The 121,896-nt window shown below is 43.8% G+C and overlaps 4 protein-coding genes across 6 annotated transcripts; 3 read left to right on the forward strand and 1 right to left on the reverse strand.

Moving 5' to 3' along the window:
* The first annotated feature begins 22,383 nt into the window (after window positions 1-22,383).
* Window positions 22,384-41,388, forward strand: LOC139325444 (ectonucleotide pyrophosphatase/phosphodiesterase family member 7-like). Its single transcript, XM_070955323.1, has 4 exons — window positions 22,384-22,639; window positions 28,497-28,642; window positions 36,871-37,497; window positions 41,092-41,388. Exons 1-4 carry the CDS (start codon window positions 22,384-22,386, stop codon window positions 41,386-41,388), a joined length of 1,326 nt encoding a protein of 441 aa, XP_070811424.1.
* Window positions 41,389-50,013: 8,625 nt separating this feature from the next.
* Window positions 50,014-65,674, forward strand: EEF2KMT (eukaryotic elongation factor 2 lysine methyltransferase). Its single transcript, XM_070954887.1, has 8 exons — window positions 50,014-50,112; window positions 51,805-51,867; window positions 52,482-52,562; window positions 54,957-55,058; window positions 58,170-58,303; window positions 59,320-59,636; window positions 61,614-61,763; window positions 65,098-65,674. The coding sequence occupies exons 1-8, from the start codon at window positions 50,014-50,016 to the stop codon at window positions 65,196-65,198; spliced, it is 1,047 nt and encodes a 348-aa protein (XP_070810988.1). The 3' UTR covers window positions 65,199-65,674.
* ALG1 (ALG1 chitobiosyldiphosphodolichol beta-mannosyltransferase) lies at window positions 65,626-100,324 on the reverse strand. 3 transcript variants are annotated; one of them, XM_070954884.1, is made up of 14 exons: window positions 100,105-100,324; window positions 97,822-97,899; window positions 96,690-96,793; window positions 94,187-94,335; window positions 90,358-90,447; window positions 87,812-87,919; window positions 86,216-86,340; window positions 84,823-84,861; window positions 84,185-84,244; window positions 81,874-81,984; window positions 80,184-80,298; window positions 77,629-77,704; window positions 73,189-73,343; window positions 69,653-70,784 (listed from the first exon to the last, which is right to left on the reverse strand). In XM_070954884.1, the coding sequence occupies exons 1-13, from the start codon at window positions 100,322-100,324 to the stop codon at window positions 73,206-73,208; spliced, it is 1,413 nt and encodes a 470-aa protein (XP_070810985.1). In that variant the 3' UTR covers window positions 69,653-70,784; window positions 73,189-73,205. The 3 variants fall into 3 exon arrangements, with proteins under 3 accessions (XP_070810986.1, XP_070810987.1, XP_070810985.1); XM_070954885.1 differs by lacking the exons at window positions 69,653-70,784; window positions 73,189-73,343 and adding an exon at window positions 65,626-66,135 and having other exon boundaries at window positions 100,105-100,259; XM_070954886.1 differs by lacking the exons at window positions 69,653-70,784; window positions 73,189-73,343; window positions 84,185-84,244 and adding an exon at window positions 65,626-66,135 and having other exon boundaries at window positions 100,105-100,259.
* A 2,660-nt stretch (window positions 100,325-102,984) lies between these two features.
* CUNH16orf89 (chromosome unknown C16orf89 homolog) lies at window positions 102,985-121,606 on the forward strand. The gene is given in 9 exon segments (XM_070955355.1): window positions 102,985-103,014; window positions 103,016-103,286; window positions 106,733-106,882; window positions 111,362-111,509; window positions 113,046-113,160; window positions 115,582-115,717; window positions 117,424-117,528; window positions 118,882-118,944; window positions 121,542-121,606. Coding segments are annotated over 9 exon segments (1,083 nt in total).
* The last annotated feature ends 290 nt before the right edge of the window (window positions 121,607-121,896 follow it).

Consider the following 121,896-nt stretch of genomic DNA (forward strand, 5'->3'; position numbering starts at 1 on the left):
CTAAAGTGCTGTTAAGTAACACTTAGCTGCCAGCTGCCTGCAATTACTGCGAGTTCAAATCTCTCCAGGCTCAAGGTTGACTCGGACTTCCACCCTTCCGAGGTAGGTAAAATGAGGACCCAGATTGTGGGGGCAATAAGCTGACTTTGTATAAAAAAGAACACCGCTTGGGGGGGGGGGCGAAAGCCCTACTAAGCAGGTATATACAAAAGTATGAAGGCTATTGCTTAACGCATTGTAAGCCGCCCTGAGTCTCCGGAGAAGGGCGGCATATAAATCGAACCAATAAATAAATGAATGAATGAATGAATGAATGAATGAATGAATGAATGAATGAATGAATAAATGTGACTGGGTGGATGTGGACAACTTTTTTTTTTTACTTTTTTAAAGTTTTTTTTTTTTACAACCTCTTCAGGCAAATAGGTGAGTGAGGGCTAACCTTTTTTTCCTTGGGGAACAAAACTGCGCATCCCCACACCCATAATACAATGCCCCCCATGCCTGCTTTGACCCCTTCACATGCAATCTCCCCCTCGCTGCCCTGCCCCCTGCGCAGTTGCGTGCGGCCTTCCCATGCTCCCTACCACCCTACCCCCCGTGCATGCACATGCGACCCCCCCTGCACCCCGTTTTTGGCCTAGCAGGCCTCCTTGAAACCTCCAGAGGCTGGAAACAGCCCGTTTCCAGACTTCCGGTAAGCCCGTTTTTCACCCTCCCAGAGCCTCCGCACAAGCCCTGTACTTTACCTGGCATCCAAAATGGTCCTGGTGGAGACTCCTGGGAGGGGAGGGGCGGCATGGGCATGCACGCTCGTCTCCCGCATGTGCGGCAGAGACCCGAACATCAGTTGGCCGATGGGAGGCGCACACACATGCACGGTGGAGGTGATCTTGGGCAACAGCTTGCGTGCCCACAGAAATGCCTCCACGTGACACCTGTGGCACGCGTGCCATAGGTTTGCCATCACGGGAATAGGTTGTAAAAAAATGCTTTTAAAAGGTTAAAAAAAAAGGCTCTGACGATCACAGCTGTGGCGCGCGATCGTCCAAGCCTTTTTTTTTTACCTTTTAAAAGCAGGAAGTTACGACATCCGGGAGGGTGGACGGAGCCTCGCGCCACCATCTCTACCGGTTCTCCAAACTACAATCGCTACTGGATCGCCCAATCTGGTCCGAACTGGAAGCATTTCACCCCTGGCTCCGTCCCATATTTGGAGAGACCTGATTGCACTGATAGATCGGTCTCCCGAGAAAAACACTTAATGCTGCTGTGTTTATTTTTAATTCTGGGAGCTCTGGATTTTCTCGCTGGTGATTTGTGTTTCCAGATAGGACAATCTGGGCAGACCGGATGTTTGAATCCTTTGGGCCCATGTTTTTTTCTCCATGCCTTTATTCTTTGACTTGTGGGTGCTGAAACATGGAATCTCGGTCCATGGTTATAGGTGGATTTTGGCCCCAAACTCGGCCTTGGTGTCCCTGGCCTGCAGATGGGATCAGCGGCTTGTGATAAGCCTGGTTAGCTGCAGGTTGAATGTTTACCCCCATGCGTATTTTTTTTCATCAGGATCGATCGACTGAGGGCACCGATATATTTGGACAGTGTCTGGAGCCCGATTGAAGCAGCCGTGTTTTTGATATTTGGGGGTTTGTTGTTGTCGTGTCCGACCCATCACGACCTGATGGACAGCATTCCTCCAGGCCTTCCTGTCCTTGACCATCCCCCAGAGTCTATTTAAGTTCATGCCAACTGTTTCAGTGACTCCATCCAGCCACCTTGTTCTCTGCCATCCCTTTCTTCTTTTGCCCTCCATCGTTCCCAGCATTAGGCTCTTCCCCAGGGAGTCCTTCCTTCTCATTAGGTGGCCAAAGTATTTGAGTTTCCTTCTCAGGATCTGTCCTTCTAAAGAGCAGTCAGGGTTGATCTCCTCTAGGACTGACCGGTTTGATGGCCTTGCAGTCCAAGGTCCAGCACCATAGTTCAAAGGCCTCCATTCTTTGGTGCTCAGCCTTCCTTATGGCCCAACTTTCACAGCCATCCATTGCAACTGGGAAAACCATCACCTTGACTATATGCACTTTTGTTGGCAGGGTGATGTCTCTGCTTTTTAGTATGCTTGTTTAGTATGCCGTGTTGTTATTGCATCCCAAATTCCTTTTGTAATTTGCACTGCCTTTTGAAGTCTTATGGATCGTTTCAGACGATTTTTCACCTGTAACCTTGTAGACTGCAGGTCTCTTCTGCATTTCTTTGGCGAGAAGCACAAGGGTCACTATAGACCTCTTTCAGGTCAATGAGAGAGACCATGCCTATCTCCATTCTCTTTGATTCTCAAATTAAGTGGCACATTTCCAAAGTCCAGCACTTAAGCATTTATAAAGTGGGCTTCCCTTCCTCTGAATCAATTCTTCTAATCCTCCAGCTGTTAAAACACATGTTTGCAACTCGTAGCCTCCAGAGGAAGAGCCTTTTAGGAAAAAATTGACACAGAATGTGAAACCACATCATCCAGGTCAGGGGTGTCAAACTCAAGGCCTGGGGACCAGATCTGGACCATGGGGGGGCTTAGATCTGGTCCACGGGGCTGCCCTGGAAACAGCAAATGACTGGCATGTGGTGCCTCTGCCAGCAAAAATGGCGCTCGGGAGGGCTGCGGGTGGCCCTCCCAAGCTCCGTTTTCGCTGGCAGAGGGTTGCAGGAAGTCATTGCAGTCAAAAAGGGAGCTCGGGAGCCCATTTTCGCTGGCAGAGTGCTCAGGCCACCACAGGTGCCTCCCCCTCGACATGAGTGACATCAAGCTGGCCACGCCCACCCTGGCCACACCCACCCTGGCCCCCCAAAGTCAAACATAACCCTGTGCAGCCCTCAATGAAATTGAGTTTGACACCCCTAATCCAGGTGATTGGTGATCAGAGATGGTGGTGGCACAGTGGTCAAAATGCAGAATTTCAGGCTGACTCTGCCCACTGTCAGAAGTTTGATCCTGACTGACTCGAGATTGACTTAACCTTCCAACCGAGAACTATGGAGGAATTTCCTGACAGTGAGAACAACGAATCAGTGGAACAGCTTGCCTCCAGAAGTTGCGAGTGTTCCAAAAACTGGAAGTTTTTAAGAAGAGATTGGATGACCATTTGTCTGAAATGGTAGAGGGCTTCCTGCCTGAGCAGAGGGTTGGACTAGAAGACCTCCAAGGTCCCTTCCAATTCTGTTATTCTGTTTTTCCAAGGTCGGTAAAATGAGGACCCAGATTGCTGGGGGTGCGGGGGCAAGATGCTGACTCTGTAAACTGCTTAAAGAGGGCTATAAAGCACTATGAAGCAGTATATAAGTCTAAGTGCTATTGCTATTGCTATTACTATTGCCCTTCCTTCCTTCCTTCCTTCCTTCCTTCCTTCCTTCCTTCCTTCCTTCCTCCCTCCCTCCCTCCCTCCCTCCCTCCCTTCCTTCCTTCCTTCCTTCCTTCCTTCCTTCCTTCCCTCTGCCCACTGCCAGCAGATCAATCCTGACTGGCTCAAAGCTGACTCAGCCTTCCATCCTTCCAAGGTGGGTACAATGAGGACCCAGATTGTTGGGGGAGGGGCAAGAGGCTGACTCTGTAAACTGTTTAAAGAGGGCTATAAAGCACTATGAAGCGGTATATAAGTCTAAAGGCTACTGCTACTGCTATCGGACCATTGTCCTGGGCCCGTAACCTTGGAAAAAAGAAAAAGAACTCCCATTTCCCAGCCTCACGTAAATGTTAATTTAAAGCCAATATTTACCTCCAACTTCCCCTAAAATCTCGAAAGCCATGATTTATTGAACATTAGCGCACAGTCGGATTTAATAATTTTTCACTTTTTACTTCATTAGCATTAAAGGAAAGAGACCCTTTGTTCTAACCAGCCAAAAAAAAATCTTCACCGGGGAGAGAATTTAAGAGTCCAAAAATCGTCGAACGAGACCTCAGAATCATATTGCCGGCCTCTTAATCGTTTCAACGTTTCATTCCAGCCATAAATGCGTTTTCACGAATGAAGGCAAATAGACGTATCTCAGGATGAAGTTGCAGGATCCAATCTGGGTCAGTCAGCAGGATCAGGAGTTTTGTCTTCTGGACTCGTACTGGAGCCCATCTTCAGGGAACTTCTCTCTAGCAGAGTGTGTTGCTTGTTCTCTGTGTGGTGTTTATGGTGCCTGTTGTATGTGGCTTTTTTAGATGTTGGTGGCTGGTTTTGAAGTCGTTGTCTGTCGTTTGCTTCTGCTGCCCAAGAGATTGGATAAACATTTGTCTGAAATGGTATAGGGCAGGAGTCAGCAACCTGCAGCTCGGGAGCCGCATGTGGCTCTCTCACCCCTCTGCTGCGGCTCCCTGTCACTCAAAATATGTGTCACAACCACCAATGTGCGACACCCGCCAGCATGTGATTTATTGAGCTTTTCAACCCCCGGTAGGCCAACCATGGAAAAATCCAAGAAACGAAAAGTTTCAGAAGAAAACAGAATGTTTAATTCAACTACATATGCTAGTTTTGTGGCTGCTCAAGAAATAGTCAGGCACGGGAAGGGCTTTGTGGCTCCCGGTGTTTTCTTTTCTGTGCGAAATGGGTCCAAATGGCTCTTTGAGTGTTTAAGGTTGCCGATCCTTGGTATAGGGTTTCCTAAGCAGGGGGTTGGACTAGAAGACCTACAAGGTCCCTTCCAACTCTTCTATTCTATTCTATTCTATTCTATTCTATTCTATTCTATTCTATTCTATTCTATTCTACTCTACTCTACTCTACTCTACTCTACTCTACTCTACTCTACTCTACTCTACTCTACTCTACTCTACTCTATTCTATTGGGAAAGCCAGGAACCTTGTTTTTACTTTTCATAAAAACAACGAAACAAGAGTAATGATAGCATTTTGACCTGATCCGTTGTTGATTAACTCTGGAAATGTATCTGGATCAACTTGTCTTCCCCAAGGCTGCTGGTTGAACTCCTTGGAACTGTCCCTCAAAGGACAAATTCAATAAGAGTGGCAGGAAACTGATATAAAAACACAAGGAAGGGAGAAAATGTTCTTATGGCTCTCTAGATGAACTCTGGAACTGAGATCTGACCACTGCAATATAAATTATCTCATCTTATTCCACCACAATCAACAGATCAGTATCAGTTTCTTGCCCCGGTCTTCTTTCTAAAACACCTTTCTTTTAACAAACAAAGTGTCTCACTGGCGATAAATGCAATTTGAACGAAACTTATTTTCTCTCTGGATCTGAAAGTTAAGCAGATATCCCTTATCTCGGTGATACTGAGAAGATCGAAGTCTGATTCTTTATCAAGTCAATGGTTAGAGATCAACTGCCTGATCTCAATTTGCCCCCATAATGCTGAGTCAGCCACACATCTTCACACAAATCAGGAAGGAAGGGACTTGAAATGGTTCTCTTCACCAGAAAATAAAGGTAAAACAGTGGTGGGTTGTTCCCGGTTCCCACCGGTTCGGGAGAACCAGTAGTAAAAATCTGTCATTGCTCACAGAACTGGTACTAATGGCTGGCTGGCCACGCCCCCAAACTGGTCCCCCGGTCTCCGCTTGCTCACCCCGGCTGCCATGTTCTTCGTGCACACGCATCCCATTGCCTTGTAAGTCCAATGGGATGCGCATGCACGAAGAACATGGTGACGACGGCAGCAGCTTTTCCCGCCAGTACTTTTTGGTGGCCTGTGGAGAAAGCGGCTGGCAAAGAAGCCTTTTCGGAGGCTTCCTGGCCAGCTGCTTTCCAGCAGTGGCGGCTGGTTAGGGGCCACAGAAAACTCGGGTCAGCTTGCCTTCCCGATGCTGGACCAGCCGCCAAGGAAGGTAAGCAGCCGAACAAAGAGGCGGTGGTGGGGAGGAAGACAGGCAAGCAGGCCTGGCCATGGGGACTGCCAGGAAGGCAGGCAAGCATGTCGGGGCCACCCAGGTAGCTAGCTCCTTTCCCTGTGGCCCTGCCATGCTTGCCTGCCTTCCAGCCCGGCCAGTAGGTGGGCTGGCGGCCCTTCGGGAAGATGGAGCATTGCGCTGGAGCTGAAAGGGGCGGCAGCAGTGACAGTGCTGCGGAAGGGCAGGCGGATGTCCCAGGGCTGCTGCACATGTGCACCGCATGTGAAGGGAGGCAGATACCGCCCTCTGAGGAAAAGAGGCAGTGGCGAAGCCCTGGCTGTTACCCAGGAGAGGACTGTAGAGGGACACACACACAAACATCCCTGTCATCTCTGCTGCCGCTTCTTTTGCTGTTGGCTTCTTGGCGCTCTTAAAGTTGATCATGAATTGCTGGAAAACGTTTCCTTAGAACTCCGCCAAACTCATTGTTGGAGTGTCAGCGATCTAAGAAAACATCTTCCAGCTCTTTACGATCGACTTTAAGAATGCTGAGAAGCCGACAGCAAAAGAAGCGGCAGTGGAGGTGACAGGGGCATTTGTGTGTCCCTCTGCAAGGACTTGGAGGCAGACACTGGCCCTCTGAGGAAAAGATGCAGCGGTGAAGCCCTGGGTGTCACCCAGGAGAGGACCACGCAGGGACACACATACAAACGCCCCTGTTGCCTCCGCTACCACTTCTTTTGCTGTCAGCTTCTTGGCACTCTTAAAGTCGATCGTGAAGAGCTGGAAGATGTTTCCTTATATCACCGCCAAACTCATTATTGGAGTGTAAGCGAACTAAGGAAATGTCTTCCAGCTCTTCACGATCAACTTTAAGAGCAGCGAGAAGCCAATAGCAAAAGAAGTGGCAGTGGAGGCAACAGGGGTGTTAGTATGTGTGTCTCTCCGCGGCCCTCTCCCTGGTGACACCCAGGGCTTCACCGCCGCATCTTTTCCTCAGAGGGCCAGTGTCTGCTTCCAAGTCCTTGCAGAGGGACACACACATGCCCCTGTCACCTCCACTGCCGCTTCTTTTGCTGTCGGCTTCTCAGCACTCCTTCTGTGGCAGGAAGGTTCCTCGGGGAGGAGCAACAATGGAAAAATAAAATAACTAACCAAAAAAAAACCCATAAAGGAACCTATTATGTCTGCAAAATCTTAGAAGGGGAAAAAAAAGAGAACAGCTTTTCTGGTCTTTTTTCTTTTTAATTATTTTTTTTAAAAAAGCAGAAGCAATCTCTTGTAGGTGCCCCCTTAACGAAAATTAGGAGTGAAGAAGCGAGTGAGACTGATTATACATTTCCTCTATTTTATTTTATTTTTAAAAGGGGGGGGGGTTGTATGTCTGCAATATTTGTTTGTTCCCGACTGGTGCTACAGGAAGCGATAGAAAAGGAGTGCATGAATAATGCATGGAAGGAACTCTAGAACCATCAAAGGACATTGCTTGGCACATATCGCACGGATGAAGTCCTTGGATAATGGATTAGACTCAAAGACATTAAAGGGGGAAAGAGTTCTGAAGAAGCAGCAGAAGGAGAAGGAGCTTCCAGAATAGGCATGCACATATGTGTTTTAATAGATCTCTCTGCTCCCACCCTCCATCTCAGGGACTGGACGCATTCTGTCGTTCTCATTCTTCCTGCAAACAAACAGAAGCAGCAACTTTCTTTCTTTCTTTCTTCTTCTTTTTTAAAAACTCTTCAAAAGCCACAATCCCTTCTTGAAAACAAAGCACGAGAGGGAAAAAACCAAGGACATTTAAGGTATTCCTTAAAACCCAGGTCCCTTTCCAGGAAGGCGCCATAAAGGTAAAGTATGGGTGCAGTATTCCAGATGTAGCCTTACTAAGACTTTATAAAGTGGTACTAATAAGCAATAAGGTAAAGGTTCCCCTCACACATATGTGCTAGTCGTTCCCAACTCTAGGGGACGGCGCTCATCTCCATTGCAAAGCCAAAAAGCCAGCACTGTCCGAAGATGTCTCCATGGTCATGTGGCTGGCATGACTCAAGGCCAAAGGCGCACGGAACGCTGTTACCTTCCCACCAAAGGTGGTCCCTATTTTTCTACTTGCATTCTTTGCGTGCTTTCGAACTGCTAGGTTGGCAGAAGCTGGGAAAGTAACGGGAGCCCACCCCATTATGCGGCACTAGGGATTCGAACCACTGAACTGCCGACCTTTCAATCAACAAGCTCAGTGTCTTAGCCACTGAGTCACCATAGTTAGTTGGAAAACATCTGACAAGCAGGAAAGTTGCAAGGATTTCAATGGAAGTTATGGGGAGGGAGGGAGGGAGGGAGGGAGGGGGAGATGAGTTTACCGCAACCACAGCAAGAAACTTGGATCTGGTCAGGGTTCAGACTCAGCAGAAATGTTATCTTGGCTCTTCTTCCATCAATTTTCTAGGAACAGGGATGATTATTTTTGAACTTCAGACCAACCTGGATTTGCTTTGCTTATTTGCTTATTTTCCAAAGCACCTGAAGGCAGGAGAAGAAGCAATGGATGGAAACTAATCAAGGAGAGAAGCAACCTGGAACTAAGGAGAAACTTCCTAACAGTGAGGACAATTAACCAGTGGAACAGCTTTGCCTTCAGACATTGTGGGACATCACAGGAGGCTTTCAAGAAGAGACTGGATAGTCACTTGTCTGGAATGTTATGGGATCTCTTGCTTGAGCAGGGGGTTGGACTAGAAGACCTCCAAGGTCCCTTCCAACTCTGTTTTTCTACATTCTGTGTTCTATGGTCCAAGTCAAACACTCAACATTCTGTTAAACAGAGGTTGGACTAGAAGAGGAATGGGACAACTAACCACAGCCAACTAACTGTGAGACAACTCACTGCGGGACAATTTAACTATTCTATTTAATTATTTAAAATAAATTAAAAAATAGTTTAATTTTTGCCATTCGTATCCTTTTGCATCCTTTCTTTAATGATTCCATTCCACCATTTCTTTGATATTAGTGTAACTTTTGTCCTGCAATGCATTGGCCATGGTGGGTTGGCCATGGTAAATTGTCATAGACCCAACTAAAAGAATTCCAAAGTCTCTTCTGGCTCTATTCTGAATGATTGATTGCTGATGGAGCTCTCAGCAATACAAATAGCCCTTGACTTATGACCACAATTGAGCCTAACATGTCTGTTGCTCAGCGAGATGGTTGTTCAATGGGTTTTGTCCCATTTTATGACCTTTCCTGCCACGGTTGTTAAGCGAATCTGGCTTCCGTATTGACTTTGCTTGTCAGAAGGTTGCAAAAGGGGATCTCATGATTTGGGGAACCCTGCAACCGTCATAAATATGAGTCAGTTTCCGAGTATGCGAATTTTGATCACGTGATCATGGGGATGCTGTAACAGTCTAAGCATGAAAAGGGTCCTAAATCCCAATTTTCAGAGTCGCCGTAACTTCAAATGGTCACTAAACAAATGATTGTAAGTCAAGGACCATGTCAACTCACAAAGTGTACCTGGCTTGCTCTCGAGTTGCCATAGGCAAGGGGGATGGGAAACCGACGAAGCAGCGCGGCAGCCAAAAAATGAAAGAACATTCCAGACATATCTCTTTCAAGGCTGTCTCCCAGGGTTACCCACAGCGGCCGGAGGGGAGTGATCTCTACAACCCGCAAAACTGCTCCGTTGGCAAATGTGATTGATGATACACCCTTGAGGGAGGGGGGAAACAGGGTCATGATTGGTGCATAGGTTTATGTGGCTTCATTTGGATACGTGCCGACATGAAGCTCCTAATAAATAACTTGGATTTCTTTTGAAGTTTGGCTCAAGGCTCATGATTTAATTAGGCAAGCCAACTCTGACCCCATGCAATTTATGCCCCAATCATGACCCTGTTTCTCCCCTCCCCCCAAAGTGTGTCATCAACCCTGACAGACTGCCTGTACCCAGGAATCTATCTTTCTCAGGAGTTTAGAACAAAAGCAAGATGGCTTTCCTTCATCCTAAATCAGCCGCGTACGACCGATAGCTCGTGGGTCACAACCAACCTACCCACATCCCAACTGCCAGGGAGATCACCCTTGACTTGGAAAATCAGCCACGAAAGGCAATGTCATTTTTCACATCTTTTGGCAACATTCTTTAATGGTTTGTAATATTTTCAACCTAGACAAAGCATTGGGAAACCTTCGAGAATTAAACTTGCAGAGCTTTTTAAAATATGGGGTCTACCACTGTCTCCCTTAGGAACAGAAATGTTGGGCTCCATTGTGGTCGTAAATTGAGGACTAACTATAAGTCTATTATTCAACGTTTGTACGGGGCAAAAGATGGTGAAAAAAGTCTTCACCATGTTAACTGAGGGTGCTCTTTACACTCAACTTTCATGACCTAAAGATAGCTGGCTGATAATGTTATTGCAAAAGAAGTCATGGATTCAGAGATCAAAGCAATACCATCAGATTAAAAGCAAAATAAAACATCTTATCCTCCTAAGCAACAAACTGATAGGAACACAGTCTGTTATGAATGTTTCCTCCCCACTCTCTCTCTTCTCTCTTCTCTCCTCTCATTCTCTCTCTCATTCTCTCTCACTCACTCTCCTCTTTCCTCTCATTCTCTCTCACTCACTTTCCTCTTTCCTCTCATTCTCTCTCTCATTCTCTCTCACTCTCTCTCCTCTCATTCTCTTTCTCTCTCTCTCCTCTCTCCTCATTGTCTCTCTCTCCTCTCTCTTCTCATTCTCCCTCTCTCTGTCTCCTCTCATTCTCTCTTTCTCTCTCTCATTCTCTCTTCTCTCATTCTCTCACTCTCTCTCCTCTCTCCTCATTCTCTCTCTCCTCTCTCTCCTCTCATTCTTTCTCTCTCTCTCTCCTCATTGTCTCTCTCTCCTCTCTTCTCATTCTCCCTCTCTCTGTCTCCTCTCATTCTCTCTTTCTCTCTCTCATTCTCTCTTCTCTCATTCTTTCTATCTCTTTCTCTCACTCTATCTCCTCTCTCCTCATTCTCTCTCTCTCCTCTCTCTTCTCATTCTCTCTTTCTCTCTCTCTCTCTCTCACACACACACACGCACACAGATGAGGACACGGAAGGGCAAAATGGAAAATGAATAACAGGCCTGTGCAACATTTCAATTCGCGGACCCCATCTGAAAGCAATTCAATCCAATCTCAGAATCAAATCATTTTCTCTGTACTGAACCTACAATTTGGATCAAATTATTAAACCAAATTGACTGCCTTTAAAACCAGTAGCTGAATCAACGGAGGGAAAGCAGCTGAGTCAACTGGATCAAATCAAACGGCCGCGATTTTTCCAACTCGGACTGATCATTTGAATCCAGATGATTAAATGGAGCTATCAAGTCCGTCCTTCAAGATAAGATTGCAGCCGCTTCTCTCATCCCTAAGAGACAAGTCCTAACTTTTGCAGCAATGAAGGAAATTTCCCATCGGTCACCGCATGATTTGATGTGAAAGGGACATGAAAACGTGTTGTAATTTATATCACATTAAACTAATTAAATAATTCCTCTTTGGCAATCAATTTCCTATCCAACATACCATGGGTGAAGTCTAGTTCACACCAATTGCCACTCTTAGCAATGGTGTCCAGGGAAAGGGATGGGACTTAAAGGAAGACAAGATGGCAGTTGTGTAGTCCAATGGCAGTTGTGTAGTCCAAGCTCCATCCCACTTACGCACAGTGCGATGCCGATACACATACAAAAGGGGACAATACTTCAATTACATGGTCTTAACCAAGGGTCCAGAGGTGGTATTCAGCAGGTTCTGACCAGTTCTGGAGAAGCAGTAGCAGAAATTTTGAGTAGTTTGGAGAACCGGTAAATACCACCTCTGACTGGCCCCACCCCCATCTATTCTCTCCCTCCCGAGTCCCAGCTGATCGGGAGGAAATGGGGATTTTGCAGTAACCTTCCCCTGGAGTGAGGAGGAAATGGAGATTTTGCAGTATCCTTCCCCTGCCAAGCTCACCAAGCCATACCATGCCCACCAAGCCACGCCCACAGAACCGTAGTAAAAAAATTCAAATCCCATCACTGTCCCCAACCCCCAGACCACAACTGCATTTCCACAAATGGTGCACATGCAAAACTATCCCCTCACCGCTACTGTCCACAACACTAGTCCACAAAACTGGAAAGGGTGGGGACCATGGTGTTAACTACCACATTGCCTTTTTTGATCCAACCAAGCACCAATGACTGATTGTTGAGTCAAAGTATCCTGTGTCGTGGGTTTCCATGGTGATCTGATTGACTTTGCTATCAGGGTTCAACTAGTGGATCTCAAGGTGACCTTTGTTGTTATATGTGTGTACATTGAGAGCTTCTGCACTGGAGACAAATTCCTTGTATTCAATCACATGCGGCCAATAAAAAAATTCTACTCTACTCTACTCTACTCTACTCTACTCTACTCTTATTCTATTCTATTCTATTCTATTCTATTCTATTCTATTCTATTCTATTCTATTCTATTCTATTCTATTCTATTCTATTCCATTCCATTCCATTCCATTCCATTCCATTCTTCCATTCCACTCCACTCCACTCCACTCCACTCCACTCTACTCTACTCTATACTCTATTCCTAGTCTAGTCTAGTCTAGTCTAGCTTAGACTAACAGCTAAACAAATCTTACAGGCCTGATGTCTATCTTTGACTGAGGTAGACTTGAAAGAACTTTACAGAAAAGATTACACAGAAGGAATAGTATTTAATTATACTATACTAGATGTATAGTATAGCTACAAAACATAAGGGATCGGTTTGGACAAAACTCAGCAGCACTTTTTCATGAGGCTGTTGACAAAAATAGGATTGCCAACATGATCGCCAACGTCCGATGATGGATAGGGCACAAGAAGAAGAAGAAGACTAGGAGTGGGAAGACCTGAATACAAGTCTGCCAATGAAAACCAATGGGTGAGATTTTGGACCAGTCATTCTTTCTCAGCCCAGCTTATCTCACAGGGAGGTTTTGAGGGAGCTTTCCACAAAAACGTGAGGAGAATCTGCCCTGTGTGCCATGTTGAGCTCCTGAATGAAAAGAAGAACATCAAGGATTTTTTATTTATTTTTTTTAGTATGTAAGCTTTCGATTGCAGCAACATACAGGCATGTTTAACAAATAAATATGAAACTAAAAAAAAATAAACACCAGTGCCAAGGGAAGAATGCTGGGGACAGGAGAAGACCTTGGTCATGAGTATCCAAAACCATCTGGGTCCTGGATAGAAATGCTAGATTAAATTGGCACTTGATGAGATCCACAAAGCTTATTTTCATATTTTTCTATGCTGGTCTATGACCATAATAAAGATTTAATTGATTCATGTTCTCTGTTAGCTTGATTCTGTAAGAAACAAGAACAAAAGGTTCTTTTGATTGCTACTTTGATGAGGGAAAACAGCTGCATCTTTTCTATTGCCAATGTAGTCCCTTTAGTTCCCAAACTGTGACTTTCTCATTTTTAATGAGTTGGAATGAATGTTTTACTCCACTCTTTGGAGCCAACTGAAAAGAAAAAGGCAAGATCATTGTCACTGAGGAAGGTTTTAGCCAATCGCTTCATACTGCAGTCTTAACCCTCTTTCCAAAACCTAAGGGGGTGCCACAAAGAAAGAGGAGGGGATCTACCAATTCTCCGAAGCACCCAAAGGCAGGACAAGAAGCAACGGATGGAAACTAATCAAAGAGAAAAGCAACTTAGAATTAAGGAGAAATTTCCTGACAGTGAGAACAATCAATCAGTGGAACAAACTTGCCGTCAGAAGTAGTAGGTGCTCCATTACTGGAGGCTTTCAAGAAGAGATTGGAGAGCCATTTGTCCTGAATGGTATAGGGTCTCCTGCTTGAGATGGGGGTTGGACTAGAAGACCTCCAAGGTCCCCTCCCAACTCTGTTATTCTGTTTGGATACAATTTGTTTATAGGTTTCTCTCTCTCTTTTTGTCGAGATGCCTTCTTGGAGCCCCAGGCTACATCAGCTCCCATCTCAAACCTTCATCCTTGGAGTCCTTCATCTGTAAAATGAACCTGAAGTTTGGCTCTGATCCATTTGGAAAGTTCTCACATCGTCTACTTCAGGGGTGGGCTGCTGGGGGTTTGCAGGGGTTCGGGAGAACCTCTAGCTAAGATTCTGTGCAGTTTGAAGAACCCCCAAATCCCACTCCTGGCTGGCCCCAGCCACCCTGCCCCGCCCCTCCGAGGAGTCCCCACGTGGCCTGTTTTGGATGCAGGTAAGTGCAGGGGGCTCGGGGAGTCTGAAAAACGGGCCTACCAGAAGTTCGGGAAGGCCAGAAATGGGCCTGTTTCTGGCCTCCAGAGGGCCTCTGAAGCCTGGGGAGGTTGTTTTCATCCACCTGGAGACTCAAAGAAAGCCTCTGGAGTCAGGGGAGGGCAAAAATGCCCCCCACCGTGGTGCAGGAGGTCAACTAGGCCACACCCACCATGGCCATGCCCACCGTGGCCACACACCCCCAGCAACCGGGCACAGAACCCCTTGCTAAAATTTTTGAAGCCCAGCCCTGTCGAGATGCCTTCTTTGAGCCCCATGTTGCATCAGCTCCTGTCTCAAACCTTCATCCTTGGAAATAAATCTGTAAAATGAATCTGAAGTTTGGCTCTGATCCCATTGGAAAGTTCTCACATCATCTACTTTCAGCTAAACTCAGGCTTAAGGCACAAACAATTCTCTTCCACCCAGGGACAGGGGACGTGATATAAAAACAGAATGATTTATGCCGAAAAGAATTGGGATGAACGGACAGCATCTCTCGATATAGGAAACCACCATGGTACAAAGATTTAACGCGGCTTACAACAGACACCCGAAGGGACACACATGTGTGACCCCTCTGATCAATGATTAACCAGGAGAAAAGCTATTTTGAGAAAGATCAATAATCCCTTGAAAAGCAACACTTCTTTCTCTCTAGAAAACTTAAGCAAACATCCAAGTTAAAGTGAAGTTTGCATTTTTTTCCCCCTTCGCTAAGCAAATCGAGATAAACCCTGCGAGAGATGGGAAAGAGTTTTAATTTCAACGAAGGTCAATCCTGACTGATATCATGTCAGATATTACACCGTGCAATTGTTGAAGGCAAGGAGCTGATTTCATCTTTGTGTGTGTGTCTCTCTCTCTTTTTTTTTTTTAGAACCCGCTTTCTGAAAATATAAATATTCCTCTAGCAGAATACAGTGATTTGAGGGTAGGAGCAGGGGTAGGCTTCAAAAATTTTAGCAAGGGGTTCTCTGCCTGGTTGTTGGGTGGGCGTGGCCATGGGGGGGCGTGGTCATGTCAACCTCCTGCACCACGGTGGAGCGGGTAGGCTTTTTTTTTTAATTTTTTTTTATATTTTTATTGTTAAAGAATAACAGAAAGGAAAAAAAAATCAATACAAAAATCAATAGTAAGGAAAGAAAAAAATTTTTCCCCCAACGTGCTATACAAACGGAAAGGAAGTTTTAGGAAATTGAAGTCTTCAATTCTTCCAGAAATCTCTTTGATAAGGTACTGGTGCCGATTCATCCAATCTCCCAAGTGCAAAGTCCACAAATGGTTGCCAAGTGTTCCAAAAAACATTTTCTTTATATATACCACTTCTAATTTTAATATCACAAGCCAATTTATCATTTAATGCAAATTTCCATGTTTCATTATACCATTCTTCTAATTTTAAGTCAACATTTAATTTCCAATATCTAGCAATTATAATTCTCCCCATTATAACCAAAATCCTCACCAATTCTTTCTCCAGTTGTTAATGTTGTTTCATTCAATATTAATAATAATATGGTTTCCAATTTCAATTTGACCCTCTTCTTAATCATTTCAAATATTTCATTTTCTATCCTAGACCAAAAAAGTTGGGTAGGCGTTTTTGCCCTCCCTGGGCTCCTGAGGCTTTCTTTGAGCCTCCAGGAGGGCGAAAACGGCCTCCCCAGACTTCGGAGGCCCTCTGGAGGCCCGAACCTCCCGAACTTCTGATAGCAGTAGTGGGTTGCCCCCGGTTCACACCGGTTCTATAGAACCGGTAGTAAAACTGGTGGGAGGCCCCGCCCACCAACCTCGACGTCACCAAAACGCTTCTGCGCATGCGCAGACGAGCGCACACATGAGCGAAGCAAACGCGCATGCACGGCCCCACTGCAAACCGGTAGTAAGGGTAAGTAGAACCCACCCCTGTCTGGTAGGCCCATTTTTCACCCTCCCCAAGTCTCCGCCTGCACCCTGTACTTACCTGCATCCAAAACGGTCTGCATGGGGACTCCTCGGAGGGGCGGGGCAGGGTGGCTGGGGCCAGCCAGGAGTGGGATTTGGGGGTTCTCCAAACTGTACAGAATCTTAGCTAGAGGTTCTCCCGAACCCCTGCGAACCCCCAGCAGCCCACCCCTGGGTGGGCGAGTGAGGGGAATATCAGGATAATAAAACCAGTGTTTAAATAGAGGCTTTAAAATGAACAGTGAACGTTAGTCCTAGAGGCAACGATTCCTAAAAGCAGACTCCTTTATTTTAGTCTCTCTTTTTCTTAGCTAATACAGGTAGAGGTGCTTTTTTTTTTTCCCCCAAAGAAAACTTTGGGGTTTTCTTTTTTCTTGGAAAACATTTTGCTTCTCATCCAAAAAGTTTCTTCAGTTCTCCAGAGTTAACAATTAGCCTATTTAATTTGCAGATTTATTTTCTAGCCGGAAAAGTTTTGGCTTAGAATCTTAGATTAACAGAGTTGGAAGGGATCTTGTAGGTCATCCCACTCAAGCAGGAGACTCTACATCATTTCTGATAGATGGCAGTCCAATCTCTTCTTGAAAGCCTCCAGTGATGAAGCTCCCACAACTTCCAAAGGCAACTTCTGTTCCATGGGTTGATTGCTCTCACTTTCAGGAAATTTATCCTTATTTCCAGGTTGAATCTCTCCTTGGTCGGTTTCCATCCATTATTCCTTGTCTGGCCTTCCGGTGCTTTGGAAAATAGCTTGACCCCCTTCCTCCTCTCTGTGGCAGCCCCTCAAATATTGGAGTTACAACATTGTTGCACTGCAAAAGTAGAATATAATACAGGTAGTGTTATATTTCTGTTCTTAAGTGAGCCATTTGTTAAGTGGATTTTGCTCCATTTTACGACCTTTCTTGCCATGATTGTTAAGTGAATCACTGCAGTTTTTAATTTAGTAAAACGGTCATTAAGTGAACCTGGCTTCCCCCATTGACTTTGCTTGTCAGAAGGTCGCAAAAGGGGATCACCCGATTCTGGGACACTGCAACCGTCATAAATACGAGCCAGTCGCCGAGCATCTAAATTTTGATCACGTGACATGTGGGGATGCTGCAATGGTTGTTAAGTGTGAAAAACGGTCGTAAGTCACTTTATTCCATGCTGTTGTAACTTTGAACGGTCCCTAAACAACATATGCAAAAGTATACATTATATTCTCAAGTCTCCCAAGCATTTCCAATCTTGAATGTAATTCCGTCCTTTTCTACATTAGCTTAGAAATGCACAGTCTTATAATCTTAGAGCAGGGGTCTGCCACTTTAAACACCCAAAGAGCCATTTGGACCCGTTTCCCACAGAAAAGAAAACACCGGGAGCCACAAAACTGGATGGATGGGTGTGGCCAACTTGACATCACTCACTTCCACCAGTCACATGACCCCCCCAAGCCACGCCTACCTAGCTGGTCATTAGGGCAGAAACCAGTTGTTAAAAAACACCGGGAACCACAAAACCCTTTTGACATCTCTCCCTCCCTCCCTTCCTCCTTCCCTCCTTCCCTCCCTCCCACTCTATCTGTATCTCTCTATGTCTCTCCCTCCCTCCCCTTCTCTCTGTATCTCTCTGTTTCTGCCTCGGCTGCTTCTCCATCCCCCGCCATTGCCCTTACCTTCTCAGGCCAGGTGAGGAGTGACTGGGAGGGGAGGACGAGGGGTGGGGCCAGCCAGTGGTGGGATCACCCAACACAGAGCCACAGCAGAGGGCCCAAAGAGCCGCATGCGGACACCTGGCTTAGAGAATTAAAGAAGTTTCTTGGATGAGAAGAAAACGTTTTCAAAGAAAGAAAGAAAAAAAACCAAAAAAGCACCTTTGGGACAACCATGACCTGAATGGTTGAGAATCTCCCTAGGTCAGGTAGTCCTTGACTTATGACTGGCTGAGGAATTCTGGGAGTTGAAGTCCACCCCCCTTAAAGTTGCTAAGATTGAAAAAAAAATTGACCTAGACCAGGTATGTCAAACTCAAGGCCCAAGGGCCAAATCCGTGCTTAGATCTAGCCCACAGGGCCATCCTAAAAACAGCAAAGGACCCACCCTTGGTGACTCTGCCAGCAAAAACAAAGCCTGGGGGCGGACGACCATGTGCAGCCCTCCCCCGTGCTCCGTTTTCACTGGCAGAGGTCTAGGAAAACAAACTAAAAACAAAGCAAAAGGAGAAAAGTTTCCCCTTTTCCATTTGAGCATCCAAGAAAGGACAGGAAAGGAGAAAGGGAAAGAGGAAAGACCAAGAAAAAGAAGGGAAGATGGGAAGAGAGCCAGGAAGGGGAAAAAAAGGAAAGAGGGGAAGAAAGAAGAAAGGAGAATGAATAGGGAAAGAGAAGGAAGGAAGGAAGGAAGGAAGGAAGGAAGGAAGGAAGGAAGGAAGGAAGGAAGGAGGGAGGGAGGGAGGGAGGGAGGGAGGGAGGGAGGGAGGGAGGGAGGGAGGAAGGAAGGAAGGAAGGAAAGAAGGAAGGAAGGAAGGAAGGAAGGAGAGGGAGGGAGGGAGGGGAAGAAGGAAGGAAGGAAGGAAGGAAGGAAGGAAGGAAGGAAGGAAGGAAGGAAGGAAGGAAGGAAGGAAGGATCGCCCCTGCCCCACCCGGGACACCACAGGTGCTCCCGACACGAGTGATGTCGTGCTGGCCACACCCACCCCTGCCACGCCCACCTGCCCCCCCCCCAAGGTCCAGCACAAACTCGATGTGGCCCTCAATGAAATCAAGTTTGACAATATATATATATAGTTTCCCAGAACACCTCCTAATATATATATATATGCATCGCCTACTACTGGAAGCTGCCCCAATCAATTACTTAACTAAATGTGACCATTTCTTGATTAACCTGCAGGTGAAATCTTACAGTCCCGAGAAAATGCAATCTGTTTTCCATCTCCAGAAATGAAGTCCTCTCCGTCCCCTTGGGCAAGGAAGGAGAAATCTTTTCCAGCTTTGCATTCTCTCACTTTTCATCAGCTCTCTCTCTTTCTTTCTTTCTCTCTCTCTCTCTCTCTCTGCTTGTTAAAACTTTAAGTTTCCAGAGGAAATCAAGAAGCCTTATGCATCTGTCAGCATCGCTAATTCCGTCAAAGATTTCTCATTATTCACTGTTGGCAGTTTAATTTTCTTCTCTCGCCTTCTCTAGAACAAGACCCGGTTTTAATTACTGAGCTTCCCATCTTCCAAATGTAGTGGATTCCTTTATAAACCCCACCCACCCCCAAAAAAGGGGTCACCTGGTATCCATCTAGGTTAGCCAGTCATCGGCAAACCAAGTTGGCTAATTATAAAGCAGTAGGAATTAAAGCTGGAAGCTCAATTGTCAAAGTTACCCCATTTTTTTCTTTTGTTCTGCAAAAGTTGTGGGTTTTCTTAAATCCTCCAAGCAATTTCACCTTTGCAGGTAATTCTTTTTATTTCTACTGTACTTTAGTGGAGAAATGCACAACGATTCCCCATAAAAATAGTGCATTTTTGAGGTTCAGGGCAGTGGTGAAACGTAAAATTTGTTACTACCGGCTCTGTGGGCGTGGCTTGGTGGGGAGGGCTTAATGTGACTGGGTGGGCGTGGTCAACTTTTTTTTTTTTTTTAACTTTTAAAAGCATTTTTTCTACAACCTCTTCGGCCGAAGAAGTTGTAGAAAAAATGCTTTTAAAAGGCTCTGACGATCCCATCTGAACCACGCGATCATCAGAGGCTTTTTTTTTTCTTACTTGTAAAAGCATTTTTTCAGCTGAAGAAAAAATGCTTTTAAAAGTTAAAAAAAAAGCCTCTGATGATCGCATGGCTCAGCTGGGCATTGGGGGGCGGGGGCAGGGATTTTTGCTACCGGTTCTCCAAACCACCCGCCATCATTGGTACCGGATCGGAGGATCCAGTCCGAACCAGGAGCATTTCACCCCTGGTTCAGGGGTCTTTTTTTTTACCCTCCTCCAAACATATTTCAAGAACATTTGGAGAAGCATAAATACCAAAGGATATTAGAATTTCATTGGGTGCCTTGATTCAAGATGTGTTTGCCTGAAATATAAGACACAAATATTCGTTCCCTCTCCATACAGGTGATTGGGAATAACAATAGATAAGCAGGCCAGGTACAATAGTGTCATAAAAGCGCTTAGACTTATATACCGCTTCATGTTCTGCTCCAGCTAGGGATTCCAAAGAACACAGCACAGACGAAACTTAGTTTACTCAAATAACGCAGTTTTAGCAAATGCCTGCTGTTAATAAGCGTTCTTAACAGCCTGCCAGAATTCCACAGATAAGATAGTCAATGTCTTACTGGAGTTGGCAGAAAGCCCAGAATCAAGGTTGCAGAGAAATCCAAACTCGATGATTAGCGAACTAAAGTTGTTTCCTGCAGCTTGTTGCAAGCTGCGTTCTTTCTTAAATAGGCTAAGGGAGTGGCCAATTAGCCCCAAGCCTTATTCTCAAGGAGACCTCCTCCTAAGGAACCACTCCTGCCTTTTGGCAGCTCTGCGTGCCCAGGCATTGAAAAGAAGCTCCTCCTCTTCATCCTCTTCACTTAAAGGAGCCTCTGGAGGTTCTGAAGGCCCTGAGTGAATCCCTGCCTCTGGCACCACTTCTTCTTCAGCCTTCTTGCTGTCTGACTTGAGCGCCAGTTGCACAGGCTGCTGGCGCAGCACCACATCAGCTTCCTCCTCGTTGGGATCAGCAACAATCCGCTCAGGCCGCTGGTGGGCCACAACACTTCAGAGTGCTTTGCAGCCCTCTCTAAGCGATTTACAGAGTCAGCCTCTTGCCCCCAACAATCTGGGTCCTCATTTGACCCACCTTGGAAAGATGGAAGGCTGAGTCAACCTTCAGCCTGGTGAGATTCGAACTGCCCAATCGCAGAATTATCCTGCAATACTGCATTCTAACCACTGTGCCACCACGGCTCTAATAGTGCCAAAAATAAAGGTGTTGGATTTTAAGGCGCTGCTTAGACATTTTTGTCTAAGATGGTCTACAAAAACTGCAATTTGGATATGAATTATGAGGGAGCTGGATGGCCTCTAAATACAAAACATTAATAAACTAGTAAGGTATAAACTGACCAGAGTTATTACTATTGTTATCAGTAGTAGTAATTTAAATTTCTTATAGCCATCCACTCCTATAGTTGAATATTTTTATAAAAAGAACCTTCCTTTTTAAAATAATTTTTTAAAAGAGACATTGCATAGATAATAAGATGTACATTCAAAAACATAGTTGGGAAGGGAAGGGAAGGGAAGGGAAGGGAAGGGAAAGGAAAGGAAAGGAAAGGAAAGGAAAGGAAAGGAAAGGAAAGGAAAGGAAAGGAAAGGAAAGGAAAGGAAAGGAAAGGAAAGGAAAGGAAAGGAAAGGAAAGGAAAAAAGAGATGAAGGGAAGGGAAGGGAAGGGAAGGGAAGGGAAGGGAAGGGAAGGAAAGGAAAGGAAAGGAAAGGAAAGGAAAGGAAAGGAAAGGAAAGGAAAGGAAAGAGATGAAGGGAAGAGAAGGAAAGGAAAGGAAAGGAAAAAGAGATGAAGGGAAGAGAAGGAAAGGAAAGGAAAGGAAAGGAAAGGAAAGGAAAGGAAAGGAAAGGAAAGGAAAGGAAAGGAAAGGAAAGGAAAAAGAGATGAAGGGAAGGGAAGGGAAGGGAAGGGAAGGGAAGGGAAGGAAAGGAAAGGAAAGGAAAGGAAAGGAAAGGAAAGGAAAGGAAAGGGAAAGGAAAGGAAAGGAAAGGAAAGGAAAGGAAAGGAAAGGAAAGGAAAGGAAAGGAAAGGAAAGGAAAGGAAAAAGAGATGAAGGGAAGGAAAGGAAAGGAATTGTATGTATAATTGCCCTGTTGGCAATTATACATACAAATCTAATTAGATCACTCTTTCCAATTTCTTTTTATTATGATTATGATTACAAAGGGTTCCATCCAATGAATCAGAGCTACATTTTGGCTTAATTGCTTCACCACCACCACCTCAAATAATTAATCACCGAATGGTTGCATCCCAAATGTTCAGCATCAACAAATAATATGGTTTTCCTTCCTCCTTTTATTCCCCATTGCTCCAATCTTTAAGATCTTAAAAGACAGATATATTTTAATTAACACTTGGCTCACTCTTCTTCCTCCTGTGTTATCAGCAAGATGGTGACACAGCAAGGGCTAATCTTATCTAAGGCTGAGCTTTGGTCTGATAAAAATTTGGCTTTTACAACCCTCCGAGAAGTAGAAAAACAGAAGGACGACTGAACAGAGACCTTCTTGCAACTGCAAGCCAGAGCAACACAATGAAGACACAAAACTTCCTGGCTCTCAATTTGATCCTTCTAGCTGGTGTGGTCTGCTATCCAGCTGTCCAGAAGGAGAAGACAGCAGGTGTCCACAAGCTCCTCCTGATCTCCTTTGATGGTTTCCGATGGAATTACGATCAGGATGTAGATACTCCACATATGGATTACTTGTCTACAGAAGGAGTGAAAGCAAAATACGTCACACCTCCCTTTGTGACCATGACTTCACCTTCACATTTTACAATTATCACAGGTAAGGCCATCCTGTAGCTTTTTTTTTTTTCAGTCCTACCTATTTTCTTTCATTTTTCTTTTATTTTTCTTTAAAAGGGACATGGTGGCTCAGTGGCTAAGACGCTGAGATTGTCGATCGAAAGGTGGGCAGTTCAGTGGTTCGAATCCTGAGTGCTGCATAACGGGGTGAGCTCCCGCTACTTGTCCCAGCTTCTGCCAACCTGGCAGTTCGAAAGCATGTAAAAAATGCAAGTAGAAAAATAGGGACCACCTTTGGTGGGAAGGTTAACAGCGTTCTGTGTGCCTTTGGCATTGAGTCATGCCGGCCACATGACCACTGAGACGTCTTCGGACAGCGCTGGCTCTTCGGCTTTGAAACGGAGATGAGCACCGCCCCCTAGAGTCGGGAATGACTAGCACATATGTGCAAGGGGAACCTTTACCTTTACCTAGTTTCTGGAGAACATTCCCTAGAAGTTGATGAGAAGGAGGAGCTCATTTAACATCCCAGAGATCAGGATGGCAGTTTTGCTCCAGCGATTCTAGGAAAGTCGTTGAGCATGGAGTGTGTGACTTATTCATAGGTCACCTGAGGATTTCCAAAGCTAAGGATAGAGGTTGGGCCTGCCTGGTGTGCCTGTACATTACAAAGCCTTAGTAAGAACACACTTGGAATACTACATCCAGTTCTGGTCACCACAATATAAAAAAGATGTTGAGAACTCTGGAAAGAATGCAGAGAAGAGCAACAAAGATGATTAGGGGTCTGGAGAGTAAAACATATGAAGAACGGTTACAGGAAGTTGGCATGGCTAGTCTAGTAAAGAGAAGGACCAGGGGAAACATGATAGCAGTGTTCCAATATTTGAGGGGCTGCCACAGAGAGAAAGGGGTCAATCTATTTTCTAAAGCATCAGAAAGAGAGCAGAGAAGAGCAACAAGGATGACTTGGAGGCTGGAAGCTAAGACTTATGAAGAACGGTTGCAGGAATTGGGTATGTCTAGTCTTATGAAAAGAAGGACTAGGGATGACATGATAGCAGCGTTCCAATATTTGAGGAGCTGCCACAAAGAAGAGTGAGTCAACTTATTTTCCAAAGCTTCAAAAGGCAAGTCAAGAAACAATAGATGGAAATTAATCAAGGCGAGAAGCAACCTAGAACTAAGAAGAAATTTCCTGACACTGAGAGTAGTCAACCAGTGGAACGACTTGCCTCCAGAAGTTATGGGTTCTCCATCACTGGAGGCTTTCAAAAAGAGACTGGACAACCATTTGTCTGAAGTGGTGTAGGGTCTCCTGCTTGGGCAGGGCGTTGGATTAGAAGACCTCCAAGGTCCCTTCCAATTCTATTATTCCATATTCTGTGTTCAATGCCTTCTCTGTGGGGGGCACCAGCCCTCTGGAATGAACTGCCCCTAGAGCTTCGTCTTAGCCCCGACCTGCGTACTTTTCGCCACGCCCTTAAGACCCTTCTGTTCCAGAAAGCCGGACTGGCCTAATATGAATTTTAAATGGGTGTTTGTGTGTTTTTAAATTGAGGGCCAATTTTATATATTTGATTTTAATTGGTTTTAAATTTTATAAATCTATGTGTTTTAATATGGCTGTACACTGCCCTGAGTCCTTCGGGAGAAGGGCATATAGAAATCTAATAAACTTCCAAACTTTCAACTATGGTCCAAGTCAAACACTCAAATGTTCTGCTAAGCAGAGGTTGCAAGGAATCCAATTTTCTGCAACTGCCATTGCTAGCCCGTTGTAGACAGTGAGAATAATAATAATAATAATAATAATAATAATAATAATAATAATAATAATAATAATAATAATAATAATAATAATAATTTTATTTCTATACCGCCCTTCTCCCGAAGGACTCAGGGCGGTGTACAGCCAATTTAAAAACACAAGACACAACAATAATTAAAAATTAAAATAATTAAATAGATTTGGCCGATTTAAAACCCCAAAAATTAAAATACCCCAATTTAAAATTATTATATTGACAGCCCTGCCTGGCAGAACAACAGGGTCTTCAGTGCACAGTGAAACACCCGGAGGCCGGAGATCTTACGCATTTCTCGGGGCAGTTCATTCCACAGGGCTGGGGCTCCCACAGAGAAGGCCCTCCCCCTGGGTGTCGCCAGCCGACATAACTTGGCTGATGGCACCCTGAGGAGACCCTCTCTGTGGGAACGGACTGGTCGGTGGGAGGCTATTCGTGACAGAAGACGGTCTCGAAGGTACCCGGGTCCTGTGCCATGGGGCGCTTTAAAGGTGGTAACCAACACCTTGAATCGCACCCGGAAGACCACTGGGAGCCAGTGCAGCTCGCGCAGGAGAGGTGTCACGCGGGCACAACGAGGTGCGCCCATAACCACCCACGCAGCCGCATTCTGGACCAGCTGGAGCTCCGAGTGCTCTTCAAGGGGAGCCCCATGTAGAGAGCATTACAATAGTCCAGCCGGGAGGTGACAAGGGCATGAGTGACCATGCGCAAGGCGTCCCGGTCCAGAAAGGGCTGCAACTGGCGGATCAGGCGAACCTGATAAAAGGCCCCTGCTTTTAAAAGGTAAAATAAAGGCTCATACAATCGTGCGCCACAACTGTGATTGTCAGAGCCTTTTTTTACCTTTTAAAAGCATTTTTTTACAACCTATTCGCCCGAATAGGCTGTAAAAAAATGTTTTAAAAAAGTAAAAAAAAAAAAGTTGGCCACGCCCATCCAGTTACATTACACTCCCCCCCCCCATCAAGCCACGCCCACAGAACCGATAGTAACAAATTTTACATTTCACCACTGGCTGATATAATATGCTAAACCAAAACCACGAACGTGCATCCTACACATTAATCTAATGTGCGAAAGCAGCATAATTGTTATAGCCAACAAAAAGTATTTGTTCTTTCTAGAAATGTTTACAGTAAAAATAAAAATCATTTTCCATATTTTCCTTAGAGACAAGTTGCGAAAAATTGAGATTTTTTTTTTCCCTTTAAGGCTGACTAAGTTCAAGGCAGCTCTAAAAAAAAATATGTAATGCAATTACATGTTTATATGTGCTCATTATTTACTGGAAATTAATTAAAGCAGATAGGCGATATGCTTATATGCTTACAAGTCATTCAACAGGTTTTAATTAATATTCCTCATTAGAAAGAATTTCCCATAAAGTAAATGCATTACTAAGATAATGATTTAATTAGTATTTGAATGTGATTGGTTAGAAAGGGCAACGTTTGCACCTAATTAATTCTAGGGTATAATTTAGTGAGGTTAAAATAAAGTGGAGGTTAGCAAGCATTTTTCTTTCTTGGCGGAGTGGGGAGAAAAAGCCCTATGGAATTTCAGAGGTTCACATGTTTGCCCAACCCAAAAATCATATTTATAGCTTAGTAACAAAACAGAATGATCTAAATCACTTGAGCAAAGAATGAATGAATGAATGAATGAATGAATGAATGAATGAATGAATGCTGTGATTTACTGTACTCATCGTTAATTAGTTCCAGGAGGAAGACAAGTACCAAAATGATGAGAACCAAACAAATTTTTCCCATAAGGAATAATATAATGAGTCACAGGGCAGCCAACACCAACATGTTCTAGCTTGTGTGTTGAGTACTGAACAAACGATGAGTACCGGGATAAAATTTTTGCGTCAAAATGTGTTGAGTACCGAATTCAGTGAGTTTCAAAGCAGTTGAGTACCAAGGTACCCCTGTGGACAAACTGCTGTTGAGTAGACAGCATAATTGTCCTCTTAATTTAAATAAGAAGAACTATGCTCAGCCAAGAGAAGCATTTGCCCAAAGCTTATGAACTGAAGGAACATTCTACCATGGAGTTGCCTTCTGGTATTTTAGAAGAATGAATGAATGAATGAATGAATGAATGAATGAATGAACGAACGAATGAATGAGTGGTCTTTATTACAGTCAATGACCAGAGTAAGAGCAAGTGATGGGAGCTCATCCCACCATGCAGCAGCATCTGGGTCTCGAACATGGGATTGCTAACCTCCAATTCAGTGTCTTGCTAACTACCTGAACCACCGCTCTTCATGCTCTGAGGTAGGGCAGACTGGTAGCGTTGTGTATGCTGGTTACGACCACAATAAAGATTTGATTGTTCTGTTCAGCTTCCAGATTTTTGATTTGTTGTTTAAAGACACTGAGGGCGTACTCATAAATTACCCATCGTTAGGAATGCCTCCCTGGAAAAACCAAGAGATTGACATTTTTTGTGCTGTGTCCCTCTGTTCTTTAGAAGATAGGTGATGAGACGCAGTGGTGCAGTGGTTAGAGTGCAGTACTGTAGACTACTTTCTGCTGGCTGCCTGCAATTTGGCAGTTCAAATTTCACCTGGCTCAAGGTTGACTCAGCCTTCCATCCTTCTGAGGTGGGTAAAATGAGGACCCAGATTGTTGGGGGCAAGAGGCTGATTCTGTAAACCACTTAGAGAAGGCTGTAAAAGCACTGTGAAGCGGTATATAAGTCTAAGTACTATTGCTATTTGTGAGATTGTCCTAAACCATATTCATGAGTAGACAGGAAATATCAGGTACCCAGCTGGGCACCAAAAAAATAGTTGTGAACAGGGGTGAAATCTACTTATCTTCCCAACGGAAGTGCATGCACCCCGCGCACAGACCCTCTGCGCATGCTCAGAGGGTAAAAAACAGGTTACTTCCTGGTTAAAACCAGGTAGTAACGACGACCGGGTGGGTGGACGCCGCCATTGCTACCGGTTCTGCAAACCACCAACCACCATCGCTACCAGTTCAGCCAAACTGGTTCAAACTGGGAGCATTTCACCCCTGGTTAAGTACAAGCCTTAGCTGAATATAGCTTCAGTATTGCTGGGGATGTGCTGTGTTCCTCTGTTCTTTAGAAGATAGCTGATTTACACAGACATATACACACAGTAGGTCGTCTTGCAAGCCATTTGAAAGATACTTCTAAACTGCTTTAAGTAGGCCCCCAAGAAGGCTTAATGCAGAAGACATTGATGTTGGGTTGTCCCTCTGTTCCTTGTCTTGGCTCCCTTCCCTCATAATCAACACAAGCAACAGATGCTGGAGAATAGCCCCCGGAGAAGAAATTCTCCTTTTGTTCTCAATTGCTTAGAGGAGACGAGAGCTTTTCCCATTCATTGCTGAGTAAACATCTGCTCACGAGGCAGCAGTATCTGTTCAGGTTTTCTTGTCTTCTTTTTTTTCCCCACCTCCTGATGACAAAGAAAGTTGAGTTCTAATGGCAGCTGCTTCCAAGTTTCAGCTGAAGAAAGAATTTGTGGAGTCCAAGGATGAAGAGCAAGCTGGAAATTCTGAAGGATAATGTAGAAGTCCGTAGGGTTCCTCCAGGGGTGAAATCCAGCGGGTTCTGGCGAACCGGTAGCAGAATTTTTGAGTAGTTCAGAGAACCAGCAAATGCCACCTCTGGCTGGCCCCAAAGTGAGGTGGGAATGGAGATTTTGCAGTATCCCTCCCCTGGAGTCGGGTGGGCATGGAGATTTTGCAGTATCCTTCCCCTGCCATGCCCACCAAGCCACACCACACCCACCAAGCCACGCCCAAAGAACCGGTAGTAAAAAAAATTGGATTTTACCACTGGCTTCCTCGCATTCTGAAGATGCACCTGGACTATAGAGGTCTTCTCTCTCTTTCTAAAGGGCAAACTTTCTGTCCACTGTTCCATTTCTCTAGACTCAAAAAAAAACCTGGACAGTTTCCTTTTCCTCTGCCTTCAACGTTTCTTCGAGCAGATGTGCGATTTTTTTTTGTTGCGTAGCTAGAGTGGACGGCTGCTGCCAGATTCCTAGAAAACCTGTCCTTTGCCACTTTTCCTTTTCCCCTCATCTGATTTTCCCAGGTCGCTGGATTGAAGATCATGGAGTCATCCATAATATGATGTTCAACACGGAAACTCTATGGAAGTACGACTATAAAGAAACCCAGAACAAGACCGAATGGTGGGACAACGGAGTTCTTCCCCTCTGGATCACAGCACAAAACCAGGTAACAGATCCAATGGTCATCGTGGCTTGATTTCTACAGGGCTGAATTCTGGGAGTTGAAGTCTATCTACTTTAAACATACCAAGGCTGGGAATCACTGCCTTAAGCCAGGGGTGAAATGCTCCCAGTTCGGACCGGATCGCCTGATCCGGTAGCGATGGCGGCGGGTGGTTCGGAGAACCGGTAGCAAAAATCCCTGCTCCCCATGCCCAGCTGAGCCACACAATCATCAGAGGCTTTTTTTTTTTTTTTTTTTACTTTTAAAAGCATTTTTTTTTTCTACAACTGAAGTGGTTGTAGAAAAAATGCTTTTAAAAGTAAAAAAAAAAAAAAAAACTCTGATGATCGTGCAGTTCAGCTGGGATCATCAGAGCCTTTTAAAAGCCGAAGAGGTTGTAGAAAAAATGCTTTTAAAAGGTTAAAAAAAAAGAGCCTCTGACGATCACAGCTGATCGTCAGAGGCTCTTTTTTTACTTTTAAAAGCAATGCTTTTAAAAGTAAAAAAAAAAAAAGATTGCGCGCCACAGCTGATCGCCTCCCCCCCCCCCTCGCACGTTGTTCTACTTACTGCATGCTTCCTTTTGGCGTGCACTGCATGCCCGCACTTCACATTTGGTGCGTGGTGCACACTGCATATGCGCACCCAGCGAACCAGTAATAAACCAGTTCAGATTTCACCACTGCCTTAAGCTATGGCCTAGTTACAGTTGGTTTGCTCGGCACAGCTCCGTGCTTCATCCAACCAACTGAAGCATCAACCACACTCCACAAACCATTATGGTTTGAAACAATGTGGCTTGAAACCAGGGTGGATAAAAATCAATGATTTTTTTAAAAAAAAAATCAAAAAAATCGGATTTTTTTTTATTTAAATCGGATTTTTTTTATTTAAATCGGATTTTTTTGATTTTTATCGAATTTATTTTAATAAAAAACTTTTGGGGTAAAAATCTATCGTAAGATAGTTTTCTATTTAAGATACATAAATCATTTAGTTTATTCCGCATGAAATGGAGCTTAGTTATGTAGCAGGAGGCTGTGTATTCTGCAACACTGGGACTATCGGTGAGTCCACAGCGGGTCAAAGGAGTAGCAGAGGTGACAGTTGCTCTTGAAAAATTATGATTTAAATCGAGTTGATTTAAATCAAGTCTTTTTACTAGTGATTTAAATCATGATTTAAATCAACTCGATTTAAATCAAATCCACCCTGCTTGAAACAAAACAAAATTAAGCTACACCGTGGTTTAACACAATGCGTCCAGTCTTAGGGTTTATGTTGTGCTATATAGTACTTTGCAGTTGTCCTCCTTATCTCTTTGAGGTCATTTCTTGCATCTGCTGGGTTAATTAAAAATGATTAGGAGACAGGAGGCTCTAATGAGCCATGGTGGCGCAGTGGTTAGAGTGCAGTACTGCAGGCTACTTCTGCTGACTGCTGGCTGCCTGCAATTTCGGAGATCGAATCTCACCAGGCTCAAGGTTGACTCAGACTTCCATCCTTCCGAGGGGGATAAAATGAAGACCCAAATTGCTGGGGGCAAGAGGCTGACTCTGTAAACCGCTTAGAGAGGGCTGTAAAGTGGTATATAAGTCTAAGTGCTATTACTATTGCTAAAACATAAAGAACGGTTGCTGGAATTGGCTATGTCTAGTTTAATGAAAAGAAGAACTGGGGGTGACAGGATAGCACTGTTCCAATATCTAAGGGGCTGCCACAAAGAAGAAGGGGTCAACCTATTCTCCAAAGTGCCCTGAAGAAGGACAAAAAGCAATAGATGGAAACTAATCAAGGAGAGAAGGAACCTAGAACTAAGAAGCAATTTCCTGACACTGAGAGTAGTCAACCAGTGGAAAAGCTTCCCTTCAGATGTTATGGGTGCTCCATCACTGGAGGCTTTCAAAAAGAGACTGGACAACCAGTTGTCTGAAATAGCATAGGGTCTCCTACTGGGGCAGGGCATTGGATTAGAAGACCTCCAAGGTCCCTTCCAACTCTATTATTCCATATTCTGTATTCTATGGTCCAAGCCAAACACTCCCATGTTCTGCTAAGCAGGGGTTGCAAGGAATCCAATTTTGGCAACTGCTATTGTTAACCCGTTGTAGACAGTGAGGAAAATGACATTTACCATATTTTTCGGAGTATAAGATGCATCTTCCCCCCTCCCCCCAAAAGGGGGTGAAAATTTAGGTGCGTCTTATACATCGAATGTAGCCCCGCCCACCCACTGGCCCCCACCCTTTGGCCTCTGCCTCCCAACAGTTTACCTCCTTGCAGCAAGCAGCAAGAAGAAACAGCTCGTTTCAGCTTCAGCACAGCCTAATTAGCACAAGTTGATTGGATCGGCCTCCCGACTCTCAACTGTTTTGCTCTCAGCTGTTTTGCGCTGGCCTCTGCTGCTTGCTGCAAGGAGGTAAATTGCTGGAGCAGATTTTTTTTTTCTTGTGCTAATCAAGCTACGCTGAAAATGAAAGTAAAGCAGGCTGTTTGCTGTTTGCTGCAATGAGGCCAAATTGCTGGGAGGCAGAGGCAGATTTCTTGTTCTTGTTTTCCTCACCAAAAAAGGTAGGTGCGTCTTATAGTCTGGAGCATCTTATACTCCAAAAAATACGGTAGCTTTTAAGTTTTTAAGAAGAGATAGGACAGCCATTTGTCTGAAATGATATTTGGGGGGGGGCTTCCTGCCTGAGCAGGGGGTTGGACTAGAAGACCTCCAAGCTCCCTTCCAACTCTATTGTTCTGTTATTCTGTGAATTGCATTTATTTGTTACCTGAACTCTGAGAAATCACCTTAACACTCCTCCCTTAGCTTGGCTCTTTGCATATTTAAATCTGCCAGATTGTGTGCCATTTAGAGTTGAACAGCGGAATCGGGTGTCACCCAATGTTACTTTGAACAATTAAATGGAATAAAAATGGTTTTATTTGATTTGATTTTTCCAGTAATGCATCCATCTATCATTTTTCGGAGCAGAGTATATTCCTCAGAAAGTATATTATGGTCTTTAGCACGAGGCTAAGTATACCATCAGACATAGCGGCAGCCTCGAAAAACTCCCACAAAACAATATGGTTGATTTTTTTTTCTTCTCCTTCTCCTCCTTCTTTTCTTTTCAATTACTTACAGTCTTTCGCTTAGCAACGGGGAACGTGGTGATGATTTCTTTGCCCTCACACAGGGGAAAGGGTGACGTTAATTCAAATGACACGTTGGAACAAGAATTTTAAAAAGCTCACGCAGCTTAAATCTAGCTTATGTCAAATGGAAAACCATCTTCATCATGAGAAGCCGAAAGCAGGGAGATACAAAACACTTTTAATTTGAATAAGCAAAGGATCCAGTGCAAAGAATGAGGATGGGAGGGTAGGGAATAGCGTCGGAGAAAATCTACCAGCTGTCTCCCTGCAAAACTTTTCAGGAACAATAAGAATTGTTGTAATAAAAGGAAGGAAGCAAATAATGTTCCCAGTTCTGATCATATTGCAAGTGTATAACTGCTAGTAAAGTTGATTATGTTAATAAAACAGGGAGGCAAGAACAGTAAATACTCTCTAGTTTCAACATAATTAGGTTGTAGGGGAGTTTTATTAAATTGTTCGGTTGGAATTACGAAAGGAAGGGAATCTCTCGGTCTCAGATTTTGACTCAACGGAAATTGAGCGATTCACTTAACTGTGGCAAGAAAAGTTCTCACTTAACAAATGTCTCACTTAACAACATAAATGTTGGGCTCCATTGTGGTCGTAAGTCGAGGGCTACTTGTATAGCTTAATCACAATTCTCTGGGAGGCTTTATTTAACCAAATTAGTGTTCCCACACACCCTTTTTTTTTTTTTGCTACCCACTCTCATTCTACATCATAAAAGAGAATTTGTTTTGGAATTCTTTTCAAACGAATTCTACACGCCCAGATAAAATCCCCATTGCAATGGAACTTAGCAAAATCACAAAAGAAGGAACAGCCTACCCTTAAAAAAAAAAAGAATTAAATTTAAAAAAGAATATTTGAGCTGACAAGGAACTATTCCACCCTGCAAAATTCTATAAGGCTCGAGAGATATTAATGGCCCTGTACAACGATATCAGTATCCCTGCCAATTGGTGACATTTTAGTGCTGAGAAAGTCAATGTTTTAAGAAGCAGTTGGCTGACCACTCTTGTCCTATAACATCTCTTCAACCTCATAACAATACTGCTGGGGACAAAGCTCTGTTGTTGCTCTCTTCTGCTCATTTCTGTTGGGAATCTCATTCTATAATTACTCAAGCTTATATCTCACTCGTCCTCCTCCGAGCTCATAATTGTATACACCACAGAAATGATTGACCTATTTTATCCTACCAACAAACCTGGAAAGTAACTGACTAGCTGAGCTGAGCCCAGATTTCAGTAGGGTTCTTCTGGATGGAAATAAGGAGAAATTTCCTGACAGTGAGAGCAATCAACCGATGGAACAGAAGTTGCCTTTGGAAGTTGTGGGAGCTTCATCACTGGAAGCTTTCAAGAAGAGACTGGACTGCCATCTGTCAAAAATGGTGTAGGGTCTCCTGCTTGGGCTAGATGACCTACAAGGTCCCTTCCAACTCTGTTAATCTGTATCCTTCTTCAATGACACTATTCATATGTTAGCTTTCCCCATGCTGGCGCTATCCAACTATCTACCTAGATCTCTGCTCATCTGTTGTTGTTGTTAGTTACGAAGTTGTATCCGACCCATCGCAACCCCATGGACAACGTTTCTCCAGGCCTTCCTATTCTCTATCATCCTCTGGAGTCCATTTAAGCTCATGCGGACTGCTTCAATGACTCCATCCAGCCACCTTGTTCTCTGCCGTCCCGTTCTTCTTTTGCCCTCAATTGTTCCCAGCATTAGGCTTTTCTCCAGGGAGTCCTTCCTTCTCATTAGGTGGCCAAAGGATTTCAGTTTCCTCTTCAGGATCTGGCCTTCTAAAGAGCAGTCAGGGTTGATCTCCTCTAGGACTGACCGGTTGGATCGCCTTGCAGTCCAAGGGACTCACAGGAGTCTTCTCCAGCACCAGAGTTCAAAGGCCTCAATTCTTTGGCACTCAGCCTTTCTTATGGTCCAACTTTCACAGCCATATATTGCAACTGGGAAAACCAGCTGGGAATACTCTACTCATACTGGCCAAAAATGATGGGGCTTCTTTAATCTACCACATTTGGAAAACACAAGTTTGAGAAGCCTGGTTTATCTCTACCATAGTTGTAAGTAGGGGACAGCCTACACTTTGGTTCACATAATGTCCATCACAAGGAACCAGAATAACACTGTGAGCTGATCAGAGTAGCTTCTTTATTGTTGCTTGCCTATTTACAAGAATCTCACCAGACTAACTGCACTCTCTTGGGATCAGGCTTTGGGAATCTTAAGGGGATCTGACCTCTATTGCTTCATCTCCTGGAGGAATTCCAACCTCCCCAGTCTCTTTACTTGCACCCTCTTCTCTAGCAGAGTAACAGAGTTGGAAGGGACCTTGGAGGTCTTCTAGCCCAACCCTATACCAGGCTTTAGCTGGAGGTTCCACCACAAATAGCATGCTAAACCGCAGACTAGCTTGACACATACACTAAGCTGCAAAGTGGGTTTGTTCAAGTTTGGCTTACCATAGTTGCTAAATTGTTAAATATATAATATTGCATATAATATAAACATAAACATATGTAGCTTGTTAAAGACAACTATGGTTTATGGCCTATCCCAGGGGTCTGCAACCTTAAACACTCAAAGAGCCATTTGGATCCATTTCCCACAGAAAAGAAAACACCGGGAGCCACAAAACCCTTCCAGTGCCTGACTGTTTCTTGAGCAGCCACAAAACTAGCATATGTAGTCGAATTAAATGCTCTGTTTTCTTCTGAAACTTTTCTTTTCTTGGATTTATCCATGGTTGGCCTACCGGGGGTTGAAAAACTCAATAAATCCCGTGCCGGTGGGTGTCACACATTGGCGGTTGTGATGCATATTTTGAGTGACAGGCAGCACTCAAGCACTTCACAGCAGAGGGATGAAAGAGCCACATGCGGCTCCAAAGCCGCAGGTTGCTGACCCCTGGCCTAGCTTGATAACTCAACCAATTCTTTCTTCAACAATAAACTAAATTAGTATGTACAGGTAGCCCTTTTTTTTTAATTTGATTTATATGCCGCCCTTCTCCAGAGACTCAGGGTGGCTTACAATGCGCTAAGCAATAGCCTTCATCCTTTTGTATATTTATACAAAGTCAGCTTATTGCCCCCACAAACTGGGTCCTCAATTTACCTACCTTAGAAAGGATGGAAGGCTGAGTCAACCTTGAGCCTTGGAGAGATTCGAACTTACAGTAATTGCAGACAGCTGGATGTTAATTACAATGCATTAGTCTGCTGAGCTATCCAGGCTCCAGCCCTTGACTTACAACAGTTCATTCAGTGACTGTTTGAAGTCACAATGGCAGTGAAAAAAGGGACATAGCCATTTTTCACACTTAATGACCATTGTGGCAGTCCCATGATCAAAACTCAGATGCTTGGCAACTGGCTCATATTTATGACCATTGCAATGTCCTTTTGTGACCTTCTCCCACGCGAAGCCAGATTCACTTAACAGCCATGTTACTAATTTAACAACCGCAGGCAAGAAAGGTCATAAAATAGGGCAAAACTCACTCATCAAATATCTCACTTAGCCACAAAAATGTTGGGCTCAATTGTGGCCGTAAGCCGAGGACTACCTATAGAACAAATGTACACCAACCAATGCACCCAATTTAAATTTCCGGTACTTTTGAGTCACAAATAGCAACGACTTTTATGAATATTCATCTGGATTTGGAGCCACTGAATATAGTGGCTTTTATTTCTAAGGAAAAATGTAGGCTTGTCCTCTGCAAAAAGCAATATTTTGAAATATGTGGGACATCACTCTTGCTCTGACATTAAGAACTTAAATTCCTCTTTTATTCCTTTGCAAGATTTGTCTGCTTTGTCAACTTAGATTTTATACTGAATCTGACCTTTTCCCAGTATATTAAATGTCAGTAAGAATATTATTACTTTACAGGCCCAGCTTAGCACATTAGAAATTAAATTCAGCAGAATAACAAGATGAGTGGTAAGAAGAATCATACCTGACTCCGGCTGGTTTGAAATTCATATTATTAGTATTATTTTTAAAACTCTATAATTTGAGGGAGAGAGAAATTATTTCTGCTTAAAGCTTCATGTGTTTGCAGGTTAGACTCATGCGTTCCGAAGAAAAACAATATTCTGTTATTTCCATGGCACTTATTCTCAGATAATCATGGAGTAATTTGCAGTCATGAGCATAAATTTAATTGTAAGATGCTTTTGAGTGTTTTGTTTATTTGTTCTGGATGCCTTCAGCCTTATAGTGAAGATTCGCAGTACAGAAATGACCGAAAAATAGCCAATCAATATTTGTAGTATCAAGTGGACCACGGTGTCTGTATGTGAGATGTATGTGAAATGGGCTGCGATGATTCCAATGTTACATTTTCATATTTGCCAATAATTTTCTTCTTTTTCTTTTTTCTTTCTCTTCTTTCCCTTCCTTCATTTCTTTTTATTTCCCTTCCTTCCTGTCATTCCTTCCTCTTTCTTTCTTTCTTTTTCTTTCTTTCTTTTTCTTTCCCTTCCTTCTTTTTTCTTTTCTTCCTTCCTTTTTTCCTTCCTTCCTTCTCATCTTCCTTCCTTCCTTTTCTTCCTTTCTCTTTCCTTCTTTCCTTTTCCTTCCTTCCTTTCATTTCTTTCTTCTTTCTTTCCTTCCTTCCTTTCCTTCCTTTCTTCATCTCTCCTTTATTTCCTTTCTTCCTACCTTACTTCTTCCTTTCTTTCTTCTTTCTTCCTTCTTTCCCTTCCTTCCTTTTTCTTTCCTTCTCTCATTTTTTCCCCTTTTTCCTCCTTCCTTCTCATCCTTCCTTCCTTCCTTCCTTCCTTCCATCTTTCCTTCCTTCCTTTCTCTCTTCTTTCTTTTCATTTCTTCCTTTCTCTCTTCTTTCCTTCCTACCTTATTTCTTCCGTCCTTCCTTCTCTTCTGCCCTCCCTCCCTCCCTCTTTCTTCTTTCTTTCTTTCTTTCTTTCTTTCTTTCTTTCTTTCTTTCTTTCTTTCTTTCTTTCTTTCTTCCTTCCTTCCTTCCTCCCTCCCTCCCTCCCTCCCTCCCTCCTTCCTTCTTTTTCTTTTCTTTTCTTTTCTTTCTGGGCTAGGGGAAAAAAACTGCCTCTTTTCACTATCCAGGGGGCAATGCCAACTACAGCGGTCAGTCGGTCACGAGAAGTTTGGCAGAATCCTTCAATCACCCCGACAAAAACGAGACCGAGTGGAGAGAGAACATCGACATCGTCATGAACTGGTTTGCTAAAGAAGACTTTGATTTTGTCACACTTTATTATGGGGAACCTGACAGTACTGGACATTTCTTTGGCCCAGAGACCGAGGCTAGGAAAAAAATCATCCAACAAATTGACCGAACTCTCGGTTACCTCCTCGCTTCCATAGAAAAACACAGGTTGAAAGATACTCTCAATGTCATCATTACATCCGACCATGGCATGACCACCGTCAAAAAGAAACCGGCGATCAACGAGATCTTGTTGAAAGATTACATTAAATTCAAAGATCTCGTGAAGTTTGACATCGTCGATTACGGAGCATTTGGGATGATATTACCCAAAAAAGGGAAAGAAGAAGAAATTTATCAGAAATTAAAGAACGCCCACCCTCATTTGCATGTCTACAAAAAGGAAGAGTTTCCCCAACATTTCCATTATGCCAAGCACGAACGTGTGTTACCCATCCTGCTTTATGGGGATCCTGGTTACGTGATCAACGGGGTAAGTTTGATGTGAAATCAGAGGTGGATGATGCGTAATTATGGGTAAGAACCAGGGGTGAAATGCTCCCGGTTTGGACCGGATCACCCGATCCAGTAGTGATGGAGGTGGGTGGTTCAGAGAGGTTCAGTACCTCACTTGATCAGTTTCCATCCATTACACCATTTTTTTTAATTAAAAAGTTTTACAGAAGGTTTACATTTTTGTTTCCCCCCCTTCCCTACCACCCCCACCCCTCCCCTCCCTTACCCCCCCCCACCCCTCCCCCCACCCCTTCCCCTTCCCATCCGCCCCCCTCCCCCCCCTTCCCAGAACAAATTACAGGGTATAACATTCAACAATCATAATCCATCCTAATCTAAATAATTATAACATTCAGCATCTCTTATTCCTTCAGTTCCCTAATTACCCTGCTAACTTAATTACCTAAAAACACACCAAATATCTACATATTTATTCATAACCTATCTGCAACTTCTTATTCCAGTATTTACTTTGGATATAATCTATCCATCTTCTCCAGTCCCTTAAATATCTTTCATTTGAATGTTCCTTCAAGTACGCCGAGATTTTTGCCATCTCTGCTAGGTTTGTTACTTTCATTGTCCATTCTTGGATCCTTTTCTGATAAAGGGCAGTCCAGCCTCTTCTTGAAAGCTTCCATTGATGAAACTCCCACAACTTCCAAAGGCAACTTCTGTTCCATTGGCTGATTGCTGTCGCTGTCAGAAAATTTCACCTTATTTCCATCTTGAATCTCTCCTTGTTCAGTTTCCATCCATTACACCTTGTTGGCCTTCAGGGGCTTTGGAAAATAGCTTGGCCCCCTCCTCTCTGTGGCAGCCCCTCAAATATTGAAAGACTGCTATCCTGTCTCCCCTGGTCCTTCTCTTCACTAGACTAGCCATGCCCAGTTCCTGCAACCGTTCATCGTATGTTTGAGCCTCCAGTCCCCTAATCATCTTCGTTGTTCTTCTCTGCACTTTTTCTAGAGTCTCAACATCTTTTTTATAGTGTGGTGACGAAAACCGGATGCAGTACTCTAGGTGTGGTCTTACTAAGGCTTTATAGAGTGGTATTAGCACCTCCCTTGATCTTGATTGTATCCCTCTGTTTCAAGTTCAAGAAATCCTTCTTCAACTTCCACCCTATTGATATCCAGTTCAAATCCAGTTGCTCTTCTCTGCACTTTCTAGAGTCTCAATTCTGATCTCACTTCTGAGATTCCAAAAGTTCACCCCGGTCTTTTAAAAAAAAGGGGTCGCATTTCCCCGGTCTTAATATTGAAGTCCTGTTAATACATTAACTCTCGTTGCAAGAGAAATCAATGTAAACCCTTTTCATTTTAAAGCATTCTTTCCTTCGCCTATTAACCGCTATTAGCATTTCACATTCCTCCCCCCTCACCTCCCCCGAAGGCTCTGACATCCTCAGCCGATCAATAAACAATAAAATGCAATTTCACACAGAAAGGTGGCCGTTGCATAATGGGCTTTTTAATTCCTCACTTTCAGTTGGTGACCTTTCCTTCTGAATGCTCTCCTCTGTCCTTATCATCCATAACCATGCCAGTGCTTGCAGATGTAAAAAAAAAAAAAAAACATACAAAAAAACCCAACAACCAGAAATCTGCAAACTGCAGTGGATCACAGCGCTTGAATAGAATAGAATAAGAACGATTGAGCGGGAAGGGAGCTCGGAGGTCTTCTAGTCCAGCCCCCTGCTCAAAGCATAATATTTCAGATCAGTGGGGAGTACAATCAGTGATGGGTTTCAGAAATTTTTTTACTACCGGTTCTGTGGGTGTGGCTTGGTGGGCATGGCAGGGGAAGGATACTGTAAAATCTCCATTCCCACCTCACTCCAGGGGAAGGATACTGCAAAATCCCCATTTCCTCCCAATCAGCTGGGACTCGGGAGGCAGAGAATAGATGGGGGCGGGGCCAGTCAGAATTTTTACTACCAAACTACTCAAAATCTCCGCTACCGGTTCTCCAGAGCTGGTCAGAACCTGCTGAAACCCACCTCTGGAGTACATGGATTAACCCTCCATGTAAAATCTCTTCCCTGCTTCTGAATTGCTAGCATGGCAAGGAGAAGATCTGGACATGACACCGGAGACCAGAGGCGTGAGCTTCTTCTCTAGGGTATGAGAAGGTCTCCAAATGCCATTGGCTTGTCAAGCCCACTTTGTCAACTGCCCATCACACGGCTCAAAAGCCCCTCTTCGCATCTCCGGGGCTACACACCTAAGATGACTTTTAAGCTGGAGGCTCTTTGCTCTTCGCATTGGCCGTTTTTGAGTAGAGCAACAGTGACATGTAGTGGCCGCTAAGGTAGTGAGTCCAGAGGGTTGCTGAATTTGGTCAGTGGGACTGTGTAAAGAGTTAGATCTTCCAGACTGTCTTCCGCTAATCATTGGTTTGCCCTTATGGAAAGCAGAAGGGAAGGAAGGGAGGAACGAAAACAAGGAAGGGAGGGAGGGAGGGAGGGAGGAAAACAAGGAGGGAGATAGGAAGGGAGGGAGGAAAACAAGGAGGGAGATAGGAAGGGAGGAAAACAAGGAAGAAGAGAGGAAGGAAGGGAGGGAGGGAGGAAAACAAGGAGGGAGATAGGAAGGGAAGGAGGAAAACAAGGAAAAAGAGAGGAAGGGAGGGAGGGAGGGAGGGAGGAAAACAAGGAGGGAGGGAGGAAGGGAGGGAGGAAAACAAGGAAAAAGAGAGGAAGGAAGGGAGGGAGGGAGGGAGGAAAACAAGGAGGGAGATAGGAAGGGAAGGAGGAAAACAAGGAAAAAGAGAGGAAGGAAGGGAGGGAGGGAGGGAGGAAAGCAAGGAGGGAGATAGGAAGGGAGGGAGGAAAACAAGGAAAAAGAGAGGGAGGGAGGGAGGGAGGAAAACAAGGAGGGAGATAGGAAGGGAGGGAGGAAAACAAGGAAAAAGAGCAGAAGGGAGGAAGGAAGGAAGAAAACAAGGAAGAAAACAAGGAAAAAGAGAGGAAGGAAGGAAAGCAAGGAGGAAGAGAGGGAGGAAGGAAAACAAGGAAAAAGAGAGGAAGGAAGGAAGGAAGAAGGGAGGAAAACAAGGAGGGAGATAGGAAGGGAGGGAGGAAAACAAGGAAAAAGAGAGGAAGGGAGGAAGGAAGGAAGGAAGGAAGGAAGGAAGGAAGGAAGGAAGGAAGGAAGGAAGGAAGGAAGGAAGAAAACAAGGAAGAAAACAAGGAAAAAGAGAGGAAGGAAGGAAAGCAAGGAGGAAGAGAGGGAGGAAGGAAAACAAGGAAAAAGAGAGGAAGGAAGGAAAGCAAGGAGGAAGAGAGGGAGGAAGGAAAACAAGGAAAAAGAGAGGAAGGAAGGAAGGAAGAAGGGAGGAAAACAAGGAGGGAGATAGGAAGGGAGGGAGGAAAACAAGGAAAAAGAGAGGAAGGGAGGGAGGGTGGGAGGGTGGGAGAGAGGGAAGGAGGGAGGAAGGGAGGGAGGGAAAAGGATGCTATTTTTAATTTTTTCTCAGATTTTAAAATAGTCCTGCAGCATTTAGCAATCTTTTACTTTTAAAATAGCTGCGTTATTAAGATGGCTTCTTCCAATGGTTTCCTTTTCAGAGGTTTATTCTCTACATCAACAAGGGGGACCATGGTTTTGACAACGAAGACATGGACATGAAGACCATCTTTAGAGCTTTCGGTCCCGATTTCAAGAAGGGGTATTTAGCTGAACCTTTCGACAGCATCCACATTTATCCTCTGATGTGCAAGCTCCTAGGAGTCCAGCCGGAACTGAACAATGGCTCCTTGGCATTGATTGAAGACATGCTGAGCTCGTCAGCATCGGGCAAAAGCCTTGTTCCTCTCCTCAGTTTGGGGACCATTGGTCTCCTCTTTCTCCTGATGGCCATCTAGCTTTGATATAAGGTTAATAATCCATCATCAAAGATAATCCACGCTTTGCTCCTTTGCTTTGTAAAGAAAGAAACGGATGTGTTATGGAAGATCCTGGGCGAGAAACTTATATTTATCTCGTAAGTTTTGGAAATCCTTGAAGATCTAAAAAGCAGTAAGTGATGGGCCACCTTCTCAGAGCAATGCAAGTAATACTAGCAGCCAATCCAAAATTTCCTGTGGAAGGAACTTGAGGAAAATCAGAATTGCTCAGGGAAAGGCAATAGAGCTGATGATGGACCAGAAACAGACCTTCAAAAAAAAGATGGAAGGAATTGGGCAAGTTTAATCTCGTAACAAGAAAATGCAGACTGGATATCATCTCTCTTTCCTATTGCATAAAAAGATACCGCACAGAAGGAAATCTCAAACTGTTCTTCATTATCCTAGAACCTTAGGAGTCCCTTCAGACAGTTATCTTGTCACCAGGGGTGGGTTCTACATACCTTTACTACCGGTTTGCAATGGGACCGCGTGCGCATGTGCAGAAACTTCCTGATGATGTCCGGGTTGGTGGGCGGAGCCTCCCACTGGTTTTACTATCGGTTCTTGCAAACCGGTCCGAACCAGGGGCAACCCACCACTGCTTGTCACCCTAGAGACCTGGTGGCTTGACTACTGCAACTTGTTGTGTATGGGGCAGCCCTTGAACACTTCTCGGAAGCTTCACTTCTTCCAGAATGCACCAGATGGATGTATATGTCTCGGTATGCCCATGTAAACACTTCTGCTTCATGAGATGCACTGGTCACCCATGTGCTTCCAGGTGCAACTCAAGAGTCTGGTGGTGACCAATAAAGCCTTACATGGCCGAGGACCCACCGTATTTCCATAATATCTACCTAGCCGCTTTGATCCAACAGGCTTAGCGCTCTCGAGCCCTGGTGGCGCAGTGGTTAGAGTGCAGTACTGCAGGTGACTTCTGCTGCCTGCCAGCTGCCTGCAATTTGGCAGTTCAAATCTCACCAGGCTCAAGGTTGACTCAGCCTTCTGTCCTTCCAAGGTGGGTCAAATGGGGACCCAGATTGTCGGGGGCAAGAGGCTGACTCTTTAAAACTGGTTAGAGAGGGCTGTAAAACACTGTGAAGTGATATAAAAGTCTAAGTGCTATTGCTTTTAGCTTCCTTTGATTAAACAATACGATCTTTTGGGACCCCAGAAGCAGGCCATCTCTGTCACAGCCCTTACCTTCTGGAATAAGTCCCCCATCTGAGATCCAGCCCCCCCCCTTTGTCTTGATGCTTTGGAGGACCTTGAAGACTTGGCCCCCAGGCCAAGTAGCCCCCTCCTGTTTTGTGTGGAATTGTTTCTCGTTGCTACTTGCATTTTGCATCTTTTGTTCCTTCTTTGTGCTATTGTATTGTTTGATTGTTTTTCTGCCTCTTTATTTGTGAACCCCTGGAATCGCCGAGAGTCGGACGATATAAATATTCAATAAATAATATTTTAAAAAAATGATTATTTCCCAGTCTGTTGTCTTTTACGCAGCGTCAGTGCTGCGTAAATCTGCGCATCATCTGCGGAAATGAAAAAAACAGAGTCGGCACTTTTCAGCTCCATAAAACTATTCTAGTGAAAAATCTGAATCGGTCCATGACTTCAATCGACGTGCAGTTTTGAGAACTGTTAGTTTCTGTTCTTATTGCTCTTCTTTTGGTGATCCAAAGCTTCCTTTCTGGTTTTTGTTCAAATAAATAAATAATAAATAAACTATTTATTTATTTATAAACTATTTATTTATTGTCATTATTGTATGGGTATACTGTGTATGCACATACAACAAAATTCACTTAACACCCAAAGACCAGGTCCAACACACATAACAATCCCCAAACACCCCCCCACCCACCACAATTCCCCACCCCTAAACCACCCAAACATCCACACAACAGACCAAGTAATGCTGTCCAACAGCTCACGGATGGTGGCCCTTTAGTTCATTGTTGAGTGCAATTATAGCTCTAGGATAAAAACTATTCAGAAGACGTGTGGTCCGAGTTTTAAATTGTTCTGTATCTTCTGCCAGAAGTCCAAAAAGATTGTGAGCAGGATGGGAAGAGTCTCTGAGAATGTTATGTAACTTCCTCAAACAGCGAGATTCGAAGATGTCGTCCAGGGCTGGTAGCTGGAGCCCCATGATATTCTGGGCAGTTTTAATGATTCTCTGTAGAGCTTTTTTGTCCACTACAGAGCTACTCCCAAACCATGCAAGAATGCCGTATGTCAGGACACTCTCAATGGTGCTGCGATAGTAGGACAGAAGTAGATGCTGAGATAGATTTATCTTCCTGAGCATTCTCAGGAAGTACAGCCTCTTCTGTGCCTTCTTCACAAACATGTTAGCATTCATAGTCCATGAGACATCCTTTGAGATATAAATGCCCAGAAATTTAAAACTACCCACCTTCTCTCCACCTCCTCACCATTTATGTACAATGATAGATGTACATCTCTCTTCCTCCTGAAGTCAATTATAAGTTCTTTAGTTTTTGGGGTGTTAAGTGTGAGATTATTTCCATTACACCACAATGTCAGCTCTTTAAATTGATCTAGTTGTGAAGGTGCTGAACGAGGAACTGGGAGATTGTGAATTCCAGTCCTTACTTGGACACACACAGATAGTCCTCAACTTACAACTACAGTTAGTGCCAGAATTTTTATTGCTAAGCATGGCAGCTGTTAAGTGAGTGGTGCGGCGGCCTAGAGGTGGAGCTCTCGCCTCACAATCAGGAGGCTGTGAGTTCGATCCTAGGTAGAGGCAGATATTTCTCTCTCTGGGCACGTTGAGATTATATTTGCTGAATATAGCTCCGCATGGGTGACAGGAAGGGCATCCGGCCAGTAAACACTCAGCTGCATTCAGTTGCCTAGACTCCACCCTGCAAGGGATTATGGGGTCATTAAAAGATGATGATGAAGGTAGCTGTTAAGTAAATCACACTTGATTTTATAACCTTTTTTTACCATGGTTGATAAGCTCATTAAGTTCGTTTAGTGACCGTTCGAAGTTACAAGGGCACTGAAAAAAATGACTTATGACCGCTTTTCACACTTAATGATGCTTGAGGCATCCCCATTGACACATGACTTACATTCGGATGTTTGAGAACTGACTCACATTTATGACCGTTGCAGTGTCCTGGAGTCACGCAATCGCCTTTTATGACCTTGTGACAGGGACTCCAGATTCATTTAACAACCCTCTTACTAATTTAAGAGGGTTGTAGTACAGTGGGCTAAAGCACTGTTATTAACATCTGCTGCTTGCAATTACTGCAAGTTCAAATCTCACCAGGCTCAAGGTTGACTCAGCCTTCCATCCTTTCAAAGGTAGGTAAAATGAGGACCCAGATTGTGGGGGCAATAAACTGACTTTGTATAAATATACAAAAGGATGAAGGCTATTGCTTAGCGCATTGTAAGCCACCCTGAGTCTCCGGAGAAGGGCGGCATATAAATTAAAGCAAATAATAATAATAATAATAATAATAATAATAATAATAATAATAATAATAATATAATATGGTTCATTGACATTGCAATACCTGGTGATGCACGAATTGAAGATAAGCAGCAAGAAAAAATCACAAAGTACCGGGACTTACAAATTGAAGTTGAGCGACTGTGGAAAAAGAAATCGTGTGTTGTCCCGATTGTAATTGGAGCCCTCGGAGCAATACCCAAAGGGCTACCCCGCTATTTAGAAATTCTAAATTTGCCGGACTTGAACATTTTGACTCTACAAAAAACCACCTTACTCGGAACAGCTTACATCCTCCGACGATACCTTAACAGTTCCTAGGTCCTTGGTTAGGACTGGAGCTGCTGAGCTATTAACCAGCCTCAAAGGCTGTGAATCTCACTAAAGATTAACCAATAAATAATAATAATAATAATAATAATAATAATAATAATAATAATAATAATAATAATAATAATAATAATTAACAAGTGCAGGGATTCCCTTAACAAACGTGGCAGGAAAAGTCATAAAATGGGACAGAACTCACTTAACAAATTTCTCACTTAGCAACATGAATTTTGCGCTCAATCCATAGCCGTAAATTGAGGATTACCTGTATGAGTGAGGGCCAGGTTCATAGATTGCACTAGAGCAGTGGTTCTCTACCTGTGGGTCGGGACCCCTTTGGGGGTCGAATGACCCTTTCACAGGGGTGGCCTAAGACCATCGGAAAACACATTTTTTCAATGGTTTTAGGAATAATTTTATGGTTGGGGGTCACCACAACATGAGGAACTGTATTAAAGGGTCGCGGCATTAGGAAGGTTGAGAACCACTGCACTAGAGCAAAGATCTCCAAACTTGGCCATTTTTAAGACATTTTAAAAAATACACATATAGACTGGGTGAAACCAGGCTTAATAGCAGTAACTGTGAGAGGGATCTAGGAGCCTTAGTGGACAACCAGCTAAATATGAGCCAGCAGTGTGCAGCGGCAGCCCAAAAAGCCAATGCAATCCTAAACTGCATTAAGAGTGGGATGCAATCAAGATCAAGGGAGGTACTAATACCACTCTATAAAGCCTTAGTAAGGCCCCACCTAGAGTACTGCATCCAGTTTTGGTCACCACACTATAAAAAAAGATGTTGAGACTCTAGAAAGAGTGCAGTGAAAAGCAACAAAGATGATTAGGGGATTGGACACTAAAACATACGATGAACGGTTGCAGGAACTGGGCATGGCTAGTCTAGTGAAGAGAAGGACCAGGGGATAGCAGCCTTCCAATATTTGAGGGGCTGCCACAGAGAGGAAGGGGTCCACCTATTTTCCAAAGCACCCGAAAGCCAGACAAGGAACAATGGATGGAAACTGATCAAAAATGAGGAGAGATTTTCTGACAGTGAGAGCAATCAACCCATGGAACAGAAATTGCCTTCAGAAGTTGTGGGAGCTTCATCATTGAAGGCTTTCAAGAAGAGATTGGACAGCCATTTGTCAGAAATGGTGTAGAGTCCCCTGCTTGGATGGGGGCGTTGGAAGGTCCGTTCCAACTCTGTTAATCTAATCTAATCTTTCTGATTTGTGGATCTCAACTCCCAGAATTCCCTAGCTATGCCATGCTGGCTGAACAATTCTGGGGGTTGACTCTCAAAAATTATCAAGGCTGAAAGCCCCTGCACTAAACCATAATTTAGATTAATTGAACAGATCACCAATGGACACTTCACTCATTGAGCTAAAACCGTATTGCAGTTTGCTTAACCTGGCTTACCATACAAACCCAATCGCTTGCGATTTAGTGCTACGCCCGTAAAGTCACGTCTTCTTCTCCGTCTCGTCCTTCGCTTTGGAGAAACGTTTTCCATTCCTAACAAACAACAAGACGGCAGATGCTTTATTTGGGATACCATCTATCTCTGGGTAAAAAGCATACAAAAGACCGTTTCAGCAATCTGTTCAGAAAGCTAGCTGCGAACCGAACGAACCGAGGCCAAAAAAAAAAATGCACCCATAAAAAACTCATTTTCCAAAGTTGGCGCATATGCTGCGGGCTGGTTTTGTGGACTGTGAAATGGGAAGGCATCCTTCTTCCTCATAAACAGCTTTAACGGAGGGAATAATAGAATTGTTCAAAAAAAAAAAAAAAAAAAGGCAATTTGCGTCACTCGAGAATGACTTCCAAGACCAGAGGAAATGGTCCGTTTGCTAAGGAAAACTTTTGCAAAAAATAAAATAAAAAAAAGGGCGCAGATTAGGAGAAAGATTATATCTGAAATTGGGAAGATTTAACAGATTTAACAGATTAACAGACTTGGAAGGGACCTTGTACGTCCGTGATGGCGAACCTGTGGCACGCGTAGCCTTATCAGTGGGCACGCCAGCTCAGCTCTGGCACGCATGCGCACGCCGGCCAGCTGATTTTCGGGCCTTCTGGGCCCACTGGAAGTAGGGAAACAGGCTGTTTCCTGCCTCCGGAGGGCCTGGGCGGGTGGGGAAGGCCCGTTTTTCTTTCTTACCTGGCTCTAGATCCTCTCTATGCATCTGGGGAGGGCAAAAACAGCCTTTCCCACTCCCTCGAAAGCCCTCCGGAGGTCTGAAAGGGCCCATTTCCCAACTCCCGGTGGGACAGGAAGTGACGTTTTTTTTGCTGTCCCCAGCCACCAGAGACTCCTAGAGAGGCTCTACGTGGGTTTCGGTGTCAAATTCCGTAAGGTCTAAAGATGTTGACAATTCAAAGCAATTTAGCAACAGCGCTGGAGGAAAACCATGTAATCCACGGGGCCTTCCTGTTCACGGTCTGCATACAAATCCAGAACAGAAAAAAGAAAGAAACCGATTTCCCGTTCGGACTTAAGAGGAGTAAAAACCTGCTGGAAGCAATTCACAGCATTTTGACTAAAGCATTTTTTAAATAAAAAGAATAACAGGGTTGCCAGAGACCTTGGAGGTCTTCTAGTCCAACCCCTTGAGGAGACCCACTACCATTCCAGATAAGTGGCTGTCCGGTCTTTTCTTAAAAACATCCAGCGATGGAGCATTCACAACTTCTGGTGGCGAGCTGTTCCACTGGTTAGTTTTTCTCCCTGTCAGGAAATTTCTCCTTAGGTTCTAGGTTGCTTCTCTCCTTGATTAGTTTCCATCCATCGCTTCTTGTCTTGCCGTCTGGTGCTTTGGAGAATAGCTTGACCCCGAACATGTGTAAATGTATTAGGTTAAAGAATGAATTATTAAAAAGTAAAAAAGCATAAATATGTGTAAAAATAGAGAAAGTAGAATTTGAGGGCGAATGAAGATGTTGTTCATATAAACATAGAAATATTAAGATATGATTAAAAAACATGGAAAAAGATAAGGGGGAGGGGGAGGGGGAGGAGGAGGAGGAGGAGGAGGAGGAGGAGAAGAAGAAGAAGAAGAAGAAGAAGAAGAAGAAGAAGAAGAAGAAGAAGAAGAAGAAGAAGAAGAAGAAGAAGAAGAAGAAGAAGAAGAAAAGGAAGAAGAAAAGGAAGAAGAAGGAGGAGGAGGAGGAGGAGGAGGAGGAGGAGAAGAAGAAGAAGAAGAAGAAGAAGAAGAAGAAGAAGAAGAAGAAGAAGAAGAAGAAGAAGAAGAAGAAGAAGAAGAAGAAGAAGAAGAAGAAGAAGAAGAAGAAGAAAGGAAGAAGAAGGAGAAGGAGGAGGAGGAGGAGGAGGAGGAAGAGGAGGAGGAGGAGGAGAAGGAGAAGGAGAAGAAGAAGAAGAAGAAGAAGAAGAAGAAGAAGAAGAAGAAGAAGAAGAAGAAGAAATAATAATGAAAAGGAGTAGTAGGGTGACATGATGGCAGCATTCCAATATTTAAGGGGCTCCACAAAGAAGAGGAGGGGTCAACCTATTTTCTAAAGAACCCAGAAGGCCAGACAAGAAGCAACGGATGGAAACTAACCAAGGAGAGAAGCAACCTAGAAATAAGGAGAAACTTCCTAACAGTGGGAACAATTCACCTGTGGAACGGCTTACCTTCAGGAAGTTGTGGGTGCCCCATCACTGGAGGCTTTTAAGAAGAGACCGGACAACTACTTGTCTTGGAATGATAATACGGGGTTGAACTAGACGACCTCCAAAGTCCCTTCCAACTCTTGTTATCCTGTGTTATCTGCGCATCCAGTTTTTGTCACCACACTATAAAAAAGACATTGAGACTCTAGAAAAAGTGCAGAGAAGAGCAACCAGGGGTGATGAGGGGACTGGAGGCTAAAACATACGATGAACAGTTGCAGGAACTGGGCATGGCTAGTCTAGTGAAGAGAAGGACCAGGGAAGACATGAGAGCAGTCTTCCAATATTTGAGGGGCTGCCACAGAGAGGAGGAGGGGGTCAGGCTATTTTCCAAAGCACCCAAAGGCCAGACAAGGAACAATGGGTGGAAACTGACCAAGAAGAGATTCAACCTGGAAATAAAGAGAAATTTCCTGACAGTGAGAGCAATCAACCCATGGAACAGAAGTTGCCTTTGGAAGTTGTGGGAGCTCCATCACTTGAGACTTTTTTTTTTTTTGCTTTAATTTATATGCCGCCCTTCTCCGGAGACTCAGGGCAGCTTACAATGTGCTAAGCAATAGCCTTCATACTTTTGTATATTTATACAAAGGCAGCTTATTGCCCCCACAATCTGGGTCCTCAATTTACCTACCTTTGAAAGGCTGGAAGGCTGAGTCAACCTTGAGCCTGGTCAGATTTGAACTTGCAGTAATTGCAAGCAGCAGGTGTTAATAACAGTGCTTTAGTCCACTGTACTACAGGCTCCTTTCAAGAAGAGACTGGAGTGCCATCTGTCAGAAATGGTGTAGGGTCTCCTGCTTGAGCTGGTGGTGGGGGCTGGACTAGATGACCTCTAAGGTCCCTTCCAACTCTGTTAAACTACCTGTAATAGAGAATTAACAAGGCTGTTACTGTCACTGTTCTCTATCCCAAAAGATCTCCAGCTGAGCGCTGCAGTTGGGACCGACGCAACTGCTTGGCCGCCCGTCTCAACGCAGCGGCTTGCATCGGGGCAAACGCCCCCACACACACGCCCACTCGCGGGCGGGCACACACGGAACTCTGCCCCTCCACCACACCTCCGGAAGGCCGAACGCAGGGAGGAGGAGCCGATGGAGGAGGAAGGAGGGCAGGCCCTGGAAAAGAAGGCAGCGCTCGGCTTCCAGAGGGGCTTCCTAGCCGGGAAGCGCCTGGCCGAGCTTCCCTGGGAGGTGAGCGCACAGCAGCGCCCGCGGGCGCACGGTTGCACAAGCAGCGGGGTCCCTTTAGCACTGATGGAGAGGCGCGCGCGTGGTGGTGGTGGGGGGGGGGGGGAAGAGCTGCTTGGAGGCGGGAAGGGAGGGGCTTCAAATTTTGCCAGATTTGGGAGGGGGGGAGGTAGAAATTGCAGGTGAGGAGGGGTTGAATCCCCCCCTCCCCTTGCTGGATGCCCCCTCCCCGTGGCTCAGTTATCCAGAACTGCAGGGAATTGCAATCCTTGAACATCTGGATTGTTTTAATCCACTTGTGCGGAGGTGTGGGGGGGGGGGGTTCGTCCCTGCTTTGGGTTTGACTTTCAAGGCTGCTGCAAGAAATCTTCCGGAGGATGGTGTTGGAAGAGATGATTCACACCTAGGAAAAGGAAAAGAAGCTCCAAAAAATATTAAAAGAGCAGGAAGATTCCCCTAGAAGAAAATAGAAGCAGAAACTCAGGCAGAGTTTCAGCCCCCACCTTTGTCAATGGGCCATTAAGAAGCTGAAGCCACCCCTATTTTCCACAAGAAAGGAAGGACAAAATTACAGGGGCCTGCAATATCCAAACAGATATGGGACACAGAAAAAAGCAAACACCCAAAAAAAGGGGAAAAAATCAAGCCAAAGTAATTAGAATTTTTAACATATGAGAAAAGGAGATATTCACTAAAACACAGTAATAGCAAACTGATTAATTATAGGGAAGGAACAACTACAAAGGGCTAGGAAAAACAGAGATTGGACTATAAAACAATTACTTATTTGCCAGATCCAGGACATAAGAACCCAATCACAAAAAACAGGATTTAATCACCATAAAACAATCACACGCACAAATCAAAGGATTCACATGCCAAATCAAAAGAATTTCAAAAGACTTTAAAGGGTCACACAGAAAAATCAAAAGACCTTTTAGGATATAAAAAATGGGTTTTTCTTACAGCTCAAACAGGCTAGCCTCGGAATGCGTTGCTTACATTTGTTTCTTGCCTGCTTTCCTATAAACAATAAACTTAATTCTGCTCTCAAACACCTGACCTCCAATCATTTCCAAGTAATCTCCCAGCCGGGAGTTTTGAATTCAAGAAGGGAAAGCTCTGCCTTCCTTAAAGGGAAAGGCTTCTTTTTGCTTCCAACAATGGAAAGGAGAATTCCTGATCCAGGTAGTCCTCCACTTACGACAGTTTTTTGTTTAGTGACCAAAGATGGAAAAAAGTGACTTAGGACCCCTTTGTCACACTTAATGACGCTTTTGAAGCATTCCTACGGCCCCAAAATTCGGACGCTTGGCAACTAGTTCCTATTTATGACGGTCGCCGTGTCTCCCCGGAGGGGGTCACGTGATCCCCTTTTGTGACCTCCTGTTGAGCAAAGTCAAGGGGGAAGCTGGATTCGCTTAACAACCATGTTGAACCACTGCAGTGATTCACTGAACAAAGGTGTCAAGAAAAGTTGTCCAACGGGACCAATTCACTTAACCACATTTTTCACTTTACTAACGTAAAACTTTGGGCTCCGTTCTGGTTGTAAGTTGAGGATTATCCGTACTGTATTAAGAACACAGAAATTGCTGGTTGCTCCTCATCAAAATAAAACAATGCTTTCATGAGCTGTAATTCATTTAACTGCCTTTCCCTCCATCAAAATCGTACATGTGTTTTGTTATCTAGAGTCTTGAGGAGGTCCTGAAATATTCAGAGGATTCCTCTCCATTTTTGGCTATCCTGCAGAAGGTAAATATTTCTTTGGAAGTAGATCTAAAGTAAAGCAAGAAATAGCCTGCTTTCCTTTCATTTTTGTTTTCAGCATAGCTTGATTAGGAAAAAAAAAAATTTGCTCCCAGCAATTTATCTCCTTGCAGCAAGCAGTAGAGGCTGGCGCAAAACACCTGAGAGTCGGGAGACCTATCCGATAAACTTGTGTTAATTAGGCTGTGCTGAAGCTGAAAGGAGCTATTTCTTCTTGCTGCTTGCTGCAAGGAGGTAACTGCTGGGAGGCAGAGGCCAAAGGGTGGGGGCCAGTGGGTGGGCGGGGCTACATTCGGTGTATAAGACACACCTAAATTTTCACCCCCTTTTAGGGGGGAAAAACGTGTGTCTTATATTCTGAAAAATACGGTAAGTAAGGAAGGGTTGAGGGAGAAGGACTTTGGGGTCCTTGGTGCTCTCTGAGCTTGGCTGCTTTTTTTTGCAGACGTTTCATTGCCCAACTAGGTAACATTATCAGTCCCTAGTGTGGGTAATGAAACATCTGCAAGAAAACAACCAAGCTCAGAGAGCACCAAGAACCCTCAGATCTGAGGTCCTTTTACCACGTGACCATCTGCTCTTGTTTTTCATCGTTTCAGACTGTACATCATCCGCTCTGTTTGAAGTATCCTCCATCAGTCCAATACAGAAGACGCTTCTTATCTGAGCTGATCAAAAAGGTATGGTTTGGGTCAGGGGTGAAATGTAAAATTTGTTACTACCGGTTTTGTGGGTGTGGCTTGGTGTGTGTGGGGTAATGTGACTGGGTGGGCATGACCAATTTTTTTTTTTTTTAACTTTTCAAAGCATTTTTTCTAATGCTTTGAAAAGCCTCTGCCGATCAGGCAACTCAGCTGGGATCGTCAGAGAGGCATTTTAAAAAATGCTTTGAAAAGCCTCTCTGATGATCAGGCAACTCATCTGGGATCGTCAGAGACTTTTCAAAGCATTTTTTTTACCACCTCTTCGGCCAAGAGGTTGCAGGAAAAAAATGCTTTGAAAAGCCTCTGACGATCCCAGCTGAGCCGCGCAATCATCGGAGGCTTTTTTTTTTTTACTTTTCAAAGTATTTTTTCGTCGGAAGAGGTTGTAGAAAAAATGCTTTTAAAAGTAAAAAAAAAAAAAAAAAGCCTCTGATGATTGTGTGGCTCAGCTGGGCATGGGGGGGGGGGGGCAGGGATTTTTGCTACCGGTTCTCCGAACCACCCGCCGCCATCGCTACCAGATCGGGCGATCCGGTCCGAACCAGGAGCATTTCACCCCTGGTTTGGGTTGTGGTGATCACACAGGTTAGATTGCTGTAATGAATTCTTCACGAGACTGTCCTTGGAAGACTGACTGCCCAGAGCAGTATTTCTCAACCTTGGCACATTAAAGTTGGGTAAAACCTTGGTGGCGCAGCAGACTAAAGTGCTGCTAAGTAACACCAGCTGCCTGCAATTACTGCAAGTTCAAATCTCACCAGACTCAAGGTTGACTCAGCCTTCCATCCTTTCGAGGTAGGTACAATGAGGACCCGGATTGTGGAGGCAATAGGATGACTTTGTATAAAAAAGAACACTGCTTAGGGGGGCCCAAAAGCCCCACTAAGCAGGTATATACAAAAGTATGAAGGCTATTGCTTAATGCATTGTAAGTCGCCCTGAGTCTCCAGAGAAGGGCGGCATATAAATCTAACTAATAAATAAGAGCCTGGTGGCGCAGCAGACTAATAGCCTGTTATTATCATTCAGCTGCCTGCAATTACTGCTAGTTCGAATCTCGCCAGGCTCAAGGTTGACTCAGCCTTCCATCTTTCAAAGGTAGGTAAAATGAGGACCCAGATTGTGGGGGCAATAAGCTGACTTTGTATAAATATACAAAAGAATGAAGGCTATTGCTTAACGCATTGTAAGCCGCCCTGAGTCTCCGGAGAAGGGCAGCATATAAATTGAACTAATATATAAAATAAATAAATAAACTCCCAGAATTCCCTAGCCAAGTCCATACATCTTCAAGATGCCCAGGTTGAGAAACGCTAGTCCAGAATCTCTCTGACTTCTAGACTTCTGACTGTAGATTGGAATCCAGTCAAGCTATACTGATAGTGGGTGAGATTTCAGAGAGAAAGCTCAGAAAGGTCGGCAGTTCGACGGTTCGAATCCCTAGTATAGGTTTCCTGCATGAGCAGGGGGTTGGACTAGATGACCTCCAAGATCCCTTCCAACTCTGTTACTGTTATATATTATCATTTTATTTTGAAGCTGGATTAACTCCCACTTGGGAGGTTTAATGAAGCCAGTTGAAAGATGTCCTGTTTTAGAGCCCTGCTCTGATCCTAAACGGGCAGATTTACAAGATTTAGAAGCTCTAAAAGGGCAGATTTACAAATAAAATTTAAAAAAATTAAAACAATACCCTGGAATATACCCATCAACAAGCTTTCCGTAACCACTTTCACGTTCCTTGATCGGTTTTCATTAGATCTTTATTCTTGCAACAATGGGAATGTGTCTGCCATCTTGATTTTTTTAGTTTTTACTTCAGCCCTTCTAGCAATTTCCACTAATACCTGGAATAACTTGCTGCTTTTTGAGGTATTTATTTTTAGGCGGTTTCGAATGGTTTGTTTAATTTTTTTAAGATCATGACTACAGCACATGTTTTGACCCCTGCTATAAATTTCGATATCAATATATCAAATGATTTTGATCACAAAATTTTTGAGGAAAGTTGGATTATATCTTGAGATGCATGTGCCTCATCTAACAGTTGAGAGTTGGTTGGTTGGTTATTTATTTAATTTATTTAATTTATTTAATTTATTTAATTTATTTAATTTAATTTAATTTAATTTAATTTAATTTAATTTAATTTAATTTAATTAATTTATGTCTGCTTATATGACTCTCTCTTGCTATTATAAAAAATGCAGATAAGCCTGGCAATTATTCTCCAGCCATGTTATAGAAAGCATTGTGGAAGGGAATGAAATAAAATCTCGTTGGGCCATTTTGTTTTCTGTCTGCATCATCTTCCCAAATTAGTACAGTATCTTCTGCTGTTTCCCACCCACCCCCAATCCTTCATTGCAGCATGAATCTACAAGCACCGAGCCTCTGGATCAACTCTACGAAGCCCTAGGGGTTGTCCTAAATTGTGAAGAAACCACACACTGTTACAAGAACTATTTATTGGTAAGTAGGAATCATCACGAGCACTGGTGATATGAGGGGTCCTTGGTGCTCTCTGAGCTTGTTTGTTTTCTTGTAGACGTTTCATTAGCCTAACTAGCTAACCTCATCAGTACAGCACTGATGATGTTCCCTAATTAGGGCAATGAAATGTCTGCAAGAAAACAAGCAAGCTCAGAGCCCTCCAAAAACTCCACAGTCGTCATCTTTCTCCTCCTCTTCCTCTCCTCCTCCTCTTCTTCCTCTCCTCCTCTTCTTCCTCTCCTCTTCCTCCTCCTCCTCTTCCTCTCCTCCTCTCCTCTTCCTCTCCTCCTCTTCTCCTCCTCTTCCTCTCCTCCTCCTCCTCTCCTCCTCCTCTTCTTCCTCTCCTCCTCCTCTTCCTCTCCTCCTCTTCCTCCTCCTCCTCTTCCTCTCCTCCTCCTCGCCTCCTCTTCCTCTCCTCCTCCTCCTCTTCCTCCTCCTCCTCTCCTCTTTTTCCTCCTCTTCCTCCTCCTCCTGCTCCTCCTCTTCTTCTTCCTCCTCCTCCTCCTCCTTTCTGCAAACCCTCCTTCCTTCTAGCACTAATGGTGTTACCTAGTTAGGGTAATGAAACGTCTGCAGGAAAACAAGCAAGCTCAGAGAGCACCAAGGATCCCTTAAGTGGGAAGTCTCTGTTTAAAACAACCCGCGCCCCCCCCCCAAAAAAAACCCCAAGAATGAACGGTGCAGTCATCTTTAAATCTTCAGGTTCAGTCTTCACGGTCACCTTAATATGAGTTCTACTAGAACCTGGAGCCTAAGCTAGAAATCACAGCACACGCTAGACGTACAGTGGTTTTGTTAAAATTGTCTTTGTAGAGGGTTATGGCCATAAGCCTTAAAGAAAATGTTCAATAGATGTTAGGAAAACATGAGTCTACCTCAGGAGGACAGGAAAGGTTGAGAAAGAAACTCAAGATTGACTCACGTGAAAAACAGCTGCAGGATTTGGGTTTAGCTAGTCTAAAGAAAAGAAGAATTGGGGGCAACATGATAACAGTATTCCAGTATTCAAGGGGCTGCTACAAAGAAAAGGGGGTCAAATTATTCTCCAAAGCACCAGAGGGCAGGACAAGAAACAATGGATGGGAACTAATCAAGGAGAAAAGAAACCTGGAATTAAGGAGAAACTTTCTAAGAGTTGGGACAATTAACCAGTGGAACAGCTGGCCTCCAGAAATCGTGGGTGCTCCATCACTGGAGGTTTTTAAAAAGAACTTATCTGAAATAGTATAGGTTCTCCTGCTTGAGCAGGGAGCTGTACTAGAAGACCTCCAAGATCCCTTCCAAATTCTATTCTATTCTATTCTACTCTACTCTACCCTACCCTACCCTACCCTACCCTACTCTACTCTACTCTACTCTACTCTGCTCTACTCTACTCTACTCTACCATGGAAATACTTGTAAGTGTGAAAATCGTCATAAGTCACTTTTTTCAGTGCCATTTCACTTCAAACGGTCACCAAACGAATGGTTGCAAGTCAAGGACTAGGTGTGTGTGTGTATAGAGAGAGGGGGGGAGGGAGGGAGGGAGGGAGGGAGGGAGAGAGAGAGACTTATGCCCATTTGTTTAATGACATATAAAGTCTTGGAGACCACTGTGTAAGCAAGATGTGTATCAGTGAAAAGAGCCTAATGTCCTTTGAGATATACTGACTTTAGATGGGAGAGAGTTCAGTTTGTTTGTTTTTATTTATTTATCTTGTCGAGTACGTATTAGATAATATATATAAGTATAAGCATGAATTGAATATGTAAAATGAATACAATTAAAGGGAACATTAGGACAGGGACAGTAGGCACGCTGGTGCTCTTATGCACGCCCCTTACAGACCTCTTAGGAATGGGGTGAGGTCAACAGTAGACAGTCTAAGGTTAAAATTTTGGGGGTTTGGGGAAGAAACTACAGAGTCAGGTAGTACATTCCAGGCATTGACCACTCTGTTGCTGAAGTCGTATTTTCTGCAATCAAGTTTGGAGTGGTTTACCTTGAGTTTGTATCTATTGTGTGCTCGTGTATTGTTGTGGTTGAAGCTGAAGTAGTCATTGACAGATAGGACATTGTAGCAGATGATTTTATGAGCTATGCTTAGGTCATACCAGCGTAGTTCTAAATTTTCTAAGCCCAAAATTTCAAGTCTGATGGCATAAGGTATTTTGTTGTGAGTGGAGGAGTGGAGGACTCTTCTTGTGAAATATTTCCGGACATGTTCGATTGTATTAATGTCCGATATGCAGTGTGGGTTCCAGACAGATAAGATGTATTCAAGAATTGGTCTGGCAAATGTTTTGTATGCTCCGGTTAGTAGCGTGATATTACCGGAGAAGAAGCTACGCAAGATTAGGTTTACAACCCTTAATGCCTTTATGGTGATGTTGTTACAGTGGGCTTTGGCACTTAGATCATTTGATATGAGTACTCCAAGGTCCTTGACAGAGTGAGGAATTACCATATAAAATTACATAAAAACAGATTACATAAAACAGAGTTGCTGGAATTACCATATATATTTGTGGATAAGCCCACCCGCAGATAAGCCAAACTCTTGAATGTTTAGCCCAAATTCCATGAAAAACCGTGCCATCTATAGATAAAACGACCCTTGAAATATTTGGTGTGTTGTTGCTTTTTTAATTCCACAGCTGGCTTAGCCAATCCAATCTTTATAGGATTCATGTTCTGTTAAAAAACCCGAGATCTGAATTGCTCTGAAGATGCTTAAAATTACCCTGCCCGCTTGTTCCTAAGGAAGTAATTATATTCTCCTAGAATTCATAACAGGCCTCACTAAATTTGCTCCCATAAAACCCTACAGCAGTTAGCAGCCTCTAGATAATTTGGGAACTAGCAAGGATTAGGCCTTCTGAATACACAGATGGGACCCATCAGGGAACTCCGGGGCAGAATGCCAGGCTGGGAAACCAACAGCTATCCTGAAAGACGGCAGTGTCAACTCCCCGTTGTGTTGTTGCGTTGCAAATGGCATCAATGTTTTGTACAACATCCCCAGGAGTCTTAATTCAACTCGAGGGTGTCTTTCCCTTTATTGTCTCCAAATGCGATGGATCCTTCCTACCAATGTGTTCCTTCCAGCCCTCGGGAGATGCCATCACGCTTCGTGAAAACGTGGCCATCGTTTCACAGGGAACCACGGGTCTCGTCAGCTGGGATGCTGGCCTCTACCTGGCCGAGTGGGCTCTGGAGAATTCGGAGGTCTTCAGAAACAGGTAGGGTGGCTCCACTTCAGGCTTGGACAGAGCCAGTTAAGCTTGAGCGCTTTGCGAAGACTTGACATGGACCCAGTGGTGACATCCAAATTTTTTTTACTACCGGTTCTGCGGGCGTGGCTTGGCCGTAATGTGGCTTGATGGGCGTGGCAGGGGAAGGATATTGCAAAATCCCCATTCCCACCCCACTCAGGGGAAGGATACTGCAAAATCCCCATTCCCTCCCCAATCCTGGGGGAAGGATACTGCAAAATCTCCATTCCCACCCCACTCCAAGGGAAGGATACTGCAAAATCTCCACTCCCTCCCCACTCTGGGGCCAGCCAGAGGTGGTATTTGCCGGTTCTCCAAACTGCTCAAAATTTCCGCTACCGGTTCTCTGAACTTGTCAAAAGTTCCGCTGCCAGTTCTCCAGAACCTGCTGGATTTCACCCCTGCATGGACCCTGTTGTGGCCTGTCAGCCACTGGCCCCTCCATCAGCTGAATCAGAGGAGGAGGAGGAGGAGGCGTGGGAGTCAGGGTCAGCATCAGGGCAACCTGAGAGCTCCGAGGGGGAAGAGGGAATGGAGCTGTCAGAGAAAGAGATACAAGGGAGCCTGGGCCATCCATCAGCCCTCAGATGGAGAGTCAACAGCCCCCAGGTCTGGAGGTGGCTGATGAGGAAGAGGAGGAACAGCTGGATCCAGTGCCTCACAACCGGATGCACAGAAGGTAGAGGAGAGGAGAGCAGTGGAAATCTATGGGCCGGTCCTTGGGATGGAAGAGCCACCACTGCTAGTGAGGCCCCACCCTAGCTCTGGGGATAAAAGGCATGGGGCAGAGGCTCAGCTTGTTCCCTTTGCGAAGACTGACATGGACTCACTAAGAGATGGATTTGTTGGGGCAAACTGAGCAAACTTTTTTTGCAAAAACGGGGGGAAGAATAAGTGTAAAGCCACCTGTATAATTAAACAAGTCCATCTTCTTCCCTCTTCATCTATTTTGTTCCATATTCATCCTCTTTCTCTTTCTCTAGAAGAATTCTGGAATTGGGGAGTGGGATTGGATTGACGGGAATTGCCGTTTGCAAGACTTGCCATCCGAGAGGGTACGTCTTCAGCGACCACCACAAGGCTTTCCTTCAACAGCTGTCTGAGAACATCCATCTGAACGGTTTGACTTTGGAGCCTGAATCTTGCAGCCACCGCACAGAAGGAAGCCCAAACCATCAGGGCCGTCTTGATGTTGACCTGGAAGGTGACCGTGTCCGAATATCAGTAAAAGAATTCGACTGGAACCTAGTGTCGAAAGACGAGCTTGCAAAATTGCAAGCCGACATCATTCTTGCTGCAGGTAATGGATATCCTCAGATCGGACTTAGCTTGCTGAGTTAGGAATAAATGAATAGGAATAAATAAATAAATAAATTCAACAAGTAAAATTGAGGGGATGACACTAAGTTGGAGCTGGAAAAAGAAATTACTCTCCCGTGCCATTTAGTACAGCCAGCCAGACATCACTCAGCATTTAATATAATATAATAACAGAGTTGGAAGGGACCTTGGAGGTCTTCTAGTCCAACCCCCTGCTTAGGCAGGAAACCCTACACCACTTCAGACAAATGGTTATCCAACATCTTCTTAAAAACTTCCAGTGTTGAAGCATTCACAGCTTCTGGAGGCAAGTTGTTCCATAGATTAATTGTTCTCACTGTCAGGAAATTTCTCCTTAGTTCTAAGTTGCTTCTCTCCTTGATTAGTTTCCACCTGTTGCTTCTTGTCCTGCCCTCAGGTGCTTTGGAGAATAGCTTCGCTTCCTATTGTTTGGGGCAGCCCCTGAGATGTTGTAATACTGATATCAGGTCTCCCAGTTCCTGCAACCATTCTAAGCACTGGAGTTTTGAGATGTGGGAAATTCCTATCAAGACTCTGGAAAGAGTGCAGTAGAGAGCAACAAAGATGATTAGGGGACTGGAGGATAAAATAGACGAAGAACAGTTGCAGGAATTGGGGATGTCTAGTTTAATGAAAAGGAGGAGTAGAGGTGACAAAATAGCAGTGTTCCAATATCTAAGAAGCTGCCACAAAGAACAGGGGATCAACCTATTTTCCAAAGCACTTTTGGGACAATGGATGGAAACTTATCATGCAGAGAAGCAACCTAGAACTAAGAAGAAATTTCCTGACAGTCAGGGCAATTAAACAGTGGAACGACTTGCCTCCAGAACTTGTGAATGCTCCAACACTGGAAGTTTTAAAGAAGTGATTGGATAACCATTTGTCTGAAATGGTATAGAGCAGGGGTCTCCAAACTTGGCAACTTTAAGACTTATGAACTTCAACTCCCAGAATTCCTCAGCCAGCAAAGCTGGGAGTTGAAGTCCACAAGTCTTAAAGTTGCCAAGTTTGGAGACCCCTGATACAGAGTATAGGGCTGGACTAGAAGACCTCCAAGTTTCCTTCCAACTCTTTGTTATTCTGTTAAATCAGGCCCGGTGATCTCAAGAACTGGTGAAAATGAGATATCCCTGTTGTTATTATTAACATTCCTTTACTCAGCATTTCTTTTTTAAAAAATCCCATCTTTATTACTTTATAAGTATCTCAAGGGGCGTGGTGGCGCAGTGGCTAAGACGCTCAGCTTGTCGATCGAAAGGTCGGCAGTTCAGCGGTTCGAATCCTGAGTGCTGCGTAACGGGGTGAGCTCCCGGGACTTGTCCCAGCTTCTGCCAACCTAGCAGTTTGAAAGCATATTAAAAAATGCAAGTAGAAAAATAGGGACCGCCTTTGGTGGGAAGGTAACAGCGTTCCGTGCGCCTTTGGCGTTGAGTCATGCCGGCCACATGACCACGGAGACGTCTTCGGACAACGCTGGCTCTTTGGCTTTGAAACGGAGCTGAGCACCGCCCCCTAGAGTCGGGAACGACTAGCACATATGTGTGAGGGGAACCTTTACCTTTACTTTTATTCTATGCACTGTTCAGAAATATTCATGTTTATGTCTTTGCAATATAACTTGATTTTTGCAAAATGATTTTCTTTCCAATCACCAGGAAGAGGTAAGGATTTGTGCAGAGGTTGCAATGCGATATTCATAAAAAAATAAAATAAAAACTAGTTGGACCATTAATTGCCACATAGTGGCTGCCATCTTGAATTTTTTGACCCTACCCCGCAGACACTCCAGTCTGGATCTATTTTAAATCCCTGCCTATCCAGTGATCCATTCTTTCCAATCGATACTGCCTTGCAATTTGCATTCTTTTTAATTTAAAAAAAATTGCTACTTCATTTGTTCAGTTTTTTTTTTATCCCTTTAAATTCCTATCAGATGTGGTATACGATCCGGAGGTAAGCCAGCACTTAATTGGTGTCCTGCAAAAATTTCCCAGGGACGGCGGGAACAGACAAACGCCTGAAGTTTACATTGCCTTCAATATCCGAAATCCAGATACGTATCACGACTTCCAAATGCAACTTGGTAAGGTCAGAAGCGGGCTGCTTCTCGGCGGCTCAGAGTTGTAAAGTTAACGTTAAGAGAAATGAGCCTGGAATTTTTTCTAAGGGTGGGATACTTTTGACTTATTTCTTAGGCCTGCTTTCGTCCAAGTTTTCTTATTTACTTATTTTATATCCCACCTTTAATTATCTCTATAAACAACTAGCTGGATATCCGTGCTCCGATACGAAACTATGTGATCAGGCTTGATAAATTGACACTTACAGCTTGAAAATCAATGAATAGTTACAATTTCCAGGTTTTTGGGTTTTTTTCATTTGATTTATATGCCGCCCTTCTCCGGAGACTCAGGGCAGCTTACAATGCATTAAGCAACAGCCTTCATACTTTTGTATATTTATACAAAGTCAGCTTATTGCCCCCACAAACTGGGTCCTCATTTTACCTACCTTAGAAAGGATGGAAGGCTGAGTCAACCTTGAGCCTGGTGAGATTTGAACTTGCAGTAATTGTAGTAATTGCAGGCAGCAGATGTAAGTGGATGTTAATAACAGTGCTTTAGTCTGCTGAGCCACCAGAGCTCCTTGGTTGAATCTCTCCTTGTTCAGTTTCCATCCATTGTTCCTTGTCTGGCCTTCAGGAGTTTTGGAGAATAGCTCGACCCCCTCCTCTCTGTGGCAGCCTCTTAAATACTGGAAGACTGCTATCCTGTCTCCCCTGATTCTTCTCTTCAGTAGACTAGCCATGCCCAGTTCCTGCAACCGTTTATTATATGTTTTAGCCCGCAGGCAAAACTGGCAACCAATCCAACTCACAAAACAGAATAACATGTTTCTTAGGCACGCGTGTTTACTTTCCCTCTGATAAGGGACAGGGGGTTAAAAGAATACGCCAATGAATAAACCTGGGATTTGCAAGCACCATTGGAGCTTATAAACTGCCATGTATCATTAATTAATGGTAAATAAATACATCACTTTAGAAGATTGGAAAGCGCTGTTAAAAGCTCTAATCAAAGCGTGGCTATCAGGAATGAACCTGCTTTAATAGGCACAGCTGGTGTGCCTTGCTTTTATCATCCAGACAACATCGCTGAAGAATTCCTCTAATTAATGATAGGTAATTAACTAGTTAATGGCCTGCACTAATCCAAGATATGGCAACTGCTCTAACTTTCTTTACTGAACAGATTTTTCTTTTGTCCGCCATTCTAAGGAACAACGGAAAAGGAGCAGAGAGAAAGTTGTGTTCTGCCCCAGCTACGGACCCCAAAGAACGCAGCACACACAAACTCTATACAAAGCTTATTTTACTCAAACAACTTAGTCTTTATCAACCAAAGGCTGTTAATAAACTGTCTTAACAGCCTACCAGAATTCTAAGATAAAATAATCAGTCTTACTAGAGTTGGCAGAAAGCCCAGAAGCAATTTTGCAGAGAATCCAGACTCGAAGGAGATTGAACTAAAGTTGTTCCCTACAGCTTGCTGCAAGCGGTGTTCCTCCTTAAATAGGCTAAGGGAGTGGCCAATTAGCCCCAAGACTTATTCTCGAGGAGACCTCCTCCTGAGGAGCCACTCCTGCCTTTTGGCAGCTCTGCGCACTCGTGCATTGAGAAGAGGCTCCTCCTCTTCGTCCTCTTCACTTAAAGGAGCTTCTGGAGGTTCTGAAGGCCCTGGCTGAATCCCCACCTCTGGTACCACATCTTTTCCAGCCTCCTCACTGTCCGACTCGCGCGCCAGCTGCACAGGCTGCTGGAGCAGCACCACACCAGCCTCCTCGTTGTCGGAATCAGCTACAATCTGCACAGGCTGCTGATGGGCCACAAGAAGTTGTGCGGGTTTTTTTTTCTCTCTCTCTCTCTCTCTCTTGGAAGGGATTGTCCACATGACTATCACAGCAGATCAGTTCCAACTTGAAGAAGTTGCTGACTTCTTCAGGTTGGAACGGAAGCTGAACTCTTTAGTTCATGACCCCAAGGTCATGTGACTGCATGTTGGGAGTGTCAGTTTTACAACCCATTGAGGTGTTCCATGCTCTGCTGATTTGCAATGTTGTTGTTTTTTTGCCAGTTTCCATTCGGATAAATAAGTTCGCTTAACAACCCCAGCGTTCACTTAATGACTACCATGAAAAAAAAATCTGGAAAATTACTTCGGTTACAATTTATTACTGCAACAACTTACGACTGTAATTCTGGGGCTCAATTAGTCATAAGTCAAGGACTACCTATAGTAAAGAACTATGCAGATTGTCAGCCATTCAGGTCATGGTTGTCCCAAAGGTGCTTTTTCAAAGGACAACTGAACTGTTTTTCCTTGAAGACGTTTCACTTCTCAGCCAAGAAGCTTCTTCAGTTCTGGCTGAATGGTGGAGAATTCCACCAGAGCTGAAGAAGCTTCTTTGATGAGAAGTGAAATGTCTTCAAGGAAGAACAAAGTCCAGTGGCCTTTTGAAAAAGCACCTTTGGCACAACCTGTACTTTATAAACTTATATTGCGTCTCTACTAATTCTGGGCTAGTCTTTACTACTATATGCCAAGATGCCGATATTTTCCAAAAAATTCACTGAAAATTATTATGGTTTATAAAAACACCAGAGTCTCTTCGATGTCTCACGCAACGTTCCTGGAAATAATTTCATCCCCAAAAATCCACTTTTTATAAAATTGGTCTTGATCGCACGTCTGAACTGTTTTTGCAGTCTCTTATTAATGCAGGAAAATAGATAGGGGGAATAAAATGCAATGAAGGCTTTAATATATTGCAGAGAATTTTTTTTTCCTTCAAAACCTGGACATTTAAAAATGAACCACTGTGAGGTTCGTGTTTTGGGTACGAAAATGTTTGCATACACAGCAGCTTTTTTTGTCTTACCAGAACTGAGGGATAAGCGCAGCTAGGACTTCATAAAGCCAAAAAGGAACGGCTGATTCCCACTCACTGTACATTAAGCCTCGGTACCAAGGGACCAATTAACTTTCACAGGAGTTGCATTTCCCACAAGTAAGATTCAGCTGCAGAAAAAGTTGCCCAGAGTGGATGGAACTTTTTTCTTTTCTTTTTTTTTTTTTTTTGCTTGCATATTCAAATCTGCACAAATTAATTCATATCGTCTTTTTGGGCAGGCTCCAGGAGAAGCCATGTACGTCTTGATAAGTATCGTGTTTGGGAGATTTAAAAAAAAAATGTCTTCTTTGTTGGCTAATTTATCAAAAGTTGCTTTCAGAGCAATAAACAATTCTGGTCCATTTCACAAATGAAACCAAGTCCTTTGAATTAGGGGGAAAAAATAGGACAACATGGAAATAGTCCTACGTTTAATCATGTTTCTTTTCTGCTTTTTTGTTTTTCAGATAAAGTGGAGATTGGATGGGAAACGGTAGCGACCTCTTGGAAGAATCTTTTTCCATATGACCAGCATGCTAATATAGTAATTTTAAGGCTGCAAGTTTAAGGGTTTTCCCCCAGACTCTTGGTTGGAAAGCTTTTTTCCAAATATTATGATTGGAAATAACTTTGGCCATCGTGAGCTGGTTTCATTCTCAACATCTTTCCTAGAAGCATCAAAATGCCTCTCACAACTACATTAAAGACTTCTTGTGCTGTAACCAGTGGATTTACAAGAGTATTTCTCTCAATCTTGTCAACTTTAAGATGAATGAATTATCAACTGCCAGAATTGCCGTTTTTCAGTCTTAGCAGCTTTAAGATGTGTGGTCATGAACTCCCAGAATTCACTGGGGAATGGAAGTTGGAAGTCCACACACATCTTTAAAGTTGCCAACATTGAGAAAGGACTGATCTACAAGATACATTACTAAACCTTTGCGTATTGTTTATGGATTTAAAGTTAGCCTGTTGCAATCTCAGAGTACACTTATAATCTATCCTGTTTATATGCTTATGTGAACTATGGAACACACAGGCTGTTATTTTTGTACAATAAACATCTGTTTTGATGTGTTTTTACTTCTTTGTCTGGAGTCTGTGGCCACCCTATCAGCCCGGTGAAGTAGATCAAAACAGGTAACCAATCTCAATCTTTTTTTTTTTATTATTGAGATTGACTTTCAGAACAGAATCTTGCAATCTGATTGTTTCTTTTTTTCTTTCTCTTCTTCCTCCTCTTCTTCCACCTTTTACTCCTGTGAATCTGGGGGGTGGTGGGGTGTCTACATGAGCCACTTCCAAATGCTGTCTTGTTTCTGAGCGCTGAACAAGTTGTTCAGCCCCCGAGTGTCTTTATAACAATTTCTGCCTATTTCTGTCGAGGTTCTCTTCCTTCCCTTTATACGTATTTTCTTGGTTCGCCTTCTAGAAGGTGCTTCTTGCAGGATGAAGTTTTTAACTTCGCAAAGGTTAAAAGTTTCAGAAGCATTCGTAGTTCTTTTCTGCGGGAGCCAAACAGATAGTCAATATTAAAACAGAAAAGGGGATTGATTTGATTTGATCATTGATTCTGATCTGAAAAGGGGATTTAATATCTAAGTATTCTCTTTTTCCACCCAGCTTAGACTAACTATCCATGATCTACCACCAAGTTTTATCCCCATAACAATCTCTCAAGATAGGCGAGTCTGAGAATGAGCAACCTGCAAGGGGCTTAAAAATCTATCTCTCCCCAGTCACAAAATAATTCCTAATATTTCTGCTTCTAGTTCATCCTCTATACTTTTAATGGCAGCAGAATGAAACAATACTTTGACTGAAAACAGAAAGGCTCATATCAGGTATGTCTGCAACAAAACAACCAGGCTCAGAGAGCACCAAGGAATCCACAGTTCTCCTCCACATCCTTCTCTCCTTCCTCCACTCTGCAAACCCAACTCCCTTCTAACACTGATGATGTTACCTAGTTGGGTCATAAAACGTCTGCAAGAAAACAACCAAGCTCAGAGAGAACCAAGGACTCCACATTTCAGCCCTGAGTTTACAAATATTCTGTATTGGTACGGTAACACAACTTGCATTACACCAGAGTTTTCTTACATTTGAGAAAATACATTGCAACAGAGAAGTTAGCATTTCCCCTGTTCCTACAAGATGACATTTAATTGAAAGAATCGTATGAGTGCACAGAAACTTATTACAAAATATTAAACAGCTAATGTGATTTTTCTTCTTTTTTTCTTTTACAGATGCTTGCTTTATACACACACAGATGTACCCCCAGCAATGTACACTGCTCAAAAAAATAAAGGGAACACAAGCAGAAGACATCCGAGATCTGAATGAATGAAATAGCCTTATTAAATACTTTGTTCGTTACATACAGTAGTTTTGTGTTCCCTTTAGTTGTTTGAGCAGCGTATAAACTACTGTATGTAAAGAATAACGTATTTAATAAGGCTATTTCATTTATTCAGATCTCGGATGTCTTCTGCTTGTGTTCCCTTTATTTTTTTGAGCAGTATATATTAATAGTAATTAATAATAACTTCCTAATAGTGCACAATTTCACAAACTTCTACTAAAGGCTGAAACCAGAAGAAAGCCTTATCTTTTGAGAGAAAAATACCCCAAAATGAATGACAAATATGGAAGGTCAAAAATGCCTAAGTTTCTCTCAATAGCTTTGCAGAAATTACATTTCAGGTTTTCACACTTTCAGCATCTAATCCCAGTTAACATTTCACACATAAGAAAAAAGAAATTGAAATAAATGTTGGAGAGATAGCAAAGGGGAAAAAAATCATTTTACTTATGTGGTGGTCATCCCCAAACTTTTGTAAATTTGGGGATATAATACTTCAGACAATCCCATTAATTACTAATCAAAGAATAAAGAAAACATCTTACAGCTTTTTCTTATTATTATCAGTTAGGAATGCAAATTTGAAAAGTAAGGCACTATTACACTTGTTATTAATGCTGCTAAATTAGTAACAGAAAATACTGGATATATCTAGAAGGGTCATCGTAGAAAAATTGGCATGATAAATATGGTCCATTGCCTTAACAGAAAAATTAACATATAAATTGAAACCAGTTAAAGAAAAATAAGAGAGAAAATTACTTCCCCCCCCCCCATGGTCTGATTTCATATAATACTCTAATGATGAAAATAGTAATCAACCTATGTAATCAGCCAGCTACATCCCATTATTTATTTAGAAAATATAAATGTAAATTGATTACATATACATCGTATATGAAGATTAATAGTACCCTTGCTTTGCAAGATATTAAAAGGGTATTGATTTGAATCTATGAAATATTCTTCATTGTACAAAGGCTAAAAAGCAGATTTCAGTGTTAATAGAAAATAAACTTCTGGGCATAAAGGAGACCTTGAGAGTGGAACCAATGACCTCAAGAGGTCCTCTTGGTTGAAACCACTTGATGCTCTGAATTACTAGCTCGTGTAGAAAATGGACCCATTGTCACAGACCTAGGTAAAATGCTGCATGAAATCAATTATTTAAAGATAATCCTTGACAGATTACAGATTAGGTGAAACCTAGCTCAAAAACAGTAACTGCGAGAGGGACCTTGGAGTCCTAGTGGACAATCACTTAAACAGGAGTCGGCAGTGTGCGACAGCAGCCAAAAAAAGCTAATACAATCCTTGGTTGTATAAAGAGAGGCATAGACTCAAAAATCACATGAATTATTAGTACCGCTTTATAAACCCTTAGTAAGGCCAAACCTGGTGGACTGCATCCAGTTTTGGTCACCACATTACAAAAAAAAGATGTTGAGACTTTGGAAAAAGTGCAGAGAAGAGCAACTAAGATGATTAAAGGCCTGGAGACTAAAACATGCAGGATTTGGGTTTGGCTAGTCTAAAGAAAAGAAGAATTGGGGGTGATATGAGAGCAGTATTCCAGTAGTTGAGGGGCTGCCACAAAGAAGAGGGGGTCAAATTATTCTCCAAAGCACCAAAAGTCAGGACAAGAAACAATGGATGGAAACCAATCAAAGAGGGAAGCAACCTGGAATTAAGGAGAAAATTCCTAACAATGAGGACAATTAACCAGTGGAACAACTTGCCTCCAGACGTTGTGGGTGCTTAAAACCATTATCGCTGGAGGTTTTAAGCACAAGTCACTTGTCTGAAATGGTATAGGATGGCAACCCTGTGGCATGCAGAGCCCTCTCTGCAGGCACACGAGCTGTCGCCCCAGCTCAGCTCTGCAGCGCATGTGCACACGCCCCCCACCGGCCAGCTGTTTTTCGGGTCGCGTCCGTGCATGCATGGGGGCAGGGCGCATGCGAGAGACCCACACGCATGTGCGGGGGTCACGCGCGCATGCACCAGGGCGGGGCGCACATGGGGATCGTGCATGCATGCGCGGGTTCGAGTTCGCATGCGCATTGTATTATCGGTGCCAAAAAGCTTAGCCATCACTGTTCTAGTCCAACCTGTTGCTCAAGCAGGACACCCTACACCCATGATGGCGAACCTGTGGCACACGTGCCAGAGATTGCACACAGAGCCCTCTCTGCTGGCACACACGTCGCCGCCCCAGGTCAGATCTCTGTGGCATTTCTTTTGTGAGCTTCTGTTTCCCTACAAACGACGAAACAGAAGCTCACGAAAGAAAAAGATCTTACCTCTTGCCGCGCTGCCAGTGTTGGGATGCCCCGCCTCCCGCTGGCCAGCTGGTCTCTGCTGCACCTTTCAGTTTGGGTATGCGCGTGTGCAGTTTGGGCACTCGGTGTCTAAAAGGTTCGCCATCACTGGTATAGGATATCCTGCTTGAGCAGGGGGCTGGACTAGAAGACCTCCAAGGTCCCTTACAGCTCTATTCTGATTCTGACTCTGACTTATGACTGGTCATTAACGAAATGTTTGAAGTCTCAATGGACTTTGTTAACGAATTTACAAAGTAACCCTTGAATAGCAAGGGTGTGTACATGAAAGCGATTGAGTGTAGATACGAATAAACACAGTCAACACACAGATACACTGAGTTGTGTTTACTTTCAGGAAATAGTAAGGCACAGTCCAATAAACAGTCCAGGTCATACACATATAAAGCAGGAAATAGCAAAATTACAGTCCAGGGATAATCCAATAACAAAGTCTTCTTACCAGTCGTCGTAGTCAATCACAATAAACAGTTCTTCTGGATTTGAAAACAGTAGCATACAGAAGTATCAGAGAGCAAGAACAGCAAAGAGAAACAAACCATGTTTCTAGCTCCCTCTTAAGGGGATTGGCTACAGAGCTAACCAATCAGGACACAGTATGATGCAATATAGCAGTCTTAAAGCTATATTGATGGTTTTATACAATGCCAACCCAACAAGGTAGGTAATACTCATTTCCTAACAGACTTCCCTGGGGTACCTATGACCCAGTTCTGAAGTTCTAATGGCCGTTCCCCATGATCATGTGGCGGCACACTGAGAACTCAGCAACCGCCCCAAATACTGCCATTTGTACATGGCCACGTGAGTGCGTTTTATAAAGTTTGTGCCAAAACCCAGCATTTATTTCTGGCTTTTGGCTAAAAACCAGCCCATAACGAACCATTGGCTCACCAAATGAGCACAGTGTTTACTTAACAACCATCTCAAAGAAGGTCATAAAATTGGATCGATTGTGTGGGTGGCTAGAAGACCTCTGAGGTCCCTTCCATCCCTAGGATGTTAAGTTCATTTTTTCCCATTCAAAAAAAGAACCAACGGCAGGTAAAAAAAAAAAATCCACTTTCACGTAAGATTTACAGTTAGATCACTTGACAGTGGAATCTAATCAGTCCCCATCGGATAAGAGAAAATTCCGCTTTTTCTGTTCTTCTTTAAGGTTGCAACACATTTAAATAATCAACCGTTCTGTTTCTTAGAGTTTACCGCAACAAAAGAATTTCTTCTACAAGGGAAAAAAAAAACAGTATTCTCAGTGAGAATTCAAGAACAAGAATTTATAACTAAATGCCAACAGTCTTTCATGAATTATGCATCCTGGGTGGATAAGATATCTTCCAGTCTTATCCACTACTCTACTCTGGTTTCTCTTCAGATCGTATAAATCTTTCGACTTATCCACTACAGGAGTGTAATATCCAATAGCTCTTTTTTCACCTAAACACTTCAAAAAAAAAAACAAAAAAAAATCGGAGATCAGTTTTCAGATATTGGCCGCTCCATTAATAGAGATGAAAAAGCAAGCAATAAACCCCAATGAAAACAATATTTTTTTAATAGAATATTGTTCAGACAAACGTGTTTTTGAAACTAGCATTTGGCCATTTGAAATGAAAGAAAATTGCACACACATTCATACATATGTCTACGCATTTAAATATTTATAAGCTGCCTTTCCCTTACAGTACAGATAAGCATTTAAATGCGGACTTTTTGACATCTTATTTTCAGATAACTTTTTATTTGAAAAATTCATGGGGAAACTAAATATTTTGCGGATACTTGGGAAGGTCACGTATAGTGAGTACGGTGATTCAGAACAGGGGTGAAATCCAGCAGGTTCTGGAGAACCGGCAAATACCACCTCTGGCTGGCCCCAGGAGTGGGGAGGGAATGGAGATTTTGCAATATTCTTTCCCCAGGAGTGGGGAGGGAATGGAGATTTTGCAATATTCTTTCCCCAGGAGTGGGGAGGGAATGAAGATTTTGCAATATTCTTTCCCCAGGAGTGGGGAGGGAATAAAGATTTTGCAGTATCCTTCCCCTGCCACGCCCACCAAGCCACACCACGCCCAAGCCAGGCCCACAGAACCAGTAGTAAAAAAAATTGGATTTCACCACTGATTCAGAAGTAGGTTGCTATGTGTTCTGAAAGCATGAAGCAAAGTCTTAATTCCGGCCAAACCTCTTTTATTTACACGACTGGGAATTACGGTCATTCACAGTCAACAGGGCTTTGGCAAACAGTCTTTCAGAGGTATGTTGATCAACACCCACCGTATCTCACTTGGAACGCTGCCAGAGAATCAATTTCCAAACGCAGGGCAAGGCCAAACTTGGCACCGAGTCTATTAGAGTCACGAACAGAACTTTCCAATCTTGAATCGACCAAATGAACTAATTGCTTCCTGCAAAAGCCCACGTCCCATTCGCTCCTCTTTTATGTTCTATGGGAGGGGCCAATATCTCCAAGGTGTGGCCTTACTCCTGAGTCAACCCTGCTTTCTTAATCATTCTTGTCTTCTGGCAGCTCTGCGCATGCGCACACTGGGAACAGGCTCCAGTTGTTCCTCTGCCTCTGTCTACCTTAAATTTACTAAAATAACTCAGTCTTTTCCAAAAGAAGGCTGTTAATAAACTTTCTTAACAGCCTACAAGAAACCAAAGATAAAGTAATCACAATCTTACTAAGGTTGGCAGAAAGCCCAGAAGCAATTTGCAGAGAATCCAGACGCGAAGGAGAATGAACTAAAGTTGTTCCCTACAAATTGCTTCAGTTGGCGTTCCTCCTTAAATAGGCTAAGGGAGTGGCCAATTAGCCCCAAGTCTTACTCTCGAGGAGACCTCCTCCTGAGGAGCCACTCCTGCCTTTTGGCAGCTTTGCGCACCCGTGCATCAAGAAGAGGCTCCTCCTCTTCGTCCTCTTCACTTAAAGGAGCTTCTGGAGGCTCTGAAGGCCCTGGCTGAATCCCTGCCTCTGGCACCACATCTTCTCCAGCCTCCTCGTTGTCTGACTCGAGTGCCAGCTGCACAGGCTGCTGGCACAGCACACCAGCCTCCTCGTTGTCAGAATCAGCTACAATCCGCACAGGCCTCTGACGGGCCACAACAGACGCAGAGCCCTCATCTAAGCTTTCCCCAGCCCCCAGGACTGGCCCACATTCCTCCCCAACCTCTCACTGTCCGACTCTGCTGGCAACCGGCGGGCCACAACACTATGGCACTTAAAACTCTCAAGAAAAGTGATTTCCCCATCCCTGTTTTACATTTAATCTACCTTGGCACAGCTAAAGAGAAGTAACACACTGAGTTGTGGCTCAACATCTGAAGAACTTCAAGTCCCCATCCGTAAGAATTATGATGATGAGGCAGCAAGCTAGTTCCCAGCAGGCAAAACCATTATTCCAATGCCAATTACAATTCAAGTACAGGAGTCCTCAGTTTAGGACCACAACTGAGATATTTGTTAAGTGACTACCTGTATAAGGCTAATTCCCATCCATGAACTGGCACCTGAGTTTGCCTAGCTAGAATATGGTCAACAACAACAACAATTTATTATTACAGTCTTAGAACAGAGACCAGAACAAATAAAAGCACTTAAAAATTCAAGTATAAAATAATAAATAACAACTTAAAATCTGTAATCAAGTAAGGGACAAAAATAGGAGAGGTGGGTTTTTTTTTTTATTTACCAAAATAAAATGTCATTTTTTAAAAAAAATTCAATTCAACATAAAGTTTATCATAAAATTTTGACTTAAAGCAGAATTGAATTTGAATTTTGAATTTTCAAATACTGGCAGGATGATACAAAATTGGAAAAAAGATGTAATTTATCAACTAACTTCTAATTTATCATAAGCTAATCGGATTTGTCGCTAAACAGAGGAAGTACTGTCTGTTCCCAGCTTTCATCCCAGCGCTGCTGTTTGGCCTGGCGAAGATTTCTTCGGAATAAAGCAAGTTGGCTTTCCTCAGCAGGAAATTCACCGAAAAGCATCTGTAAGACAATATATATATATATATATATAGGATAAAAAAGAATGCTATGCACTGAGTAGTGTGGAGGATGAAATGTGAAATCAGTCCAATACCAGCGGTATTAAAATCAAATTAAGAAGAAATTTGCTGACAGTGAGAACAATTAACCAGTGGAACAACTTGTCTCCAGAAGTTGTGAATGCTCCAACACTGGAAGTTTTTAAGAAGAGATTGGACAACTATTTGTCTGAAGTGGTGAAGGGTTTCCTGCCTGAACAGGGGGTTGGACTAGAAGACCTCCGAGGTCCCTTCCCACTCTGTTATTCTATTCTATTCTATTCTATTCTATTCTATTCTATTCTATTCTATTCTATTCTATTCTATTCTAGTCTAGTCTAGTCTAGTCTAGTCTAGTCTAGTCTAGTCTAGTCTAGTCTAGTCTAGTCTAGTCTAGTCTAGTCTATTTCTATTCCCTTCCCTTCCCTTCCCTTCCCTTCCATTCTATTCTACCCTACCCTACCCTACCCTACCCTACCTTTTCCTATTCTATTCTATTCTATTCTATTCTATTCAAGTCTAGTCTAGTCTAGTCTAGTCTATTCCCTTCCATTCTATTCTATTCTATTCTATTCTATTCTATTCTATTCTATTCTATTCTATTCTATTCTATTCTATTCTATTCTATTCTATTCTATTCTACCCTACCCTACCCTATCCTACCCTTTCCTATTCTGTTCTGTTCTGTTCTGTTCTGTTCTGTTCTGTTCTGTTCTACCCTTCCCTTCCCTTCCCTTCCCTTCCCTTCCCTTCCCTTCCTATCCTATCCTATTATATCCTACCCTTCCCTGTTCTGTTCTACCCTTTCCTTTCCTCTCCTCTCCTCTCCCCTCCCCTCCCACCCACCCCTCCCTGTTCTATTCTATTCTATGCTATGCTATGCTATGCTATGCTATGCTATGCTACCCTACCCTACCCTACCCTTTCCTATTCTGTTTTATTTTCTATTCTATTCTATTCTATTCTATTCTATTCTATTCTATTCTATTCTATTCTACTCTACCCTACCCTACCCTACCCTACCCTACCCTTTCTTATTCTATTCTATTCTATTCTATTCTATTCTATTCTATTCTATTCTATTCTATTCCATCCCATTCCATTCCATCCCATCCCATCCCATTCCATCCCATCCCATCCCATCCCATCCCATCCCATCCTCTATTCGTGGAAAAATAGCATTGTAACTAATAAAATGATGAAATTGTATCATTAAAATATAAGCATTATGAAAACCCTAGTTCAGGGAGTCCTCAACTTACAACAGTTCATATAGTGACCATTCAAAGTTACAACGGCACTGAAAAAAGTGACCAGTTTCCACACGTACGACCTTTGTAGCATCCCCATGATCACGTGATCAAAATTCAAATGCTTGGCAATTGATTCATACTTATGACCCTTGCTGTGTCCCAGGGTGATGTAATCCCCTTCTGCGACCTTTTGACAAGCAAAATCAACGGGGGAAGCCCGGTTCACTTAACAAGCGTGTTACTAACTTATCAACTGCAGTGATTCACTTAACAACTGTGGCAAGATGGGTCATAAAATGGGACAAATGTCTCACTTAGCCACAGAAATGTTGGGCTCAATTGTGGTTGTAAATTGAGGATTACCTGTATAATGTTGTGCAGTCCAAAATTGTGCGTTGGAAATGTTAATAGATTTTTAAAAAAAAACTATGGAAAAACAGCAACAAAAATCACAGAGCATCACAGGAAAAACCAGCCCTTCAACTTTCTAAGTGTAGATTTTTTTCTCTCAAGAGGAATTAAATTTATTTACTAGAAGGGCAATTCTATTTACCTCCTACAATTGCACCCATCAATATTTAAAGGTTTTGATCAATGCCACATTCACTGCTTTAGAAAAGGTTTAGAAAAGGCTGCAATCTCGACCTTAGCAAAATGTATTGTTAGTTAATTAATTTTTAATTATTGCAATAAAAAACCCCCTAGCAAAACTCTTTGAAGGCTGAGAGGGTCAAGGAGAAAATTACTGGATCAGAAGATGGAAAGTGATATTGCTTAGATGAGGCCCCAGGGACTTTATAAGATAATTAAATATACATTTAACTCCCTCTCTTTGCAGGTATTTAGTAACATGTCCTTCAATGCTGCACCTAACTTTCAGCCTTAAGTTCTTGTGATATTTAAATCTCAAAAGCAGCAAATCTATCGAAGAACATTTAAAGTCTGGACAAGTGGTGAAATGTAAAATTTGTTACTACCGATTCTGTGAGCGTGGCTTGGTGGGGGGTGGGGGTAATGTGACGGTGGGTGTGGCCAGCTTTTTTTTTTTTTTACTTTTAAAAGCATTTTTTCTACAACCTTAAGAGGTTGCAGAAAAAAATGCTTTTAAAAGCTTCTGACAATCAGGCAACTCAGCTGGGATCGTCAGAGGCTTTTAAAGGCATTTTTTTTTCTTACAACCTCTTTGGACAAAGAGGTTGTAGAAAAAATGCTTTTAAAAGCCTCTGACGATTCCAGCTGAACCGTGCGATCATCAGAGGCTTTTTTTAAAAAACTTTTAAAAGCATTTTTTCGGACAAAGAGGTTGTAGAAAAAATGCTTTTAAAAGTAAAAAAAAGCCTCTGATGATTGTGCGGCTCAGCTGGGCATGGGGGGCCCAGGGATTTTTGCTACCGGTTCTCCGAACCACCTGCCTCCATCACTACCAGGAGATCCGGTCCAAACCGGGACCATTTTACCCCTGGTCTGGACCACAGATTAGGTCTATAGATTACATCAAATGCAAATTTAAAATCAACCAAAGTTGCAAAATGGGATCAGCCAGGTCTAGGAATACCTGCCATCTTAGTCTGTAAAGATCGGACTTCCTGAAGCAACAATTACGATAATAAAGACAATAGGAGCCGTGGGGGCGCAGTGGTTAGAATACAGTCCTGTAGGCTAATTCTGCCCACTGTCAGCAGTTCGATCCTGACCGGCTCAAGGTTGATTCAGTTTTCCAGCTTTCCAACGTCGGTAAAATGAGGACCCAGATTGTTGGGGGGAAATATGATGACTCTGTAAACCGCTTGGAGGGCTGTAAAAGCACTGTGAAGCAGTATATAAGTCTAAGTGCTATTGCTCTTCCTTTTCCTTCCTTCCTTCCTTCCTTCCGTCCTTCCGTCCTTCCACCATGCAGTGGTTAGAATGCAGTATTGCAGGCTAATTCTGCCAACTGTCAGCAGTTTGATCCTGACCGGCTCAAGGTTGACTTAGCCTTCCATCCTTCCGAGGTCAGTAAAATGAGGAGCCAGATTGTTGGTGGGCAAGAGGCTAACTCTGTAAACTGCTTAGAGTGGGCTGGAAAGCACTGTGAAGCTGTATATAAGTATAAGTGCTGTTGCTATTATTTTTTTTTCCAAATGGGACTTAGGGAGACGCAGGATCAGTGCCATCTCAACATTAGCACCATAAGATGACAAGTTGTAGGATTATCAAGAAATGACTAACAGAAGAAAACCATGATTGGTGCTAGATGTCCATTCTCAGATTCAAAGGAATCTGAGAAATACTGCAGAAAGTGGGAATTCAGGCCAAAAAATAAAGAATGGAATGGGAATGGAATAATAGGAATAGGAATAGGAATAGGAATAGGAATAGGAATAGGAATAGGAATAGGAATAGGAATAGGAATAGGAATAGGGAGTGGAGTGGAGTGGAGTGGAGTGGAGTGGAGTGGAGTGGAGTGGAATGGAATGGAATAGAATATGGAGTAGAGTAGAGTAGAGTAGAGTAGAGTAGAGTAGAGTAGAGTAGAGTAGAGTAGAGTAGAACAGAACCGAAAAGAATAGAATATGGAGTAGAACAGAACAGAGCAGAGCAGAATAGAATATAGAGTAGAGTAGAGTAGAGTAGAGTAGAGTAGAGTAGAGTAGAGTAGAGTAGAGTAGAGTAGAACAGAACCGAAAAGAATAGAATAGAATATGGAGTAGAACAGAACAGAACAGAACAGAACAGAACAGAACAGAACAGAACAGAACAGAACAGAATGTAGAGTGGAGTGGAGTAGAGTAGAGTAGAGTAGAGTAGAGTAGAGTAGAGTAGAGTAGAGTAGAGTAGAGTAGAGTAGAGTAGAGTAGAGTATTCTTCATTGGCCAAGCGTGATTGGACACACAAGGATATTGTCTCTGGTGCCTAAGTTCTCCATATACATACAAGCAACAAAGTGATCAATCATAAGATTCAAGCATTACGTAATCGACCCAAATCAAGCACTATCAAGAAGCATCCTCAAACCTTCAGCTGTGCCGCGAGTTCACCCCAGTCCTTAAATATCAAGCCGTTCACTTCGTGTTTCACCAGTTCGTGCAAACTGCAAAGAAATCGGGGTGCAGAAAGAAGATCTCATTAGTAGCTATGGGGGCCGGGGGGGTGGGGAACGGGGACAGAAAATCAGTCTGCAGTACGGAAGGCCTTTCCAGTGTCTGGAATTGTGCAAAGGAGTCCGCACTGGATTTCTGCCTGCATTTTGCGTAACTGGTCCTTGTTATTTTTGAACACGGAACTTTCGCACTCAGTTCTCAACAGAGCAACCACCAATCTGATTTTCTGCTATTTGGTGCATTTCGGTGTGGATTGGAATTATACCGTACTTTTCAGAGTATAAGACATGCTTCCCCCCTCCCCTTAAAGAGGGTGGAAATGTTGGTGCGTCTTATACAGAGAATACCGCCATTTTTGGCCTCCCAAAACCCCGCCCCGCGCATCCCGTTTTTAGCTATTTTAGAGGCCTGCAAAGTGCTCCTGGGGCCTGGGGAGGGCAAAAACCAGACGCCCGGAGGCCAAAAACTTTTATTTTTCCTTGTTTTCCTCTTTGAAATCTTGGTGCGTCTTACACTCCGCTGCGGCCTATAGTCCGAAAAATACGGTAACTTCCAAAATTTGGGGAAGTTAAATCGTAGCACGGGTGGAAGGCACAGGGCTGGGGAAGGGTCAGGCCTAAATCCAACGGCAACACAGGGAGATCCAATCGATTCCAGTTTTTGTTTTTTTTGTTTTTTAATTTGATTTATATGCCGCCCTTCTCCGGAGACTCAGGGCGGCTTACAATGCGTTAAGCAATAGCCTTCATCCTTTTGTATATTTATACAAAGTCAGCTTATTGCCCCCACAAACTGGGTCCTCATTTCACCTACCTTAGAAAGGATGGAAGGCTGAGTCAACCTTGAGCCTTGGAGAGATTCGAACCAGCAGAAATTGCAGGCAGCTGTGTTAATAACAGGGTGCACTAAACCATAAAAAAGTTCTTTATTGCTTACACGTACAGGCAGTCCTTGACTTACAACGGTTCATTTAGCGACCGTTTGAACTGACAGCGGCGCTGAAAAAAGTTACTTATGTCTGTTTTTCCACACGTATGACCGTTGCAGCATCCCCACAGTCATGCGATTTTACCTTCAGATGCTTGACAACTGACTCGCATTTATGACAGTTGCAGAGTCCTGGGGTTACAAAAAACCCCTTTTGCGAACTTCTGGCAAGCACAGTCAATGGGGGAACCGGATTCATTTAACGGCCGTGTTACTAATTTAAGAACCCCAGTGATTCACTTAACAGCTGTGGTAAGAAAGATCGTAACATGGGGCAAAACTCACTTAACGAATTTCTCACTTTAGCAACAAAAAATTTTGGCCTCCATTGTGGTCCTAAGTTGAGGGCCACCCGTAATCAACAAGAGATTTCTCAGACTGAAGTTATGATTTTCTAACCTACTACAGATAGTCCTTGATTTACAGCCATTTGTTTAGTGATTGCTTAAAGTTACGACAGCGCTGGGGGGAAAAATGACTTTTAAGACTAGACTTCACACTTATGACTGTTTCAGTTTCCCCATAGTCACACGATCAAAATTAGGGTGCTTGGCAACCGACAAGTATTTACAAAAGTTGTATTGTTGGGGGGGTGGGAGTGGGGGGGTGGAGTCATGTGATCGCCATTTGCAACCTTCCCAGATGGCTGCTGACAGCGAAGTCAATGGGGGGGGGAAGTCCGATTCACTTAACGACATGATTCCCTTAACAGCTTCAGCGTTTTACTTATCATGGCAAAAATACCGTAGAATCGGGGGGGGTGAGTCACTTAACAACGGCCTTGCTTAGCAATGGAAATTCTGGTCCCAATTTTGGTCGTAAATTGAGGACTACCCTGTAGACATACCCTGGGAGATTCTAGGGCCGTATTGGTGAACCTTTTAGACACCGAGTGCCCAAACTGCGCGTGTGCATGCCCAAATTGAAAGGTGTACATGCATGCAAATGTGTGCATGCATGGACATCCACATGCGCGCATGCGCAGCAGAGACCCTAAGACCAGCTCACCAGTGGGAGGCAGGGCATTCTAACACCGGCAGCACGGCAAGAGGTGAGATCTTTTTCTTTTGTGAGCTTCTGTTTCGTCGTTTGTAGGGAAATAGAAGCTCACAAAAGAAACACGGAGATCTGACCTGGGGAAACGGTGTGCGTGCCAGCAGAGAGGGCTCTGTGTGCCACCTCTGGCATGCATGCCATAGGTTTGCCATCACAGTTCTAGGGTGTGCCTGACCTGAATATTTTCCTCCTTTCCCCATGCAGTTCAGGACTGGGTAACCTCTTGTTGTGGAGCCCTCTCTGGAATGGGCTGCCTCCTCCCTGGGAAGCTGTGGTGGTACTGCCCAAATTTTCCTCCACCCCTTCTCCAGCTGCACATTCCATCCCAGCTGGCATGTTGTGTATTCCTTGTTTACAAGAACACTCTAGTAGTCAATGGGAGGACAGAAGGACAAGCTTGAACAAACACACACAAGCGGTCCTTACCATTGAAAGCGTACTGCGCACACGGGCAAGCAACAGCCGAACATATCCACCACTTTCATCGGCAAATCTAAACCGCTGGAGGATTTATGCAGGCAAACCCCTAAATCGGCTGAGCCTGTAAGAGAAAAGGAAGGGGAAGAGTTCAGTGGATGTAGAACGGCTCAATCGATCAGAATAGAGCTGGACAGGATCTTGGGAGGGCTTCTAGTCCAACCCCCTGCTCAAGCTGGAGACCCTATATCATTTCAGACAGGTGGTTGTCCAGTTTTTTCTTTAAAACATTCAATGATGGAGTGCGTATGACTTCTGGAGGGAATGCTCTGCCCCAGCTACGGACCCCAAAGAACATAGCACACACAAAGTCTGTATAAACCTTAGTTTACTAAATTAAATCAGTCTTTTTCAAACAAAGGCTGTTAATTAACTTTCTTAACAGCCTACAAGAAACCAAAGATAAAGTAATCACAATCTTACTAAGGTTGGCAGAAAGCCCAGAAGCAATTTGCAGAGAATCCAGACGCGAAGGAGAATGAACTAAAGTTGTTCCCTGCAAATTGCTTCAGTCGGCGTTTCTCCTTAAATAGGCTAAGGGAGTGGCCAATTAGCCCCAAGCCTTACTCTCGAGGAAACCTCCTCCTGAGGAGCCACTCCTGCCTTTTGGCAGCTCTGTGCGCCCGTGCATCGAAAAGAGGCTCCTCCTCTTCCCTTATGGGAAGGCCCTGGCTGAATCCCCGCCTCTGGCACCACATCTTCTCCAGCCTCCTCATTGTCCGACTCGAGTGCCAGCTACACAGGATGCTGGCGCAGCACCACACCAGCCTCCTCGCTGTTGGAATCAGCTACTAGCTGCACAGGCCGCTGACGGGCCACAACAGGGAAGCTGTTCCACTGGTTAATTGTTCTCAGAAAGCTTCTCCTTAATTCCAGGTTGCATCTCTCCTTGATTTCTATCCATTGTTTCTTGTCCTGCCCTCTGGTGCTTTGGAAAATAAGGTAACCCCCGATTCTTTGTGGCAAACCCTCAAATAATGGAATCCTGCTATCACATCCCCCCCTACTCCTTCTTTTCTCTAGACTGCCCATACCCAATTCCTGCAACCGTTCTTCATATGTTTTTGTCTCCAGGCCTTTAATCATCTTAAATGCTCTTCTTTGCACTGTTTCCAAAATCTCAACATCTTTTTTGTAATGTGGTCACCAAAACGGGATGAAGTATTCCAGGTGTGGTCTTCCTAAGGATTTATAAAGCAGTACTAATACCTCTCCCTTTCTCACCAGATTCCCTTTTCCCATCTTTTTAGCGAAGTTGATTTTATAGTACTATTGTATTCATATTATTATAAATTATACATTTTCATATTTTCATATTGTAAGCTGTCCAGAGTTTCTGTGTGGCAAAATGAGTGGCTAATAAATTTTACAAATAAATTTTATTTATTTATTTATTTGTTTCCATTTCTATACCGCCCTTCTCCAATAGGACTCAGGGCGGTGAACAGCCAGAGTAAAAAACAGAACATACAAAATTTAAAAGCAGTTTAAAATGATTAAATATTTTTGGCCGTAATTTAAAAACAACCCAATTTAAAATCAGTTTAAAATTTAACTCAAACAAGCAACCACACCAACCAACCAACCAACCAATAAATCTAGATAGTATCATCCTACAAGAGAAAAAAAATTTTCTTGCCGAGCAACAGGGCGTAGTCTTCTGCTTCCAGCCAGGGGGTGCAAATCTGGGTATGCTTGAAGTGCAGAGTAGCCATCAGCTTGGTGTAATGGTCCTTCAGAGGCCCTTTGCCTTTCATAAGAGAAACACACATGTAAGGAAAAGTTGACAGAATACTTGTAGCTCAGGGTTGAATTGAGGGGTCCTTGGTACACTTTGAGCTTGGAGGTTTTCTTGCAGACATTTCATTAAATAAATAAATAACTTTATTGTCATCGTACGTGTATACACAGTATACCCATACAACGAAATTCACTTAACACCCAAAGACCAGGTCCAACACACATAACAATCCCCAAACACACCTCCACCCACCACAATTCCTCATCCCTAAACCACCCAAACATCCACACAACAGACCAAGTAATGCTGTCCAACAGCTCACGGATGGTGGCCCTTTAGTTCATTGTTGAGTGCAATTATAGCTCTGGGATTAAAAACTATTCAGAAAACATGTGGTCCGAGTTTTAATTGTTCTGAATCTTCTGCCAGAAGGCAACAGTCCAAAAAGATTGTAAGCAGGATGGGAAGAGTCTCTGAGAATGTTATGCAACTTTCTCAAACAGCGAGATTCGAAGATGTCGTCCAGGGCTGGTAGCTGGAGCCCAATGATATTCTGGGCAGTTTTAATGATTCTCTGTAGAGCTTTTTTGTCCGCTACAGAGCTGCTCCCATGCCATACAAGAATGCCGTAGGTCAGGACACTCTCAATGGTGCTGCGATAGTAGGACAGAAGTAGATGCTGAGATAGATTTATCTTCCTGAGCATTCTCAGGAAGTACAGCCTCTTCTGTGCCTTCTTCACAAGCATGTTAGCATTCATAGTCCATGAGAGGTCCTCCGAGATATAAATGCCCAGAAATTTAAAACTACCCACCCTTTCCACCTCCTCGCTATTTATGTACAATGGTAGATGTACATCTCTCTTCCTCCTGAAGTCAATTATAAGTTCTTTAGTTTTTGTAGTGTTAAGTGTGAGATTATTTTCATTACTAAAGTAGGTAACATCATCAGTGCTAGTAGGGAGGGGGATTTGCTGTCATTTTATATGCTAGTAGCTTGCCCTGTCAGTGTTGGGTGGGAGTGGTGGGTCCTTGATTGGGCTGTTGTTTATATTCACTGCTTTGTCTAAATTTAGGTCCTTGATTGGGATATTATTTGTTTCTTGATTGTTGGCCTAATGTGTAATTTTGATGTTAATCTCTGTTTATCTGGGTGTTGATTCCTGGTGAGGACATGCTTTGATCTTTTTTATTCCTTTTTGGTTTGTTGATTGTCTTTTTTGATATGTAGCTGTTGTTTATCTCTCTGTGCCTGTTGATAGATGATTTATCGGAGTGCCAGGCTTCTGGGAATACTCTAGCATTTTTGGAATTGGCTTGGCCTAGGATGTTCAGTTTCCCAGTTGAAACAATGGTGAAGCCTGCCCATGTGTTGTGAAAGTAACAATTTTCATCATGTCTTCTGACTGCTACTTGGTGTTCGTGCAGGCCCTCGTGAACTGAAAGCAAACCCCACTGTCTTCAAACACTGTGATATTAACCTAGTTTGGCAGCGAAACGTCTACAAGGAAACAACCAAGCTCGGAGAGGACTAAGGAAAGGCTCTTCTTCAAAAGGGTTATGTGACGAAGCAACAATTTCGTATCATTGTTATGACCTCGTGTTACAAATGCTCAGAGTGAGAATGGACGCCATGCAAGCAGCTGAGTGTTAGATGCTCCCACTTCTAAATGAAAGCATTTTATGCAGCAGCTCAAAATATTGGAAGAAGCCAGTGCTGATTTTGGAAAAATGAACAATTCAAAGGTGCTACCCAGGGATGGGCAGCTGGGGGTTTGCAGGGGTTCGGGAGAACCTCTAGCTAAGATTCTGTGCAGTTTGGAGAACCCGCAAATCCCACTCCTCGCTGGCCCCGCCCACCCCGCCCCGCTCCTCCCAGGAGTCCCCCCACAGCCCATTTTAGATACAGGTAAGTGCAGGGTGCACACGGAGGCTCGGGGAGGGCAAAAAACGGGCCTACCGGAAGTTCGGGAAGGCCGGAAACGGGCCAGTTTCTGACCTCCAGAGGGCCTCTGGAGCCTGGGGAGGCCGTTTTCGCCCTCCCGGAGACTCAAGCAAAGCCTTCTGAGTTCCTGGGAGGGCAAAAACAACCCCCCCCCCCCGCTGTGGTGCAGGAGGCTGACTAGGCCACGCCCACCATGACCACGCCCACCCAGCAACCGGGCAGACAACCCCTTGTTAAAATTTTTGAAGCCCACCCCTGGTGCTACCTGTGATCACACACACAAGAGAAGGAAGTTTTGCTCCGTCGCTGACACAGCGCTCGTACTCTGTGGGGAAAAAAAAAGAGAGCAAAGAACATAAAATTCTTTACAGAGGCTACAAAAGGCAACTTTCCTATTAAAGTAAGCCCAGAATTTTGAAAACTGGAGCTGGACATCAGTGAGATTTCAAAGTGAATCTATGCTCAGTTTGGTAGAGCAAATTCTGATTTCTTGCATAGGGAAACAAAAAGGAAAAATAAAAGAAGATTGATACAGCATCCTATAATAAGCAGGGCAGGTTCTTCCGATTCATCAGTGATCTTCCTTCACGATGAGAAAGACTAAGGTTAGGAAAAGGATCCAGCTAGATTTATCCATAAGGCTTGGCCGTAGGATGGTTTGCAAAACGAAAAGAACAAGAGCTCCGGTGAGAATATTATAAAATGACCTGTCTGTATTACAACTTTGGGCCTTCGTAAGCCTATTTTATTACCAGAGTGAGACAAAGATCTGATAGGAAAGTTCATCTCACCGCTCTTAACCTGATCTCTTCAAGGCCGAGAAGCGAAGGAGAAAACACGTGTTCATTCACTGTGAAGACAGCTGGCTTTTAAGAAACACTAAAAGCTTTCTCGATAGCTCACCTTTTAAAGCATCTAACAGGATGGAGAAATCTTCATCCTCTAGAAAAAGAAAAAGAAGCAGAATTTATGATACAAACATCATGGTTATCAGTTCAGTTTTATCATGCTGGCTGAAAAAGTTGGGAATGGTACTCCTGAAGACTATGGAGATTACCACCTGGAGAAAAGTTGCTGTATACATTATATCTTAAGAGCAACTGGGTGGTGTCCAATTTTAGCTGTGAGGCCCAGGGAAGAACATCCAAATTCACCTCCCAGCAAATGGAAATATAATTGATGCAACTGAAAAAACTGCCATCTTACGTCTGCTTAGAGAAAATGGCCTACTCTGCTAACAAATCTTTTATGAGACAGAAAATAAAATTTACATTTGAATTTTGATGAGGCCAACTGGTATTTGAGGATGCTTTCATTACCGTGGAAATTCAAACCACACTCAATTCTCATCTTTAGATAGGAATTAAATTCCAACAAGAAAAGTTGTTGTTGTTTTTTTGAGTGTGGGGAGGGTGCGTATGAGAAAGGAATTGTTTTGTTGTATTTGTCAATTCAGAACAACTCAGAAGGATAAGTCACATATACAGCCATTGGACCAGGTCTCACAGCAATGCCAACGTTTTAACCTTGAAAGCTTTAAATTTACATTGTAATCTTGAAATATACATGGAAAACATAGCCAAGCGATCTTAGCAATGGCTATAGGAACTCTATGGTTAAGTTCCTATTTGATCGTTCTATTTGCATGCCAACTAAGCCAAGAGAGGGTGGATGGCAATCGTAAAGCTTATTTTTAATTCATCTTGCCACAGAGAGCAGAATAGTCCAGAAACATCATCAAAATCCACAAAAAAAAGACAACCGTGCAGATTCTTTCAAAGATTACACCTGGAGCCATATACTGTCCTAATCCACAATGAGGTTGTTTTGGTTGGGTTGGGTTGGGTTGGGTTGGTTGGCTTAGCTTGGTTTGGTTTGCTTGGTCTGGGTTGGTTGGGTTGGATTGGGTTGAGATGGTTGATTTGAGTTGGTTTGGGTTGGTTGGCTTAGCTAGGTTTGGCTTGCTTGGGTTGGGTTGGCTGGTTTGGGTTGGGTTTGTTGGCTTAGCTTGGTTTGGGTTGGGTTGGTTGGCTTAGCTTGGTTGGGTTGGTTTGGATTGGGATGGGATGGGATGGTTGGTTTGGGTTGGGTTGGTTTGGGTTGGTTTGGGTTGGTTGGCTTAGCTTGGTTTGGTTTGGTTTGCTTGGGTTGGGTTGGGTTGGGTTGGGTTGAGTTGGGATGGGATGGTTGGTTTCAGTTGGGTTGGGTTGGGATCTAGCATGTTATGAACATTCAGCTAAATGTCCTTTATTTAACTAAGTGTGGCTTACTTCAATGACAAGATATAGAATCAGACCTGTCCAACTGGTGCTGCTAATAAGGAGAGCTGGTCGGCCGAGACGGTGTGTGGCTCTTCCACTGATGGCATCAAACTGGGTAAAGGCAGATCTTTCAACATGATCTGGAGTGAAGGATTCTACCCTGAGAACAAAGAAGAATTAGCCAAGGAGTGTTCATGGCAAATGCACACACAGACTCTGCATAAAACACACAACTCTCAGGACAGGTTAATGGTTAATGAGGAAACAGAAAGCTTCTACATAGCAACCTTAAACCATTTATTGAATGAATCTATTTGAGACATTCAGAAAATCGCCCTCATTTTGGCTACTGTAGTTTAAAACATCTATGACACCATCTGAGAGATCAGGCAGATATCCATACAGAAAGGAGGACCCATCCATCAAGTGGCAAACAGTCCCCCCGACCATTCCAGTGTTACAAAGGACCAACTGATTTGCACCCTTTTGTTACCTGTGGATAGCAACAGCAATTTCACTCAGACTGATATACAGCTTCATGGTGCTTTTACAGCCTTCACTAAGCGGTTTACAGAGTCAGCTTATTGGCCCCAACAATCTGGGTGCTCATTTTACCCACCTCGGAAGGATGGAAGGCTGAGTCAACCTTGAGCCGGTCAGGATCGAACTGCTGGCTATGAGCAGAGTTTGCCTACAATATTGCCTTCTAGCCACTGGGCCACCAGGGCTCCAATATCCAAAAGCTTTAAATAAGGCACCGCAGATACAGATAGACTTCAACTTACGACCGTTTGTTTGGAAACCGTTCAAAGTTACGATGGAGTTGAAAAAAAATGACTTAACGGCCAATCGCACTGACAAGAATTGCAGCATTCCCACTATCAAATAATCATGATATGGGCGCTTGACAACTAGCATGCATTTACGATGGCAACAGTGTTCTGGTGTTCTCCAACAAGCTAAGTAACTGGGGGAAGCCAAATTCACTAAATGGCCAAATTCACTAAATGGTGATTTTTGCTGAACAGCACAAATAACATAAAACTGGGTGCGGTCACATGATAATTCACATAATAACCGCTTAGCAAGGGAAGTTCCAGTCCCAATTGTGGTCGGAAGTGGAGGACTACCTGCAAACATGCCACCATATTAAAAAGGTGCAATTCTTAGAAGTAGAAGCAGTTTTCAAATTAGGCCTGTTTTTAATTTTAATTTAATTTAATTTAATTTCGAGGGACGCGGTGGCTCAGTGGCTAAGACGCTGAGTTTGTCGATTGAAAGGTCGGCAGTTCAGCGGTTTGAATCCCTAGTGCCGTGTTAACGGGGTGAGCTCCCATTACTTGTCCCAGCTTCTGCCAACCTAGCAGTTCGAAAGCAGGTAAAAAATGCAAGTAGAAAAATAGGGACCACCTTTGGTGGGAAGGGAACAGTGTTCTGTGCGCCTTTGGCGTTGAGTCATGCCGGCCACATGACCACGGAGATGTCTTCGGACAGTGCTGGCTCTTCAGCTTTGAAACAGAGATGAGCACCGGCCCCTAGAGTCGGGAACGACTAGCACATATGTGTGAGGGGAACCTTTATCTTTATCTTTAATTTAAGAGGGTACAAACAGAACGGAAGTTTTAACTCACGCTTTAAAAGGAGCATAGTCTTTCGAAAGTCTGATGAACAATTTGTGCTGTTCACTCAGGGGTGTTTCCTTAAAAAAAGATGCCGGCTTGTCGTAGAGGGTTATTGCTCTAGAACACAAGAGGTTGAACGGATGAATAAGAGGTTGAATAATCCATCAATACAACTCAAAAGAAAGTAACGTAATAAAAAGAATAATTTCAACTCATCAAAAATGTAAAAGACATATGTAAAATGAGATAGGTTAGCCCAGAGATTTCCTGGGGCAAGAAGATATACCGTATTTTTCGGACCTCCACCCTTTGGCCTCTGCATCCTAGCAATTTGCTTCCTTGCAGCAAACAGCCCATTTCAGTTTCAGCACATCCTGATTAGCACAAGCAGCTGATTGTCGGTTGGATCGGCCTCCCAACCATCAGCTGTTTCAGGCTGCAGGGATTGCCTATTGCCGCCTCTGTGCGCCCCATTTTCGGTCTCCGCTGTTTACTGTTTGCTGCAAGAAGGCAATTTGGTGGGAGGCAGAGGCAGATTTTTTTTTTCTTGTGCTAATCAGGCTGTGCTGAAAATGAAATTGAAACATGCTGTTTGCTGCAAGGAAGCAGATTTCTGGGAGGCAGAGGCAGATTTTATTTTCTTGTTTTCCTCCCCAAAAAAGGTAGGTGCGTCTTATAGTCTGGAGCGTCTTATACTCCAAAAAATATGGTATATATTGTGAAAGAGCTACTGTATTTTTCACTCCATAAGACAGACTTTCTTTCCTCCAAAAAGTGGGTGGAAATGTTTGTGTGTCTTATGGAGCGAATATTGCGTCACAGATTGGGCCATGGCAGTTTGCCATTCTGGGGGGGGGGGGGGGAGGGAGTTGATGTGGAGGCAGCGACAGGCAGCAGGGACAAATGTCGGCAGTGATCCCCAGCGTCTGGAAGAGCTGATCGGCAGCATTCCAGGAGGCCGATCCAACCACTGAGCTGCCTGTCGCCGCCCCTGACACTGGCCTCCCGGAATACCACCGATCAGCTGTTACAGGTGGCGGGGATTGCTGCCGCCATTCATCGCTGCTCCAGAATTCCCCAGCGGAGGCAGGAGACATGGAGGAGGCAGCAATGACGACGTTTCTGGTCAGCCAACCCACTGATCGGCAGGGCTATGAGAGGCCAAGATCCAGCCATCGCTCAGGTCACGAGCCACGTCCTGGGGCTGTGACAACATGCTGAAGCTGACCAGGCTGCTTGCTGTTTGCTGAAAGGACGCTAGCCAGATGAATACCGGATGAACGCTGGGAGGCAGAGGCAGATTTTTTTTTTCTTCTTTTCCTCCTCTAAACCTAGGTGCATCTTATGGTCAGGTGTGTCTTATGGAGCAAAAAATACAGAAATAATGCCCAAGCATCATATTTGCAAGTTGACATATTTGAATGTCCCAAAGATGCTTTTTTTTCAAGAGGCAACTGGACTTTCTGGTTTTTCTTTGAAGACATTTCACTTCTCATCCAAGAAGCTTCTTCAGCTCTGGCTGGATGGTGGGGAATGGAAGGATTTATACTATACTGGAGGACTGAGAATAGACATATTTGAATGTTTATTTTATTTTTTTATTAAAGTTGTATACAGTGACTCCATGCAGTTTGTAGAGGACCAGCCCTAAACATAAATTCAGGGATCACAGAGGTTGGGTTAGGGTTAGGAATATTAAGAGATATCCAGAATGAATGAAATTATATTAAGAATATCTGAATATTAAGAAATATCCAGAATGAAATATTTGTGCATCGTACGATACTGTTCTCAATTATCACGTACATTGAACTATGTACTCTTTTAAAAAAATTAAAATAATGCTCAGAATATTTGGCTAAGATACTAAGATATATATACACAAGTATATCTGATCTACTTGAAGAAATTCATAAATCATAAATTTACATCTGTTAACCCCGCTGAACAAAATGCTAATAATCCCAGAGAGCAGAAATCACTCCTTTTGAGGTATAATGGGAAAAGCTTGAACCTAAAAGATAGGGAATTTTCTTTGGAGTTGATGCATCTGCTTTTTTTTTTTTTTGCTTTAATTTATATGCCGCCCTTCTCGGGAGACTCAGGGCGGCTTACAATGCGTTAAGCAATAGCCTTCATCCTTTTGTATATTTATACAAAGTCAGCTTATTGCCCCCACAATCTGGGTCCTCATTTCACCTACCTTTGAAAGGATGGAAGGCTGAGTCAACCTTGAGCCTGGTGAGATTTGAACTTGCAGTAATTGCAAGCAGCAATTGCAAGCAGCAGTTGTTAATAACAGTGCTTTAGTCCACTGTACTACAGGCTCTTGCTTAAATGTTTATAGATCCAACCATTTATTATAAGAAGATAGTGGTGAAAATAGATTTCATTTTGAGCAGCATTTTGAAAAATGGCTTAGATACTGAAAAGTATTTTTTTTTAAAAAAATATAAAATATCCCCCATAATAAACAGGATCAGATAGGTCTACAGCATTGTTGTAACCAAGGAAAAACAAGTGAATTCCAAGTAATTTTTAAACTATTGAAGTACCTGATATTACAGTTTGTTTGAAGATCCTCTTTCATTGCATTGGTCACACAAATATTATAGCTGGACAAGGAGCCAAATAATTCTTCATACCTAAAAGAAATGAAAATGTAACTCGCTAGTGAAACTAGTAATTTTATTCAGATGTTTGTACAGAAATATAGGTTTCCTACACAGTTTGTTAAAAAGAAAGGAAATAGAAATGAGAGCAAAGCTCCAAATATTAGTATCTATCTTTGATTTTATTTCTCAATACAGTACTTTTAAAACACAGAAATATAATCACCTTGTATCCTGCATCACTGAATATTATTATTTAAATAATAATATATAATCTTTGTAACACTAGAAATGAACATTTCTTAGAAGAATGCACAACGAAAAATTGCCATCTATCAATGATGGCTGTATATGGATGTGGAAAATAGGAAGTGAAGGATATCAATGGAGATTATTTTATCTGACTTTGGAGCTGCGCACACTTCAAAAATAATTTGGCTTGTGTGAGGATTAGGCCTCACACAAGCCAAATGTTTCTCTACTATTGATTAAAACAGCTCTCTCATTTCACACATTATTTTGACTCCGAGACAAGGTTTGGGATATCCTTATTATTTTGAACTACGGATCTATAACAAGGAAGTTGGAATCTGAACAAAAGAAATGCAACGTTTTATTGCTAGGGAGATGTTTCAACAAATTGGAAAGCTGAATAGATATCACCAGTTATTTGTCTTTTTTGTTTATTTATAAAACTTCAGTTACTCAGTGAACCGAAGACCTGAGGTTGTATGCAGCTTATGAATTTACTGCTTAGAGATGGAAATTATGTAAAGGGAGTCCTTGACTTACGGCTACTATTGGGATCAGAATTTATGTGGCTAAGAAAGCTGGTGGTTAAATGAGTCATGCCCAAACCTCTATTTTCCCAGGGTTGTTAAACGAATCACTACTTATGATTGGTTGCACGATTTGGGTCTGGCTAGTCTAGAGAAAAGAAGGACTACAGGGGAAGATGACAACAGTATTCCAGTATTTGAAGGGCTGCCACAAAGAAGAGGGGGTCAAATTATTCTCCAAAGCACCAGAGGGCAGGACAGGGCAGAAGTTGTTTCTTGTCCTGAAACAACGGATGGAAACTAATCAAAGAGAGAAGCAACTTGGAATTAAGGAGACACTTCCTAACAGTGAGGACAATTAACCAGTGGAACAGCTGGCCTCCAGAAATTGTGGGCGCTCCATCACTGGAGGTCTTTAAGAAAAGACTGGACAGTCACTTGTCTGAAATGGTACAGGGTCTCCTGTTTGAGCAGGGGGCTGGACTAGAAGACCTCCAAGGTCCCTTCCATCTCTATTCTGATTGATTGATTGAATCATAGTTGTTAAATGAATCTGGCTTCTCCCATTGACTTCGCTTGTTGGAAACTGACCGGGAAGGTCACAAATGGGGATCATAGCAGTGGTGGGTTTCAAAATTTTTTACTACCGGTTCTGAGGACATGGCTTAGTGGGCGTGGCAGAGGAAGGATATTGTAAAATCTCCATTCCCACCCCACTCCAGGGGAAGGTTACTGCAAAATCCCCATTTCCTCCCAATCAGGAGGCAGAGAATAGATGGGGACAGGGCCAGTCAGAAGTGGTATTTACCGGTTCACCAAACTACTCAAAATTTCCGCTACCGGTTCTCCAGAACTGGTCAGAACCTGCTGAAACCCACCTCTGGATCACATGACCCTGGGATGCTGCAACTGTTATACATGTTGGTTGCCAAGTGCCTGAATATTGATCGCGTGCCCATGGCGATGCTGCAATGGTCATAAGTACGAGGACTAGTCATAAATAACTTTTTTTCAGTGCCATATTAACTTTACATAGTCGCTGAGTGAATTGATTGTAAGAGACTACCTCTACGGATAACAAAATGCAGTCATCTTTTTCTTCAAAATATCTAATTTCTAATCTCAAATATCTAATTATATCTAGATCTAATCTTGCTGCAGCGGTTTTCCTTCCTTTTTTTCCTTTTTCTATTGTTTCAATTTTTCTTTCTCTCGCGGTTCTTTTTCTCTCTTGTAAAAAAAATAAAGACAGAGAAATCTTTGTTTTATATAAACAGTCAGGCTTCCGTGAAAACCGGTGTGTGTGTGTATGGAAAAAAATTGTGCTGCGTTAAGAATTCTACTAACTTTAACTGAGATGACCTCTTGGTGCCACAGTGTTTTTTTTTTCAGGCTCTTGTAGAAACCTGAAAATAAATAAAAGAGGGCAGCTTTAAGCAATAGCAGAGAAAGGCATATGCCCGTGCAATCTATTTGTTACACGTCACTAAGTCGTTTTGAACTGCACGATGGGTGGCATATAAATTTTAAAAATCACAAATAAGTGAATTATTCTCAAAGCACGCACAGTTCTCTTAATCAGATCAGAAGCCATTGATTTTCAGATACCAAAGTGCATGCGGAAGCAGCTTTCAAAAGTATAGATGAGTGTAAGCATCCAGGAATACACTTTCTGAAACCCTTTACACTAGGACAGTGATGGCTAACCTTTTTGCCATCGCGGGCCGAAAGTGGGGAGAATGTAGGGGGGTCGTGCACGCGTGTGCCCACACCCATAATTCAATGCGCTCCACCCCCGCACGCATGCGCTCGTGACCCCCACGCTCCCCTCTCTTTTGGCATGCGATGGCACAGTGGGCTCAGTAGGCCCGTTTTTTCGCCCTCCCCAGGTTCCAGGGGCTTTCTAGGAGCCTGGGGAGGGCGAAAACGGCCTTCCCCACCCATCCGGAGGGCGGAAACAGCCCGTTTCCCGACTTCCAGTGGGCCCGGAAGGCCCGAAAATCAGCTGGCCGGCCCGCACATGTGCACTGGAGCTGAGCTAGGGCAACACTCGCATGCCCACAGATATGGCTGTGACACATGTGCCATAGGTTCGCCATCACGGCACTAGGAAATGCAGATAGATAGTCCTTGACTTACAACAGTGCATTTAACGAATGTTAGAAGTTATAACAGCACTGGAAAAAATGACTTATGACTGTTTTCCACACTTACGACCGTTGCAGCAACCCCATGATCACGTGATCAAAATTCAGATGCTTGGCCACTGACTCATATTTATGACGGTTGCAGTGTCCTGCGACCTTCTGACAAGCGAAGTTGATGGGGGAAGCCAGATTCACTTAACAATTATGGTACTGACTTAACCGCTGCAGTGATTCACTTAAGAGCTGAAGGAAAGTCATAAAATGGGACAAAACCCATTTAGCGAAAGCAATAGCACTTAAAGACTTATATACCACTTCACAGGGCTTTATAGCCCTCTCTAGGCATCTTGCCCCCCAACAATCTGGGTCCTCATTTTACCGACCTCAGGAAGGATGGAAGGCTGAGTCAACCTTGAGCCGGTCAGGATCGAACTGCTGGCAGCAAGCAGTCAGCCTGCCATACTGCATTCTAACCACTGTGCCAGTTCCTTTTAACATTTAACAACTATGTCGCTTAGCAACAGAAATGTTGGGCTCAATTGTGGTGGTAAGTTGATTACCTGTATATCTCTCTCTCCAGGTAGAGTGAACCGTTTTCAATAACATTTTGTGCTCTTAAAGAGCTCAAGAGAGAAACGAACCATAAACAGGTGGTTTTTACCTCTTTTGGTATAAATACTTCATCATCACCTCTTTAATGAGTTTTTAAAACCCTAGTGGAGCTGGCGGGAACAGGTAAGAGACCTACCTGAGCACTGTGCGGTGTTCTGAAAAGAAAACGGATTTCATTGGGCAACTTTGCAATGGCCAACCGTACCCCACAAATACCAAAAGTCTTGAACGCACCATTTAGCAATCCGGACTATGGGGTGCCTTTTCCCGTGAGTCAGGCCCATTAGAGTATACCCATAATTGTGCCAATCAATTATTAGCTTGCTGTTTCGCAGTAGGCAAAATATCCAGCTGACGGCAATGCTGGGCAAACCGGGCGGATTCTGGTTATGGGGAGAAAGAGAAAATGTTTCAGAACAAGATCCAGTTAATATGATCAATTGCTTTCTAGTTTCTCCACCCAGACGCCCTCTCTTTATTTTATTATTTTATTTATATCCTGCCTTTATTTTTTTTTATACACATCTCAAGGCAGCAAACATATCTAATGCTCCTTCCTCCTCCTATTTCCCCAACAGCAACCAGCCTGTGAGATGAGTTGGGCTGTGATAGAGTGACTGGCTCAAAGTCACCCAGCTGGCTTTCACACCTTAGGCTGGACTAGAATTCACCATCTCCTGGTTTCTAGCCTGACACCTTAACCAAACCGGCTTATGAAAGTCATTTCTTTCCCAAATACCAACTTAACACCAGCTAGGTAAAGGTAAAGGATCCCCTCGCACATATGTGCTAGTCGTTCCCGACTCTAGGGGGCGGTGCTCATCTCAGTTTCAAAGCCGAAGAGCCAGCGCTGTCCGAAGACGTCTCCGTGGTCATGTGGCCGGCACGACTAAACACCACAGGCGCAGGAAATGCTGTTACCTCCCCACCAAAGGTGGTCCCTGTTTTTCTATTTGCATTTTTTACGCGCTTTCGAATTGCTAGGTTGGCAGAAGCTGGGACAAGTAATGGGAGCTCACCCCGCTATGCGGCAGTAGGGATTCGAACCGCTGAACTGCCGACCTTTCGATCGACAAGCTCAGTGTCTTAGCCACTGAGCCACTGCGTCCCTTTTAAATCACTTACAACCACTCTAATATTCCTGAACCAAAAACAGCTTTGGCACATAACATGTTCTGTTAGCCCATATAAGACACATACTTATTTTATATTCTTTATAAAATAGTACCTACCTCTTCACCTTTTGATACAGTATTTACAGGATGGCATTCAAATAAAAACTAAGTTAAATAAACACTTCTCAGCTACTTTCATTACACTTTTTTTAAAAAACTGGACTGACGCTGTGGTTTAAATAGAAGTGGGAGGGAATGTGGTGTTAAATTCATCTTAAATCTAAGATTTACAAGACAACCCTCTGCCCTGTTTTTTTTTTTTTTTTTAATTTGATTTATATGCTGCCCTTCTCCGGAGACTCAGGGCGGCTTACAATGCGTTAAGCAATAGCCTTCATACTTTTGTTTATTTTTACAAAGTCAGCTTATTGCCCCCACAAACCGGGTCCTCAATTTACCTACCTTAGAAAGGATGGAAGGCTGAGTCAACCTTGAACCTGGCAAGATTCGAACTTACTAATTGCAGACAGCTGGAGTTAAATTACAATGCATTAGTCTGCTGAGCTATCCAGGCTCCTGTTGTGCTGTATGGCACTGAATGCTGGGCAGCAACAACAGGGACTGAAATCTCTCTCCATGCCATGGAAATGCAAATGCTCCGTTGGACATCGGGCACCTCCCTTCTTGATCACATCACAAATGACACAATTCGACAACATTTTGGGTGTGGCACCAATTATAGAGAAGATGAGAGAAGGATGACTCCGCTGGTCATGGACATGTCCAGAGAGCAGCACCTTCCACCGTGGCCAAGACTGCCTACAAATTAGAAGTCAATGGCTGGTGACCCCGCAGGCACCCAAAATGGAGATGGCAAGACCATCAACAAAGACATGCAAGCCACGGGCCTGCGCCCTGGAGACGCAGCTGACCGTGTAAAGTGATGTTCAATGATCCGAAAAGCAGACACTGCACTTGAGAGAATATGCTAGGAGGAGGAGGAGGAAGAGGAGGAGGAGGGGAAGAGGAAGAGGAAGAGGAAGAAGAAGAGGAAGAAGAAGAAGAAGAAGAAGAAGAAGAAGAAGAAGAAGAAGAAGAAGAAGAAGAAGAAGAAGAAGAAGAAGAAGAAGAAGAAGAAGAAGAAGAAGAAGAAGAAGGAATTGAAGAATAAGCCACTATTTTCTTTAATCTGGGCAGAAGTATAAATTTGAGCCTCCCACCACCAATTAGCAGAGCTATAATATACCTTCAATGATCAGGGTTTTCTTTTCTCCCTTTGCTTAATTACAAACTTAAGAAATTATACTTTAACTGCGTAAATGCTCAGGTGCAATAATGATTATTCATCATGAAATATTTAACTGGCAAATTAGGGAAAAAATGGCTTTGCACTAAAGACAGTTGCCCTGTTTCAGCCACAGAAGCTCAAGGACTAGAATCAAAGGGCTGGAAGGGATCTTGGAGGTCTTCTAGTCCAACCCACTGCCCAAAGCAGGAGACTGTATACCATCAAGAAAGAAGAAGAAAGACGAAGAGGAGGAGGAGGAGAAAAGAAGAAGAGGAAGAGGAAGGAGGAGGAGGAGGGGGGGGAATGTGGTGTGAAAACCTGGAAGTGTAAATACCTGGAGAAGCACATAGTCCGGTGGAGCAATCCTTAGTAGTGTGTACAACAACTGGAAACTCTGCACAATCACCTTGATTATATACTGCAAAAACCTGGGCCCAGCTGCAAAGGAAAAGAAACTCTCGTCAAAGTCTGATGCTAAGTAATGTTTCTATGCAGGTAGTCCTTGATTTACAACCAGTGGTGGAATTCATTTTTTTTTTCCTATCGGTTCTGTGGGCGTGGCTTGGTCCATTCCCACCTCATTCCAGGGGAAGGATACTGCAAAATCCCCATTCCCTCCCCACTCCTGGGGGAAGGATATTGCAAAATCTCCATTCCCACCCCACTCTGGGACCAGCCAGAGGTGGTATTTGCCGGGTATTGCTGAAATGGTGCTCCTAATAAATGACTGTATTTCTTTTGAAGTTCGGCTCATGAATTAATTAGGGCATCTTTCGGAAACTTCACACTCCGAACTACTCAAAATTTCCGCTACTGATTCTCCAGAACCTGTCAGAACCTGCTAGATTTCACCCTTGCTTACAACCATTCGTTAAGTGGCTGTTTGAAAGTTATAACGGCACTGAAAAAAGGAGGCTTGCAACCGGTTTTCAGGCAACTGTTGCAGCATCCCATGGTCCTGGGATTAAAATTCAGACGCTTGATAACTGGCGTGTACTGTACAGGTAGTCCTTGACTTTCAACAGTATGTTTCATGTTTGGCAATTGCTACTTTGGCAATTCTTTGGATACTTCTTGAAAATTCCCATCCAGTCCCCAACCACCCCTAAAAAGGGGAGAAAGTGTGTGGAGAAGGTTGGATGAGCTTCAACTGGAGAAGATCCAGAAGGTGGCCGTTTGCTTGGACTTATTTCACCCAGATTACCGTCTAGAGATGGCACTGGCTGTACCAGCCACTGTACTCGTTGATGACTAGCGCAAGTACGCTTTGACCCAAGCATGCCATTCCTTCCTTGCTGGTCTTGCCAAAAACAGCGAAGAAGGAATCAGTGGAGGGAGAGAAAAGACTGACGAATGAAAGAAGGATTATTCAGATCTCCACCACATTTCTGCACAAATAAACTCGCTCTGACTTGACATCTGATTTAGCACTGATAAGTACATAAATGGAATAACATTCAACCTACCTTGCCAGATTTTGAGCTCTGTAAGGGGAACAATCTCAATGTTTCCATTGCTTATGATCTCACTGTGAGGTTTTGTGCCTGCAAGAAAAATAGTGTTAAGCGTTTGTCCAGGATAAAAGCTGGGCACCATGTCCAAGATATAGGGATTAAAAAGAACGCAGTGAAATTCTGAGGCGAGTTATCTCAAAGGTCAATTGGAGAAAAAAAAACACGTATGAAAACTTCTCCAGCCACCATAAATAACAAATAAGTGTAATACTTATGAGCTGGAATGGGACAATTGACTGAGTCTTTAGACCAGGGGTCTCCAACTTTTAAGACTTGTGGATTTCAACTCTATTCCTAATCCAAAGAGGGCAGGTTATTTAAAAAAACAAATTCCCAAATTACTTCTGTTACTAATTACATTCTGATTAACCATGGCTAAAGTTTACACACAAGCTATATATCATAAAGGACGTGTCAATAGAGAGTAATAAACTAGAATAAGCTTAAGAAAACTGGCTCTTTGTTCCTTTGTTATCTGCCATATTTATTTTTTTGCGCACCAATCGATTAATTGTGCTTATTTTGGCTGTCTGGTACGCCCTCCATCCCCCCCCCCAAAAAAAGCCTTAATTTTCTCAATCAATGGCTGGCAGTTACTTCTGCAAATTTAAATACCTAGAGTGCAATCGCAAAAAGGGAATTTCATCCATCCATTTTGTTGACCCTGGGCAAATTTTTTTCGGAGATTAGATTTGAGCCCGAGTGATGGACAAGAAAGGACAGAGAGCCAAAAATCTGAATCAAAGGCCGGGCAAAAGCCCTGAAAACAGAAAGCCTAAAATCACACGTAAGCCGTATCCCAAATCTGTGATGGGGTTCCTCCTGCGCACCTCCCACCCACCCCAGCAAGAAGGCAGAAGCCTTTTAGAATAGAGTGGAATGGAATGGAATGGAATGGAATGGAATGGAATGGAATGGAAATGGAAATGGAAATGGAAATGGGAGTAGAGTAGAGTAGGATAGGGTAGGGTAGGGTAGGGTAGGGTAGGGTAGGGTAGGGTAGAGTAGAGTAGAGTAGAGCAGAGCAGAGCAGAGCAGAGCAGAGCAGAGCAGAGCAGAACAGGGGGAATGGAATGGAATGGAATGGAATGGAATGGAATGGAATGGAATGGAATGGAATGGAATAGAATAGGCGGAGTGGAGTGGAGTGGAGTGGAATGGAATGGAATAGAATGGAATAGAATATGGAGTAGAGTAGAATAGAGTAGAGTAGAATAGAATAGAACAGAACAGAACAGAACCAAAAAGAATAGAATATGGAGTAGAACAGAAAATAACAGAACAGAACAGAATATAGAGTAGAGTAGAGTAGAGTAGAGTAGAGTAGAGTAGAGTAGAGTAGAGTAGAGTAGAGTAGAGTAGAGTAGAGTAGAGTATTCTTCACAACAGAACAGGGGGAATGGAATGGAATGGAATGGAATGGAATGGAATGGAATGGAATGGAATAGAATAGAATAGAATAGAATAGAATAGAATAGAATAGAATAGAATAGAATGAACGGAACAGGGGGAATGGAATGGAATGTAGAATAGAATAGAATAGAATAGAATAGAATAGAATAGAATAGAATAGAATAGAATAGAATAGAATAGAATGAACGGAACAGGGGGAATGGAAGGGAAGGGAATGGAATGGAAGGGAATGGAAGGGAAGGGAAGGGATGGGATGGGAGGAATGGAACGGAACAGAACGGAACAGAACAGAACGGAACAGAACAGAATAAACAGAGTTGGAAGGGACCTTGGAGGTCTTCTAGTCCAACCCCCTCCTTAGGCAGGAAACCCTCCACCACTTCAGACAAACGGTTATCCAATCTCTTCTTAAAAAGTTCCAGTGTTGGAGCAACCACAATTTCTAGTGGCAAGCTGTTCTACGGATTTCATTGTTCTAAACTGTCAGGAAATTTCTCCTTAGTTCCAAGTTGCTTCTCTCCTTTTCCCACCTGCAGGAGCCCTACCACCGCCATCATCCTGCCCAGCACCTCAGAAAGACAACGGGGGGGCGGGGGGGGGGGCTGGCGACACTGGCAGACTCCCACTGCCCAACGGAGTGGGGGGGGGGGGGCGCCAGGTTAGGGAAGAAAGTGAACCCAGGCGGGGCCCCTTCCACGGATGCCGAACCACAACTCCCAGCATGCCTCTCGCACCGCCGCCATAGCCGGGGCTGCTGGGAGTCGTAGTAGGGCAGGTCAAGCTTTGGCCCGCCGTCTCTGGAAGTTAGAGAGGAAGATTCACCCGCGTAACCGATGAAAGCGACGCGGCGGCCTCGCCGGGCCAGCGACAAGGCGTGGTACTGCATGCGGGGGCTGCGGCCCAGGTCGCCCACCACCAGCACGGCCACGCGTCCCGCGACGCCTCTAGGCCTCTTCGGGGGCCGGAACGACCACCAGGCCCCTACCAGCAACAGCAGCAGAAGCACCGCCGTCCCCGAAAACAGCCAATCGCCGGCCTCCATCTTGGGAGAGACGGTGAGAGAGGCCGCGCGGAGCGGCTCCGGCAGCGCCGCCCATTGCACGTCGCGGACGGCGCCGACCTGCCGGCCGGGAGGACCAACTACAGACGTCGACGGGGGATTTTGAATGTATAAAGCAGGGGTCTCCAATCTTGGCCACTTTAAGACTTGTTGGACTTCAACTCCCACAATTCCTCAGTCTTAAAGTGGCCAAGATTGGAGACCCCTGGTATAGAGAGAGCACCGCTGGAATGAATGCAAGATTGTATCTTCTGGTCCCTTTTCTCTATGTTAACAGTTGTTAACTAGCAGGTTAACAGAGTTGGAAGGAACCTTGGAGGTCATCTACTCCAACCCCCCCAGCCCCCCCCCCCCGGCCAAGCAGTTGGAAGGGACCTTGGAGGTCATCTACTCCCACCTTTATTATGTCTATAAACAATTTCAAAGTGAGGAACATATTAACAGAATAACAGAGTTGGAAGGGGCCTTGGAGGTCATCTAGTCCAATCCCCTGCTCAAGCAGGAGACCCTACACCATTTCTGATAAAGGGCAGTCCAGCCTCTTCTTGAAAGCTTCCATTGATGAAACTCCCACAACTTCCAAAGGCAACTTCTGTTCCATTGGCTGATTGCTGTCACTGTCAGAAAATTTCACCTTATTTCCAGCTTGAATCTCTCCTTGTTCAGTTTCCATCCGCTATTCCTTCAAAGGTGCTTTGGAGAATAGTTTGACCCCCTCCTCTCTGTGGCAGCCCCTCAAATATTGGAAGACTGCTCTCATGTCTCCCCTGGTCCTTCTCTTCACTAGACTAGCCATGCCCAGTTCCTGCAACCGTTCATCGTATGTTTTAGCCTCCAGTCCCCTAATCAGCTTTGTTGCTCTTCTCTGCACTCTTTCTAGAGTCTCAACATCCTTTTTTTTATAGTGTGGTGATCAAACCTGGATGCAGTATTCTAGGTGCCATGTGGGGGGGGGATTCCAAAGGGGGGAAAAAAGTTTCCAACCCAAAGAATGGAGACGGAGCATCTAAGAGGAAGATGTAACTCATCTATCCCACTTTCAGGGCGCTACTGCAAAGGACGGAGGAGCAGCAGAAACACTGAGTTCCCATCAATTAGATCAGTGAGATCCTTGTTGCCTTCAGAGCTTGGTGGATGTTTTGCAGTTTCATTACCAAGCTACGTAACATCATCAGTGTTAGAAGGGAGTGGGCTAAATCTGTATAAAACCTCCACAACCGTCTAACACTGATGATATTACCTAGTTGGGTAATAAAATGTCTACACGAAAAACAACCAAGCTCAGAGAGCACCAAGGACACCACAGTTCAGTCCTGAGCTACATTTATTCTCTTCTAACTAGGTCTAACTTGGTCTAATTCTTCTAACTCTGGGACACGGTGGCTCAGTGGCTAAGATGCTGAGCTTGTCGATCAAAAGGTCGGCAATTCAGCAGTTTGAATCCCTAGCGCCGTGTAACAGGGTGAGCTCCCGTTACTTGTCCCAGCTTCTGCCAACCTAGCAATTCGAAAGTACATAAAAAAATGCAAGTAGAAAAATAGGGACCACCTTTGGTGGGAAGGGAACAGCGTTCCATGCGCCTTTGGCATTGAGTCATGCCGGCCACATGAGCACGGAGACGTCTTCAGACAGAGCTGGCTCTTCGGCTTTGAAACGGAGATAAGCACTGCCCCCTAGAGTCAGGAACAACTAGCACATATGTGCGAAGGGAACTTTTACCTTTAACTAGGTTAATGTTTCTCAACCTTGGTTATTTTAAGAGGTGTGCACTTTTGCTGTTGTGAATGCCACAATGTCTATTTCTTTCAACTGAGTACTTGAAATTTATGCTGGAAATGTGAGCCAACACGAAGGGGCATATTATGTTTGATGGCGATGCAAGAAAACCAGCAATTCTTGGAACCAAACCCAGGCACTAATTCAGAAGATTTTAAAGGCTTTAAAGATTTTGAAGACTAACGTACAATTGAAACCAGAGACTTTTTTGGGAGGCTGAGTGGATGATCAGCTGGAACAGAAATCACAGAGGTTTTGTTTTGATATGTGACAAGTGCAGCAAGATTGTTATTCACTTAAAAGTTAAAAGATTCAGTGCTGTCTACAAAGGAGGAATGGTTGCTGTAGTAGTTGATGAAATTTGGCTTAATTTAATGAAAGAAAAGACAGTGATTTCCTTTGCTGCTGGCTGGAAAATCCTCAGGGACATTTTGCATGAAGCAGAAAAAAAGGGATATGATTTGTGCTGTTAGAAAATATTAGGTAATAAAAGAAAGTTTTTTTTTCCTAAAGAGATAATTGTGTAACCACACTTATATTTGCTGCAAAGAAATTGGAAACTTCTATTTATCTTTTCTTTGTGTACCTTTTGTTGCTTCTTTTTTTCCCTTTTTCCCCTCCTTTACTTTGTATTAGTTTTTTCCAGTGTTTTTCTTCTTTTTTTAAAAGACATTTCATAACATTCAGACAAAAACAAGATTTTATTTCCTGGACTGGAACTTGTGTGCCACTCAACTCCCAAACGATTTTGGAGCAACTCACATCCATCCACAAAAATATAATTTGGCCCCTGGAAGAATTTCAGTGGCTCCTTGTAAAGAAGTGAGAGCTTAGCTGTCAATCAGAGCTCCTTGGCTCTGACGTGGATGCTTGTGTAAACAAATCCTACCTATATAAATCCTACCTTTAAGGAAAACAAAGAGAGGTTTCTGGAGGTTTTTCACAGAGCCTTATCAAAAGCCTCTGTTGCTTTCTCCTGACCCGATGCAAAAAATGCTGAATTTAGTATTTTTGCTGTTGATTTGTCTCGTGAACCTGCAACCCTCCTCTTGTCAAGAAGATAGAAGGGATGCTATCATTTCCGCCATGGAGAAGGCAGTTATGTTCCTGGCTGAAAACCACGACAACATTAACATAGATGCACTATTGGGATTCAATGTCTTGGAAGGTACCACTTTTACCCACTGCTGTGGTGGTTGGTAGTAGGCTTAAAGTTGACTGCAAAGAAGGGAATGAATTGTTCCCCGAATTTGTGGGTGCTCCAACACTGGAGGTATTTAAGAAATGGATCGGATAACGATTTGTCTGAAATGGTATAGGAGTGTGATGGCAGACCTATGCCACGCGTGCCAGAGGTGGCAGTCGGAGTCCTCTCTGTAGGCACACGCAGCATCGCCAGCTGCTCTTTGCGGGCGCTGGAGTGCTGGAAAACGGCCTGAAAAACAGCTGAAAAGAAGGCCGTTTCCTGGACCATTTTCAGGCACTTTTTCAGCCAGTTTTCAGGCAGCTTTTTGCGCTGTTTTCAGGCCATTTTCAGGCTGTTTTTTTGGCCAGAAACGACCCAACAATGGCCTGAAAACAGCCCCCAAAACGGCCAAAGATCATACACACTCGCCAGCTGGTCTTTGGGTTTCTGGCACACCAGGGCACGCACATGCATGAACATGCATGTGCATTCCGGTTTGGGCACTCGGTGCTGAAAAGGTTCGCCATCACTGGTATAGGGTCTCCTTCTTGAGCAGGGGGTGGGACTAGAAGACCTCCAAGGTTCCTTCACAACTCTTGTTATTCTGTTAAGGGAAGATGGGTTTGTTGTGTCCTTGGGCTGAGGAACACCAGTGGTGGTATTCAACCGGCTATATCCGGTTTGGGCAAACCGGTAGAAGTGGTGGTGGGAAGCTCTGCCCACCTACCCGGACGTCATCACGTCCCATTTTGATGCTCTGTGCATGCACGGACGTTCCTGTATGCGTATGGCACTCACATTTGCGAACCGGTAGCGAAGGTAAGTGAATATTGGCCCTGAGGAACACATAAAGTGGGAAATTGTGATGGAGAAATAAGGAGATTAACTGAAAAGAGGAACACAGTGACGAGCGGGATAAAGTGATGAGTGATGAATAAATTCGGTAGATGACAAAAATCACGAGGATTAAGACACAATCTTTGAAAGCTGGAGAATGAGAAAGAGGGAAGGGAAGGAGGCAGACGCCATGAAACAATTGATTTGAAGATGGTTATTGGAAGTAAGAAGGTTGGTTGGGCGACAGGCAGAAACTTCCCCATGTTTTGAAGATGTCCTACAGGTGGATGAAAGACTACAAAGAACGACTCTGTTGACAGGACAAAGAAGAAGGGATGGCAGTAGAAGAGGAACATGGCTGTGATCAGGGGTGAAATGCTCCCGGATCGGACCGGATTGCCCGATCCGGTAACAATTTTTCCCTGTGGTTCAGCGATCAGGTAGCAATTCCCGACCAGCTAGTTTTACCCAGGAAGTAATGTTTGTTTACCTTCTGCGCAGAAGGTTTTTCGCTCTCTCTCGTGCACGGCGCATGCACTTCCGAACCGGTAAGGTAGGTAAGTAGCTTTCACCCTTGGGTATGATCAAGGAAAGCATGGAAATTGGATGTTATTGGTAGAGACAGGCAGGGCAGAACAACAGGTCAGGAGTCAGATCTGTCCTGATGTTGTCTAACTAATAATGACTAATAAAGAGTCTGAGCTTTTAAAAACTTAAAATGGAAAACACCCTCAAATCAAGCTAGATTCCAATGACTCATGGGTACATCCCTGTCAAACCAACCACAGGAAAGTTTGTTCCTGCCCTCTTACAAGACAGTTTTATGACTTCCAGTCCAGCCCTAAGAATTCTCATCCAAGTACTAACTCAAAAGGTAAAGGTTTCCCTCGCACATATGTGCTCGTTGTTCCCAACTCTAAGGGGCAGTGCTCATCTCCGTTTCAAAGCCGAAGAGCCAGCGCTGTCCGAAGACGTCTCCATGCTCATGTGGCCGGCATGACTCAATACCAAAGGCGCACGGAACGCTGTTCCCTTCCCACCAAAGGTGGTCCCTATTTTTCTACTTGCATTTTTTTATGTACTTTCGAATTGCTAGGTTGGCAGAAGCTGGGACAAGTCACGGGAGCTCACCCCGTTTAATGCAGCACTAGGGATTTGAACCGCTGAACTGCCGACCTTTTGATCGACAAGCTCAGCGTCTTAGCCACTGAGCCACCACGTCCCCAAGTATTTACTACAGTACTACTAAATAGCATTGGTAGTGTATTGTGGTGTTGAGTTTCCTCCACAATCCTTGCGATGTTTTCCAAAACAGGAAGATACCATTAGTGCAGATGGGTGATGTAGAAATCTAGAAATTAGCCCTTACAGAAGCAGTTAGATGGTCAGCTTCCTTAGATACCGAATTATAACATCTATCCTACTATATGATGCCATATTATGGTGATTTAAAATACCTTTTCTCAGTCATTTTCTTAAAAGAACTAATTGCTGCCTCTGCCATTTTTGACCTTGAGGGATGCAATATCGAGTTCCGTTATTTAAACTAAATTTGCATATCAATCATTGCATGGCCTCTGTAGATGCCAGACGCTAAATAAAATTAAATAAATGGGGATTTTATCATGGTTTTTCCCTCAATTTAAGGTTTTATCTTATATATTGTACTGTCCACATATTTTACACACATACATATCAGTGGTGAAATCCTCTGAAGTCTGCTACCGGTTCTGTGAGTTTGTTACCGAGCATGCACACCTGAGGTGCACCCACACAGCGCTAAAAAAGGAACATTTTAAAGCCTTTTGAGTCTGCAAAGGTAAGTAGAACAACGAGGGGGGAATCCACTCTGCCACACGATTTAGATTAGCTAGAAAGCAGGAAATCCGATGATTCTAGCTAATATAAATCACGCGTCACAGCTGATCTTCGCCCAGCTGATCGTTGAAAATACCAGTTCGGGCGAATCGGTAGCATTTTTTACTACCGGTTTGCCTGAACCGGTTCGAACTGGTAGCATTTCATCCCTGATACATATATCTGTTGATGCTCTGCTTACACACAGTTGTGTTTGAATGCAAAATGTGTTTTATTAATGGTTGTATATCAGTGGTTGCAAAACCACTGATGCCATATGCTAAATAAACAAGTAAATAATCTAGAAATGGCTGTTTTGGGAAATTTATGATGGGAGGGAGTCAAGAACTTCAGTTGTCTTGGAGTGACAGAAATGCAAACTCATTTCAGATGGAGGTTGCATTAATGTTATAACATTTGTTTCATAACTAGCTTCTTCCAGAGATCTACTGTACCAAATATTCTAGTGCCATCCTCCTCTTGCAGAAAAACTTTGTGGTCGCTAGGAATTGAAGGTGATATGATGGCAGTCAATCAATCAATCAATCAATCAATCAATCCACTTCTTGTCTCATTGTTACATTTCCACCTCCCTCAAAACGCACCAAAATGAATTGGAAAAGCTTGGCAACGCACAACATCACATCCGTGTCATTCCGTCTCTCTTGACTTTTGAGATATGGTATGAATTCCATCTCTTTTTTTTTTTCCTTTCTCCCTCTGCAAACCTCTAGGATATTTGAACATGGTAGTGGAGTTGTGGGAAAACAGGGCGGAATTAACCATCGAGCGGCAGAGAGTCATAGCGATGAGGGAGAAGCTGTTGACCTTCATGGAGGAGGCAGCCCAAAACATTGAAAGACAAGATCCGGTATCCCACAAAGGTAAAAGATTCAACTGTTATTTCAGTAGAATTAGGTAACCGTGGTTAGGAGAGGTAGGTCCCTCCCATCTGCCTAGGAACAGAAGTTTGATGTGAATTCTTTCATTAGTGTGGGAAAGAAAACGTTTTATTGCCAAGAGCTATTCATTAATAGCTTTGTGGCAGGGGTGAAATCTAAAATTTGTTACTACTGGTTCTGTGGGCATGGCTTGGTGGTGATGGGGGTATGTGACTGGGTGAGTGTGGCCAACTTTTTTTTTTTTTTTTTTTTTACTTTTAAAACATTTTTTCTACATTTTTTCTTTGGCTGAAGAGGTTGCAGAAAAAAAATGCTTTTAGAAGCCTCTGACAATCAGGCAACTCAGCTGGGATCGCCAGACGCTTTTAAAGGCATTTTTTTTTTCTACAACCTCTTTGGCCAAAGAGGTTGTAGAAAAAAAATGCTTTAAAAGCCTCTGATAATCCCAGCTGAGCCACGCGATCATCAGAGGCTTTTTTTTTTTACTTTTAAAGGCATTTTTTCGGCCAAAAGGGTTGTAGAAAAAATGCTTTTAAAAGTAAAAGTAACAGCCTCTGATGATCGCGCAGCTCAGCTGGGCATGGGGGGGGCCGCAGGGATTTTTGCTACCGGTTCTCCGAACCACCTGCCGCCATCGCTACTGGATCGGGCAATCCAGTCTGAACCGGGAGCATTTCACCCCTGCTTTGTGGGTTTTGGGGGTTTTTTTGCAGCGGGCATGCTAGAGATGCAAACTAGAGAACCAGTTTGATCTAGTGGTTAAGACACCAGGCTAGAAAACAGGAGACAGTGAGTTCTAGTCCTGCCTCAGCCATCAAAGCCAGCTGGGTGACTCTAGGCCAGGGGTTCCCAACCAGGGTTGTGAGACGATATTCCAGGGGCAGGGTTGAAATGCTACCGATTTGGGTGAACTGGTAGTAAAAAAAAATGCTACCTGTTCAGGCGAACCGGTATTTCCAATGATCAGCTGTGCCACGTGATTTATATTCACTAGAAAGCAGCAACTCTAAATCACGTGGCACAGCTGTTCTCCCCCCCTCGCTGGCATGGCCAGCATCACGGCGATACGACGGGTTCTTTGAAGTCTCTTGAAGACCCGTCAATATCTCCATTGTCCCCAAGTGACCTAAGTCGTCCTGTAGGGATGACAAACAAGAGGAGCACGGACTGTTCAGCACAGGGATCACAAACTCCCTGGCTGGACTAGAAGAAGCTCCTCAAACCGGACAGTGGAGAAAGTGACCGTAGAAGTTGCTAGGAAGCTGGGGCGGCTGCAATGGAAGAAAAGGAAAGGAGACAGCGTGTGACATCAAGGTGAGAGAGAATTTGATTTTTTGGGATTTTTGGAAAAAGATTTTCAGAAAAGGTTTCTTAATCCTCCTTTTTCAGCGCGGTGTGGTAGCGCCTGCAATGCGCATGGATGTGAAGCATGCATTTGGCACACACTGCGCATGAAGCGAACCAGTAGCAGACTTCAGAACATTTCACCCCTGTCCAGGGAGTGTGAAAACATGGACTTAGAAGTTTCAAAATTATAGCAGGGGTGAAATGCTCCCGGTTCGGACCGGATCGCCCGATCCAGTAGCGATGGAGGCAGGTGGTTTGGAGAACCGGTAGCAAAAATCCCTGTCCCCCCCATGCCCAGCTGAGCTGCGCGATCATTAGAGGCTTTTTTTCTTTTAAATGCCTCTGACGATCCAAGCTGAGTTGCCTGATTGGCAAAGGCTTTTTTGAAAAGCCTCTGCCGATCAGGCAACTCAGCTTGGATCGTCAGAGGCATTTATGCCTGACGATCCAAGCTGAGTTGCCTGATTGTTAAACTGAGTTTGACAATCCAAGCTGACGATCCAAGATGATGCCTGACGATCCACGCTGAGTTGCCTGATCGGCAGAGGCATTTAAAAGAAAAAAAGTCTCTGCCGATCAGGCAACTCAGCTGGGATCGTCAGAGCCTTTTGAAAGCATTTTTTTACAACCTCTTCGCCAAAGAGGTTGTGGAAAAATTGGTTTTAAAAGTTAAAAAAAATGCCCACGCCCACCCAATCACATTATCCCCCACCAAGCCACACCCACAGAACCGGTAGTAACAAATTTTAGATTTCACCACTGAATTATAGTGTATATGCATAATTATATGTATATAATTATTTACTTTTGTAAGGGGTACAAGGATATATCAGAAGCATTCTAGGGGTGTGAGGTATAGAAAAGGTTGGGAACGCCTGCTCTAGACTACTCACCAGGAGATGGTGAGTTCTAGGCCTACCTTCAGCCATGAAAGCCAGCTGGGTGACTTTGGGCCATTCCCTCTCCCTCAGCCCAAGTCACCTCACAGGGTTGTTGTACCGAGGAAAATGGGAGAGGAAGAAATATTATGTACATTTGCTGCCTTTTTAATAAAAATAATAAAAGATGGGATAGAAAATAAATACATAATCACATGCATACATACATACTTACATATCCGTGTTTCCCTGAAAATAAGACCCTCTTTATATTTTTTTGAAACCCGAAATAAGTGGTTGGCCTTATTTTCGGTGAGGTCTTATTATTTTGGGGTGCGTGGAGCAAGATGGGGCTCCTCTTGCCATCTTACCTAATTTCCAGCTCTGCATTTAAATATTTTTAAAGGGAGACTCATTTTAGCGCATGTGCTCAAAAGCCCGATTGGGCTTATTATCAGGGGATGTCTTATTTTCAGGGAAACAGGGTATATACATACATACTAGGATGGAGTCAAGATACTACTCCACCTCCTTATTTTCCAAGTTACTTGCATTATGTTGGGGATTTCTTCATTATTTTAAGCAATGATGTGTTTGTTTTATGGCTCGTATTATACCTTTAGGGAGCGTTTGGCACAAAACAGCCAGAAACTAGCAATGATTTTCAACAATTGTTGCTAGAAGAGACTCTGAGAGATACAAAGGAGAGCTTGGGGACTACATATCGCCCTGGGAAGGCAATTACCCACTTCTGCCAAAGGAACGCAGGAGATTATTTTATTCTGAGTGCGATAATTGCTCTTCCTTGCTCTGGAATCTAATTTGAAAGACAGGGAGATAAATCTGGGACTCTCTGCATGCAAATATAGTTGCTTTGCCAGCAAATCGTGACCCGATCTGTGAAAACCAGTTGCTGGCAACATGGAAAGAGAGAGGCGAAGTAGTTAAAAATGTTGGGCTACAAGCAGAGAGATCTGGGTTCAAATCCATTTTTTTTCTTAGGGGAAAAGTGCTTTCAAACATGCACTTCAGCCTCAGTGAGTTGTTACTCCAGCTAGTCCTCCACTTACAACCCCCAACTGGGACCAGAGTTTCCATTGTTAAGCGAAGTAGGTGTTAAGTGAGTTGCACCCAATTCTACGACTGTTTTTTGCCACAGTTGTTAAGTCATCCAAGTCGTGGTTGTCCCAAAGATGCTTTTTCAAAAGGAAACTGGATTTTCTTTGTTTTTGAGTCTGTTATCTGCACCTCCATAACTGTCTGGTTTGGCTCTGCAACCCAACAAGGCAGACACAGACTTCAGAGGATAGTTAGAATTGCAGAAAAAACAACGGTTACCAACCTGCCTTCCATTGAGGACCTGTAAACTGCACGAGTCAAAAAGAGGGCTGGGAAAATATTTACAGACCCCTCACATCCTGGACATAAATTGTTTCAACTCCTATTCTCAAAACAAGGCTATAGAGCACTGCACACCAGAAGAACTAGACACAAGGACAGTTTTTTCCTGAACACCATTACTCTGCTTAACAACTAATTCCCACAACACTGTCAAACTATTTACTAAGTCTGCACTACTATTAATTTTCTCATCGTTCCCACCACCCATCTTCTTCCACTTATGACTGTATGACTGTAACTTTGTTGCTTGTATCCTTACAATTTATATTTATATTGTCTCCTGATTGCTTATTTGTACCCTATGACTATCATTAAGTGTTGTACCTTATGATTCTTGATGAATGTATCTTTTCTCTTATGTACACTGAAAGCGTATGCACCAAAGACAAATTCCTTGTGTGTCCAATCACACTTGGCCAATAAAGAATTCTATTCTATTCTATTCTATTCTATTCTATTCTATTCTATTCTATTCTATTCTATTCTATTCTATTTTTTCCTTGAAGACATTTTACTTCTCATCCAAGAAGCTTCTTCCGTTCTGGGAGAAGCAAAACGTCTTCAAGGAAAAACAAAGTCCAGTCGCCTTTTGAAAAAGCATCTTTGGGATTAACTTTCATGAAAAGAGGAAGGAAGACCTTCCTAAAGACCTTCCTCTTACATTCAGGTCGGGAAATGAACATCTGGAAATGTCCACCAACTCTTTTAGTGATGACGTCAATAGAATTATGGGATTCGTTATTCCAACATATTGAGAAGATAGATAGGTTGGATGATTCTAAGTCACAAGCAAAGGCTAAGCAATCTTTCTTTCTTTGTCGTGTTTTCCCCTCAGACTTTGCTCCAGCTTTAAAGCCAGGATTTTGGAAGGTCCCTCAGAAATGGAAAAAGATTAAGGAGTCTAGACCTTACTCCCTAACAAGTGGCAACTGTCTGGATTTAATAACCAGTGATTTTTGCATCTCGATTCTACTAGAAACAAAGTAGGTATTCGCTTTGATTTTGATTTTCCTAGGGTGCCTTCTCCCCCACAAAAACAGGTAGTCCTCGACTTACAACCACTTATAGCTGTTCCAAGTTACAACAGCATTGGAAAAAGTGATTTATAACTACTCTTTGAAGATGCAACCATCACAGAATCCCCAAGGTCATGTGATCAAAATTGGGGCTTAGTATTGCTTATTACTAAGCGGGACAGCGGTGGCTCAGCGGCTAAGACACTGAGCTTGTCCATCAAAAGGTCGGCAGTTCAGCGGTTCGAATCCCTAGTGCCGCGTAATGGGGGGAGCTCCCATTACTTGTCCCAGCTTCTGCCAACAGAACAATTCGAAAGCACCTAAAAATGCAAGTAGAAAAATAGGGACCACCTTTGGTGGGAAGGTCACAGCGTTCTGTGCGGCTTTGGCGTTGATTCATGCCGGCCACATGACCACGGAGACGTCTTCGGACAGTGCTGGCTCTTCGGCTTTGAAACAGAAATGAGCACCGCCCCCTGGAGTCGGGAACAACTAGCACATATGTGTGAGGGGAACCTTTACCTTATTGCTTGTTAGTACCGCTTTTCTCCCATAGAGAGGGACTCCTCCGGGTGCCGTCAGCCAAACAGTGTCGACTGGCGGCCCCTAGGGGGAGAGCCTTCTCTGTGGGGGCACCTACCATCTGGAATGAGCTCCCCCCGGAGATACGGAGGATCCCGGATCTGCGCTCCTTCCGCCGTGCTGTGAAGACCTTTTTATTCCATCAAGCGGGCTTGGCCTGATCTCTTCCCTTTTTAAATATGTAAATTTTAATCTGTTTTTAAATTATTGGGGTATTTTAATTTGTCTGGGCCAAAAAGTTTAATTTGATTTTATCGGGTTTTTAAATTTTGTGTATTTATGTATTTTATTGTTGGCTGTTCACCGCCCTGAGTCCTTCGGGAGTAGGGCGGTATACAAATCAAATAAATAAAATAAATAAATAAAATAAAGTCTTAGTAAGGCTACACCTGGAATACCGCACCCACTTTTGGTCATCACATTACAGAAAAGATGTTGCGACTTTGGAAAAAGTGCAAAGAGCAGCGCAACTAGGATGATTAAAGGCCTGGAGACTAAAACTTATGAAGAACGGTTGCAGGATTTGGGTTTGGCTAGTCTAGAGAAATGAAGGACCAGGGGTGACATGATAGTAGTATTCCAGTATTTGAGGGGCTGCCACAAAGAGGTCAACCTGTTCTCCAAAGCACCTGAAGGCAGGACCAGAAGCAATGGAGGGAAACTAATCAAGGAGAGAAGCAACCTAGACTTAAGGAGAAATTTCCTGACAATTAGAACAATTAACCAGGGGAACGACTTGTCTCCAGAATTTGTGGGTGCTCCATCACTGGAGGTTTTTAAGAAAAGACTGGACAGCCACTTATCTAAAATGGTTTAGGGCCATGACTTAGTAAACCGCTTAGAGAGGGCTGGAAAGCACTGTGAAGCAGTATATAAGTCGAAACAATAGTGCTAGTGCTTATCTAACTTGCTTTCCAACAGGGATGACTCTGATGTGTGCCAGATTGCAGACAATTGCACCGATCTCATGATCAACACTCACTGCGATGGCTATTCGCTTTCCCATCAACTCTTTTACTTTCAGTTTGCCAGGATGGTAAGGAAATGCCTGTTATTTGTTTGTTTGTTTGTTTGTTCGGTCTCTCTTGATTTTATGATTTTATGGTTGGTTTTAAATTTTGATATGGATTTTAAATTGATAAATTTTAAACTATGGGCCAAATTTAATTATTTTAAATCTATTTTTAATCGTATTTATGTATAAATGTTTTTATTTTGGCTGTTCACCGCCCTGAGTCCGAAAGGAGAAGGGCGGTATAGAAATTCGAATAATAAAGAAAGAAAGAAAGAAAGAAAGAAATGTCTGTAGACCAGGTGAGGCTTCCAAACGTACCGTTTATACCAGTTTGGTTTTTTTTTGGTCAAATTTAGAAACTTTAATATGTTGGACTCCGACTTCCAGAATTCCCCAGCCAGTCCATTAAACTCTACACCTCCCCATCTCTCCCCCCCAAAAAATCTTTGCCCTTCTGTCCAAGATCCTTGCAAATGGATCAGTGGTGGGATTGAAATTTTTTTACTACCAGTTCTGTGGGCGTGGCTTGGTGGGCATGGCATGGCTTGGTGGGCGTGGCTTGGTGAGCGTGGCAGGGGAAGGATACTGCAAAATCTTCATTTCCTCCCGATCAGCTGGGACTCGGGAGGCAGAGAATAGATGGGGGCGGGGCCAGTGGTTGGGTTCAAAAAATTTTACTACCGGTTCTGTGGGTGTTGCTTTGTGGGCATGGCATGGCTTTGTGGGCGTGGCTTTGTGGGCGTGGAAGAGGAAGGATACTCTAAAATCTCCATTCCATCTCCAATCCAGGGGAAGGTTACTGCAAAATCCCCATTTCCTCCCAATCAGCTGGGACTCGGGAGGCAGAGAATAGATGGGGGCAGGGCCAATCAGAATTTTTACTACCGGTTCTCTGAACTACTCAAAATTTCCGCTACAGGTTCTCCAGAACTGGTCAAAACCTGCTGAAACCCACCTCTACTGTAGATGTCCAATTTACACGCGGTGGGTCCAGTTCATGTTTTGCCAGGGTGGTTAGAACGATCATCATAGAATGAAGAGGAAGGAAAGCTTGGGAGATCTTGAATCCATTTCAGAGGCGGTATTCAGCAGGTTCTGACCAGTTCTGGAGAACTGGTAGCGGAAATTTTGAGTAGTTCAGAGAACCGGCACATACCACCTCTGACTGGCCCCGCCCTCATCTATTCTCTGCCTCCCGAATCCCAGCTGATCAGGAGGAAAAGGGGATTTTGCAGTAACCTTCCCCTGCCACGCCCACCAAGCCATGCCACGCCCACCAAGCCATGCCCACAGAACTGGTAGTAAAAAAATTTCAATCCCACCACTGATCCATTTGCAAGGATCTTGGACAGAAGGGCAAAGATTATTTTTTGGGGGCGGGAGATGGGGAGGTGTAGAGTTTAGTGGACTGGCTGGGGAATTCCGGGAGCTGGAGTCCAACATCTTAAAGTTGCTAAATTTGACAACAACAACAAAAAAAACCTGGTATAAACGGTACGTGTGGAAGCCTCACCTGAAGGAATTTTAATTGCACTCATTTTATTGCAGTCGTCCTATTTGCAATGTGTATTTTGAGTCAGATCTTTCATGCTTTAGAGCCATGGTGAAATCCAATTTTTTTTTTTAACCGGTTCTGTGTGTGTAGCTTGGTGGGCGTGGCAGGGGGAGGATACTGCAAAATGCCCATTCCCACCCCACTCCTTGGGGAAGGATACTGAAAAATGCCCATTCCCACCCCAATCCTAGGGGAAGGATACTGCAAAATGCCCATTTCCTCCCCACTCCTGGGGGAAGGATATTGCAAAATCTCCATTCTCTCCCTGCTCCTGGGGGAAGGATATTGCAAAATTTCCATTCCCTCCCCACTCCTTGGGGAAGGGTACTGCAAAATCCCCATTCCCTTCCTGCTCCTGGGGGAAGGATATTGCAAAATCTCCATTCCCTCCCCACTCCTGGGGAAAGGGTACTGCAAAATGCCCATTCCCACCCCACTCCTGGGGGAAGGATACTGCAAAATCCCCATTCCCTCCCTGCTCCTAGGGGAAGGATATTGCAAAATCTTCATTCCCTCCCCACTCCTGGGGAAAGGGTACTGCAAAATGCCCATTCCCACCCCACTCCTGGGGGAAGGATACTGCAAAATCCCCATTCCCTCCCTGCTCCTAGGGGAAGGATATTGCAAAATCTCCATTCCCACCCCACTCTGGGGCCAGCCCGAGGTAGTATTTGCCGTTTTTTCAAACTACTCAAAATTTCCGCTACCGGTTCGCCAGAACCTGCTGGATTTCACCCCTGCTTTAAAGGCATTATAAAAAAAAGTGTTATCCTTTGTTAATTTTCTTCTATCAATTGCAGAACATTCGGGTTTCAAGATGAAGATAGCAATCGATCGATCAATATTTTATCCCCCTTTTCTTTATATTCTCACCCTTCCCTCTTTAGAAATCATGCTCTAATTCGCTCTTCCAAAATGCCGGGTACTATGAAAACATGTTGTGTGATTTGATGATGCAAACCAATCGCAATCTCGAAAAGAAGAATCTCATCCACAATTTTGCAGACCTCTTTACAGAGAACAGTAAGTGATCTGTGGGCTCCTTGGTGCTCTCCGAGCTCGGCTGTTTTCTTGCGGACGTCTCATTGCCCAACTAGAGAACATCATCACTGTTAGTGGGATTTGTGGAGAGGAGGAGGAGGAGGAGGGAGAGAAGGAGGAGGAGTGGGAGGAGGAGGAAAAAGACTGGTGTCCTTGGTGCTCTCCAAGCTTGGTTGTTTTCTTGCAGACGTTTCATTATTTATTTATTTATTTTAATTTGATTTATATGCCGCCCTTCTCCGGAGACTCAGGGTGGCTTACAATGCGTTAAGCAAATAGCCTTCATCCTTTTGTATATTTATACAAAGTCAGCTTATTGCCCCCACAAACTGGGTCCTCAATTTACCTACCTTTGAAAGGATGGAAGGCTGAGTCAACCTTGAGCCTGGGGAGATTCGAACTAGCAGTAATTGCAGGCAGCTGAATGATAATAACAGGCTATTAGTCTGCTGCGCCACCAGGCTCTTATTTTATTTTTATTTTTTTTAATTTGATTTATATGCCGCCCTTCTCCGGAGACTCAGGGTGGCTTACAATGCGTTAAGCAATAGCCTTCATTCTTTTGTATATTTTATACAAAGTCAGCTTATTGCCCCCACAAACTGGGTCCTCATTTCACCTACCTTAGAAAGGATGGAAGGCTGAGTCAACCTTGAGCCTTGGAGAGATTCGAACCAGCAGAAATTGCAGGCAGCTGTGTTAATAACAGGGTGCACTAAACCCCTGTACTATCAAGGCTCTTAATTATTAGTTAGATTTATATGCCGCCCTTCTCTGGAGACTCAGGGCGGCTTACAATGCATTAAGCAATAGCCTTCATACTTTTGTATATACCTGCTTAGTAGGGCTTTCGGGCCCCCCTAAGCGGTGTTCTATTTTATACAAAGTCAGCTTATTGCCCCCACAATCCGGGTCCTCAATTTACCTACCTTGAAAGGATGGAAGTCTGAGTCAACCTTGAGCCTGGTGAGATTTGAACTTGCAGTAATTGCAGGCAGCTGGCAACTTAAGTACTACTTTAACAGCACTTAGTCCACTGCGCCACTTGGCTCTTACCCAACTAGATAACATCATCAGTGCTGGAAAGGGGTGGGATTTGTTCACTATTTATTTCCAAGTGGCTTGCCCTATCAGAGTTGGGGGTGGGCGGGTGTTTTCTTCTTGGTAGTTCTTTGAATGGGTTGATTATTTTACTGCATGTTTCATTGTTTGTCTGCTGGTATTAATCCCTGTTTAGCTGGCTGGTGGAGTGTTTCTTTCTTAGCTTTTTAAATTTTCTCTTTGGAATAGCAATAGCAATAGCCCTTAGATTTATATACCGCTTCGTCCGGGCTTTCCCCAGACTCCAGGACTGGCCCATGGTCCTCCCCAGCCTCCTCATTGTCCGACTCCGCTGCTAACTCCGCAGGCTGCTGGCGGACCACAACAGACGAGAGAACATGAAGATAATGCATGAAGAGAAGGAAACGCCCGCTAATGGCTTCCTTATATAGGCAGCTTCTTAAAGTGGCAGTAACTCTGCTGCCTCATTCCATTGCATCAGCTTCCGGTTGCCTCTGCTTACAACCTCTCATCAGCTTACAGCTATTAACTCTTCATACCCCGACATCTTTTTTTGGTTTTCCTCTCTTAATCCTCACGTTGCGCTAACCAGATCATCAACCCACCCGCCTCTTCTTTCCTCACAGTTATGTTTTGCGGGCTAGCTGGATTCTCAGATTTCTTCCAGACTTCCTGGCTCGACCACATTCTCAGCTGGCAGAAAAAGGACAAAGGATGTTTCTGGATGTACAGTAAGTAGATTGCATGACTTTAGGGCCATCAGTGACTTAAGTTTCGCCAAAAAAAAAAAAAAAAACCGTCCGGATGAGCCCATGAAGTCCTTTACTTAATGACCACCACTGAGCTCAACGTTTTCATTGCTAAGTTTACGGGTGGTCCTCAACTTACGACCATAGTTGAGCCCAGAATGGGGGTTGGAAGTTGTGACAGTCATTAAGCCAGCCATCATGTGACCATTCCAATTTTATGTCTTTTATTTTATTTTATTTTTTTTGCAGAGGTCATTAAGCAAACACCATGGGCATTTAGCAAACCATAGTTTGCAATGGGCATTTTATGACAGAAACCAGAAGTAAACACTGGTTTTAGGCAAAAACTTGGGACATTGCAAATGACCCTAGATGTGAGCCAGTTACTGAATACGCAAAAGACAATAGGAGGGGATGGATCAGAGGTGGGTTTCAGCAGGTTCTGACCAGTTCTGGAGAACCGGTAGCGGAAATTTTGAGGAGTTCGGAGAACCGGTAGTAAAAATTCTGACTGGCCCCGCCCCCATCTATTCTCTGCCTCCCGAGTCCCAGCTGATCAGGAGGAAATGGGGATTTTGCAATAACCTTCTCCTGGATTGGGGAGGGAATGGAGATTTTACAGTATCCTTCCCATGCCACACCCACCGAGCCACGCTCTCACCAAGTCATGTCACACCCACCAAGCCACACCCACAGAACTGGTAGTAAAAAGTTTTGAAACACACCACTGGGATGGACTTTGGAGCTTCAGGTCCAAGTTATAAGTACCTCTTTTGAGATACGTCCTAACTTCACTGAGCGACCACTTGTTTAGTAAAGACTGCCTGTAATTCCATATGTTTAACCTCGATCTATAGAACAGAATTCATAAATAAACAGCAAATCTGCCCATGGAATTTGGGGAACTGAAATCCGCCCATTATAAAGTTGCCAAGTTTGAAAAACTCTGCTCTAAATACACCAATTGTCAAGCGTGGGAAATCAGGAAATCCAGGCAGTTCAAATGACCATCGAGGCTTATTGCAAACTCCCTACAAGAATCTGAACTACTAACAATCCAAGCAAAATTGGTGGTAGATAAGAGTCAACGGAATTCAAGGTGAGCGGGGCCTAGATCTCTTAGGGGCATGAAGCGACTCCAGACTAATGACACACTTAACTCCTCCCTCCAGCTCAGCCTGGTCATCTCCTACACCAATGTTTCGAGCATTGAATTATTTAGGCAAACTCAAGAAAACGGTATAATCTGATGCAGCATACTGAATTAGATTTCCAAAGAAATAATACTAGTCTCTTTTTTCAGCAAATGATTCATTTCTTCTCTCAATCTACTAGCTTCTTCCAATGATGGGGGCCACGTGAGAAGAAGGACTAAGAGATCAGAGAAAATTATTGAAGGTAAAACACTCCCTTAGTTGGGACACAGAAATTGGGTTTGTCTAGTCTAGTGAAGAGAAGGACCAGGGGAGACATGATAGCAGTCTTCCAATATTTGAGCGGCTGCCACAGAGAGGAGGCATTGTCCAAAGCACCCGAAGGCAGGACAAGAAGCCACGGATAGAAGCTAATCAAGGAGAGAAGCAACCTAGAACTAAGGAGGAATTTCCTGACAAGCCAATTAATCAGTGGAACGAGTTTCTTCCAGAAGTTGGAAATGCTCCATCACTGGAGGCTTTCAAGAAGATATTGGACAGCCATTTGTCTGGGTATCCTGCTTGAGCAGAGGTGGGACTAAAAAACCTTCAAGGTCCTTTCCAACCAGAATTGAAATCCAGCAGGTTCTGACAGGTTCTGGAGAACCAGTAGTAGAAATTTTGAGCAGTTCGGAGAACTGGCAAATACCACCTTCTGGCTGGCCCCAGGAGTGGGAAGGGAATGGAGATTTTGCAGTATCCTTCCCCTGCCATGTCCACCAAGCCACACCCACAGAACCGGTAGTAAAAAAAATTTAGATTTCACCACTGCTTCCAACTCTGTTATTCTATGTTTCATGTTTTATGTTCTAAGAGCATAAGAAATTAATAAGAATTTCACAATGAATCTTGCTGGAAGCAGATTGGGGTTTCTGGCCCAATGCCTTTCTGCTGGAACTTAACATTAGCAGGGATGATATCCAAGGACCAGGGTGAATTAGCATTTTGCTAACCCTTTCACCTTCTGATTCATCTATATACCGTATTTTTTGAAGTATAAGATGCTCCAGAGTATAAGATGCACCTACCTTTTTGGGTGAGGAAAACAAGAAAAAGAAATCTGCCTCTGCCTCCCAGCAATTTTGCCTCGTTGCAGCAAACAGCAAACAGCCTGCTTTACTTTCATTTTCGTTTTCACCATAGCTTGATTAGCACAAGAAAAAAAAAATCTGGTTCCAGCAATTTACCTCCTTGCAGCAAGTAGCAGAGGCCCACGCAGCAATAGGCAATGGCAATCCGTGCAGCCTGAAACAGCTGAGAGTCAGGAGACCGATCCAACGGACAATCAACTTTTGCTAATTAGACTGTGCTGAAGCTGAAATGGGCTGCTTCTTCTTGCTGCTTGCTGCAAGGAGGTAAATTGCTGGGAGGCAGAGGTCAAAGGGTGGGGGCCAGTGGGTGGGTGGGGCTACATTCGGTGTATAAGACACACTCAAATTTTCACCCCCTTTTAGGGAGGGGGGAAGATGCGTCTTGTACTCTGAAAAATATGGTATGCCTAGCGAATTGAAGAGAAGGATTAGAGAGGACATGACAGCTGCCTTCCAATACTTGAGGGGCTGACACAGGGAGGAGGGGATTGACTTATTCCCCAAAGCACCTGAGGGCAGGACAAGAAGCAACGGGTGGAAGATCATGGAAGAGAGATCCAACCCAGAAGAAATTTCCTAACAGCGACAACAATTACTCAGTGGAATGGCTTTCCTTCAGAAGTTGTGGGAACTCCATCACTGGAGGTTTTCAAGAAGAGATTGGACAGCCATTTGTCCAGGATCATATAAGGACTCCTGCCTTGAGCAGGGGGTTAGACTGGATCAGGGGTCTCCAACGCCCAGACTGGGGCCCGCTATTGGGCTGAGGCCTATTCACAACTGGGCCGCGGGCCAGGACACACACCCATGTGTGCAACTCAGCTCGTATGAGCGGTGGGCTGGTGCAACACACGCCTACAGTCTGACTTACAGTCGAGCTAGGTCTGCATGTGTCTGTGCATCGGCTCGCGCAAGTCAAGCTTCATGCATGTCTTGTGGCCCATCAGTGGCCAGCAGAGCTGGCAGCAGATTCGGACAGTGAGGAGGTTGGGGAGGAACGTGGGCCAGTCCTGGAGTCTGGGGAAGGCTCAGACGAGGGCTCTGAGTCAGAGGCAGAGAGAAGGCCAAGGCCATCTGGTAGTTATTTGCTGCCTCCGGAGCCTCCGGAGTCTGACATCAGCGAGGCAGAAGAACAGCGGGTTCCTGTTCCCAGTGTGCGCATGCGCAGAGCTGCCAGAAGACAAGAACAATTAAGAAAACAGGGTCGACTTGGGAGTAAGGCTTGGCGAGGATTGGCCCCTCCCATAAGACATAAAAGAAGAGCAAACGGGACATGAGCTTTTGCAGGAAGCAATTTAGTTCATCTGGCCGGTTCAAGCTTTGGAAAAGTTTTGTTTGACTCTGTGCTAAGTTTGGCCTTGCCCAGCGTGTGGCAATTAGTTCTCTGGCAGCATTCCAAGGGAGATAAGGTGGGTGTTTATAAACATTCCCCTGAAAGACTGTTTGAGAAGCCTTTCGGACTGGGAAATGACAATAATTCACAGCCGTCTGAATAAAAGAGGTTTGCTGGGACTAAGATTGTGCTTTATGATTTCTAAGGAAGCCTAGGTCAGAACAGCATGTGTGCCAGCTCTTGGCTTGCACAGCCTGGTTCCCCCCTCTCTCCCCCCCCTCCAACTGGGCTGCCAAGCTTCAAAGGTTACGGACCTCTGGACTAGATGACCTCTGAGGTCCTTTCCAGCCCTATGATTGTATGTTCTTTCCATTGCAGGTGTCTGCTCTTCCCATAACACTGCTGTGGCTGTTGGAGCCCTTGGGGGCTTCCTCCTCTACTGATGATGATCCATCTTTATCACAGTCTAAACCCAGCTTTCTCTGGGCAACTTTCCTAAAGCAAATGTCTGACTTCATCTGAAAACAAGATCCGTTTCTTTTCTTTTTTTTAAAGGAACCAATATCTCCCCCCACCTGGTTGTCTTCTAGATTTGGGGTCTCCAACCTTGGCAACTTTAAGACTTGTGGACTTCAACTCCCAGAATTCCTCAGCCAGGCTGAGGAATTCTGGGAGTTGAAATCCACAAGTCTTAAAGTTGCCAAGATTGGAGACCCCTGTTTCTAGATGTAAA

The sequence above is a fragment of the Pituophis catenifer genome, unplaced genomic scaffold (genome assembly GCF_029215685.1).
Source record: "Pituophis catenifer annectens isolate HBS135680 unplaced genomic scaffold, rPitCat1.0.hap2 SCAF_16, whole genome shotgun sequence".
Lineage (NCBI taxonomy): Eukaryota > Metazoa > Chordata > Lepidosauria > Squamata > Colubridae > Pituophis > Pituophis catenifer.

Bases quoted from the DNA above. Each gene is read 5' to 3' on its own strand.
- EEF2KMT (XM_070954887.1), top strand. From the start codon at position 50,014: ATGGAGGAGGAAGGAGGGCAGGCCCTGGAAAAGAAGGCAGCGCTCGGC. The intron at 50,113-51,804 runs GTGAGCGCACAG...TTTGTTATCTAG, and splicing joins TGGCCGAGCTTCCCTGGGAG to AGTCTTGAGGAGGTCCTGAA. The intron at 59,637-61,613 runs GTAATGGATATC...AATTCCTATCAG, and splicing joins CGACATCATTCTTGCTGCAG to ATGTGGTATACGATCCGGAG.
- ALG1 (XM_070954884.1), bottom strand. From the start codon at position 100,324: ATGGAGGCCGGCGATTGGCTGTTTTCGGGGACGGCGGTGCTTCTGCTG. The intron at 96,794-97,821 runs GTAGGTTGAATG...TTTCCTTTGCAG, and splicing joins AGAGCTCAAAATCTGGCAAG to CTGGGCCCAGGTTTTTGCAG. The intron at 87,920-90,357 runs GTACTTCAATAG...CTTGTGTTCTAG, and splicing joins CAAACAAACTGTAATATCAG to AGCAATAACCCTCTACGACA.
- LOC139325444 (XM_070955323.1), top strand. From the start codon at position 22,384: ATGAAGACACAAAACTTCCTGGCTCTCAATTTGATCCTTCTAGCTGGT. The intron at 28,643-36,870 runs GTAACAGATCCA...TTTCTGGGCTAG, and splicing joins GGATCACAGCACAAAACCAG to GGGAAAAAAACTGCCTCTTT. The intron at 37,498-41,091 runs GTAAGTTTGATG...TTTCCTTTTCAG, and splicing joins CTGGTTACGTGATCAACGGG to AGGTTTATTCTCTACATCAA.